We start from the raw sequence: 101,261 nt of genomic DNA, 5'->3' as shown, positions 1-101,261 counted from the left end.
TTGCCAAGTAATCATTGGTCACCATCACCTTATATTGCTGCCTTTTGACATGAGAGTAGGCCCCAATAAACATACTGGGAATTACTTCTGAGTAAACCTGCAGAGAACCAGGCCATTGCCCATCCATCTGCCAAGGAGCTGCAATTTGTAAGGGGGTGGGAACTGCATATAAATCTTTGTGCTGGAGGCCAAAGTAGGAGGGGAAAATGGAAGGCCAGGTGGTTGAAGGGATGAGATGACCCTACTGTGAAAGTTTGTGGCTCAAACATGGGGGCTATTTTGAGTGAGCAAAATTCCTTTCACTAGGCTGAATGTAGTGACAGTTCTCAGAACATTTATCGGTATCTTTTAAGCTACTTAGCTGATACTTCTGGCATTTATTTCTGTTTTAGACATTGGAAGGATAGGCCAGGTTAGTAGAGCTTGTAACAAAAGCAAGAATAGAGAGCAGTGGCAAATTATTTTAATCTGAAACTTTTAAGAGAGAAACTAAGTGCACTGTTGCATGGAGGGAAGGAGGATGAAAAAACAATGCAGGTGCTAAACTTTTTTGGTTATCCGTTTGCATTGGAATCAAAGGAAAGGAAGACAAGCCATATTGTCTTGGAAATGGTCTGTGGACTGGAATCCACCCACTTTATCAGACTCACTTCACTGCTTGCCCTTTGGATTCATGGACAGTTATCTCCATGAGTGGGTGTCAAAAGACAGTAAGCCTGCAGCATCTTCATCCAAAGCCTTAGGTTGTTTGGGATGAATACTTTCACTGATAACTAGTTCAAGGCTCTTTTTATTATTTATATCTTTAAAGATGGAACTCAAAGCAGCCTCTTACCCAGGACTGGCAAGACCCAGATCTCCTTGGTTTATGCAGGGTTCCTGCATTCCTATGAGAAAGCCTTCCTTGTAGCAACACCCTCCATATGGGACTCCCTGCCACTGGAGTTAATCTGTTCTACTGTTGTCACTTTGCGCATCATCTTTTGCAGGGTGTCACACATTATAAAGTGATTTCCTATACCTTTTAATTAGTAGTGTTTGCCTTCTAGCTAACCTACAGCACAGTCGTATGCAGTGCTTCCTCAGAAGTAAGCCATATTCACAGATAAACCTGCATAGGAGTGTGGTCTTACTGCTGGGAAACATTGATTGCAATGGATTAGGCTGTCAGACTGAGGCATTTCAAAGTACATTATTCAAAGTTAAGTTCTACTAAACTGATGTGCATTTACTTCCAAATAAACATGCTCAGTATTAACAAAAAAGCCGAACAATCCGAAATCCACGTTATTTCAGTAGCTTTATTAGGTCAGACAAACGATCGTTTCAAAACTGCAAGCTTTCGAGAATCCCAGATCTGTTCTCAGTCCCAGAAAAGCCAAAGTTAGCTGCGTCGCTCCTAAGAAAAAAAATCCGAAATGCACCTTTCCGAAACAGGTAATACAATCGTCCAGGCTGTGATGCCCCGCCCACAGCAAAGCCCGTCTAGCAAAATGCCCTGTGGCAAGAGAGCAGCAAATGTGCAGGGGAGGGAAATCCCTCCCTGATTGGCCAAACTCGGTTTCCCAGGTCACTTTCCATGGCCGTTACGCCCAGGCTCACCTTGCCCATTCTCTATTGGTCGCCCTTAGTGCTTTTCCTTCGAACCTAAACTCGATTGCATAACCTCCCTATCAGTCATACCAGGGGGCGGGCCCGAGAACGAGTTTGGTTGTAATGCGGTGTAATTCACCATTCTTTGCCTCTTTTTACCTTTGGTCCTTGAATTACGCGAGCCTTTTATTCGGATTTTATTGGCTAGCTGTCTTGTCAATCAGGTCAAAAGGGCCGTACCCTTCTGTCAAAAACGGAGGGTGAGATTTAAAAAAAAAAGAGCCTTGAGGTACCTTTCATTGGGTGATAGTTAGACTTCCCCACCTCCCTCGGTTCTTTCTGTCCAATGATTGGGCCTCCACGCCATCAATCTGTCAATTACTTTATCATCACGGCTGTTCTGGACGCCGTTCGAGCGTCTGGGCGGGGATTGCCATCCTGAGAATGGGCAAGGCTCGCCGACGTTGATCCCTTCATTGGTTCCAACGCCCGCCTCTCTTCCCTTTAGCTCCGCGTTGATTGATTCTCCCGTCCGTCGGCCTCATGGTTTGCCTCCCGCCGATTGGTCCGTGCCTGAAAGGAGGCGGTGCGGTGCGCGGAGGCTGCGCGCGGGGACGCGGCGGCGGGGAGGGACAGATCTGAAATTATTTTTTATTTCTTTGTTTCCTAGGCGGGTGGGGGGAGGGAGGAGAAAGGAGAGAGGGAGCGAGAAAAGGGGGAGGGGGCCGAGCCGGGGACGCCTTGGAAGCGCGGAAAGAGCTCCCTCCGGCCCCCGTGCGGGCCGCGCGGACGGGCTCGGATGTTGTCGCTGTGATCCGGGTGGGGCAGGAGCGGCGGCGGGGGGCAGCGGCGGCAGCAGGAGGTGGGCCAGGCCGGGTCGGGTCGCGTCGGGCCGGCAGGGAGGATGAAGCGGCGGAGCGCCGACTGCAGCAAACTCCGGCGGCCGCTCAAGCGGAACCGCATCACCGAGGGGATCTACGGCAGGTATGGCCCGCGCCCGCCCCGGCCTGTCAGGCTGCCCGGGGAGCCTCCCGCCACTCCCCCCCTTTGGGCCGGGAGGGGGGCGCCGTCCCGCCTCAGCCCCCGCCGCGGCGCTTTCTCTCTCTCTCCAGGCGGGCGCCCAGGGAATCCTCCTCCTCCTCCTCCTCCTCCTGCTCGCTTCCTCCTTTCTCCCCCTCTTCTCCTTCCCTTCACCCCACCGCGCCCGGCACTTTCGCGCACGCCCCCCCATTGTCTCCAGACGCCCCCCCCCCCATGGCTTCTCCCCTTACGCCGCTTCCCGCCCATTGTCCTTCCTCAGACTTCCCACATTGGACCCAGTTCTGTGGCCCTTTGGGCCATTGTGTCCAGAAGAAGACCCCCCCCCCCTAGGCTCTCTCCATCCCTCCTCCCCGCCCCACTTTCCCAGACACGCCCCATACCCCCCCATACACACATGCTTGCTGGGGGGGGGACGTCCCCTTAAGCCTTCCCCTTCTGCTCCACACAGGAGTTGCCCCCAGTAGACAGACATTGACAGCACTGCCTTCAGATCTGTCATCTCCAACCTTTTCAGACCTACTTGGAGCCCCAGCCTATGTTTGGAGAAGCCTTTCCTTAATTTTCTTTCTTTCTCTCTTTAAAAAAGAAAAAAAAAACCCTATTTCCTGTGGTCATGTCAGTCTTGCAACCTACCTTGGTTTGGACACGCTGGTGCAAGACCTGTTTGCTCCCTCACCCTGCAGTGACAACCCTTCCTCTAGGATCCTCTCCATCCCCACCCCCCAGTACATGCAGACAACTGCTGCTCCTGCCTTCAAGACATTTTTTCCACACATGGGATTGCGTACTGGAAGGCTCCACTTCCTCTTTCTTGAAGACCCAGCTCTGTCTCAGGTGTCATATTTTCTCTCTGTGTGTATATGCATGCAAACATAGACATACACTTTTTGGTAAGCTTGTCCTTAGGCAATAGCCCTCAGCCCATGCGCACAGCCAAAGTCTTCTAGAAGTCTCTTTCCCCCACTATAATATGCACATGCTCACCATTTTTCCTTTCCAGAGCCTACAGCACAACTGATGTACAAGTATGGACTCCTTCATGCCTTCCTTGCAAACCTTACTTCTGGCCCAGTTTCCTCTCCCTCAGCAACTGGCTTTAGCCTATTCACATGCCAGCTTTACATTTTTTGCCTGGCTGAAGAGAGTCACACATAGGATGAAACACCAGTGAAGCTATACCTCTACCCAGTGTGTCCCCCACCCCACCCCCACCCCCTTGTCTCTCTCACTCACACACTTGCCCTTAAAGTCTACCTTTTCTCTAGAAAAGTCCCCCAGCAAGTTGGATCCCCTTATGTAACTGGATGACAGTTCCTAGAATCCCTGACCATTGGCCATATTGGGTGAGGATGATGTGAGCTGTAGTCCAACATCTGGGGTTCCAAGAGTGGCAAAGCACTATTGAGGAACCCTCCCCCGCAACCACACACACACACTGGCAACTGTTGTATTTCTTTCTAGGCATGGTACTACTCCAGTGAGAGAATCCTCACAAGTCCCTTTCTTCTCATTCATCTATTGTGCCTCCTTGCAATGACATTCCAGGCCCTCTGCTTCCCTCTGCGCATATTGTGCTCTGAGGACTTCCCTGGTCTTACTGTCAACAACCTCATTCATTCTTCTCCGCATACATACCAGCCTTTTTCAGGAACTGAACTGCCTCAGTTCTGCACCACTTCCCCACCAATTGTTACTTTTAACATTTCCCACTAGGATGTTTTGCTCTGAGTTCATGCTTTCCATAGTCTTGCTATCCCTCCGTTTTGCCACTCATAGTGCACCAGGCTGGTATTCTGAAGCTCAGCTCCACTTCTGTTGTTGTCTATCCCCACATCAACTCAGTGTCACAACCCTACATCCACTGCCCCACACTGATTGCATTTGTCTTTCATCTCCCACAAAGGGTTTCCCTGTCGCATTTCTCTTGATATTTTTCTCGGCTCTCCAACTTGTCATTCTCTTCAATGACTGTCATTTTCCTCTCTTCATCTGTGAGCCTCATCAGACTATCCGATGAACTTTTCCCTGCTCAGTGCTGTACCCCTCTTACTCTGATGGCCCTCCTTTTAAGAGTTCTACTGCTTTCTCACAGCTCCCTCTACAGTATTTACTGTGCTTCAGACATGCAGTGACAACTTTTCTCGCATACAATCTCGTTTTTCTCATGCAAGGCTTTCACCCATAGCCACTGGATCTCCCCAACAGTAATAGGACTGGCTCTCGCCTCCTCCATTGCACCCGTGTTTTGCTAGATTTTATTCAAAAGTCTCCAGTCCAGTGCCCTCCTTCATCCACAAACCTAGCATTAGTGTGCACTGACATATTTGCTTTTACCCATAACATTTCCCATATCAACCTAGATGGTCCCTCATAAGCTTTGTCTTCTTCTGACAGACCGTTCTCCTCACAGGTCTTCCAGGCATTGGCAGTGACCCTCAAGTGCCACCACCATATGCTTTGCCCCATAACAAATGAAGTCTGAGATTGCTACTCCCCTCTGCTTTCATTACCCATGTGCCTTGGTAACTTCCTTCAGTGTCTCCTTCAGCACTCATGCTGAAAGCACATTTTTCAACAGTGCCTTCTCTTTCTGCCTCCTGGGACAGTTTTTACTTTCTTTCAAATAGTTGTCTGTTCTCTGTGTTGTCTCCTCTCTGGCCACTTTCCCTATTTCATATTTCCTCTTGTATACTTCACTTGTGCTGCTGCTGTCCCTTGCGGTCCTACTCCCCCTAGTGTTGTGTTATATATTCTTTATTCTGTTCATGAACAAAAGTTTGGCTAAGACATCCTTGGAGTTCATCCTCCTTTGCTTGTCAGTGTTGAATGCCTTTATCGAATCCTTCATTTCATACCTCCTTCCCAGTTTATGGGTTCACAGTTGTTCTTCAGAGTTATTCACTTCTGTTCTGCACATCTCTCTACCCATTTGCTGGTAGGAGATATGATAGGTTACTCTACAGCTGTCAGAGTGAAAGGCATTGACCAAGACACTGTTCATGTTCTCTGTGGAAAGAATGTTAAAGGCTTGGGATTTTCGATGGTAATTTCACTTCTGTTAGCTAGCTGTACATACAGACTACTACTTCTTTGCTTTTTTTAAGAATAGAGGAATGATAATTGGTTAGGCATAGCACTTTAATTTATTCACCTATTAAAGCCAGGAGTTGGTGGTGCGGTTCCTTCCAGTGTACCAGTCATGCACAAATTGCAGAAATAGTCTGGTGTAACTTGTACAATTACAAAGGGCCTGAAAGATAAAATTTTCAGCAGATGAAACTGCATTTGTCATGACTCCTGTTCAGAGTGATAGCCAAACTGACTTCTGCCTTCATGGACCTTTTTTAAAAAAAAAGCAAATTAGGGTGTTAATATCCCATGAAAATCTGGTCTCTCTGCAGAGACTTTGCCCCCTTAAAGTTACAGCTCTGTTATGAAACGTTCCATCGCTAATTGCCTAAGAACAACAAAACCTTTTCTTCAGGTTCATTTATTCATGCATTTTTCACATGTCTCTGATGCATGCTATATATAAGTACCACTCTATAAAATGTTTAGGGAAATAGTTGGCAGGCTATTTTGGTGATTCCAAAACACTGTCTAGAACTCAAGAAAACAGTGGTTTGAGTACTCTTCAACTTTCCTTGTTCCTTAAAATAAAACAGACTTTATAGATTGTGGATTACTTCTATAGTAAATATCGTAAGCCATCCTGAGATCTTGTGTAATAGGATGGCATACAAAAGTTTTTAAGAAAGCAAGCAAGCAAGCAAGCCACCAAAACAGGGACCCAGGTTGGCAAGATCTTTGCAAAAAACAGAGAGCTAGCCTAGTAACCCCCTTGTTACCAACAAACCACTGGCATAATACACATTGGTGAAGCGACTGAAGCCAGTAGCAGTAGGGAGCGCGTCCCAGGTGAGGTATGGATCTTCCAACAACTTAATTAATGTTAATCTGCATGTATGTAACTCTTGCCCTGGCTTCCCCCTCCTTGTGCCCTCCAGATAGAATTCATTTTCACAAGCTGGCCACCGATTTAGATTGCTTTAGCAAGGGATTGGACAAATTAATGGAAGCTAAGGCTGTCTGTGGCTACTAGTCCTGATGGCTTTATGCTGCCTTCCGTCTGGCTGAATGTGGCTTGTGGGGTTTCCATGTGCAGTGGCTGGCCACCATGTGGGCAGCATGCTGGACTCATGGGTCCTTGTCTGATTCAGCATGGCTCTTACGTTAGATGGGCCGGAGTGCAGCTAGCGACAGTCCCAGCCATCATGACTAGATGTAATTGAATAAATTGGGCAGTCATTCAGTTTGAGAAGGCTGACCTGGCCCATGTATCCTAGTTTTTTCTCTGTTAATTTTGAGTTAGGAGTGGGCATGTTCCGAACTAAGTTCATGACTTTGTCAATGGTTATGTTTTAAAAATACAACCCGAAAAGAATAGTGCTTTCCCAGTAGTTGATAGAGAGGGCTTAGGGTATGGTTCACCAGGTGTTTTGTATGTATGGAAGTGCCAGTGAAGACTGGAGCAAAGCAGAGAGTTACCTCACACACGCTACACAGACAGACAGAATGCTATGCTATACATGATATTATGGCCCATGCCTGAGCCCTTCTGTTGCCTTGCGCAGTCCCAGCAACTTATTTGTGGCTTTAACCATTTCTGTAGTATAGTTGTGGTGAACTTTTAGCCTGCAAGCCTAGTCCAGTGTGGGGAAGTTCCCAATCTGCCCTGCAGTGGTGCATCTGCTCGCCACAACCCTTTCTCAGACCTTTCCCGCTTGTTTCCCCCTTTACATTTCCTTGATCAGAGAGAGGCACCAAAAACTCTGCTTCTCTCTGTACAGAGAAAAAGACTCAGACTGTACTTGGAGATGTTTCTTCAATTACCAGCTAAGTTCCTTTATCTCAGGGAAGTGCCCAACTTGGCCAGCATTTGGAGAATGGCCCCTCCAAGCACTGGATGGATCCCTTCCCTTTGCATATTAGCCGCTTCCCCAAGGAGGCACCCAGCTTGATGGCATGGCTCCTCCAAACACTGGTCAGGTTCTTTGGCAGGACACCTTGATTGCAGTGACATGAAGAGTGCAGAAGGGGAAACCCAGCTTGGCCAGTCCTTGGAGAAGTGACTCCTTCATGTACCGCCTGAGTCCCTTCCTCTGCTCAGAGACACAGAGCTTCATGTCGCTTTCATCATGGGAAAGGCAGAAGCGGGAGCAGTGGAGTGGTAGCTGATGTCATCCACCCTACAGGATTGACCTGGGGAAGCAGCCCCCCCCCCCAAACACACACACACAGTTCTTGCCATTGCCCATCCTTACACTCTTCCCTTCCCTTCCCTTTCCTTCCCTTCCCTTCCCTTCATGTAGCAGAAGATGCATACTTTGCAAAATAGATTCTTGGCTTAATTTTGAGTATTCCTGCAGAATGATTGGAGATGGATGAATGTAACATAGTTGCCTTAGGGGTGGAAGGGAAAGACTCCTGGGCCAGAAGAGGAAACATTATGTATGTCAGAAAATACAAAACGCTGTTGATTAGTAGGTCACTTGAGGAAAACGTTACAGGTCTGCACGGCATTGTCAGCCTGCCTGTTCTCATTGAAGTTTGTGGTAAGCAGTAACATGTTGAAGAAGCGTTAAGCTTTCCCTGTGATCTTATTTCTAGAGTAGATTGCATTTGGCTTCCAGCTGAGGTGGAGGCATTTACATATCTCTGCTAAAACTGCATTGGGTATAAAACCGCTAAGGAAATGTGAGAATTCGTTGTGTAATAGTAAATACCAACTAGGAGTTTGGAGATATTTTTTTACAAAAAGAATGTAATACATATAACCTGGCTATTATATGATTCATAATAATTACAAAAATCTACATATATTAAATGTCCAAAGTCTATCATGTAAATGTCTAATGGTGGTTGGTTTTGCCTTCTTTTTAAATTTGGGGATTTTTTTAAATCGAAAGCCTGTTGCTTCTCCATATTCTTGTTTGGTTTCCTTCTCTGTGCTGCTATTACTGTTTTGCTTTACTAAAACTAATATGAACTAGTAAGTTGCAGGGTTTTTTATATTCCTGTACTACTCTTCCTCCATGGAGCTCAAATAGAAGATAAGGGTTCCCTTTATAACATGGGTGAGCATCTTGTGCCTTCCAGAAGTTTTGGTTTATTGTTCCTAACAGCCTGAGTCAGTGTAGCTAATGGGGAGTGATGCTGGGAGATATAGGCCAACCTATCTGAAAGGCCACAGGTTACCTACCTACAACAACTATGTTAATGTGGTTTCAGTGAAGAGGGAGTGACTGCCCCAAAGTGAAATGAACTTCATCCAGTGACTGATGTTCTTGGTCAAGTGCTGATTTGAACTTTGATCTTGCTGACAATCACTGCATCACTCTGGCTCCCAGGTTCCTGGCTCAAATCACAGATCAGCTGTAACCCACTAGCATTCTTCTCTCAGACTTGGCACCTTCCTCCATCTCAGTGGTACTGATGATACTGACATAGTTTGAAGAGCTGTTATAAGACTTACTGAGATATTTCATGTGAAGTTCTTTAAATGCTTGAAAAGTGATATTTAAATGCTTAGCGCCATTACTGAAAATGCTGCTTCTATTAAGTCTGCTTCATTATTAAGTCCATTTGTTTAATAATCTTAGAAGTGGCATGCTAGTATCATGGAATTAGGAAAAGTTTAGAAATCTGTCAGGCTGGTGTCTGCCCACTTGAATGCTAGGATTCAAAGACCTGGTTGGGTTAGCCTTGTTTTCTGTTACTTGCCAAGCTGCTACAGGTGTCCAGGAATTCTGTGCAGTCTGGTGTGGTAGAAGGAACACATTTTACTAGCCTGCTAGGAGACTATTGGCTTGCATTTCTAGGCTAGATACAGAAGGGCTAACCTGCCTTCTTAGCCCATATGGAAGGACAGGTGACTAGTATCTTAAGAGGCTAGTAAAATCATATGTAGGTTTATTTACAGAGCTTGTTTAGGTTCAGCCAACAGCTTAGTTATTATTCATTTATGAAGTGGTAACATGTTCTATATGTGGTACAGTTTAAACAGCTACAGACCCTGCCCACATGTTCATGTTGTCATAAATACAATGCACAATGGAAAATAATGGAGAAGGAAGAGAAAAATAAGTAAATTAAGTTTCCATTTCTTACACAATGTCGCCTGTGCCTGGAAAACCCTATGCATAGCCCTCTTATTTCCTTTAAGTTCTTCTCAAAACTCTTTGTAAAGTACCATATGGCAGCTAATATTCTGTAGTGCCCATGAGCTCATGGGAGCAACACTCTGTGCAATGGGTCTTCCATGCTTCTAAAAATAACCTGAAATTAATGGAAATTCTCATTTCCAGAATCATGTGTGTCACTGAAGCTCACAGGAGGAAGCTCCGCTGACCTGGCCCAATCTGGAAATGAGTATTCCCAGCATTGATTTTAGAAACACTAGCCTCTAGTTGCACAAGCTGTTGTTCCTGCGAGCACTATGAAACCAGTGGAGGTAAACAGCTGTGTTGGATACTGCTCAGTGTATGTATTCAAAGCTTATAAAGCTACCCGTTAGGGAATACCCTCCCAAAGCAGCATGCACATTTTAAAACCACAAAATAAAGCAATGATACAACAAAATTAACAGTTAAAACCATGTAATATTGTGTACAGAATGGCACCCAGTAGGACCTGACTCAGTTATAGACCTAAATAAATACATAACCCTTGAAGGCCTGAAATGGCGAGGCCTGGCATAAGCAATACTTAAAGAACCCCCCCCCCCAAAAAAAAAAAAAAGAATCTGGCACAAGTGATATTTAGTTGCTTTCCATGCCTTTCAGGAGTTTTCCATTGTGAAGATACTCTCTTGATTGCTTTTTGCGTCAGGAGGTATGAGTGGGTGAGACTTGCCAGCATCAAAGTGTGAAGGCTGCACACTTTTTAATATATAGGTATAGCTTTCAGCAAGAAACTGTTAGCACATTGTGTGACCTGCTCTTGACTTTGTATAAAATGATTATTTGTAAACAAACAAGGAATCAAATGACTGGATGGAACAGGGACTGTGGGAGACAGCTGGGCAGGGAGGCGCCAAATGGCCGTTGCCTCCTGCCACCCTGCTGCGGCCGAGTGGACGTGTCCAGCACCATTTCTGAAACAGCGAACTTCATTTGCCTCCGAGTTTCACAAGAGATTTTGAAGTGTCTCTTAATCCTCAAAGTGACCTGCTGTGTAGCCAGGCGGGGCATGGGGGTGGGAGAGCTGTCCAAGAAAAAATAAACCCCAAGCTTTCTTGACATCATGCGACTAGTTGCACAGGATTTTGTCTAAAATAATTTTTCCAATGTTCCCTTCAGGAAAGGTATTAACTAATTGCTCCTGTTTGCAGAATGACTTTTTATCAAAGCATGCAAAAATTGCAAAAGGGAAGGACAGGAATTCTAGCATGAGTAATTCTTAAAGAAACGGCATTGTTTCCCTTGCTTTTCAGGTATTATTCCTTGGCTGTGTGCACAGAGCACACTAAACCACAGGGCAAATAAGCTGCACTGTGAGTTGTTTGTGCAACAAATACATAAATTACCATTGTATGCAAGATCTCAAGATCACATGGGATGGCAGCCCACCCTGTGAATAAGCTACGCAGGGTAGGTTGTTGTGGAATAGGCCATGCATAGAGCACATGACGGACAAGTGGGTCTACTGTAGTTTCTTTGCTCCCTGTGCCTGCAGTGTGTTGTCTCCCCGTCCCTTCTCCAGTTTCCTCTGTTCATTTGCTGCTCGCTTCCCCCCAGACCCTCAAAAATGTTCAGTTGAAGTTATTTTTATTTTTAAATTCAGCACCAGAAAATTGTACAATTGCGTCCATAATTTTTATTATTTCTTTTATACACTGTCTTTTTATACTGTTGTTCTAACTATTTAAATCTTTATACTGCATTATATGTTTTAAATGGTTGTGAACTGCCCAGAGAGCTTTGGTAGTATAATAATGCTTAATAGCCAAATAGTTCAAATAATTCTACCTGTCAAAGGGATCAGCTAAGTGAAGTAGGTAACACATGGAAATTGACATAGGGAGACTACATATAGGACAATTTGCACATAGTTGTCTGGTATTAATTGCTATATTGTCAATTGAAAAGCACTGGAAATGGAGGGGAAATGGGTACATTAAAAGGGAATGGCATTTCCCCTGTTTTTTAATGCAGTCCTCCCACCTTTAATAATCAGACTGGCAGTTCTCAGTGCCTTCCACCTTTTCTGAACTTCAACATGTCTGCAGCTACTCCAAGAGGAAATATTAACTTCCTTAACCCTATGTCATAGCTATGCCCAAGGTTCTCCTTTGCAGAAGTGCTACAAACCCTAGTTACCTGTAGCTGCTTAATGCAATCTTTGCAGCATAATTGGACCCTCTTGAATTACAAGGTTTTTCCAGATATATTAATATATTTTTATTAAATCTACTAAAGGAAATGTCATTAATGTTTCAAAGTTAAATGTCATTAGTGTTTTAAATTTACATTCTAGTATTAAAGACAATTTTTTTTTTGCTATTGCTTATGTTCTGGAACAGCAGAATAACTTGATGTAGACCATGCTTTTAAGTGAATCCAAGTATTGAGCAAATCCAAGTATGTGTTATTTTAAGAATCAAGCTTTCTTGCTTCCATAAATGGCAGATAATTAAGTGACCTTTGGGGCATAGGCACAACATTCCAAGTCTATTGGTCAAGAAGGAATTTTACTAGTGGTGATGGCAGACTCATATTTCTTCCTTAGCAAAAGTGAGAGGTATGCTGAATTCATCTGTATGACTGCAACATTCTTGAAGGAGAATTTTAGTTGTTCAGAAAGAATTGAAAAGCAGATCGTTGAAAATCATAGGCTATGACAATGTACTGCTTCTATTTATAGACCTCTAGAGACTTGTATATGCAGAACATAATAGGTAGAAGCAGATACATATAAGATAGATATTAACATCTTGTGAAGAACCTTTAATGGCAAACATCAATGCACACAGATTCCTGGATGGGTCCCTTCAGCGCAGTATGCAGGCTGAAGTTCGTATGTGGGCATTTTCTTCTGGCAATTCTTATTTCTCTGTATCTGGTACCCTTTTACATTCTGAGTTAGGGGTGGCTATCTAATTCAGCTCAAGGATCTGTATTCTTTCTGTCCAAGTTGCGCAAGGTCTAGGAACTCGCACAGCCAAAGTTCAGTATAGCACATTTTAGAGTTGGGTGCGATTTCAGAGGCAGGACACTGGAAAAGATTGAAGGGATGATACAGAGCCCCCTGAAGCATATCCTCTGGCCCATGTCCTGAGCTCATAGGGGCAAGGGAGCTGTATATAGCATGCAGGTTGACAGGTAACTACTAGTTGCCTAAATACTGTTTTAAAACTCCTTTGGTAGATTTTCATAATTTGATTCCTTCTATCATGTGAGACCTCAGCCCTGCTGCTCCATAAGTTGTTTTACCTTAAGCATTGAAATATATTTGCATTCTAATGTATTTGCATATCCATTTTCTTTTCCTTTTTGGATCTAAACATGTTTTGGGAAGTAGCCAGGTTGACAAGCAAATGCTCTTCAGAAATTCCAAATTATTGTTATGCATATTTACTTAAAATTTCATGGGAATTGTCTTCTGAATTTCTAGTTACTTTGTTTAAAGACCCTTGTTGAACAAGCTTGTCACAGGAGTCGCATCTCAGCTGCTCTGTTAGAAGAAGCGTTTCTAAAGTAATGTCAGAGCTTTGATTCTTGTTGTCATCTTCAAGTACGTTAGCTTCATGTATGCGCTCTAATCTAAAGCATCATATGACTTCTAGAACTTGTTCAAGCTGGACTGTATTTTGTCTCCTTTTTGATGTTTAATTTCCTGATTTGTACGATTGCAGTGAGAAGAATAAACCACAGCAGCATATATACTCAGCTGTAGGTGCCGGTGTGCTGGCTGGATTTCCATAAGGACTTTTGCAATCAGTATAGCTTGCAGTGTTGTCCACACCCGGGTGGTGTGGCTTATTTGCCCATGCGCAGGGGGCAACTCTCAGATAATTCTCAGATTATTCAACAGCAGCCCATGCTTGTTAACCACACCATGACTGTATGAACCTAGTTCCTGCAAGCATGCCTCCTTACCAGGTTGGAAGTTGCCATTCTACAAAGAATGGAATTAACCTCTCATTTTTATTGGAATTTTTTGAATGTAATGTGTTCCCCTTTTCTGCTTTTGAATATCACTAGTATTGGCTCAGTAGGTCATGACATGAGATGAAAGGTTGATGTGATCAAGTTATTCATGGTCTGTACACTTTCAGATTGGACAGGGTATATTTTTGACCTGTCTTGAAGTTTTTAATAACATAATAGTTCTACATTAAATGCTAACTATGCAGTACTACTTTCAACTATGTGATAAAAGAAGGGAGTCTTCCTTCCTGGTTGCAGCCAGACACATGCCTCTAAAGATTAATTATCTAGTTATTTGTACAGTTCACTCTTAACAGATCATTTTAACAATAACAGAGTAAATGGACCTATTTGTGCAGTGGCTCATAGGTTTGGTTGACAGAGAATTCACCAGCTTTTCAAAAATCTCTTAGCAGAGTTCAGAAACAAACATACTTTTCTGTAACTTGTATGCAAAGATGGGATGGTCAGAGAAAGGCAAGTGAGATAAAGACTCCCTGTTCAAATCCACATTCAGCTCATCAAGGTTTTACAGAATTGTAAATTAGAACTTAAGCAATTGCTTTTTGACAGCAGGTGCTTTTAGGTTATCTTAGACAATTATGTGTACTGCTCCATCTGAGGCCTATTTCAAGGTTTGGTGTTTCTGGATTCACTGGCATGACACTTAAAATCTAAACAATTAGGTCGTTTTTACAGTGATCATTAGAATTTCTTTGGCTTAGTTGTATTAAAGTTCTCTATTTATTCCCATTTCCTCATCTACTCAAACTGTTCCTGTTGTCCTTGGACCAGGCTCTATTGTGATGGAGCACAGTCTACTTCAGTATTTCCAAATATCAAAGCATACTTTGCTGCTACTGCCATAAATAACTATAAATCCCATATTGTTTCTAAAAATCCAGCAGCATAACAATATATAGTATTGACATTTGGAAATAAAATTGGAGGAGTTATAAAAGGGTGAAGACTAAAAACTATGGAGGGTTGTTTAAAATGGGTGGAGTGATGCTGCCATCCTAGTCCAAAGTGTGCTGTGCAGTTGTTGTGCTCTGGAATAAGCTTGCAATCAATCACTTGCTAATGGTGACCAAGAATTGCCTCAAGAAGGGCTGCCAGAGAAACTTTGCAAAAGCTTGTTCTGTATCCACTCCCCACTTCCTCAGTCACAAATGCCTAACGGGTGGCAGTAAAAAAATATTCGTAGACAGCACCATCCTTGCCTGGATTTATTTTCAAGTTTGCTCTGATAGGAGATGCCTGGGATTTTGTTTTTACTTCTTAAGTACCTATATCCTGGAGAATTTATTAGCAACTAATACCTAATGCAGTGAGTATTGGGACTGCCAAATATTAATGGTTTCCTTCTGGCATTTTTACTGGAAGCTCCCCACCCTCTGTTTTCTCATCTAGTTAAGAACTTGGCAGGTACTACTTTCTCACAGCTTGTTGTTATACCTTTCATATGAAGTGTGTGAAGTTTGCTGCCAAAACTGTGGGTGTAGAAACCTTTCACTCATGTGTACTAGATCAGGATTTTTTATTTTTTTTCTACTTTGCCTATATTCAAGTATTTATTTCAAATTGACATACTGCAGTTTGATATTTTCTCTCATGTTGTTCTTCACACTAATTAAGTATTTGTTAAAAATACTTTGAATACCTTATTTCTGCATCACCTATGCTAAAGCCTTTAGTATTATTGTTGATACACTTCTCGGTATTGTTGTGCATGGCACTCAGTGACTTCATGTCGTTTAATGATCTGATTTGCACATTTATTTAGCCCCTGGGCTGTTGAATTCTGGGTTAGCATAATGTGAGACTCAGCCAACAAGCCATGTTTTGTTAACTACAGACAACTCAAAGAGGATCCATAGCTTGTTAGTTTTGGGTTGTTTAAACCATGTATTATTATCCTTACCTGTGAACTCAAACTATGGGTTGTTTCAATAAGCCACAGGCAAGTGTGGTAAAAACAAATAGCTGCTCTACTAGTACTGCAGTGCTGCAAAGGGAGGGACCACATGAAGGGAAAGAAGGAAACAGACTGCCGGCTGAAATATATAAAAACGGCAGATATGTTTTCCATTTGAGTGTGTTCATCCTGTGTAGGGTAGTATAAGAAATGTTCTTTTCAAAAGTATCATCATATAAGTGAAGTCAAATCCAACGTATTTATTTTAAGGGTTCTTTCACTGGTCATGTTTTGATTCAGTAAAATATGAAAACAAGCACATGCTGAAGGGATATAGTATTAGAAGGCTATTTTGTACATTAGAGACAATTGCATGTTCAAGTAATGTGTCTGATTCAAAAGATTTGAGATGGCTACACCTTATTTTAAACCATCCACCCTCTCCACCATGGAAGCATGGTGTGTGGGGTATAACTTAATCACAAGCTCAGAGAACTCCTAGACAAGTATTTCTGCAATATGTAGATACTTCCCTAGCAATGAGGTTGAGGTGTGGTATATGTTACATGTTTTAGTGGGAAAGGGATCATAGCTCAATGGTAGATTTTATGTTTTGTATACAGAGCATTTTGGGTGCAGTCCTTGGCATCTCCAGTTTAGAATGGGATGGGTGAGTGGCCTTCCATGCCTACACTGATAACCAGATTGCCACCAGAGATTGCCCCTGATGAATTCTTCTGGAGATCACGCTCAACCCAACCCACAACTGGACTAAGTGACCGGTTGGTGGAGACCACAAGTTTCAGGGGGTGAATGGGTGGAGGGTCATCTCCATACACTAGCTGCAACATTTGAGATGGCTACACCTTATTTTAAACCATAGTCCATCCCAGTCCATCAAGCAACTGAGGAGGAAGGCAGTAGGAATGCTATTTACTGGTACACAGAGACAGCTGGTGCATGGGAAAGGGAGGGTTAATACTCACCAGATATTTGTTCTAATCATGTGTGACTGTATGAGTGAGAAGGAGGGAGGGGGTTTAAGGAGTGGATGATGGGAAACATCTCCTGCCTGAGACCCTGGAAAACAGCTTCCTGTGTAATACAGCATGAGACACATCTTTTATCGTTATATGTTGACACTTCTCTCCCTTTTGCAAGTTTACTTTCTAGAAGGGAGGTCGACTTCTTTTTAGTTTTCTTGAATATTCCTGCATTATTTGGCCTTATTTTTTGTTGAAATACAGACATTTAATGTATTTATTTAAAATTTTTGTATCCTGCCCTTTACAGTGTCTCAGGGCAGCAATGACATAAATAAATAAAATTCATACATTCATGAAATTCATAATTTAAATTTTAATATGGTGTCACACCATCATTATGTCTAATATTGTTTGCTTATTTTACTGCTCTCTGAGCCTTTTAATCTTCTCTGACCTCATGCAGCTGATTTGCACTTTTTTATCTAATCAGATGTATTCAGGATATTTATTTGTTGCTTTAAAATGCCTCTTAGTCTCATAAAATGCCTCATATTACAGCCCTGGAAAAAAAATTCTAATTGTCATTTTCACCACTGTGGAACTTGGTGCCCCTGGAGACCTGCTAAGGAGTTCTGGGGACTTTCAGCACCTTCATGTGTGGGCTGACGGCAGGACTAAATTGGAATGGGATGGGCTTTGTATAATTCATGCTTCATGTGCACCCCCATTTAAAAATACATCTATCCTCAGGGCAAACATTTAAATAAGGATTGAGTTAACTGCTCTTCTAGTCTGTAATTCAAGATTACTCAAGTATGTACCAACAGGTGTCAGTGTCTTGAGATATTACCTCATGCCTCTCATTTCTGCAAAAAGATGACACAATCAAACTGGTCAACTTTATTTTTCAATGGGCCTGCATCTACGAGTAGTTAATCCCATTGCTCTGAAACAGCATCATCTATACTGCTGGTTCAATCAGATTGCCCTGTATAATAGGTTACATACAACCCAGAACATCTACTTTATAATTTATCAATGAATCAGAATGCAAGAGGAATGTTCTGCCCAGTTAATAAGGAATACAGTCATCATGTTCTGATTAGAAATACTTCTCTGTAGTACCAGAATAGTTCCCTGCTTTCTTATTGTTCGTGTTGCTTTATTTTATGGTAAAATAGATGCTGTCTTGTTGGCAGTTAACTACATTGTTTTATCCAACAGCATGTACTTTGTCCAGTGTTCTTGCTTTTGTCTATATCCAGTCCCCAGTTAAATAAAATTATCTGCCTATACAGTGTCACTCTTATATACTTGAAGACTGCAATTCATTGTTCTATAAACTGAGGAAGGACAAGTTTGAAAATTTTGCTCATTCACTTCTGGCACCTGTGTTCACGGTTTGATGTTACATGAGTGAACCTTTTGCTTAAGGACTTCCTTGTCCCTGGTTTACAATTCTGACTTCCAGGACTTGCATAAATATAACTTGTTTTTTTGCATGTAACAGCAAACTGTGGTTTGCACAAATTAATCAAGTAGAGCATACAAGAAAGGAAGAGGTAGATAAGCTCAGGGCTTAATCATGTTTTGGTTTTATACCTGAACTGACCTGCTATCTCTTGGGGCTGCATTTGTAACACTACACTTCATGCTATATCCGAGTTCTGCTATTTTGTAGTTCAAGTTGTAGGTCATAAAAAAGTTGATTGTTTCCCAGAGGATTTGCCTTTTTCCTTCAGATGAAACAGTAGGCTAGAAAGTTTGCTCTGAGAAGGTGGTGTCTTGGAAACTGAAGTATATGAGCTGTGTGGTAGTGGTGTTGAAAAGTGAGAACTCTGAGTGAGCAAATGAGAGAGTTCTAATATTTGTGAAAAGGGCAGAGAATAGAACGGATGTCTTAACAGCACAGCATTGACTCCCTTCAAGTTCAGGTAAATTAAATTTTGGAGAGGAAGAAAAAGAAACAAATAGCATGAACATGAGAAAAATAACATGTCTCTGTATGCACTTGCTGTAGGACTATAGAGCCATTAACTCTATTGCACAATTTTCCACATGAAATCAAGCTCGGTTATTTTTGTTTTTTGGTCTGTTTGTTTCCATTCTTATGTATACTTTTCTCTTCATTTTTGTAGCCTTCCATATGTAATCACTCGAGTATTCTGTATTGAAGGATTTGACTTCTGCAATGAGACAGTAGCCTTAAGAATTGAACAGGTGGTTGGTGGCATATGGAGCATATTGGATACAACTACGAACAATAGGGAGACAGTGGATATGGAGAAACCTCTTTTTTTCCTTCCTAACTAATTATAGAACTTGGAACATAATAGAATTTGGAACTCAGAAACATCCAATGGAATTGATTTGGCAGTAGATTCCAGACAGGCTAAATAAAAGTATTTCTTCATACAGCACATAATTAACTTAGGGAATTCAGTACTGCAGGCCACCTGCCTTCGATGAATTGTAGAAGTGATTTTAAAAATGTGAGGGGAATTAGCTTACCAATGGCTATTAGCTATAATAGATGAGAATGGAACCTGAATTCCAGATGTTGGGAACAAACAGGGTTTGGGCAAAAACCTTCATGCCCTGCTTGTGAGTTTCCTGGTTGGCTACTTTTGGAAGGGTACTCTGTAGTAAGACATAAGCTTAATTAATCAAGGATAGTTCTTATGCATTTGAAGCTTTCTAAACAGAACAACAAAGGTGTTTCTATGTACTCCTGTGTAGTGAACTTCCTCTGTAAGTAATGACATTGACACAACAGCTATTAAGATCGAAGGACACTGTGGATGCCTCTAGAAAGATCAATGAGACATAAGATCTGAAGATAACAAATGGCTGCTGCCAGCTGTTGAAAAAGCTCCAGCTATGGGAGTTGTAATTGTAAGGTCTTATTGGCAGCACAGCTTAGTAGGAGATGGTACTAGATAACAAGGTCCATGTGTATGATAATATCCTGAGAGTAACCATGATCCTAGGGGAGGTTAGTCTCACAGAGCAAAGAAAGAACAGTGGACGGAGAAAGCAAACAGTTTCAGGCAGTGTGGTAGAATTATTTGCTATAAAGGGTAAGACCCAGTTGAATAAGACTTGGATTGTCAAGGCAAGGTAGACATTCTTACAGATGACACTGTAAATGAACATTTCTTAAGCAAATAGAGGCAGTTCCTGAGTTACAAACAGCTGTGTTATGAATACCCCCCACTTATGAACGAACTACCATAAAGCCTATTAATATTTTTTAAATTCCTGTAGGAAATTGTCATCACCATAGAGAGAAAGGAAGCAAAAGTGGATAGAGGGAGGCCTCCAAAGCAGACCTTCCTGCCCATCTGGAGAGGGAAATTTCCTTGCTGTAAAAAGGGGACACTGGTGAGTTTGGGGGGGCGGGGGGTAGTGATATTCGCAGTTTATCCACTCTCACTGGGGTCCTGAACGCCTAACCTCTGTGAATGTAGAGGGCTGACTATATTTGATCCGACTTACATACAAATTTGTCCTAAAGATGAATTTGTTTCTAAGGAATGGAACTTGTAACTGAGGGCTGCCTGAAATAATGTCATGAAAATGGATATATCAAGACCATACGGGGCCTAAAGGGTACTTCTTACTCTCTAGCATAACCACTTTTTGTCCAGCAAGCTAGAAAAAATAGCCCTAACTGATGTGCTGATATGAATATTAATGGCATTTGTGAACATCTCACAGACCTTTGAAAAACATGAGTACATGAAATGCTATGGGCAAATACTTATGTGGTAGAAAGATGCATCCTAGAAAGGATTATGGTCATATAGGCAAGCAATGCAGAATTAAGGGCACATTCATATTTCTGTATTGCTAACTCTGTTCTCTGCATGACCCAACAGGGGTTTAGAAATCATTAAAGATTGTAAAATAACTGTATGAATTGTATGAATGTGTGGTTCTTATGATGTGGTTGTGTGGAGGGTTTAGACAGCAGGTTCCAAGAACATTGTTTTCATTGAGTATATAAGAGGGTTGAAGAAAAGCCATTTATGAAAATGTGATGCTGGCATTAGGGATATACTCCCTTCAGCTCTTACACGCAGTCACATCTCACAGCCGCAGACACAGTGGTAGTTAGAAGAAATGAGGTGGAAAAGCACAGATGAAAATGCAGAGAAAGACGGGGTGGAAGCCAGCGTAGAGAGAGGTGGTGGGTAAAGAAGTAGAAAAAAAGGAAAGCAGAGAATGGAAAAAGAACCGTGTCTCCTTAGAACTGTCATAAGCTCCAGAGCCCATAAACTCAGGCAATTGCATGCTCCTGTACAGGGTACCTGCTTAGAGCATGTGAGGAAGGCGGTTGGTGGAGTATGACGGATTTGCATGACAGAAACGGCTGGGAAGAATCTGTGCATTTTTTATAGCAGAGCTAGAGTGTAATGATATGCAAAACCTACAAACTATGCAAATCAATCTTCTTACCTTTGGGTCTGCTTTCTTGCTTAAAGGAGCCAGATCCTAATGTAGTAGCCTTTTGTTCTAACTTCTGTAAAACACAGGTGGACATATTGTAGATTCATTTCCTAAGTGGTCTGGTCATTTGAAATCATTGTTCAGTGCTACTATTCAGGTTTGTTTCATTGTGCTAATCTGCTTTTTTTGTACTTCCTCAAGCAGGTCTAGTATTTGCACAGCTTTCCTTCAAGAAGCAGGAGTTTGTCTTCTGCTTGCTTTATAATTCCTAATACATTCAATTATTTCTTTTTGTCATCTTCCCTTTAGTCATGTTTTTTTTCTTTCTACTATGTAGATGAGAAGGCAAGAGACTACTTCCAAGTAGGCCCAGGATAATAATTACAGTAGCTTAGTGTAGCTATAAAAATTCTGATCTTCTGACCAGAGGAAACTAAGAACATCTTTCAGGCTCTTTCCCGCCTTCTCTTCATCTGTGCAAATTTTCTCTCCCTTCCAGCCTTTCTTTTAGCTGTGATACTGTATTATATTTGTATTAATGCTTATCAAGATTATCCTTGTAACTAAAGTTTCAAACCCATTTTAAAGTACAGCTGTAAGGGATAATGCTTATCAGGATTATAACACTGATCAATATTACAGATGTAATGCTACACCATATTTAAAATGTATCCTGAAAGAGAGAAGAAAAGACAAGAACAGTCTGGCACACTCCTAGATACCCTACAGCAATTAAGAAATAGGAATATTGATGCTGCACTGCACCTTAAAGTTCATAAAGTTTTCAGCTTTTCCAAATGTGTTTTATCAACTTGCAGGGCCTAGATGGAATAATTAGTCAGGTGAAAAAATTGTGTTTCCTCAGATGGGAGGGGCACCTTCTATTTTACATAGGCAGTAAAATGATAATGGTGAACTGTTCTGGTTCAGAAATATTCTTTATCCATTGCACACTGTTTTAAACCATTTTAAAACACATGTCAAGACAGAAGCATCCCTGCATATTTAGCACTGAGATAACCATGGTTACTTCAAAGAGTTTCTGACACCTGGCAATGTATATTGCAGCTTCTGATCTTCCTTACCCTTGTGTTCCTTGTTAAATCCACTCATTGTTTTCCCCTTGACTTTAATAGGCTTAATGGAAAACATGAAAAAGTAACACGAATACTTCACTCTCTAGACCAAATCAGATATAGCATCAAATGATGTTTTGGAGTCTTGTGAATGAGCCTTGGGCTCGTACACTTCCTCCTGTACTCATATCCTCACATGTTTTTCCAAGTTGTTCTTTGCCACTGCATGCAAACTATAGTTTATGCCTCTTCTCCTTCCATGTCAGCAAAGGAAAGTGCCAAAGGCTAACTTGTGCAGTACTAAGCACATGTCCAGTAGGTGGTCCTGGGGGCTTGTTAGACTCAACAGATATTGGCCTTCACTCTCCCACAGGACCCCCATAATCATGCCCTTCATGTTAACACATATATGAAACCACTGGAGTGAGGTGCCACTAATATGCGGAAGGCATGTAGCTCTTGGTCAACTTAACATCAAGGAAGCAGACAAAACCTCCATCTTGCTTGGACTGATTCTTACTAATTAGTTATCATCCACTCCTGGTTATCATTCAGTTCATTACTGTATCCAAGCACTGATTTAGAATATTCCATGCCTTGCCTGCACTTGATGAAAGAAAAAAAGGCTTCATCTACATATTGAAGACTGGAGTTGGAATGTCCTTCAGGGAAGCTGGTGCTGGTGCCATCCTCAAGGAAGCAATAACAACCTACTAGATCCAAGCTGACATTCTCTCCTTAGTACATTTGATCAATCATGGTGTGGGAAGGGTCAGACATACAGAAAATCAGCTAGGATTGTTTAAGGCTTCAACAACTGGAAGTCATTTTTAGAAATTTAACCACAATGCTGTGGATACTGCCACTGATTTAATTGCATTGACTAAGGTACCATGCAGTGCACAGTCAACCAGTGCATGCACTCAAGATGCTGAATTATAGAGATTGTTACTAACAATCTCTATATTTGTTACTAACAAATATAGAGATTGTTACTAACCCAATTGGGACAATTATCATTTTCTAGTGTATCTTTCTATGCCAAAGAGCAAACACCCTCCCAGCTTTTCTATGAATGGAAGGCAGTCAGTTGTATTATGAATGAATCCAGCATGCAAAAGGAGCTGAGCCTTCAGAACTATGTAGAAAGACCTTTAGTATGGGAATTGGGGTGTTAAAAACATGCTTCTATTTTTTTTCTCTGAATTACTGGAGGGCATAAGAGAACCATTCCAAGTACTGTAATTCTCCCAATTAAAACATACAGTTTTTGACAGTCATGGAAAGATTGGTAAAGGTATTGCTAATGGTGCAAAGGAAGCTAGTACAGCAGAGAAGCTGCTCCGTGCCCTGCATTGGTAACTGGTCATCACTGCATTCTGAAGTAGCTAGTTTCACTCACCTGAGGTGGGCATATCATGTACTTTTTAGTAACTAGCTTAACTCTTCACACTTGATGAGTTGAGAGCTGATATACAACATTAGCAATGTGCATGCAGTTGGAGGTTTCACACTTCTTTTATGAGAAGGGAAATTTTATACTCGCTGTGTTTGTTAACCATACTAGTGCATGTGGACTTTAAGATACAGCAAAGAGACTTTGGCACATTGTCTGTATTTTATATTGTGTTCAAATAGAGGCAAAAATACAAGATGTCTGCTGTTTTTGCGCAACATACAGATGATGTAAGTGATGCCAAGAACCATACATCAAAATTCACAACTGTGGCAAATTCATTCATTTTCATTTCATTCATTTAAAACATTTTTATGCCGCCCCCATCACAACGAAGCCTAGGGGCGGCTCACAACAGAAACAAAATACATAAATACATAACAATATAACAATAAAAAGTATTTAAAAACCGTGCTTTCTTTCTAAATTTAAATAATGAAAGAATTGCTAGTTGAAGCTGTTCTTTAGAGGGATGTAATGTCTAAGCATCTTGAAAAAGTGGCTTGAAGTTTTGCTCTAGCAGCTGTCTAAATACATGCTTTCCTTTCACTGAAGGGAGACTGTATGCCTAGTGCAAAACCCCTTTGTGCCTATCTGTGAAAGGAGGATAGTTAAGTGTATATAACTATGTATGTAACTTGTAACTTGGAATTTCATTTTCAACACATTTTGCCTCTTTAATTTTCCCTTTCTCATAACCTGTCACCCCAATGTACTTATTTTGAGCAAGAAAAAAATATTTGATTTGCTTGCTGTTCTGTATGCATCCTGAATTAATGTTTTGCTTGCTTCTTTTTTTCTTTTTCAGTACCTTTCTGTACCTGAAATTCCTGGTAGTTTGGGCTCTTGTATTGCTGGCAGATTTTGTTTTGGAATTCAGATTTGAATATCTTTGGCCATTCTGGCTTTTCATCAGGAGTGTTTATGATTCGTTCAGATACCAGGGATTGGTATGTATAATATAGTTCATTTATTTTCTATTTATTATGATTCCTAGCATCAGAAGTAGTACGGGCATATCTTGGCCAGGATCCCAAGAGCCTTTGCTATATAGTGTGTGTCTGTAGAGTGTGTATATGAAAATTCTCACTTCCAAGTACATCCCCTCATGCTGCCCTGAGCAGTGCTCCGGAAGATTCCCTGATGTTCAGTAGCAGGTTCTCAAAAGGGCTGAGGAGCTGCAAAGGGGACAAAGCCTGACTAGTCCTGCTGTATAAACAGCTCTTGGAGCTGCAGTTCTTGGAACCAGCAGGGGATATTTCAAGAACTCAGGGGTAACACGAGACAAATTCAAGGGGATTGCCTGTCAGTTATTGTTCCATTGTAGTTTGTCCCATGATTGTGAGGCTATAGTTAGTGTTAGGTCATAATTTTCAGCTACCATCAGGGAAAGAGTGTTTTAGATTTCTCTCATTGTGTTAAAAAAAGCAGAGTAGTCAAGTAGAACCACCTGACAAATTCATGCTTATTCAAGAAGATTACTTTTGTCAAGCGATGGACTTTTATTCTGCAAATATAAAACTATTACCCTATTTCACGGAGGTGATGGTAAAAACAAAGGAAGAATAATATTAAAGCTATTCATTGAGAATTTTGTCTAAGTAAGCATGCGTTGGTTTATACAGTAGATAGACAGAACAGTTCACATACATTCTTTCAGTAATCTGTACAAGAGCCTTGACAGGTAGGTGGTTGGTTTTGTCTCTATATTGTAGATTTCAGGTTACTTAGCAATTCCTTGGCGGAGGCAAACATAAGCTAGGGGCTCTGTGCCTGGTGAGGGAAGTTTTCTAAAGCATCTCCAAGGCACACATTTAATCTCTTGTAGCTTTCTTTATGTGATAGAGTTAAAGGACTAATACTAATCTATATGTGAAGGAAACCTGTCTTCTAAAATAACAATACAAACAGTATTAATCACAGTAATAAATTAATAATTACTAACCATAAATTTATAAAATCCAACAATCTTGCAGCTCATATGGCTTCTTCTGCAAGTCACTTCTAAAAACCTATATAAAAAGTGATTGCAATGCATTATTTGAAAACTGTTTGCTGTATTTTTTTTAACACATTTTCTTCTTTTTCCCCTTCCCTTTAGGCCTTTTCAGTATTTTTTGTCTGTGTTGCATTCACATCAAATATCATATGTCTGCTCTTCATACCAATACAGTGGTTATTTTTTGCTGCCAGTACGTATGTTTGGGTACAGTATGTCTGGCACACAGGTGGGTCATCCTATTTGCTACACTTCACCTATTAAATATAAATCCTTGAGCAAAGTGCAAAGTAATAGTTACTGGCTGCTTTTGCAAAAGTCACATGTTAGACCTGCTGCTCCCTTCAACCCAGCAGTATCTAGTTTAGTATTGAAATATCCTTAACTTATTAACGGGTCTTATCTCCAGCATCCCACAGCCTGAGACTCAAAGAGGTGCGGGCTGGTGATGTCATGCAGCTGCCAACTCTTGGAAGTAAAAACACTGATTTGTAGGAGCACAACTAGATATGCAAAATGGGGAAAAGTTACTGCTGGGGGGGGGGACTTGAGTGAGGGTGTCTTTAGAGCATTTTCCCCAGTTCCACGTGCTTCTCAGTTAAGGCAAGTTTACAACAGCATGGCCAGGGCAAGCGATTGCTTTTGTGCCTTCCTAACTTCTGTGTAGCTACCTGCCCAATAATTACTTCAGGTGCCGTGAATCAACTACTCTGCTACACACATGCACTTAGAGGAAGGTGTCGTGTGTGCAAGTTCGACAGATTAGTTGACAATCCATACAGTTTAATTTACTGCCCTGAGAAGGAACCCCCAAAGCCTAAGATTTGGCAAACAGCATGCTGAGCACTACAGCAGCCTTCTGCAACCAGATTTCGCAGCCTAATGTGTTGGCCTGCAAGTCCAATTCCCATGCTGGCTTCGAATGATGGGAGTTTCCAGCGAAGACAGAGAGAGGATAGTCAGATGGGGAAGGCTGCCCTAGCGCATCCCAAGCAGTTCTTAGTGGTTTTGTGTTTCTTTTTCTTAAGACTTCTTACCTCTAGGATGCACATTTTGGCACATTATTTAGTAAAGTTTAACAATTCTGTGCTGGAGAACCAAATAATGTGAAAGTAGGCCTTTGTTATATGCAGTTCCACAAGCTTATGTATGTATTTCTAAAAGTCTTTATGAGTTTCCTTTTTATGTTTTATTGATGCCCGTTTTTCTTTGTTTATCTCCAACAGAGAGGGGAGTATGTTTACCAACAGTATCGCTTTGGATACTGTTTGTTTATATTGAAGCAGCAATTAGATTTAAAGATCTTAAAAACTTTCATGTAGACCTTTGTCGACCTTTTGCTGCACACTGGTAAGTTTTCTTCTCAAACTTTTAATTTGCTTAGGCATTACCTCTTAGATTTATAACTTCATTTGACTTTCTTACAGAATGAACTGTAACCACCATGTTTACTAAGCACGCAACAGTTATATTAGTAGAATCTTAATTTTTCAGAAGTCTTTGAATTTTATTTAAACTTTTATATACCATTCGCTCAGCAAAAATGCTCTCTGAATGGTGTACAGCAGAGATGCATTATATGGATACATATGAATTATATGTCTGAATTGGTTGTGGGAATGTCATCCCAGAGGTAGATTTCTATATGTGCCGAAGACTTAATGAAGCTGAAACATTTCATTATATATATCTCAGGAAGAAGTTACCTGTACTTGATATGACTCTTCTCCCTTGCAGTTCCATTCCTTAATGCTGCTTCTGGTAATAATCAGTTGCAACATTATGGATTCCTGTATTTGGTGTGAGTTGCTGTCAAATATTTGCAGGGTTATATTGGAAGGCCTCTTACCAGAAAAAGGCTCTCCTCTTTTCTATAGGGTTGCTTGCCTTTACACGTTGGAAAATGTTGTAGTGATTTGTCCTAGCAGCTTTACTAGGTATTTGAATTTGACTATTTTGCTAATACATCTGGCTCTTAAACTTGTCCAGTTTATAGCAGCTTAGTTTATCTTCAATTATATTTTAAAGAACTACATTGCTAAATTAATTTGCTGTATTTTATAGAGGCTATGATTGCACTAATTGCCAGCGGAGTTCTATAGGAGTCAACAAGGTTCAGTTGGCAGAAATGAGCCAAGGGCCATACCTCTAATAGAATTAGTTGACTGTAAAGCTATAATTAATTTGGATAATTAGTGTAATCAAATGTAGAATATTAACATCCTATTCTAGTATAACTTAAATGGGATTCTCTGGTGAATGTCAGGTACAATATAAAAATGTCCCTAATTTCCTTTAAAATGCTGAAAATGTGCCTGTTCTGTGGGTAATTTCTTACTGCTCAGGGCTTCTGGCAGTTACTCTGTCAGAAAGGTCTCCCATTATGGTGGTTTATCCCTCCCTTCCTGCAAGGAGCTCTGAGCAGTACTCATGCTTCCTTATTTCATTTTTCAAATTTATATGTCGCTGAATAGACCAACAGGACTCTCTAAGCAGCTAATAATACATTAATTATAATTTAATTAGTTAAACATTGCAAGTACAGGGGAGGAGAGAGAAATCTGTTGGAGCAAAGTGAGCTTTATAATCAGGTGTTAAAATCAGATCTCTGAAAGATTCTTCCCCCCTGAGTGAGTGGGGTTTAAACCTGGGTCTTAACTTACATATATAGAATTTCCTTTTCATAATAACAGCATGGTACTCAGCCAGCCACAGAACAGCCATCCACTAAAACCCCATGGACACAGTCCTAGCTGCAGCTCTTAAGGCAGTACAGACTGACGTGATACTCTTCTGATCTGAGAAAGGCAGAACTGCTGAAGTTTAACATACAGAAGATATTGCCATGTCATTTCTCTTACAATGATATCAATTGTTGCCTTAATCCAGGACTTTATTACATTAATTCAGCTCTTCTATTGTCTTCATATGTAAATAATACTACTTTGTAAATGAATATGAACATGTTGACATTTTCTATGGAGAACAGAATAAATTCTGGTAATGATTGTAATCATGATTATATTTTCTTGCATGCTGGGCTTCTTACTCGTTTTTCTTACAGCTTTGTTTGTTGTCTGTGTTAACAAAATCATTATCTTTTTTTCCCCCTAGTATTGGGTATCCTGTTGTAACTTTGGGCTTTGGCTTCAAAAGTTATGTCAGTTATAAAATGCGATTAAGAAAACAGAAGGAAGTACAGAAAGAGAATGAATTTTACATGCAACTTCTTCAGCAAGCTTTACCCCCAGAACAACAGATGCTACAAAGGCAAGAGAGAGAAGCGGAGGAAGGTGAGTCCTTTGTTACCATGAACTTACGATGGGTGTAAAGACTTGCAGATTTGGAACGAGCCCTATGAATATGCTCTCTGTTCCCCTCTCTGTAAGCATTTTCTCTTCCTGATTTCAACCATGGCTTCATGATCCAGATGCAGCAACACAATTAATACAAATTATGGTTCTTTGTTGTTTCTGTATGTGCCCATAATTGGGTTCTGTTGCTTTGGAAATGTGATTCCTGCCCTTCTCCTTGGGACCTTTTCGTTGGCCTCTTTCGGTATGTCCCAAGTGGGAGGGAGCTGAGCACCTTTCCATGCGATTCTTTTCTAGCCCTTCCACATTTTATCCTTCATGCTGATACTGGGTTTCAGCTGATCAGTATGAGAGAGTAACATGTTGTCCTAGTAGTTTTAGTAAAGATCTCTAGATCTCTTCAGAAGATTGATTGTTAATCCCCCCCACCCCGCTTGCCCTTTTACTAATTGGTTCTGGCTCAGTTTATAAGTGTGTATTTAGCATACTTTTGTGATTGAAATTGGCATTTTATGCCAAAATATTTCACAATTTAGAATCTGTTTATAATATTGAAAACCTGTAAACTTACAAATTCAGTGCACAGCCATTGGTTATTTGTTTGGTTTTGGAATTTTCGGGAAACTAGCATTGGCTAGGCACTGGGCTTTAGTGTCATTTACTGCAGGTGGGTAACATAGTGGGGGAACAGCCAGCAGTCTATATTCTTCCTGTATGTCACAGATCCTCTGTCTTTGGGGGAGCGGGGGAAGCCCCATGACGTTCTTAGAATTCCAAATTCCTAGAGGAAATTTGAAGACCAAAAAGGCAGATCCATTGTTAAATAATGAAGCAAATGTTTGTACTAATGTTTTAGTGCAATGTCTTGCTTCATTTTTTAAATGTTAATCATATTCATGATAATGATTCTCTGTGTGCTTTGTTGATTAGAATGCCATTTGACATTACGCAATTAAAAGCCAGTATGGTATAGTGGTTAAGGGTGTGAGTCTGGGACTCAGTCTGAATCCTAGTCCCTGCTCAGCCATGGAGCCAACTGGGTAACTTTGGGCCAGTCATTGGCTTTCAACCCAACCTACCTCATAGGTTGGTTGTTGTGGTAATAATGACTGAGAGCAGGAGAAGAATGATATAAGCCACTTTGAGTTCTTGAACAGAAAAAGGCAGGATATAAATCTAATAAATAAATAAGAGGAACTGTGATATAAATTAAGTGGTTGGATTCTATAAGTAGTGTGCTTCTTGTATTTAGATAGTGTAATGCTGAATTTTGTGTTAAGAGCTCTTTTTAAAGAAATCATGGCATGGATTTAAAAAGAAAACGGTCATTTGTGGCTACTGCTGCAAGTCTAAGCATGTTTGGAGGAAACTTGGTTCTGTCATAAAATGAGATGGTGTTTTGCTCCAGAAAACCCTGGGATAAGATGGTTGGAACTTGTTAGTTCCTCTGATTCAAACAGGGCTTAACGCACAATTGATTTTTTTGCTAGACCATTGACAGACTTAGTGATTTTAATAATTCATACCAGGGAAGTGCAAAATGGAAAAATGACACCAAAAATATAAACAGATCAAGTGCAGACACATTTTAAATAGCCAAATTGGCAGTCAAATTTCACTCTTTTAGGTCTGAAAGTGACACGTGGCTGAAATGCCCTTGTGAATAAACCCACAGAGAGGCCGGTAGTGCTGGAGATCAGCCTCAGTATCCGTTTGTGTGGGATGCTGTAGCACTGTACAGCCACTCCGCTCTGATGATGACATGCTTATTCCTAAGTTATTCTAATGATCTCAAATTAGCCTTACTGTAGGCAGTTTAGAAGGCATTCGTTGAGTAATCACAACCATGAAATGGATATTGGGAGACTGCCTATATTCAGTGGAAATGATGAGCTAAGAGAAGGCTGCTACGTAGTAACTGTCCTGAAGCTATTTTATGTTTGCTTAAATCAGATTCATAAATTACATTCTGGAGGAAAATATATTATTTCTTTTGAAAATAGCAATAATAGCTGTATTACCCCCAAAACAAATTTTTATTAAAATGACCAGGTTGATGCAGGAGAAGTCATGTACCAGTGAGTTCTTTAGGAGTTATTTAATTTAGGAATATACTTGATTGCATCCGTTTCTAATTTGAGTTCTGTATGCTGCGTATAAGTGAGAGAGAGAAAAAGAGAGATGTTTTTGGTTTCAAATAATAAACAATTACTGAATCAGAATATACTTAAATAATTACCTTAAATAGAAAATATTTTTGGTTTGCTTTTAAAATATCTTTTTTTTCTGTTATTTCAGCAGCAAAAGGATTATCTGATATGGATTCCTCAATACTTTTGCAACACAATGGAGGTATTCCTGCCAATAAAAAGTTATCTACAACATTACCAGAACTAGAATATAGAGAAAAAGGGAAAGAGAAAGACAAGGATGCCAAAAAACATAACCTTGGAATAAATAACAATATTTTGCAACCTGTGGACTCTAAAATACAGGAAATTGAATATATGGAGAACCATATCAATAGTAAAAGATTAAATAATGATCTTGTGGGAAGTACAGAAAACCTCTTGAAAGAGGACTCATGCACTGCCTCATCTAAAAATTACAAAAATGCAAGCGGAGTTGTGAACTCCTCACCTCGCAGCCACAGTGCAACTAATGGGAGCATCCCTTCTTCATCTGCTAAGAATGAGAAAAAACAGAAATGCGCTAGCAAGAGTCCAAGCACACATAAAGACTTAATGGAAAATTGTATTCCCAATAACCAGCTAAGCAAACCAGATGCACTGGTAAGGTAAGTTTGATGTGTTAATGACCTAGCTTCCTCTCAACTCTTTAACTTTCTTTTTCTTTTACAGAAAGTTAAGGTGCTCTTTTAAGGATGCTCTCTGGAGGTTGGAAATAGGTGGAGTCTGTGGATCTTTAGGCGTCTTGCATGCTAAGGATCAGGTTATATGGGTTTCAACTCATTCGTGTTCTTGTAGAATCAATGTCTAAAGAAGTAAACTGGGAACCTGAGTTCCATACCCTGACTGTTCCAGTCAGTTTGCTTACTGTACATTTGCATAACTGCTTTTTTCCAGCAAGCCACACAGAAAGAATAATTAAATTGGGGATGGGGTAAACAAGAATGCTTGCATCTAAATGCATGCTTTTGCATGTGGAACATCTTGAAACTGTTTGTAGTTTCTGCAGTGAGGCTTACAAAAACTATTGCTTGCTTCCTTTTGTTTTTCTGTTTAAATATTTCCTCTTGGACTTGGCACACTGAATACAAACACTCACAAGTAAATACATATTGGTTGAAAAGTGGTTAAGATTTGAAATTCCTGGACATAGACTGGATGCCAGCAGTTATGGTTTGCTTAATTTGGGACTAGAGACTTAGGAACATGTTTGCTGTTGCACAGTAATATTCATGAAAAATGGGGATTTTTTTTTAAATCAGGAGAATAAGTACATGTAGCAGTCCACAATTCTGCTGGTCTTGGTGACTGTCTAGTTTGGCAAGCATGGCAAGAGGGTACAAGAGGGTTTGGCACAATTCTTAGGACTGTGTCCAGCTTTGCCATCCAGAAAAATAAAAACTGGAACTGGGAAGAGGGGAGAGGAGAGGTGCAACAGGTGGTGAGGGAAAAGGAAGGGCAGGGTTCCAGCAATGACCGGTTCTGGTTTGGCTTCCAAGACCAATCAAAACACATGGGCTTCTGCCACAGCAAAGAATTCTTGAGTAGGGTGGAGATGAATAATTTAAAGAAAACATTTGAAGGTGGACCTTTGCGCCTGCTTTATGAATGCCACAAACCACGATAACGCACTGCAAAAACATATGCTGCTGCTTCGATTATTAAAAATGGATTGTTAATTTTAATTGGTTTTTATTTAAATGGGATTTTTATAAATAAAATGCTTTTTGAGAAAATCTAAATTCAGTTTTCTGTTTAAGATACATGATAGTCCAAAGGTTATTCATCATGAAATAAAGATTAATTTTTAATTATGTAGCATGAGGTTATATAGTCATGCAATGTTTCCCTTTTTTGGTAAAGTAATTCCATTAACACATTCATGATGTTATGCTCTTCCAGAGGTTTCTGTAAGATCATTGGGCAGTTTTTTATCTAGCGGGTATTATTGCAGATGTTTGGTTTTGCAGTTCTCAAAACCGTGAATTTGTGTCTGCTGAGATCACATGCCTCTTCACAGCAAGAACCTAAAATCAATGTACTGAGTCAACAAGACCTTAATCCCGTTGTTCTTTTGCAAATCTATGTACACAAAATCAACCCCCTACCTCTTAAGTGCTAAGTTTCAAAAAAGTCAATGACTAGAAGAAGCTTGTTGGGAGTGGAATAGATCTGCACAACAAGCTAAGTGTGAGGAGGGAGGAGCAAGCAGTAAAAATGAAGGGGAAATCTTTTGAGCAGGGTACTCCACAAGTCTTTAGATTCTGTGTGTGCGTGCAGCTGTAGGTTTATTATATTCTACTTTCCCTGGAGGAGAAAATCTGTAATGGTAGCAGGTGGTAAAAGTTGCCCAGTTTGGGAATATTTTGATGAAGTTCTTCTACGTACAAGTAAGGCAGGCATGTGTACATATTCTGTAGAAAACCATGATTTAAATCTAGTCTTACTGACTAGTGATTTAAATCATGATGTAAATTGATTTGATTTCAATCAGGTCCACCCTGGTGGGGAGTGAATTTTTAATTTTAAAAGATCAAGCATGAAATACAGCCCATAAAAGCAAGTGCTGTTCAGCAAGCCCACCACCAACATAGCATTTTCAGTTACATAGTAAAATATGACATATATTTTGGCCTCTTGTATTTTGATAGGAAACTCAGCCAGAGAAGACCAGCTCTTCTGGGGGGTTTTGCCTAGCTTTCAGCAAATAATATGTAAAAACCTGTGCTGTATATATAATATTGAACGTAATTGTAAGGTGCCCTTACTTATTCCTAGCAGTGCCTGCCTACAACAGATAAATTGATACCTTGTGCTCTGGTGAGTTCAATGGGACTTGCTCTGAGATAGGTGTGTATAGGATTGCAGCCTTAAGTAAATTGGAGGAGCTTAGACTTTATCTATTTAAAGCATTCATAGTCTTCCTCTCTAATTAGAAATAAATCTAAGGCAAGTTTCAAATTATTATTATTATTATTACTACTACTACTGCTACATTGCATTTGTATCCCCTCTTTTTTCCTCTTGTGGGGAACCCAGGATGGCTTTACATAGCTGTTTTATCCTCACAACAATAACCTGTGAAGTAGGTTGGGGTGAGAGGGAATGACTGGAGCAAACTCACTCAGTGAGTTTCATGGATGAGTGGGCAGTAGAACTTAAATCTCCCAGGTCCCTAGTCCAGCCATCTAACCACTACACCACATTGAATGTGTGTGTTACATTTTAAAATGATAAATTCCAGGATAACATTGGCCATATTTGTTATTTTGTTAGCAAATATATGTATTGCTCCAGGAAGGACTCCCTGGAGAAGAGCCTAATGCTGGGAACAATAGATGGCAAAAGAAGAAGGGGATGGCAGAGAATGAGGTGGCTAGATGGAGTCACTGAAGCAGTCGGCGTGAGCTTAAGTGGATTCCGGAGGATGGTGGAGGACAGGAAGTCCTGGAGGAATGTTGTCCATGGGGTCACGATGGGTCGGACACAACTTTGCGACTAACAACAACATATGTATTGCAAAAATTATGTATTTGTAGGATAAGTTATTTATTTTGGCAGTACTAACATTAGCCTCAGTGTTTACTGAAAGTCCAGGCAAATAAAATGCTGCTAAGCTGGCACATAGCACTATATAGACTAGGCATCAGACAAATATAACTAACCTGGGGATGATGTTCCACAGTTGGGATGCTACAAAAGGGAGGTTCCTGTCTTGTCATCCTTAAAAGATGAGGGCACCAAGAGATGGACTTCTGCAGATATTGATGACAAGAAGTTGTGTGTGACCTTCAGCAAGTAGCATAGAAGAGCCATTCTAAAATGCAAAATGCAGTGTCTGTAGTGGAGGTTATGAACCAGAAGCAAGCATTTACCAAATGTCTTATCAGCCAGTGATCTGTGTTCCATAATTATAGCAATTACTGCATTTTAGGTTGCTAGAGTACAAAAGACGTTGACCATAGCTGTGTCACAGCATCTAGGTTTTCTTGCATTTGTAGCTCTACCCATTGATTTCATGTTGTGCAGTTCATCAGAATGTTTTTGAGTTATGAGAGCAGTAAAAACCATCTGTTTATTTGCAGATAATAACTGAAAAATAGAATTTCAGTGGTTCATGATGCTGTATTGTAAAATATCAATGCCTAATAGTGATACACCTGAAAAAAGCCCTCTTTTATCCTGCTTGATGTATGGACATTAATTTTGGGGATCATCTTGCTTATTTAAAAAGAGGCACATAAACATAAATTTAAAGTGCAGTAAACATACATTTGGAGCCAGACTATTTTAATAAGTCTTATAAAAGTGGTTCACTTTCGCTGGCAAATCTCCCAAGAATGTGGTTGATGGAATAAACCGTTCATAAAGTATCTGTGAGCTCTTAATTTACATAGGGAAATGTGTGCCTTCTGAGGTTTTAGCATGAATTGATCCACTTTTAGAAGAAGCTAGCCCATGTTTGTTTTTGGTTGTTGAAAATGATATATTTTAACTTGTTTGGGGCCTTCAGGGCAACTCACAACTATCACAGTAAGCAATACAAAAATGTAAAACCTGCAGAGAATTCAGTAAAATAGCTATGAAAAAAGCCCTACAACTTAGTCCCACAGACTCTCTGAGTACCTGCAACCTTTGCTTGACATCAAAATGCTGATACAGAAGGGGCAGATTGAACTTTTCCAGAAGGGAGTCCTAAATTCTTGGTGCCACTGTTGAAAATGCCCTGTTCTAGATGATCCCCCCCCCACCCATCTAACCCAAATTTCCACACAGGACTTCACCAAGGAATATGCTAAAAACGTAAGGTAGCTGCTTATGGGGAAACACTGTCCTTTAGATAACACAGTTTGCAAAGTGTTAATTGACGGGAAAATCTAATTAGCCCCTAAGTTAATAAACTCACAAGGGGCAAGAGGAAGCAGCGGTGGGCAAGCCAGTGATTCAGGCCTGATGACTAGCTGAAAGTTTGTACTATGTAATCTTAGTGGTGGTATTTTGATTCCAGCTTTAAGTGTCATGGGATGGAACCAGGTGTTCTGATGAAGAAATTGCTTGTGCCACTTAGTAACTAGCCAGGCATATATTTAACATGGAATAGAGGGTGAATTGACTCTTGGGGGGGTTATAAAATTTTACTTAACCATCTAAAATGCAATACTAAAATATATCAATTGAATCTTCAGTTCTAATATTGACTTGAAATCCCATAATAAAATCCCCGCTGCTAGTTATATACCTGCATCCAGAAGCAGCAGCAGTAAAGTTGAGCTGTTTATGGAATAAACGAAGATCCAGGATTTAATTATACTTAGCCCAGAAAAACGTGTGTTTGAGAAACTCTGAACAGAAGAAATTAATTCACATACACTTTCTGCTATTTATTTATCCTATCAGAAGCTATTTGTGAGAAATGTTCATTGTTACCTCTAGTTCCATGGATATTTCTATGACTGATGATCCTGCAGTTGTAATATTGGTAAATGGCAAGATGATTCTCATCTATGATTTGGTCTTGAATGAGCATGTTACTTGGCCAGTCACAAATGATTTCTAGTCCCACATGTTGAAGTGGAAATCCCCCTGCCTTGGTAGAATTAATAGTGATAGAGGTTTATACCCTGTTATCTCTTATATTGATTATTATAATGCATTCTTTGTGGGGCTGCCCTTGAATATGGTTCAGAACTTCAGTTAGTTCAGAAAGTTGCAGCCAGGTTTCATAACAGAATAAAATATAAGATTTATGATACCCTCCATTCCTGCCAACTGTGTTGGCTACCTGTTCAATCCCACAAACAAAGTGCTGGTTTTAACTTATAAAGGAATAAATTGGCTTGGGACTAGTTAACCTGAAGGATTGTCTTCCTCCATACAATCCTGCCCAATAACTGAGATCTTCCACAAGGTGACATGGGCGGACAGCACCTCTTCTGTGGTGGTGTGGAATTCTCTCCCAAAGAGATAGAGCCCTTTGCTTCCTCACTGTTTGCATTTAATCATACGTTTGAGAGCTGTTGTATTTTTGCTGTTGTAACTGTTATTTACCATCCTGAGACTTTTTAGTGAAGGACGGTATATAGAAACTTTAAATAAATAACTAATAAATATTGTGTACTACCTGTGTATTGTTTTAGTGTATGCCATTCTGATGTATGATGCTCTAATTACTCAGAGTGGGATATAAGTGGTATTAAATAAATAAATAGTTTCTTTATAGCAGTAATAAAATCTTAGTGTGGTGTGCTCTTAGAAGTCAGCAGTGACCTTCTCCCTCGTGACCCTCCTACCATGTTTTCTGAAAGGGGTTTTCTATGGCTAGTGAGCATGCTCAGTCCACATTGGGCTGGCTTTGAGACCTCCCTCAGCTCCCTTTTGGATGGTTCTTCTGTCCTTCTGTCCATCCCTCCTTCCTAGATGAACATTTACAAACCTTATGTAGAAAGGTCACACCTTTGGTCCATCTATTCCAGTTTTGATGACAGTGACTCCCCAGAGTTTCTGGCAGGATTCTTTCCTAGCCCCCCCACCCCCCGAGATTTCAGGGATTGAAGCAAGAATCTTTCACATGCAAAGCAGAGGTTCTACCCCTGAGTTCCATATTTGTCATTTAGCAGGACTTCCCTGTCCTTGGGGTTCCCCTGAGAGCTGTAGCTACGTCCACCTTTTCTCTGGTTATTGACACTTTTGCTATCTAAGCATCTGCACTCTTGTCTGATCATCAGAAAGAGAGGAGATGGTGATTGCACTTTCTGTGCTAGAGCGAGAAAAAAATCATGTTTGACACTGTGTGTGAGAGAGAGGGAGAGGGGCTGATGATATCTGATTACAGCATCTTGCTCACTTAAAGAACAAAGTGAAAGCAGCAGCTGCAGAGATGCTTTTCCTATAAAATCTTGACTGTTAATCTGAGAGAGCTAGCCTGTTCTAACCTGTGACCCTTTCTGGCCATCTATAAGAAACATCCCATGGGACTCACAAGAGAAATTATAGCTTACTGGACATAAATTCAAACTGGGCAGGTACGTACGATGTTGGTTATGTAAATTTAACAGGCTCAGAAATAGTCTGTACAAATTAATTTACCAAAAGGTTAATTTTAAAAAATGCTAATAAACCATTATGGATTATGGGGCAATAATTTGGGGACATAAATGACTAGCCTGTCGAATACTTTAATGTACATGAAATGTGTAAAGCATCTAAGGATGTGACAGGCTTCTTACCTAGAGGGCCTCCATAATATTAAAACGAAAAACGAAAAGGAGAGCCTAATAAGATAGGGAGATAACCTTTACAGAGGACAGTAATTGAACTCATCTTTGGGTTGATGCACAATATCATTATTTGAATTTTCGGCACCAGGCTAAGACCTTTTTATTTAAACAATATTTTAACAATTTTTAATATCATCTGTAGGTTTTTTAATTTGCAGCCAGGGTGAATCTGGATTTTATGTGCACTATTTGTATTGTGTTTATTTATTGTATGTAAGCCGTCCCGAGGCTCATGCGAATGGGACAGCATACAAAAATTCTAAATAAATAAATATCCTGAAGTATGTAGAAAAACAGGAAAACTTGGGCTCTGACTGGGAAGAGTTGACCAGAAAGCTTGGTTTCTGTATTGGTATTGGATATAACATTAGCTGGCCATCAATTAAGGCTAAGGAGCAAAGGGCAAAGCAGGGGAGTTGTATGCTCCTTTCCCTTGTTAACACATCCCCCCTCCCCCAGAACGTTTTGCTTTGTTTTGTTTTGTTTTGAACTCTGGATCATCCAGTATACTGTATGTCGATTTTAGAGACTCTCAAGTTTGTGTATTCAGAATTATGGCTTGGTTTCAATTTCAAACTTGGGAAAGGGGAATGACCAGGATTCTGCATGAGGAAAGGAAAGACAGGGATGAACAATCCTGCATTCCAGCCTCATATATGAATTAATGAGAATGTAACAGACGGCTAAACCTTTAATATGCATGGGAACCAAGAAGGGATTTCTTTTATAGAAAGAACCTCTTGTTACATTAATTTGTGATTGTGTTGAATTATATTAGAATTAAAATGCAAAAGGAAATAGTTTGTAGAGAATTACTTTTAATTTTTTTTGTATTTAATCTTACTCCTCCACCGCCAAATAAAGCAGTGCACATTGTTGTAAAGTTACAGAAACCCAATCTTCAAAATGTTAAAGCAGCCATAAAAATAGACTGTAATGCTATATATATATTTTGATTTGTCAGTTGGATTCCATACAGAAAGGGCACCTGCTAGCCTTGTGAAGAAAGAAGCGTTTATTATCCATTGGAAGCTATGTAAAGTTATAATGCTGGCCTTTCCAAGTATTGTGAAGGCCTTGCTCCTGAGTATCCACATGATTTGACTCACATGGAATCTCTTGAAAAAATATTAAGAATAAGGGTAGTGCAGCTAAAGCGAATGAAACTTGCCATAAGCAGTGGAATATAGACCAAGTCAACTAGCTAGCAATGGACGAATCTGTTTCCTGCCTGCATCATTTTCACGTACTTTTACCCATAGTTCTATTTTACTTTGTTTCTCCATTAATGAGTGGTTTTTTTTAAAGTCCAAATATATATTTTGATACATGTGATTTCCTGAGACTTGTGTTACTACATATGGAGAAGTGCAAAATCTGTTGAATAACCACGTTCAGAACCACATACCAGTTCAAAAGGTATGTATTAAAATATTTTTAAAGAAATTTGCGAAGATTGGAATTCTCAAACATCACCAAGACTAGTACATGGACAAATGGGGTGAGAATGTGGGGATATAGCCTACTACCCTGTTAAATATTTTTTTTACCTTTAATGTATATATTGATTGTCTTGTGAACACAGTACAGCAGATGTGCATGATCACCTGGAGTGATTAGGGGTTGTAACCAAGCAGTAGTACTTGACTCCCCAGTTTGAGGTAATCCAGCAGTCTGAGTCTGTTTGCCTTCTCATCTGGCCTGCACTTCATTTGGCAACTTTATTTCTCTTGGGTGTATGGGTTTGGTTTTGAAGCAAACTCATATATAGTCAGTAATGAAGGTTGTATGTCCTGTTTTCTTATGCCCAAATAAGACCACTGTTTTGGCAGTCTGGCTGAGATGGTTTTTCCTTGTTTTTCCACCTCCTGCAACTTGAGCTGCCCGGTTGGGTACAGTTTAATTCCAGCCATTTGTGTTTTGAAGAGTGGGGGAGGAGTAGGCAGGACCCAGAACCATTTTCATGTGTAATTAACTTGAAGCAAAAAGGACATTTGTTGTTGTTTTCCTGCTGCTTCTAGGGCTTAATTTCTGCAAGGAGAGGTGCCAAAGCTTAATTGTCTAGAAGCCATACCCTGGCTGTGAAGCCCTGCCCTTGAAGGATGACTGTGTACCTGTATGAGGTCAAACTAAATCTAATGAAGGTAGCTGCCCTTCTTTGTTCTTGTGCCTGCCTCTTTCATATGTGAAGCAGAGGGGGAGGGGGCCTCCTGCCCTGATGCTTATGCAGAAAGAAGCATGTGGCAGAGGGGTGTTGAATTGCTGCCCTTTTCTCACTTCATATCCACACCAGGCTTTTCCTTTACTGCCCCAGAGCAGGGCAGTGTGGGAAATGGACCCTCCCAGGCCAACTACCCAGTGTTAATTGGAAGTCTGGGAAATTTCTTATAAGGGAAGCCCAGAGCAGGCCTCATCAGTGGGCCCTCCCAAGGGGTCCCAGGAGCTGTATAAGGGTGCTGAGTGTGGATGCCCTTGCTTGTGCTAGTTGCTTTCTTCCCAGCCTGATTCCAGTTCTAGGAGAGACCTGGGCTTGGGAGTAGAGTGCCTTCAACACTGGGCTATGTTGAGGTAAGATGCAGGAGGAGGGCAATTTAGCTCTGCTCAGCCACGTGTTCCTTTTGATGTTGCTCTCAGACCTACTTCCCACTCTTCTTGAACAGAGAATGAGCTATTTATTTATAATATATTGATCTGTTTCCTTCAAAGAATTCAAGATGGCTCATATAACCCTCCTCCTCCCCACTCTATCCTCCATGTAGCCTCCCCTACTTAATTTGGCTTTCAATTATATAGAATGACTGGTTCATTTATCAGTGGCGAGGGTCAGGCACTCTCTGTACTAGTTAACTTCCGGTAGAAACTACCCCCTAAAAAGAAAATTGAAATGCTCAACTTGCCTTTTTCTTTTCTTTTAATAAATTAAAAAAATCTGTAAGAGCACTTTACTGTTCTACAGATGTATGAAGGGGCTTCTTGCAAATCTGTGCTGGCAAACGCTTTTAATAGAAATAATGTGATCCCAAGCAGCAGTCTTTTGTACCTTTTTTAAAATAGGACCTAACGCTATAGATGATCCTTTGGGCTTAAAATGCTTTAGGCTCCCAATGTGCCACAGATTACTAACATAAACATGGGTGGGTAGTCATGCAAGCTAGTGACATTTTTGTCAGTTGGTAGCTTTTTTATGTACTTAGACTGCAAGGTAGCTTTCGACACAAGCAGTTCTAATAGCCAATTCATTGACATTACAGTAAATTAATAAAAATGATTATGGATGAATAGTGTTCCCAAAAAGATACTCAATCATGTGTTCTTGGCAAGCTGTGTAACCTTTGATGGGTTTAAATGGATTTTCATCGCAAAAATGGCAACCAAACATTTATTGTAAGTGCCACAATTTCTTTTAACATGATTAGAGACCCTTGGTGAAGGAAGGTCAAATACTTTACTTTTCAGCATGCTATGATGACAATTGGTTGTACGTATGGTACTGTTTTTCTTTATTTCTATCTCACTTAGCCCATACTATATATGCAAACCAATTACACATGTTAATGAACAAATATAAAATTATTTTAGGAATCCTGAAAAATAACCAGCTGATGACTACCAGCCATCAACTGGGTGGTACTTGGAGATTCCCCATGGAAGTCCTGCTCTCTGGCCCATGCAAAGGTGGACCAGGATGAGAGATAGGAGCTCCTCATTCATGGTACCACAACAGTGGTGTCTCCTTTCCAGTCAAGCTTTTGGCTTCTCTTTCTGTCTTTGATGGCTGATAAATATTTCTGCAGAGCTATATATGTTCCAGTTACCTTTGCACCTCAGGGAGGAACTTCGCTTTACCTGAATACCAAACTAATCTTCACTCAAGTAGTGCGAATTAGGATTTAGAAGGGGAAGAGTTGCAGAAAAAATGACAGATTTCCCTCCCACAGCCATCGGTTAACTCTAGCAAATGTTTGCCTTCTGGCCATCTTTCCCTCAGCCAGTCTTGGTCCTGATTTCATAGCTGGAGGAAAAGCGATTCCCCGTGTGTGGGGGAGGTTGCAGTCATTTGTACAGGATGCAGGCCGTGAGTGAAGCCCCTACACCCAAATGAATGCATTTGCCAAGATTTCTGACAGGTTTCTGTGCACTCTAGCAGCCTGTTAGATGAGAGTAAAACGTTTAGGCCAAAGATGACACTGTAACATTCTTTAAGGAAGGGTAGGATTCAGATGTAACCAATATAAAGAAGATCACCAAAGCAGCTATATTTCCACCAGTGTACACATCTGTATTTAAAATGATCTCTGCCAATCTTCTTTCCTCTGGACCATATTTTTCCAGACTTGATGACCTGCGAACGCCTGAAGGTCTCCACTTCTGTTCATCTCCTCTTCCCATCTTCTTTGCTTTCCTATTTTGCCTGGAACTTCCTGTCCGCACACATAATGCATAAGTATACTTCACACTAACCCACCCTGCCTGTAATCCATGGTAGGTTGGTTATTGTGCAAATAACGCATGATACAACTGACAAATAATGGGGCTCATCATAGGTTGTTCACCTCCTCACTCTCACTCCATTCTCCTTGATCCACCACAACAGGGCAGACTTTACTCCCTTTGCCTGCTGCAGTTGTAAGCTGTTGCTGACTAGCCACAGCTTTTTCTTCTCCCCTCTTTTCCCCCAAAGATTGTGATTTCCAGGTTGACAGCCAGCTTTTGTCATCCCTGTTGGACAGCCACTGACATTTTTCAAAATGCCCAAACTAGTTTGGAGGGGCTGTCCATGGTTGCCAACCCAATTTTTCTATCTATTTTTTAGATGTAGTAATCTGCACAAATATTTCCACACAGTTTTTAATATGTGTTGTTGTTGTTGCCACCATGTATAATAAATGTATATGAAATGCTTGATTAGATGGACCTTTGGTCTGATCAAGTATGGCTTTTTTACATTCTTAAGTATTTGCACTCCTTTCACAGCAAGTGCCTCATCTTTCTTTTCTTTTTAGCACTTTTTGTTCTAAGGATGCTTTCACTTTTCTTTTTGTTCCCAAGACACTAGCTGCTTAGGTAGATGGAAAAGTGTAAGCCACATGCTTTTAAAGGGAACTTGAAAGGTCTAGTTTCTTTTCAATGGTTTTCTTGAAATGTATTTATTTACTGAGAGATATATACCTGCATCATTTCTCATCCACCTTCAGCTTAACACATTTAGTCCTTCCCTTCAGCAGGTGAGGTCCCGATCAGTATAACTGCCGTTGTTTACCTTTGCTTAACTAACTTTGTTTCATTTCTTTCTTTCTTTCTTTATTTATTTATATCCTGCCTTTTTCCTACAAAGGGCTCAAGGCAGCTTACATCATTCTCCTCCTCCATCTTATCCCCACAACAACAACCCTGTGAGGTAGGTTGGGCTGAGAGTCTGTGACTGGCCCAAAGTCACCCAGTTGGCTCCATGGCTGAGCAGGGACTGGAACCCAGATCGTTTGAGTCCCAGTCCCATGCTCTTAACCACTACACCACACTGGCTCTCTTCCACTGTTAAACCTGAGCTCCTTGAGAAAGAAACTGTCCAGTTGCTGCTGCTGTTGCTGTTCTTGCTTTTTTTATAAAGCGGAAACAAATGAGATGGTGCTATATGAATATTATATTTATAAAGTATTTCATTATAGAAAAAGAAAGCAACATCAGAACTTTAAAAATCTTCTAAATGCATTTAAAAGTAATGCACGTATTTTTCATATTGTTCACCCTGTGCAGGGTTTGTCATCAGTTCTTCATTCTACCAAGCAAATATCAGTTTACTAGCCTTTCATTAGTCAAACACATTCAGGTTACAGTGGAAGAGAGTTTCTTCTCTTTTTTTTAACTGCTGTTTTTTCTAAAAATCAAACTTATGCTGGATGCCTTCAACTTACAGTTTATAAGAGAATATTATTATGACTCCCACAGTTGACTCACTCGGCTAATTAATGAAGCAAGGAATATTTGTCATGAGCAAATATAGGGCATTTGAGTTCTGCAGTAGTTGTAACTGAAGAGTCAAAATACATATTGTTCTTCCAAGTAACTCTGACAGGAAAGTCCTTCTTCAGAGTTGCAAGAGTTTGCTTGTACTAGTTGCTTGATGTCCCAGCTGTTAATTTGATTTGCCATGTGTGTTTTTTCACATCCTGGTTCTCATGCCTTTGGTAAATATCGCTGTTCTCACCAGAACCCTGAAAAGTTAAACCCTGGGTGCTTCCTTTCAGAATTTTCTGTTTTCATTGCAATTCGTAACAATCTATTTGAACAAAAGGAAAATATATTGTTTAATATGGTAAGAGGCTAGAACTTAGTCATCTCATTACTCATGCCCATAAAGTCAATATGTGCAGACCAAGATGAGGCAAAACAAGCCTCCCTCAGGATCAGATTGCTCTGGGGTGCCCCTGGGAAAGACTCTGTGTCGTATCACCGCACTCCATACTTCTGGTGCTGGGGAAGAGGCTCCACTCTGGCTTAAAAAAGGTCAGCCTGCATTTGTCTACCTGCATTCAATAATTTTGTCAAAGCCGTAATAGTTAGAAATTTAGTCTTTTAAAAAAAGAAAAATAAAGCACTTGGGAAGCAGAATTCTGTGTATAGTATTATAACTCTGTACTCATAAGATTATAAACAAACAGACTGTCTGTTTTCACTTTGGATGTTTTTGGTAAGGGTATATTGCTAGATTTTCAATGATGGAAAGTTTTCTTTAGAGAAATTCACCTGGGGCTTTGGCAATTTTTTTTCCTGTTAAGTGAATACTTTTCTGTACTCTTGAGGCATATCTTTAACATCATCTAAATATTGATATTACAATATTAGTCTCTGCTTTTATTGCAGTTTGGAAGTGCTTGCCTTTTATGGTTAATTGTCTCTTGCTGTGGTCAGGTTGTTTTCTTTGTTCTAGAGCCGGCTTGTTTGTTTTAGTGTATACTGTGATTCCATTTCATGAATTCTGTGTTTTAATTATTTTAAATGGTTCATTTGTACGTTGCTCAAAGAACCCAGGTTATTGGACAAATAACAAATATAGTAGTAATTGTATGGGTGTGCCTTAGCTCAGTGGTAGAGACAGCATGTTGAGTTTCTACAGAGGACATATAGGAGGTGTGCATTTTCTAGGTACAGCTGGAAAAAGCACTGACCTAAAACCTTGGAGAGCCAATGCCAGTGACCATAATGCTAGGTCAATACGATTGATCTGACTTGGTATAAGCCAATTTCATATACTCACCTGGTTGACACAACCAAACCACCCATGTTTTTAACAAACCCTATGCCCGTGAGTGTGCCAGAACAAGCAAGCATGCCAGTTCCTGCTTGTTTCAGTTTTCCTAAACAAGCCAAGAACATTCCTGGGTTATTGTTGGGATGTCTGAACCTGCTGTCTGGTTTAGGGTTTAAAAATTTAGTGTTTTAACCTGTGGCTTGACACTTGGTTAATATTCTGGTTTTGGATAGCAAAACAGCAGCCTAGGAACAGGATATTGCTGGGTTGTTTGGGAAAGTGGAAGTAACAAATGTATGAAAGGCAGTTTGCCTGCTGGTTAATGCATGGCCATGGCTAACCATGGGTTAAGCAACACATTGTTTGCTTTTATGTGCTAACTAGGCATACATCATCAATGAAATTATGTTTATTTTTACTTTGAAAATCAAGTAAAAAAACCCTTAAAAGGTCTCAGCTTCACTCCTAAAACCAAATCATGATGTTTCAGACAGACCTCTCTGGGGAGCATATTGCATATACAAGGTGTCAGGAAGGCCTGTCCTTTAATGCCACCTGTGTCATCTTTGTTGAAGGGTCTCTGAAGGATTCAGTGAACTGGCAGGTTCATATTATGTATGTCATAATATGGAGAAGGTATTGTACAATGTAATTATGCCAGGGTATGAAATAAGAATTGCATGTAATAGTCCTTCATCGGTGTTAACATCTAATTCTGTCATAAAAGATAGCATCCTATCAAATCAGTGCTCATTCAAATAGTCAGTGGATGGTTAAATAGCTGAAAACTAAATGCCATCACTATATTCCTAGGTACCATTGCAGTGGATCAGTCTGTTTCTATTCCATGTCAGTTGCACAGGAGTTAATTCGTAAATCTATCCCATCCCTTTTCTGCATTAATCTGCTGATTTATTTTAAATCCACCCAAAACTTTGTGTACAAACTTTTCAATGGATTTTCTCACAAAATACTCATTGTGGAATATGTTTATTTTAAAATACATTTTTGCATACACATGTTGATTGGGCTTTTTTTGAGGTTGAGAACCATAGTGCAACATTTAGAACAGTATAAAATTCAAAGGATAATGGTTCTGCAATTCCAACATTAATCTGCATGACGTGAATAAGGTCAGTTCATCTCAGACTTCTCAAATAACAAATTCCTCAAGTATCTCTAGTGGCAATGAAAATCCTTTCTGGCAACCATTTGCCCCTGGTTTTCCAGCGCAAACCACAGAACCCCACACATATTTCCTCCATTTTTTCACACATTCCAAAAATTTAGTCGGGGTGAGGTTTCTTATTTCATGGTGGATGAAAAAACAGACTTTGTTTGCCAAATTTCTGGCACATACACAGGGATTGGGAGCAAGGCCTGGGCCCCAAGACTGTTTCTCAAGGGCCTGAATATCCAGTGATGCCAGAGGAGGACTTCTGCCTTAATTGCCATGCAGGAGGGATTGCAGCTGGAGAGGGAATTGCCCCAGCAATTAAACCAAACTTCCATTGGTGACTGTTAGTGGGGATATTTAATTTCATCCATTTCACTGATTAAATTTCTGTATCACCCAATAAACAAAGTTTTCTGGTTACAGAGATTAAAAACTTAATATACATTATGAGTAACTATAATGTATAGGTATAATAGGATATACAAGAATAAATTAATGGATCCACATTTTTGAGGACAAGAGGGGCATGTAAGACTTTGGAGACACTCAAAAGCACAAAGAAGGTTGTTGTTGTTATTTTAACTTTAAGTGTCTCCAATCATTCTATAAAGTGAGATTCCCCCCCCCCCTTTTGCCAAACTGTATGAACAGGTCATGGGGAGGAGTGAAGTCAGTGGAGACCCTAAATTACAGCTGTCTAGCAAGGCCATATGTGGGTGTCTTTATTTTAAAAGTCCAGAAGCCTTGAACAAACAATACTGGGACACAGTTCTCAGTAAACAAAATATATGCCATTACCCCTAACATTTATCACAAAAACATTCTTAATGATTTAATTATCTTTTCACATTTATTCTGCTCTCCGTTCCTTTGCTAAGCATCTTCTTTTAAGTATTTAAAAATAATGGAATAGTGACAGAAGGGCCCATAGTTTTATCTAGTAATCACTGTAGGGATATTTATTTTTAGATACTTGGGCCTGCTAAGCAGTTGTAGTACATAGAACAAAACTGAATATCGCATGATTAAGCCACTTTCCAGTACGTATGATCTTAGGAAGCAATTTTAACTGATTACTCTCCCTTCAGTCACACCTAAAATAGCTTTTTGTTATGTGAACACTTTTTACTTTTTGTATTCTCCAAGAGGGAAAGGAATCTAAGGACCAAGCTATGTATTATGCAAGAACACTTTCACCAGCCTTGCAAATTTCCAGACATGCATAGGAATGAAGAGGGAAGGTTAGTGGAGCAGTATAATTGATGGTGGACACCAGGAAAAGGCTTAGCCTATCATTACATCAGGATCAGCTGCGGCTATTGAACACTGACATAGTGCAGCAGCTATGAACTAGCAAGTTTTCACTTTGGCTTCGGTCACAGATTCACTGGCTGTTCTTAAATGAGTCATTCTGGCCTCAGGACTACCTCTTCCAAGCTCTACATTGTGGTGTTTCCTTTATAGGGCTGATTTCCCTTTTAGGACTAGTCAGCACATTGTCGACCCACTCCAAAAGTATGTGAATAGCTACAGTCCCTCCAGAGTGTGACACAGCTCCAAACTTAGAGTTGGGCATTGAGGCGATTCATTCACTTTGCAAGAGTGGAAGTTGCCTTGACAAAAATGGGCAGGATAGAAATCTAATAAAGAAATAAATAGTAAAAAGTCAGTATTCAGACTGGACTAGTCTCAGCTATTGTACTGATAGCTGCTATCTAAGCATTTACAGAATTCTGAGCATTAAATCTACAATAATTACATAAATGCATCATAATACATTACTACTCTGCAAAATATGTTGCAGATATTTCTGAGATGTGTGTCTGATGCTCAAAGAAGCAGCAAGACCTGACTAGAAATGATACAGGCTTTTTAAACAGTGCTACTTCACAGTGGCTGGTTTGCATAACATACTGCAACTAGTGGCTTATCTAAGACACAACCTGCAGGCACTTTCCTGACTATTCCATCCTGGTCATGGATTGTTGTGTCATGCAAACCTGGCCAGGGTTATTATGTTAGAGTTAAACAATCCTGTCAGGAACCATGACTTGTTTCAAGCATTGCAGACACCCTTCTGGCTGGGTGTGTACAGCACAATGAACCACAGGCGCTGTTTGAATATCCAGGTTGGTTTCTGTCATGCATGTCATGGATAGCCCCAGTGGCTGCTTTCTGTGAATGTGCTGTGCTCAGGGGCACGCCTCTAGTTTGTGCCTGCTTTGGTCGTCCACCACAAATAGAAAGATTAGTTTGTCAGCCAAACGAGGGTTCCTAGCTTGTTGCACCCTGGATTATGAATGAGAGTTTGAGCCATTAGGCACTTTACTAATTGAATTTTAAACGCATTCATCTTTACACTGCTTTTGAAGAGGTGTGTGTTATAGTATTTATTACGATCAGTATTGCATAAACTTGCTGAGATGGAGCCCCAAAGTTGCTGAAAGTGAATCCCTTCCTCCTATTAAACATTGTGAACTCCCTCCCTTTAAATTAGGAATGTACACAGTTAGCTAATGTATGGCATAAAGATTTTAAATTATTTTTTGAAACTTATATCAACATCAAAACTTTCTAGTGTCATCTCAAAATGTGGTTGTGGTACCTAGAAGTGTAAAATATTTTCCCAGTCCTTACCAATGACTCTCAGATAAGAAGTTAAGATTTAATAGATCACAATAATTGAGCTGCTGCTGGTCTCATTGCTTTGGCACAATGGAACGAGGGCAAGTTAGGCAGTATTCACTGTCATCCGAATTAATACCAGTTTAACAAAGTAATATCATTTCCCCCCACAATGAGATTGCTCACTTCTCTAGCCTTTTAAATTGCTTAAGAATTAGCTGTAGCATTTGTGACCCTGCAAAACTAGTGTGGTGTAGTGGTTACGAGCACAGATCTGGGACTCAGGTGACTTGGGGTCTAGTCCCAAGCCATGGTGCCGACTGGGTGACTTTTGGCCAGTCACTGTCTCTCAGCCTAGCCTACTTCACAGAGTTCCTGTGGGGATGAGATGGAGAGCGGAAGAGGAGAATGGTGTAAGCTGCTTTTTCATTAGAAAAAGCAGAATTTATACCTAATAAGAAGATACATGCCTTGGGGAAGGCGCAGTAACGACAAGAAAATAAGTGCATAGAAAAGGCATAACCTTCTCTGTTTCAGGCTTCCCATTGATTCAAGTCCTGAGGCTTTAAGATACAAGTCGTGATGCATCCCTAAACCTCTGGAATTCAGGAATGCTTAAAAATCTAAATCCACAAACTTGAAAATAAATTAATGGGGCAAGATACGGTTCAGTGGGGAGAAGTTAACTGGAACAAATCTTACGTGGTAAATCCCTGTGGGAATACCTGTTCTAGGGCTCTCTCCAGGTGTTCTTGAGACACCCCCCCCTCCAGCCCAGGAATGCCACATACCCTTCCAGGCTGCCATGACTGGCCATTCAAACCATTTAGCTACTTCAACTGGACTTACAATTCCACACTAACTTCTTGCCTTTTCTATCACTGTGCTGTCTTTTCTCATGCCAATAAGCTTGTGTCGAGATGTTTTTCTTGATGTTTCCATTCAGAGGCTTAGTGGTGTCACAGAGACAAATGGTGGTGGTTGTAATTCTGTGCAGTGAATGTCACTATTGAGTTCCATCAGCTTTAATTTCCTTTACTGAGTACTGACATTTTCAATTTGTGGAATGAAAGCAAATTCTCTGTGTGTGTATGTGTACACTTTCTGCAAGGTACTTTCAAGTGTTCCTTCATTATTTAAAGTTCCTGGCTGAGGCTCTGCACATATATTTTTGGCTACAGCATAATAGGCGTTAATAGGACTTCTCCCACAATACAGCCAATGACGGAAAGGTTACTTAGAGGCTATATGAAAGAGGACGTGTTCAACATGAAGAATGTCCCAATTTCAGCCCCAGGAATCTCCATATTAAAAAGGAGCAGATAACAGGCGGTGAGTTAGATTTTGCTTGAGACTTCTGATAGTTGTTGCCAGTTGGAGTAGACAGTATTCTATATCTATTTATTTTATTTATATCCCACCTTTTTTTCCTTTCAAGGAGTTCAAGGTGGCTTACATAATTCTCCTCCTCTCAATTCCCACACATCAACAATTCTGTGAGGTAGGCTGGGCTGAGAGTCTGTTACTAGCCCAAAGTCACCCAGTTAGTACCATGGTTGAGTGGGAACTAGAACCCAAATTGCCTGGTTCACAGACCAACAGTTTTAACCATTACACCACTCTGGTTCTCAAAACTTCATATTTTGCCCACCTTAATTGACTCTCCATCTACACCACTGGAATCGCCACTTCACATCCTTGATATTTGGCAAGTCCTTGCAATTCTATTGATCCTGAACTGCAACATTCTGCTGGTTTCTGAACAGCAACAAAAATAAAGGACTTGAGTCTCTTCTCAGGGGCTCACAGCTGACTGTTGCAGAAGATTTCCGTAATTATTATTATTATTATTATTATAACATTTCTATGCCGCCCCTTGCCGAAACCTCGGGGCGGCTTACAACATGATAAAATACATTGAAATACAATAGTACATAATAAATTACCATTAAATACAAAAATACATTGATTTACAAATATAAAATTAAAATTATCAGTATAAAATAAAAATACAGGAGGAGAAAGAGAAGGAAGAAGAAGTTGCCCTGGCCAGATCATATGTTTTAACAATTGAAATGATGTTTAAATAAAAAGGTCTTTACCTGACGCCGAAAAACCAGTAACGACGGTGCCAGGCGGACCTCTTTGGGGAGTGAATTCCATAGGTTGGGCGCCACCGCAGAGAAAGCCCTCCTCCGGGTACTTACTCTCCTAATTTCTTTCATGGAGGGTTCCTGCTGGCTTACAGATCTTGGGGTCATTCCACCTGAACAATGGTGGATTCTTCTGCTTTTCAGTCCTCTTCTGGACTGCCCCTGCCAGGCCTTTGTAGGGCTGCTGCTTGTTCAATCCATCCACATTTATATATCACTACAACTCAGTGTCAAGGCCATGGCAGGCTGCTCCTTTGGCAGAGAGATTCATTACATCAGTGGCAGCTCTGACTTACATCTGGTAAGCAAGCTTGTCAAATACTCCTATGTGAGATGCACAGAGACTGGAGGGAGGGAGGGAGGGAGGGAGGATAAGGTGGAGGGAGGATAAGGTGCTGGCATTCTACTGCTCCAGAACTGAATCCTTTTGACAATTACCCAAACTTTTGGTTTGTTACAGAGGCAAGGCAAAGGGTCGGCTCCTTTTGCCACAAAGACTTTCAGGTTGGGGAGTATGGGCAGTCTTCTTGGCCTGTGAACTGTCAGAACTGCAACTCCTCGTGCCATCTCAAATGCACTCAACATGCGTGATGGCAGCTTTGATCACGTTGCATGCAGGCATCCATCTGCCCGATCTCTGCACAGCAGCAACTTGGTCAACTCCATCCCCCTTCACCAAGCATTATTGCCCAACATTTGTGCCAGGGCTGACTGCGCATTTGGGATAGCAGTCCTTTCAGCACTCCTCCAATCTTCCACTGACAACACTGACCCACCATCCACTTATGCGTAAGCTTGCTGGTCGCCCCTGTGTGTGATGCACAGGGACCATGGAGAAGGAGGGCAGGATGCTTACCTGTAACCGTCATTCTTCAGGTTGTCACCTCTGCATTCACACAACCCACCCGCCTACCCCACTGGGTGTCATGAGCAACCTAGCTATTTGTGCTGCACGTGTTTGTCCTTTTGCTGTGAATGTCTCCCATCTGTGGTACCACTCAATAATGCAAGTATGGTTCTGTCACTCCTTAATGTGGAGATGGTACTGCTTCGCTCAGTGTGAGGCCAGTACTGCTGATCCCCCTTTGGGCCTGAGGGCACAGGGCAGGCTTGCTGGAACTGAGGGAAATGACGGGAGCCCCTCCCTTCTGTAGGGATGCTGGGGTGGGGGTGGGGTTCCTTCCAAAATGCTCTTATCTGTTGAATCTTGCAGCAGCAGGCGCAGAGCCCGTGTGTGTGAATGCACGGATGACCACTCGAAGGTTGACAGTTAGAGGAAAGCAACCTGCCTTTTATCCAGCAGTGTGGCATGATAGCTCTGTATTTGGTAAATAGTTGCCTTAACGTGCAGGAGTTTAAACCAATTTAAATACCAATCTGTATTCATATTTAGAGACTCTATTTTGTGTCAAAAAGCTTCAGCAAAGGGTTGCATGATTCTGCACAAAATGACATCTTATTTCTAAATATGACATACGGCAGATGGTCTCTGGTCAGGAAAGATTAAAATTAAACCTTCTAAACTGCTGTATATCTCCAGCAATGTATCTCTCTGAGCCCGTTTCTTTGCGCATGAGGGGAAGAGAGAAATATAAACAGTTTTCGTGGATCTAAATTAAATTTCTCTGTTTACTATACAAAATAATTTGAGTCTCAGCATGTTTTGGAAGCAGGACAGTTGTGCAACTCCTCTTAAAATAGGACGATCAAGTACTGAAGCAACCCATTCTGGCAGGAGGATGCAGGATGAGGCATGTACCTGTGACATGCCTCTCTCCGTGTGCTACTTTTTGAATTTAAAGCCAGCACGTGGTGAATGCAGTTGAGGTACAGTCTCTGCATGGCGTGTGGGCCACCAAAGAAGATGACTTGTGCTAGCAGCACAGACTGAGTGGGGGAAATCAATTCTTTTCCAATTCAGTTATCATTGTGCACATGCCCTGCTTCCACAGAAAAAGTTCCCTTTATATATAGGATAGGATGGATAATAGTGTAGCTGATACGTTAGTGCAGCTTGGGCTGCATCTTGAAGCCAAAGTTTAGGGCCACACAGCCTGGGGATCCCAGATGCTTTTGGAACGCAGGAACAAACTTCATTTTATTTCTATAGCCGTGATGGTGCCATGATTTAACCAACCTTAAAGTGAAAAGTTGCACATGGTGAGAATACGCTTATTGTTTAATCAAGATTGGTGAACATGAGGGATGCAGAAGTAGCTGCAAAGTATGGAATGGCAGTGTAGGGGAAGGGAGAGAAAGGGAAATGCTAGCTGTGCATTTCACAACTGCAGTAATATTCAAAGTTGTCATTTAATTCCTATAATACCTAATGACTGAAGTTGTCCGGGCAGTGGACAGCAGTGATAAATACTATACTATGTAATATACCTCTAAGAATTCACTCCCCTTCTATTCTGTTCTCTGGCATGGAGTTCCCAGTGGTCCTCATCCAGAAGATGACCCCATTTCCTGCTTTCAGGAACTCTGCCATGCCATTTATATCCAAATTATTCACTGGGCCATACTGTATATGCATTGGTTTCTGTTTGGGTGCAGGGGAGCTAAGCTATGGATTTTTTAAAAGGCCATTTGTATTCAGACTATTTCAAGAAGAAACTGGCATTTAAACTGAGATATTTAAGTGTGAGGTAACAAACCACATTGTCAGGAAAAGTAAAACTTTAATTGACTTGAACATCTAATGCTATTGAGTGGGTTCCCACAACACAATAACCCACCATGATGGGATGTCATGGTATCTAAACCCAGTGCGTTTTCCTTAGGATAGCGTAATGTTCATGAACAAGCCATGCTGAGAATCCATAGCTCGTTGGCTTTGGTTGATCATACCCATGGTTGATCGTTAGGTCATCCAAAACCTGGGAGAGCAATTTATTTTGGGTTGCTGGGATCAGCTGCAAACCCACTCAGGAAGAGCAGCAAAAACCACTGTGCCACTCTGTAATCTTGCTAATGCAGCCTCCAGCCTTCCTCACCAGTGACAGCAATTCTTCTAATACCAAAGCAGCACTTTGGAGGCACCTTTCAATACTTCTCTGAGTTTTCAGCTATTTCCAGATGGGGAGAGACTAACTCCTTCTGCTTTTGCTGCTCCTTTTGCAGTTGCTGCAGGTGCACACATTTCCTGCCTCCCACCTTTCAAATAAGTACAAATATTCCCAACACTTAAAAACAAAGGGGGAGCTAATGATGCTTCCTGGTCTGTTTCTTCTGTAACTGCACCACTGGGTCAGGCAGGATGGCACATGTTAGACCAGTGAAAATGTGCTCTTGCAAAAGATTGACCACAAATAATAATTAGAAACAAATTAACAATCATCTGTATTCTCTCTATGCACCAAACATTTTTAAAGTGGCAAACAGTAAGGGATAGCAATCAGAGGAGGGAGGGGCTGGGATGAGGAGACAAGGCAGGTTCTGGCACAAAGAAACCTGAGAATATGTACCTGAGACTACTGAAGTGCTGATGGGGAAAGAGGGGGAGAATAAGCCATGATAAACCCAAGCATCTGTCAGTCATACTGTGGGTTGTCAGGCAAACACCCAGCCCATTGTGGCTTATTCACCGAGTGATTTAGTTTGTCACACAAACCTACCCATTGTGCCTTTTCCCCCTCTCTTTAATATTTAGTTTCTGTTTCTGAGGAGACAGACCGTCACATAAGATTTGGGCTGCAGCTTACCAAAATCCTCTACTTCTGTTATATATTTCGTAGGGAAGCCATGAAATTGAAAGTACAGTGGATATTCTGGTATATAGAATTGGAAGATAAATCTTTTTGATTTTGAACTTTGCTGTGCTGAATTCCTTTTACTGCATCAAATCTCAAGAAACAAAGTTTTGCACATCACTGGGATCTACCAACCACATTCAAATATCTGTGTATAAACTTGCTTGCAACTCACAGATCCCTGTTGTCCTGAGTGAAGAACAAACTTCATAATTGCAAACCTATGTTTTTAAATGTGGGTTTGTAAAGTGAGGTGGGGTGGAAGTTGTTTTTGAAGTATAAAACAAGCCTAAGGGGCTGAATTAGGACCCCTTCTCCAGCCTGATGCTTCCCTTCCTCTCCCTGAATAATTTCCCCCCAGTACTAAAAGTGAGTTTGGCTGGGATAAATGTGACTAGAGGGGAGAGTGTAGAAAAAGGAGGTGGCTGGTTTGTGAGAGGGGCTCTTTATCATACTTAAACTGCATCACCTATCCCACCCACATATTTTGGCACTGACAATGAATGTCAGTGAATGTTTAAGGTAAAAGGCTGGCAGGGGATGATGGAATAAGAAGCAGATGTGCTCACACTGTTGCTGGCTATATTTTCTCTATTGTTAAAAGTCCAGTGCCTGAGTTTGAACATTCAATAGATATATGAAGTTTCCTCCGTTCTACCTAAACATTACTAAATAAGAAGGAATCATTGCTCATTGTCCTAGGTTGGAGCAAGATATTAAGAAGTTAAAGGCCGACCTCCAGGCGAGTAGGCAGATTGAACAAGAGCTGCGTAGCCAGATCAGTTCTCTGACCAGCACAGAGCGGGGAATTCGGTCTGAAATTGGACAGCTCAGACAGGAAAACGAGCTGCTTCAGAATAAGTAAGTATAGCTCCTCATCCACCCAAAAAATATTGGAATCCCTTTCTGCTGATGATTATAGCTACTATATCTGTATATTTTTAACATTTAGTTTTGCTAAATCACAGTTCAGTGGCTCAGTGACAGAGATTTAAGATTTGATAGTCCTCAACTTTGGCTGGATCATGTCCTGAGTTTTTTTGCCCACTGCTCTCTATAGTTGGGAAAACCAGGTTAAAAAAACCCCACCCTTGTCATTGGCCATGTTTTCTGTACACATATGAGGGAGGAATGAAGTAAATAGCATAGAGTGGTTTGAAAGCTAAATTAATAATAACTAATTCCCACTGATCCATATAAATGCTCTATGAGCATTCAATATTTATTCTTCTCCACAGAAGCACTTGATTTAAAACAATTAAAAGGTCACACTTGTTAACAGATTTTTTTTTTTAAATAGCTCCAGTATAGCACCCTTCATTCTGGAAAAGTAATGTAAATATTCTCTCCCATCCATTCAAATACTGTTCTTAAAGTCCCTTAAATTCCAACCAAAACAGGCAATAAATGGGAATGTAAGTATTTCTGTAAATTATTCCCATGAATGAAAAATTACAGCAAAAGTACAGCAAAAGTCTGTTTAGATAATAACATTCTTGTCTTGTGTATGTGCAATGGATCCATCTGTTCTCTAAGCCACCACAACCCATTAAGAAATTTAAGCACCTCACTCCTTCCAGAGCTGCTACATGTAGCTATTTGTCCAAGCAAATGCACCTAAACTGCATAGATAGCCTTCCAAAAGAGGGATTTCCCTTCATCAGTGCTGCCACCACCACCATTTTGAAACCTGTTAATGGGCTGGCCTTTGGCCTTACTCTCCTTGCAAGGGAATCTGAGGGAATGTGCTAATTTTAGGCACATTTCCTGATGTGTAGGTGCTAAGCTGGATGCAATACCACTTTGAGGACAACCAATTGCTCCAAATTAATCCATGGCAATTGGAGAATATGCCTGAGTTCATCCATATATATATATGAACATCTTATCAAGGGATTTTGAGGAAGATGGTCAAATCTGTTTTTAATGTACATTAAACCTATTATTCATATTCACAAGTATGTATGTCTAGTTACCTTCTTGCATTAAGCCAGTGCAGTAGTGCAGTGGCCAAAGATATATTGTGAAATGTACACATTTATTCTGTATGTTCAGAAATGTGGAAACTTCTATGAGTAAAAAGTGCACATAGCTCTGATATACCAGCCACAGGGAAGCTTTACATGCCAGGAGCTGAGCCCCAGAAATCCCGGCCTCCATTATAATAGTGTTGCATGCTCTAGCTCCTTTGCTCAAAATAGAACTTCCCAAACAGTATTCATTAGTCTACTGACTACAGCTCCTATCATACCCAGTCGCCATGGCTAGTGCGCCAAGTCTTGTCCACCATGCTTTTTTCCCCAAAGATGTAATTTTACCCCCTCATTGGAAAGAATCAGTTTGGCCCTCTGTAAATTTTTTACTGCATTAATACTAAATTTTCCTAGTAATTTGCATAAATAAAAATTTTATATCTTCTCCCCTCTTTTTTAGACTACATAATGCTGTACAAATGAAACAAAAAGATAAGCAGACTATTGGCCAATTGGAGAAAAAACTAAAAGCAGAGCAAGAAGCACGAACCTTTGTAGAAAAGCAGTTGATGGAAGAAAAAAAAAGAAAGAAGTTGGAAGAAGCAACCGCTGCACGAGCTGTCGCGTTTGCTGCTGCTACCAGGTATTTGGCTTCCTTTGCTTTTTTCTGCCTGGAGCCAGCGTATAAGTTCAATGGATTCAAATAGAAAGACTGATTCTTGCTTGCTTGCTTGCTTGCTTGCTTGCTTGCTTGCTTGCTTGCTTGCTTGCGAATGAATGAATGAATGATATTTATATGCTGTCCTTTGCAAAAGCCTCAGGACTTAAATGGTTGTTAATTTATTAACAATTGCCAGTATGTCAGAAGGTGAATTCAGTGCCCTTAACCTTTATCCAACTGGTATTTTTTAAAATTTGCAATGATGAACCTTACCATTTTTATTTATTTTTTATTTAGATTTCTATACACTGCCCCATTCTAAGCAGTTTACAAGAGATTAATGCCAACAACAGTTAAAATTTGAACTAAAAACAAGCATATTAAATAAAACTAATCTGGGGAAGGCCTCGGGAAAGATTCATCTTTACTTCCCTCTTGAAGGTAGCAATCTGGGATATCAGATGCATCTCTCCTGGCAGGCCATTCCATAGTTTAGGGGCAACCACTGAGAAAGACAGCTTCAGATTAACCCCACACAATAGCCTTCCTTCAAGCAGGCAGGATCTCTTCCCTCTCTGATGGAGGAATTGATGATAAGGCATAATAGCTCCCTCACTGACTCCATCCCCTGTACCCCCAGCCAGATGGACACAGATCAAGAGGACAGGTGGTTCTTCTCACTAGTCCAGGCAGCCTGTCAACATCTTTAGGATTTACAGATTAAAATTGATTCAGGATAACCCCATTCCAGGAGTTGCTGGATCCCTCTGTGTTGATTTCCACCTGCACGATAGCATCAAGCTTGAACCCCATCCAAGAAATTTTATCTGTGAAGTGATTGTTAAAGGTGTCACAGCGAGCGATTGATGGCCCCAAAGATAGTTTAGGGGGCATTGAGGCTTGAGCTCATATGCTTGAGTGCAGGAAAATCATGATTGTGTAGTAAAACAAGTGGATATTTTCAAATGATATATTTTTTGATGATACTCATATTCCTTGAGTTGTATGATACAGAAAAGCAAATGCAACTTCTTTTTCCTTTCACTTTTTGAGTCTCATTAACACATTAATGAAAGTAGCACTGTTGAACACAGAAAGTATGCCTGATTCACTCTTTCCATTTTGCCTGGCAGAGGAGAATGCACTGAAACTCTACGAAATCGCATCAGAGACCTGGAGACAGAGTGCAAGAAACTGACGATTGACATAAAGCTGAAAGAAGACCAGATACGAGATCTAGAAATGAAAGTTCAGGTAACAAGCACCAAGACAACGCAGGTGTCCCTCGCTTGTTGATGCCGGCAGACACAGTCCAGGCCGTGGGCCATGGCAATGCTGGCTGTGTGGCACGAGAGTTGCCCTGGAGGGCACCAGATTAGGGGAGGCTATTCTAAGAAGAGTTTGGTCAAATTTGGGCACTGAATGCAAGACTGAAAGCTGATTTTTTCCCTTCATTATGCTTTCCTCTTTTCTTGAGAGACGGTTGATGAGAGGTCTGGAGCAAACCATGAAGTTCATTAATAAACCCTGGATTTGGCACCATTATGTGCATTGGGGCCACATGTGATCCAATTTGTCACCAAGTATATATCTGATGGGCTGCTACAGCCACAGCTCCCCCGGAGGTTTATTTCTTACTCTGCACACTTAACTTTGAACATGTGATTGTCATAATCATGTGTTACATTTTTAGGTGTGCATGGGAAAACTTCCTAGGCTATAGGGTGAGAACAGATTTTTCTAAGTGGGATCATCAGCAAAATTTTGTAGGTGGGTGGGTGTTTCTGTCTTCCAGATAAAGCAAATCAGAAGCATGATAAAACAAACACGTTTGATTGTCAGGAAAAAGTAAAAGAGCAAGAGGGCAGGTGCCTGTCCTTGAGCAGCGGATTCTTCAGTTAGGTGCTTCTCCACCAGTTGTGGTTTAGATGGTGGCATGATTGGGCCTCGCTAGACTACTGCAGTTCTTAGCACTCAACTACTCTTTAAATGACCTGATTCTGAGCCATTCAGTGATTTAAAATGAAAGTAGTTTGCCTGCTCATTGCACTTTTTCTTGAGTCAAAAAGATTTGGCAAGTTCTAGTCTTTTTTCAAAAACCTGCAAAGCCTGTTTGATCAAAGGGAACATGAAGACAAATGAAAATTTGGGTACTCGGTGAAAAGATACTTTTCTGAAACCTTGCTCAATGCCTTTCAAGCATTTGTCTTCAGCCTTTCATATTCACCTAAAAGATTACTGACAAAATAGTCCTTTTCAAAGAGAACTGCTGCTTATTGTTACTTCAATTGTCTTGTGGTCTTTTTTATTATTTTGGTTTTTAACTCAAGATAATTTTGTTCTAATCTTGTAATTTGCTTGTGATGTGTGTTACAGTGTGAAGTGCCTTGAGGTTCAGTGTAGCAGAATAAGGCAGAGTAAAGTTATTTTGCATAAATGAATTCCAGGTTTGGAACCCCGCTCTTGGAAGAAGATTAAAACATCTGGGATGAGGGAGCAGGGAAGATGGGCATTTGCTCTGTATAACATGTATTTCCACCCTAATATAATGCTCCTCAATCGTTAGAAAAATGTTTAAGTTGAACATCTATAAAAATAGATACAAGTTCTACATCTGTTTCTGAACCTGTTCTTAGTTTAGTTTTTTCATTTATTCTGTTAGGTTTGCAGTAAAACATTTCTGTCTTTTCAGTGTTTTCCTTTTTTCTTGTGCTGCATTAGAAGGCCAATGCTGTCAAATTAGCTAGGGAAAAATAACACAATTCTTGATTTAATTTACGGAACCCTGGGGAATATACACAGGAATAATGTCTTAATAATCTCAAGCTTTATGTTTATGCATTGAAAAGAAGGACAGTTTGATCTTATGCATGCGACATACTAAATAAAGTTATTTTTATTGCCATAAAATAGTTACAGCAAAAATTTTAAAGAGCACCCCAGCCTTAAAATAGAGCCTGGACAGGTTGGGTAAGTTAGAAACCCTGAAGCAAAGAAAATAATTTAATTTGTGGACCAAGGCAGTTAGATACCCTCTTCCTTTGTGTGCTTGCAAATATGAGCTTCCAGAGTCGTTCTCTGGCGTACCAAGACCCAGCTCGTCCATTCTCTTTGCACACCACTTATTTTCCTGCCTCGAGGTCCCTTCTTGAGGAAAAGGCCCAGTGGTATGGGGTGTATTTTTCACAGAGGAGGACGCAGGTTCAGCCCTGATCATTGAGCCTGGCATACCATGCGCTCTCGAGTAGCAGGACTAAGAATGTTCGGTTTAGCCTGAGTCTCTGGAGACCTGCTGCTAGTTAGAGTAGACTCTAGAGTAGAGTAGAGGTTTAGATGGACTAATGTCTGGCCTTGGTATTTCACAGCAAAAGCACTGATCATTATGATGTGCAAATGAGGCTCCCGCAGTGCGTGAGGAACCTTGCCCGGAGGCCATATCGGGGGTTCTCCCCAGCTTTCCCGTTACTGCTGCTCCTTGCTTGCTGGGCAGAGAGCCAGGAAGCAAGACGGCTGGGGCACCTGCTGGTGTTCTTGCCACCACTGTCACTGGCTGGGCCAGGGCAAGAGGCAGGGAAACAAGCAGGTTCCAGTGGTGAAGCAGAGCTTGCCATGCAGGGGCCTCTTGGCAGGTTCCTTACCATGCCTGCCCCTGGCACCCATGCGAGGCAGGGCCAGTTGGAAAAACGGCCAGACCACATGGGGAAACCCGCAGACTAGAAGCTCTCCATTCCGGATATAAACAAAGCTGCACTGGCGGGAGCCATGGTCAAATATGGCCCACCCGGTGTCCTGTTGTGGCCCTCTGGCATTCCCCAGACAGCCGTACCCACCCTGCCCTGCACCAAGTCCTGGGTGCTTTGCCAGCATTTGTGCCGGTCCTCCTCCCCCATTTTAAAGGTTAAAATAGGCTAGTCTGTTCTGGTATTTTAGGCTTCATGGGAGATATGGCTATCAGTAGCCGCTTGTCAAGGTGGCTGTGTGCTCTGATGTCTCCTGCCCAGGCGCTTTCTCTTATGCCTGGTCAGCCACAGATGGAGAGAACCCCCACAGCAGGCTGTCATTGTGTTTTGGGATGTCTACATTCACATTAAACAGGCCATGAGAATAACACAGGCAACCTTCTATTCCTTTGGGAAGGGCAGGCCAAGAAACTATTACACTAGAATGTTTAAATTTCCAAGCAGCAACTTTATAGTCAGGTTATGACGCATGCATGTTTTTTACATCCTGCTTTCAAGGTCAGATGGTTCTAAACCCAACATATATGGCAAATGTGCCCCCAAATTTCATTTCCCTCCCTCAGCCCCCGAGAAACATTTAATTTTTTCTTCGCCCTGTTGTTGCCCTGCATCTCAGTGTAAAGAGCCTATTTGTAACAGTCCCGCTTTAATTATTCTCAAAGGAACTGCGGAAATACAAAGAGAATGAAAAGGAAACAGAGGTGTTAATGTCCGCACTTTCAGCCATGCAGGATAAGACACAGCACTTAGAGAACAGCTTGAGTGCAGAGACGAGGATCAAGTTGGACCTGTTCTCTGCATTAGGAGATGCAAAGAGACAACTCGAGATAGCCCAAGGTAAGCGGATTCCTCCTGGTATGTGCGGCTAGGCTGCCCAGTAGAAAATGTGGGGGTGCCCCCTGGTGTTCATGGAGCTATTGTGAGTGAGCTCCAAAGAACTGCATGTGCCAAGAAAAAAGCTTCCGTGTGCGCAGCAGAGCTGTTTCACATGTAATGACAGGTTGTTGGCAAACCATCCGTTAGAACAGGGCTGTTTGTTCCTTGACAACAGAGAGTGCTTGGTTTGGGTGCCACACCAAATAATGCAGGACAGAAACTACACAACACATGGTTGTAAGGCGAGGCACTTGCTGCCGTGAAGTCCCAACAACCCAGAAATTTAGCATCCCGTGGGCTGGCATTACGGAGGAACAAGGCCAGTGGGTTTTGGGTAGGGGATGCTCGCCAGTTTTCCTCTTTGAGATGTATTTTCTTGTGTTATATCCAGACCTGAATCAGAGGCCCCCTCCCAACCATCAGGGCTAGCTTTTGCAGGAGCACAAGAGACTGCATTGTGTAAGGTAGCAGTATATACACGGCCTTTGAGGTTTTGGCCCTTGAATACCGAGACTATCTTTGAAATAGCCCTTGCAAAAAAAAATCTGTGGGGACACATAATGCACTCAAAAATTTTGACTTGTCCTAGAAACTCCCCTGACAAATTTCTTTAGTTTTCCCTAAAATCCCCCAGTTTTGTCCCTAAGAAGGAATCCCAGCTGCCCATTAAATTTTGCTTTAGGCAAGTCTCAGTGCTGCTGAATGCCAGGGGGGCTTTCAAACACAATCAGTGGAAGTTCAGCCATTAAGTAACCTTATCTACAACTTCCACATCAACCAGTAGTTCTGGGAGTGAGAGTGGAGACATGTAGAATGTAGGCAACCAATTCAAAAATTTGAGAATAATTGCTTTGGCCCCCATGAGGAGTTGCAAGTCAGCCAAAAAGTTGTAGCATCCTCCATAACAAGAGACACGACGATTTTTTTTTTCTTTCTCTCGAAGAACGGAAACAACAAAATATGGTTAAATTGTACTGGATCTTTGAGTGCAATGTCAAGTGTGAATGCTGCAAAACTGTGACATGGTAGCACGTTAAGAACCCAGTGGAATTCCTCATTTAGATACGCATTGCAGGAATACAAAATGCTGAGGGAAGTGGGAAAAGAAAAGTGGAAATTTACTTAAATAGTTTAATTTGCATGTCCCACTCCTTGGCAATTGCTGTACATTCTAACTTTCGGGAAATAACTTTCCAGTGCAGTCCTCTGTAAAAATGTAGTAAAATTATCTAGTAGGAAGTTCTAATTAAGGCTGCATCCAGTTTTCCTCCTCAGTGGTTGAGGGAGAATCGCTCTCTGCTTGGAAAGCCCTCATGCCATAAACGCTTCTTCACTGCTGTTGATGCTGTTTTGCACCTTCTCATTCCCACTTTCCCGCTTTGGCATGTTTTGTTTGTCAAAGCTGTCACGTTCCCAGAGTGACCACAGCCTGCCAGGGATCATGTACATCTCGATGCCTCATAGCCGGCCTTGGCGGCGTGACCTCATCACTGAGGGCAAACACATCCCTGTCATCTTGTCTGTGCCAATCACTGCCGGGCCCTTTGACCCCCTTTTTCCTTCTGTCACCCAGAAGAGCACTGCTGATGGCAATCACCTCTCTGGTGAGATTTGCCTGCAAAACCCAGCCGCCCCCTTCGTTTTCCTGATCAGTTCCACTTCTGATTAGTTGTGGACTGCAAAATGCCACTTCAGCCAGCAGAGGGTGCCCAAAGCTAGTGAAAGATTGGTGTTCTCTGACAGACGAATATGTGCTGCATTTAGATGTTTGCTGTTCTAAATGGATTTGCAGTGATCCCCGTCCCTCATACCTTTGGGCTCTCCCATCGGAACATAGAATCGTAGAATGGTGGGGTTGGAAGGGACCGGAAGGCCGTCGAGTCCAACCTCTCCTGCTCAGTGCAGGACACTTGAGTTAATCCTCAGGTAGCTGGGCAGTTGCTTTCTTTTTTTTTGGCCAGGTCTGTGGGGTGCTAGTAGTGGCTGATCCTTTTCTTCTTTTTGTTTCATATCACAGGGCAAATAATTCAGAAAGATCAGGAAATCAAGGACCTAAAACAGAAGATAGCAGAAGTTATGGCAGTCATGCCCAGCATAACGTACACTGCGGCCACCAGCACGCTGAGTCCTGTTTCCCCACATTACTCTTCCAAATTTGTGGAGACCAGCCCTTCTGGACTCGATCCGAATGCCTCAGTTTATCAACCCCTGAAGAAGTAAATGCCAACTTCCGATTTGTTACACAGAAGGCATCACACAGAAAAATCTCTTGCAGTCAAGATGAAATTTGTATTGTGTGAGACTGTACTGATTTATTGTTTAAAAAATGAAAATAAAAAGAAGGAAGTGGGGGAAAGAACCCCAACACTGAGATTTGGCTAGAACTGCCCATCAGTTTTTTCTTGTAAATTTTTAGAAAACCTCACAGAACTTTAAGGTTTTTTTCTTGGCCAATGCATTAAGGGAAAAAGAACCCATAATTCTTGATTTTCATGTAGCAAATTCTGCCTCTCTCCTTTTTAAAATATTCTCTCTCTCTCTCTCTCTCTCTCTCTCTCTCTCTCTCTCTCTCTCTCTCTCTCTCTCTCGGTTTCCTCTTGAAAAGGTAGAACTAACTTGGAGCTCTGCTTGATTCTAAACCCTTTCTTTCATTTTTTAAAAATATAATGAAGCTAAAATAGCAAATTAAAAATTGCAAGAAATAATGATGGAAATTCTTTTTTTTTTTTTTAGAATGAAAGGGTTTACATTCAAACAAAGCTTTGATAACATCAGTGTGCCATGAAGTGGGGAGGAAGAGATCAAGAAATCAATTGGCTTACCCCTCTAAGGACCAAACATATTTCAGGGGGCATCGGTTTTAACAGAAGGCATGAGAAATGCAGGATGCATAGACAATAATGTACCCTTGGTGGTTGCGTGAGGTATTTAGGTTCCCATCAGTGCATGTAGTCACGCGAGGACTGCTCATAGACTTGTTCAACAGTGCCTTGGGAAAAGAGGTCTTTCAAGAGGAAACTTGACAGTTTTAAGAATGTTCTCCCCTTTTGCTCTCATCTAACAGCCTTTTCCAACCTGGTGCCCCCCCCCCAGATGTGTGGGGCTACAATCCCCATCTTCTCAGCAGCATTTCCAGTGGGGGTGATGGGGGTCCTGCCTCAATACATCTGGAGGCCACTAGGCTAGGGAAGCTTGTAACTCCGAGCTCATATTACAGAGTCTACTGCTGATCGTACATGGTAATTTGGATGCCCGTTGCAGTCCATGGTTTTGTTTGTTTGTTTTGGGTAAAAATCCAACAGTGTTCACTGAGGAGGATAGGCTGTGGAGGGATCAGTAGTGACAGAGGGAGTTCTGGTGAAGGCGGAACTGTGCAATGTACTGAATACAAGAGGCTGTCAAGCCAGCTCATAAACGTGGCAGTCTGAGAGGTTTTTGGTTTTTTAACTCAACTGCAGTTACTCTTTATATCCTCTTGTGTTTGACAATTTAATTTCAGTGGGGCTGACTAAATCTCAGCCGGTGTGCCAAGGAGTTTTTAAAAAGAGTTTTAAAAAAGAAACTCGGGAAATTGCACAAAGATTTAAGTTTCAGTGTATATTGTGCATTGGTAGGAAAGTGTGTTGCACTGGCGACTTTTGAAGTGTTTAAGGTTTGGGTGTGGGTGGGAAGGGCAGTGGGGCAGGGATACAAAATTGTATTAGTAACTAGCAAAATTATAAAATCAAACCATTATGATTTTGTAAACATGCAGTGGACTCTGGAAGGACAAGGTTCTTCTTTAAAAAACAACATTTTTTAAAGTTTCATATGAATTGGCAAGTATGCCTTGTTTAAAAAAAATTAAGTAGGACAAGCAAGTCAATAAAAATAGGAGTATTAAAGATCCATCATTTTAAATCAGAGATTCTTTTGAGAAAAATCTTCTAGCTTTAGCCAGGTGTGCATGTTGCCGTCATTTTGCATTTTTGAATCATCTTGTGTAATTGTCACCATGAAAGTGTTACTCAGAAATGTCATAGGTTTTCATCTTTGTGCAAAACATGGACTATTGTCACTGACTTTTGTTTTGTGTTGAGGCTCCCCCATTTTTTTATTTTTATTTTTTATTATTTTTATTTTTGCTGCCTTTTGGGCACTACTTTCATTGAAATTCTCGGTCTTGGCTGCATTCTTTTTTTTTCTGTGGGGTTTACAAAAAAATAAACATTTTCTTGCAGATGAAGTAGTTTCTGTTTTTGTTTAAGTGGCCCAGATTATTATGATTTGTGAACATACGTGGCTTTTAATAATAACTAGGACTTTACACAGTTAAAGAAATTTTGGACAATTACTCATACATACCTTGATAGAAACCGTGTACATTTATGTGCCAACATAAAAGTGGAACCTCTTGTCTTTTAGAAGGAAGAGACTTCACCCTAGACTCTGAGGTGTGTTCCTCCTGAGATTGCTTTAAAAAAAATAACTGAAAATGTTTTAACATATGCTTACCACTTTAGTTGCTTCAACTAAATCAGAAGTTTAGTTGATAAATGATGCAGTCAGTTGTACCTTGATGCACTCAAGCCTTTGAGCTCTCTCCCTGCCGCTTCCACTCCACAATTCAGCAAGAGGGCTGCTTTCATTCTTCTAGCTGTGACCCTTCATAGGAAGAAGGAAGAAGACTTGAGAGCTGTCCCCGAATGCCTCGTATCCTGGAATCCCAATTTTCCTCCAGTATGCAGTATGTCTTTGCTGGTAACAATGATAAGAAAGAGCAAGTATACCTTAATCTCTGAGCGCTGCTTTTTATCCACTGACTTGCCTCACAAGCCTTGTGGGTGGAAGGCGGGGCACAAATCCTCTTGGGCCGAGTCTTTCGAACAAGCCCACAAAACGATCAGTCCCTTGAGATTTTCACTAGCCCTTCTCTCCCTGCATAATTGACACTGGGTGATGTCGGCGGCAAAATGCATGTATTTTTATCAAGCTGCCCTAGAGGCGATTCAAACCCACTGCAACTACCTAAACTGTTGGCTATTTGCCTCACTGTACTCACTAGCTTAAACAGGATAAATGGTGTCTGTAAATCAAAGGGCAGTGTGCTTACTGGAATCAGGAGAGCACCAATACAGAGCCATACACATCACTGGCATCCAGCACCCGCCTTCTGTGAGAATAGGGCTCTGCCCACTGGCATTCTCCCCATCTGATGCGGGTGCTTCCTCACACGCGCCAGCTTACTCGATTCAGCAGGTCTCCTCAGCCTCTGTCGTGTGCTCAGGGGTTGGAAGGGCTGCGGTGAACGAGAGGGAGCAGGGAAGCCTGGTCCTGACGAATCGGGACCCACACAAAGGGTGCTCGTCTTAGCAAAAAGAAGGGGAGCCCCTGCCCAGGCAGTGGAGCTGCTAGACTGCACCCAGCCGGTCCAGTTTACTGGGGAGATTCTGCCCGAAATGAACAGGAGCTGAGCAAAAGCTTGCAGGCCATCTTGCACTAGGGGCATGTGACTCATAGGTGCTGAAGAAATGTGCAGGTATGTTCCTTTTCTTTATTATGAAAATAGTCTTGTGTCTCCCTCTACAGGTTGGTATCCCATAATCATATGGTTAGTGAATAACCATGTTTGTTTTATCGCATGCTTTTATGGTACCTCTCTTCTGCTTTTTGTCCCTGCAACGAACCGATTTTATCCTCACAACAAGCCTGTAAGGTGGTTTAGGCAGAAAATCAGTGACTGGCCCAAGTCAACCAGTGAGCTTCCAACACTCCAGCCCCAGCACCACAGCAGTCCTTTTCAACACGATTCCTCCCACTGTCTTTGTTCCAGCATATGGCAAAGGCTAGGTCCTTGCCAAAGGGAATCGGGGTTCTTTCCTTCTTTCATATGTGGCTGATCTTCTTAACGTTTGGCACCAGTTGAACCAGTAAAATGTTGCTTCTCATTGCCTCCATACAGATAAATGTGTTTAATCAAGATTAGCATTAACTAAGATTTGGTGCCTCAACCCCAGATAAGAGTCTAAATGTGCAACAGGGCTGCATTTTAGCTTTTGAGCTAAGCCCTTTCCCTGAACTACATCAGTATGAAGACACCAGGGCGACCTACTTGCCAGCTTGCAAGCTAGAGAGGAATGAAAATGGCCTTATTCATGGTGGTTGAGTCAACAAGCTAGTTCACACAACATGGCTGCCCATGAGTTAAACCAATCTCACTGGTCAAGAACCAATTGGAAGAGAATGTTCACACTGCTTGCAGCACACCTGCGATTGTCTCCTTTGTAGGTTGCTTAAGTGTGTAATCCCAGAACACTGAGTTGCTTAAACAACACACTGATTAATCATGGCTTGCTGGATTAACAACTCACTTCTTAAAGTCTCTCAACAACTCAGTATTCTGGGTTCAGATGACACATTAAGCGATCCAAAAAGGAGCCGATCGCAAGCTGCTGAGGAAAGGTGGATGCGGCAAGCAAGCAGTAGGCAGCGCACCCATTCTCCCACTTGTGCGTGACAGCCTGAGGGTTCTTTAGCCCATAAGCTGTTGTGTTGTATGAACCTGGTCAATTTCCTGAACACAACCCATGGTTAATGCAAACTCACTGCAAACCACGGTGTTACATCCTGGCTTGTAGTTTATCTATGCATGGTTTGTATTCTGACGTAACTTGATTAAATAAAACACACAATTAAACCCTATTCTTCCACAGAGCTTTGTGTGTGCTGATTGCTTTTCAGTCCAAAGCAAACTGGGCAAGACTTGAGGCTGCCACTTGATGGCCATCTTACCCTACATCTTTTGCTTGAACACTGCACAGAATACATAGTCAATATCTGGGTATTAAAACCAATTATGCAGAGTGCCCAAGACTTCCCATGGTGCCATTCTTTCTAGAAGTTATATTGGACCTAACATCACTTCTATAAACAGTCTCACTTTCCTCTTAAAGCATGCTAAGAGTGGAAACTTTCTGCTCAAAAAAATGTTGAACCATATATCAAAGTGCAGTGCCATCTGTTCTCTGCCATCCTTTTGGGGATGATTAAGGAGGCAGATTACATTGTTCCAATTAAAATTATGAAAGTTAGAAACATGTTTGTTTGAAGTGTGTCGTCTGTTTCTTTTATGCAAGATAAGTAATTAATGGAATGCAATCTTTTTAGATAGTAGAAACCTGCTCCTGGCCAGCCTTTGATCTACAGATACTTTAGTGGCTTGAAGTGAAAAGGAAGTTTCCTTCAATTTACTCATCAAAGTTTTACTTTCAGTGCTGCCAAATTGCAAGGAACAAAATGCGCGGGGAGCGGGCTCGGATTATGACAGATTTGGCTTATAATAGACTTCTAACAAAGCAACTTCAAGTATAATGTTCACTCCCATGATTGATTTGCTTGGAACTGAATCTGTGTGACAAGAACACTCCTATCAGTTTTAGTTATCACATTCATTATGCATCCCCGGATTTATCTCAATTAAGCCTTTTTTTGCGGTGAAATCTGAAGGGTTAGCACTCTGTTCCTAGAGCTGACTTTTTAAAATGTGCCTTTCTGTTTCTTCCAATCATCTGTAGCCCTTACATAATGATTCCAGCAAAGACTGAGCAATTAATTTGTTGCCCTTGGCTCTTTCCTAGCTTGGCTGCAGACATCAGAGCACTCAGCCTGGGAGCAAAACTGTGCGCAAGGCACTGGTTGCTTGCATCACCAGGGCCACTGACTGATTGAAGAGAGGAGCCACAGGAAGGCCGTATTAAGTTGGGTAACTTGCATGACCGCCCAGAATTCTAGCAGGTGACAACAGGGAACCAATCCCATGTCACTGCCTGCCAGTAGCATGGGCTTCTCAGTCCTGAGCCTAAGCTAACAGACGGCTATCAGCCCCTCGACCAGCTTAGGCTGGGGACCATGGGAGCCAACGTTGCTTACCTGGGCATCCTGTTCTGTTTTTAGAAACACTCCCTAGCCAGGAGGCAGCTGTTCAAACACATACATGCTTCCATATAGCTGCTTGTTTTCTTATTACATGAAAGCTGCATTTTTCGGCAACATGATGGTCCTTATTTCCAGTGAACATGCATAGCATCAGGGAGCAGAAGCAACCCCATTTTATTCCTGTAGTCATGATGTTGCTGTGGTTGGAGATGATTTAAAATGGAACCTGTACTTGCTTAGAGTACTTCTTGTTTTTTAATCAGAGCTGGCAAGCCGGGTTATTGTTTTGCTCTAACCTAGCAGAAATCTAGGAATGAGGGAGGAAGCTGGAATGCCTGTTGAGTGGGGGAGAAGAGAATGGTCAGTGTGTGTCACACAAGACATCAAAAGGGGGGTGGAAGGGTTTGTAGGCTATTAAGGCCAGAGTCCAAAATTCCCCAGGTGTGCCACTGACTTTTGCATAGGTGATGGGACAGAACAAACAACTCAAGAAAGGCATTTCCAAAGCCTCGAGGCTACCGAGGACATACTCTACAATTGCAATACCTCAAATGCAGGTGGGGGGACCTAGAGTAGGGAATCTAAAGAACTGAAAAGTACTGCTAAGTTCATGGGGAAAGGGAAGTTCTTTAGTGTGTCATCTAGGGGGTGTATTGGACTAGGGGATGTGTCAGAATTTCATCCTTGTCTGCAACTCATGTCACATCAACAACCCAAACACAAGAATTATCACCATTCTTGGAAAATCTCCCAAGTACATTAGTACTTTTAAATGTGCACTTCTGAAATGCACATTGCTGATTGAAAATACAGAGTTTTTCTGCTCAGTTTGCTTGTTTTTAATATGTTCACATTCAGAAATGCAAACAAGGTGAAATTAACTTTGAGAACATATTTGATTAACTTTGGTGTTTTCATCTGTCCCTAGACTGGACATTTAAGGCTTCCTGTGCTGGGCCTAGAAACCAACCAGCAGTCAACTGGTGTCTCCATTAAGTGTGGGTAAGATATTCAACCAACCAGACATTTTAGTTAGTGTCTTTAAAGGCACTGAAAGACAACGTATTCCCCATTGAACAGGCCCATTCTAAGAGCAAAACAAAAGAGGGCAGTTTGAAACAACATCAAAATCATAGCAGTGCCAAGTGAGAATGGATTTTTTTCATATTTGTTGCTACCTGGTCACATCTGCCAATCGGGTATTATGGAAAGGGTGTGGATCCTCTTTCAGCCAGAGGGCTAAATTCAAGTTTGGAGTGCGTAGGGATGCATTCCCATAAGGAGCATGGCTGAAATCAGGAAGGGAAGGGCCAAAATACCAGTGCAGCTATTTACCGCATTTCCATACCGCTTGATAGCCAAAGCTCTCTGGGCAGGTCAGAACAGTTTAAAAACATGAAATGCAACATGGAATACACTAAAATAAATATGGTATAAAAGTTACAGTATAAAGTAGAAGAGACAAAGTAAACCGTAGCAGCAGGTCAAAGACTTAAAATAATATGAAAGGATTTAGAACAACTGAGGCAGACTAAAATTCCTGAAGAAATCCCCAGGAAAATAAGGTATTCATCTGGCACCATACAAAAATGCAATATAGGTGCCAGGTGAGCTGCTCTAGAAAGTTCCTTCCACTACTAGGATGCCACAACAAAAAAAAGCCTTTTTTGTCGCCACCCACGTGATAGGCGGCTTGGTGGGACACCGCAGAAGGGCCACTGAACACAGGCTTAAGACTCCAGGCAGGTGTACACAGGAGGAGACAATCCTTCAAATAGCCTGATCCCAGGCCATATAAGGCTTTGCACGCAAATACCTGGGCACCGGCTGGCAGCCTGCGCAGGTGCCTAAACTAAGACTTGGAGGGGCGTTTTAACCTTTTAGAAGGAATGGGGAGGACCCACAGAAAAGCCAGCCACCAGCTGATCCGAGTCTGATGCTTTCTACTGCCACACTCCGAAGAAGGGAAAGCTGCTGATTGGAAGCCTGGGTTTCTCTCTGCTGCCCCTCCTTTCCCCACCAACATCTGGGCCAGAGCAAGAAGCAGGTGGCAGTGCGGAAAGAAAGGTAGGAGCGGGACTTTTATCCGGGGCTTTTATCGGTGGGCCCCTGCTAGGGTCCGAGAGCTCGCTCGGCTCGGCTCGGCTCGGCAGGTGCCCAACCGCGCCTATGGTGGCCGTGGGACACACCCCAGGAAAGAAGCTGCTGAGACATATGGGGGAAACCATGGAAGAGGCCTAAATAACGCTCAGCTGGGTGGAGCTGTGGTCTGCCCAGCGAAAGCAAGTCTGGCCCAGCTGGTGCGCCGGTCTGGCCCCCCAGAACCCCCCTGGAGGCCCCCCTCCACCACCACTCCCCGTTTCACACCTTTGGTGCACCTTTCCCGCGCTGTAAACGGCGACGCAGCGCCTCCTAGCCTGTCCTTGCGGGCGGCAAGAGCGCCAGCAAGGCGGACTGCTATTTCCGGCCGCACCCGGTAGCGCCTTGGTCCCGCTGCGTTGGGCCTCCAGCCTTGCCCCCTGCAGCCGCGCGACCCGGTGCTTGGGGGGGATGCACCGAGCCGGGAGACCCAGCCTCACGAGACGTACAACCTCACACACCTCCCGGGTTTGTTGTGCGAATCAAATGGGAAGGGGGATCCTCATGTACCAAGCTTCCTCTGTGGCGCAGGTCTGTTGAACTACAGCTCCCATTGTTCTCAGCCAGTTCCCAGGATGGCTGGGAGGGATGAAGCTTGTCTTCTGGCACATTTGGACGGAACCAAGCTGGGAAAGTGCTTGCGTGCCAGCCTGAGCTCCTTTGAGGGCGGAGGGGACTAAATAAGATACAGAAGACTTCGCCGCTTCTGGAGGGAAAGCCAAGGTGCTTGCTCAAAACACTAATTAGTATAGTATTTTCTTTACAGAGGCAGATAAACTATCTGCATGTCTTTGTACCGTAATTGAATCCTGTTTCCTCTGATATGCCACCTGATCAGACCATGGGAGCAAATCATTTTCAGGAAGAAATTATGTGTGGGGTGGAAAAGCTAATCCGATACAGTTGAGAGGGTGGCCACCCCCCCCCTTTATTTTTAAAGTTTCCCATCTCTGGCAGTTCAAGCAAGGCATTATTTTTAGGACTGTGTTGGCAGAACAAGTAAGTCTTCCTTTCTAACACTTCACAGCTTTAAACATCTTATCTTCTGTATGGACTGGAAGGCAGTTTCTTGCGTAATTATTGCAATTATTTCCCTCTAAAATTAGGCTGGACAAAATGACCTCACAAAGAAGTGAAAGCTATTCTTGGACAAGAATGTTTGAATCTTTATTTGGAATGTGCCATGTTTGGAAAGGTGACATGCATTCGGAAATTGCTTCGGCTAATTCAAGCCAGTCTGTTCTCTGATTCAGCAGAAGCCTAATGGGGTGTGTGCGCCCGTGCATTTCTAATGAACTATAAATGCAGCTCCATAAATCTGCAAACTCTAGGGCTTGGATCAAGATTTAGTCTTACCTAAATTAGTCTCATTGAAATCAATGGGGCATGAGTTAGTTATGACGGACATAAGTCCAATGAATCTGTTCCAAGGTGGTGCTAGCTACGGAAAAGATCCAGGGTGCAGGCTCACAGAATGAAAACAAACAAATAAATGTGCATATGCTAATTTAGGTGTACAATTAAGTCTCTGTGTATGCATGTTTTTAAAGGACCCCATTTCCTAAGGACACCCTATTTGTGACAGGGTGGAGGACACCCCTCCAGTGGCAGAGATGGAACCCAAACTAGCCTTAGACCATGGACCTCTTTGTCCAAAGGAATTGCAACTCCATTGAAAGCAGGTAGTCTGCCTGTGCCTTGGACTTGGGAACCACCCACCCAAGGGCCTCCATCCTGCCATTCTTTGGCATCAGTTTATTGGCCCTTATCCAGCCCATTATTACATCCAGACACTGATTCCAGGTTTGCAGAGCCACAGTTGAGCCAGACATCCAAAGTGGACCCACCTGCATGTCGTCAGCGTAGTGGCAGCTGTTGGAGAAGATGATGCCTTCTTTGTTCTAACAAATACAGAGTTAAAGAAAAAACTTGAGTGCACGTAGCTCTCAGAGAACTGGTCCTAGATAAGAGAGAACAAGAAGGAGCCAGGCCAAGGATGAGTGTTTGAGTTGCGTCTTGAAAGGGTTGTCCTTGGATGCGGTATGAATGGAGGGAGGACAGACAATTCCCAGTCCTGGGAGGTGGGGGAGGTGGGGGTGCTCTGAGAAGGTTGTCAGAGGAGGAGGTAAACTATGTTCTAATTGTTCTAATTGTGTGCTGCCTTACACATGTAATAATATGTCAACAGCCTTTTGTGCTGTATTCTTAATATTGCCAGTTTGCTCTTCAGGTATTTTGCCCTGTTCCGTGCAAGTTCTAACACAGCCCTTGGGCCCAAAATTTCTCATTGCCAGTGGTGGTGCCTGGGGACAGGTGGGCGCCTGCAGACCCTCACAGCTCTTGACGAGTGAGGAATGCCCACTGAGGGTCTCTCTCAGCAGCCAACTTGGCAGGTTGGAGCAGAGCATGGTAGCACCCCGGCCAGCCCACACAGCTGGTTCTGGAGGATCCCATGGCTGAAGGACTCATAAGCCGGTTAGAGACTGAGAAGAAGAAGGTGGCATTCTCTCAGGGAAGCTCACCCTTCTGGCCAACAGAAGCTGACCCAGTCCCATGAAGGGACTGGACCTCAACTGGAAATAGGCATCTATAGGGGAGGCCAAATTTGAGAGGTCCTGGGGGCTTTTGCTCCCCCAGCTCTCTCTTGCAAGCCTCACACCCTCCCCCCATGGCTGTAAGTCCTAATTTTTTTTAATGGCATCCATAAGACCTACAGAGTGCCCAAATGAACTCCCAGGCCCATTTTAATCCTTTTGGAGCTCTCTAGCCATGGGGGACTCAAATTTCCTGAGAGTCAACATGAATTTGGGGGCCAAATGTGGCTGCATGTTGCCCACTCCTGTCTAGCGCACTGGGAATTTTAGGGAGTGCCTTCAGCTGCTGCACCACAGCCCTCTTCAGCATGGAAAAGGGGCATTTTTCAGCCAGGCAGCAGTTCAGGCCCAGAGTTGGTTTCTTCCAGAGTGGTTGCACTGCAGAAGGGCAGGCACCAGCTGCCTGCATGAAGCCCTCCGAGCTGCCCCCGCATCAAGCCATCCCCCCACCTTGCGCTTGCGAGGCTCAGGGGCCCATCATCCTCCTGCTGCATCCTCTTATCTGTGTCCCCAGGCCACAGCACATGAAAGACATTTTTAAAAAGAAGCCACAGTCTCCTTAGCTCGTAAAACAACCCTGCGCTGTCCTCTGCAGACGGAGGGGATGCTCATGTTGAGACAGAGAGAGATCGGCTGGTGCTCGCCAACTTCTTCCAAATTAATTCAGGGCTGTCGCCCTTTCAGGGATTGTGAGCTTTCATTAAAATAAATAACAGTGACTAGCTGTAGGAACCCGTGTATTTGTAGAGACAATGCACTAAAATGGGCACACGCTGTTCCGTGACGCTGGTTTCCAGACATGCCTCCTTTCAGGAAATGTACTTATGCATTTGATGGACTCCTCAAGGGGGAAGCCTTTGGCGCACGTTGAGTATAACGGGAGGTGAGTCCCTGTGAGGCAGGCCACGTGCCACAGGGGGTTCTCGGAGGACCGGAACAAAAGCCCCCGTCTGTCCTTCTGCAACTAGCAGCCGGTTGGTCTACAGCCAAACAGGGGAACCTTCTTCTTAAGCCCAAGGGCCAAAGCGACCCTGGGCCGAGTTGTCAAGGGTCGTATCCCAGCAGAGGGAGGAGCTGCCACCAAAGTGGGCACTCCCAGGACCCCATCCATCCCCTCCCTCCCTCCCTCCTTCAAACACACAAGCACGCAGAGCATTTGGCAGCAGCGTTTAATAGATGTTTCATTAGGTCCCAGGATTGAATCCCACTGCTTTTAACTGCTTTAAAGTGCTTCAAAAATTATACGTTAAAAAATCTTGTGTGTTTATTGTCAGATTTTGAGGTGGTAATTTTATGAATCACCCAGAAAGCTTTGGCTATTTGGTAGCATAGAAGGGATATACATTTGTCCCATGCATTCTCTCTCTCTCTCTCACACACACACTTCCCAGGTTCCCGCTTTCCCCAGGTGGTCTGTGGCGGCTTGTCAATCTCCAGGGCTGTGCACCCCTCCACCAGGCATGTCACAAAGCCCTGCAGGGATCTGAAGAAGCCCTCGTCACACGCGTGGGCCCTGTCTTCAGGCATGCTGATCTGGGAGACAGGAAGCCTGGTGCATCCGGCTCCCCTTCAGAAGGGCCTGTGTGAGTGGGCCGAGCTGGCTGGGACGTCCTCGGGGGCTCTTTGTGCCTGCCTTACCCAGCACCTGAAGAGGTGTGTTGAGGAACCCAGTCAGCTTCCAGTTAAATCCTTGCAGTTCCCAGGAGCATGGGCAGTCCAAGGGGGTCCCCGCGACCTCACGAGGCCAACACTGGCTGGCAGCTGCTCTCCGGTGTTGCAGGCAGACTCTTCTGGCCTTACCTGGAGATGACCTGGGCGGGGCACTCCATGTGCCACAGAACCACCTGGAGCATGTCCCTCCACTAGAAGGAGAACCTAGTGAGCCGTCCCGAGGCTATGTAGCAAGGCGACGGCTTATAAAAACGGCATATAATAATCTCCACCCACTGATCTCATGGCAGATAAGGCCACCCTCGAAGATGGCCTGACAGCCCCGTGGACCAGCATTTCCCATGGGAGTCATGACACAGGACAGGTGGGTTATCACATGACCCCCGTGATGCGTCGCTTCGTCCCCTGGCGCTACGGATGATGACGGGCTGCGTAGCTTTTATGTCTCAAGCCTGTACTGCCCTCCCCCTCCCCCCCCCCACCTGCCTTTCATTCCATGCAATGAAGGATGGAAAAGCGAGAAAACAGCAGAGAGCCACAGGAACTCAGCTCAGCGGCTGACGGAGGCGGCGAGAAAAGGAGCTTTGTGGGGTTTCGCTGTACCTCTGTGGCAAGCAGGAACAGCTCAACTGCCAGTCTTTCGCTCTTGCTGCGCCTCGGTACTTAGAAAGCCGAAATGTCTCCCAAGGAGGCACTCACACAAAAGCAGCGCTTAGTCATTTGGAGAAGGCGCTGAATCTTTGATCTGATGCTGCTAATAACGGCCCGACAGGCATGCCGGGCCAGGTGTTCCTGTAAGGGCCAAGCCGCACCGTGGCAGGTTCATGTGGCCAGGCCAGCACGAGTGGATTTCAGCAAAGTTGGAGGTCAGCCCTGGGACTCCCGAGTTCAAACATGCTTCCCTCTCCCTCTCATCTCTCTGCAAAACTCTTCAGCTAGGAGAAGACTGATTATGCACATGGGCATTCGTTTAAAACATTTTAATCTCGCCCTCCAACCAAAATGACGATCAAAGCAGTTTGCATCACAGAAACAGGAGGGCCTTGGGCCCTGAGTTCTCTTTCACCAAGGTCCCAGCTTCTAGCTCAGGACATCCTCTTCTTGGCTTAGCCTTCCAGTTTAGCTGGTCTCTGGGATTCTGGGAGTTGTAGTATAACCCGTCTGGAAGGCACCAGGATAGGAGCTGAGGGTCTGGTCACCCCAAATCCAGTCTGAAGCTAAAAATGGTGAAATGAGAGGGCAGACTGAGCCTTGCCCTCTCACTCAGCAATATTTAGCCACAGACAGAGCAAGGCTGCAAGTCACCCATTCCTAGTCCTTCTCTTTGGGATGATAATATTATGTTCTGCTTTAACTTAGATTCCTGATTTCCAAATCTGCAGCACTAACATTTACATATGCAAATTATATGTTAACCTCTGTCCTCCTTTCGATGAATGCATTTCCTGTTTGTTTCTAGCAATGCATAAGTGGCTACTGGCAGTGGGAAGCTGGCAGTGGGAAGCCCCCCTCCCCTCCCCTCCCCTCCCCAGCATATGGCGATGAGCGACCACCCCCTTGGTCACAATTTTCTGAAGTATTATTTGGAGAGAATGGATGTGCTTATGCCTAACCCTAACCTTCAAATTTTTCTCTTCATGTATCAGTCCTGCTCATAATAAGGGACTCTGGAATTCTTGTGGTCTTTTTCTCATGCACACATGCTCTGACTAGGTTCAGACAATGTGGTCACTGAAGGATTGTGTGCACATTTTATTTATCAGATTTATATCCCTCCTTTTTTCTTACAAAGAACTCAAAATGGCTTATACCATTCTCCTCCTCCTCTCCACCTTCTCCCCACAACAACCCTGTGAGGTAGGTTGGACTGAGAACCTGACTGGCCCAGAGTCACCCAGTGGGCTCCATGGCTGAGCGGGGACTCGAACCCAGATCGCCTGAGTCCCAGACCCATGCTCTTAACCACTACACTACACTGGCTCTCGTTGTTGTTGAACTGTGCGTTATGTTGTTGTCTGAACCCATCTGTGTGCAAAAGCCATGACTTGTTAACCAAGACCAATGCAGGGAAAAAATCTGGGGTACGTTGTTGGGTTGTGGAGTGGCTTGTGCATCATGGCTTGTTAGGGCAGCTGTTTCCCATCGATGCAATGCTCCATGGTTCAACAACAACCCACAATTCAGCAGCAGCCAATACGCAACCCTTAAGTGTGGGTTATCCTGCTGTTTGAACCCAGTCTCTTTCTCCTGCTTTCTTAGAAGTTTGGTGCAGGGCTGCATTTGTTCCTCTGAGCCTGTTTAAAGGATGAGGAAGCACTGAATGACTCCCTTAATGTCACACAATCACAGCGCTGACCCTGGGCAATAGGCACCTCAGCCAGGAGTTGCAGGCTGTAAATCGAGGCTTTTTCTCCTCTTTGGGGACCCAGTGTTCATGGCTTCACCCCCCGGACCTGAAACAGGAGAGGAATGTAATTTTTGAAAGGCTTGTTATTCAAAATGTTGCCTGTGGATTAATAAAAGCATCAATTATTAAAACCCGACAAATGCTCCCTGGGGTTTGTTTGCTGCAAAGTTAATGTTTAAACGGGGAAGGTCGTTTGCAAGCTTAAGTAGAAATATCTCGTTTTTATTGCAGGAAGAAGATGCTTCCTAGCCCCTCCAGCTTGGAGCTGCTGCTTCATCTTTCGCCCAACTTGTTTAACGATAAAACTGAACAGAGAAAGTGGCGATGCAGCGGGAGTCTGACGGAGAGACAACGCATCTTCGCTGCAGGACTCCAGCCCAGGCCAGTATGTGTCTGTGTGCAGCAGGCCCCATTCCCAAACAGCAGGACGCTCCATGAAAAGGCCGGCTTTAGCTCGTCTCCCCACATCTGATGCTTCCCAGATACGTTGGGCTACAAGCCCCAGAGGTCATGCTGGCGGCAGATGCTAACAGCTGTAGCCCAACACATCTGGGGAGCATGAGGTTGGGGGTGGTTAGCCTGCACAAGAAGTGGGAAACTTGTGGCCCCTTGGATTTTGGAGGATGGCAAGTCCCATCAACCCCAACAAGCAGTCAATGCTAAGGGTTGATGGGAGGCACACAAGTGGTCCTGCCCTGCATTACCTGGTCAGTTTCCTTATGGGAAGGGGATACTGACCTTTTTATGGCATTAAAAATAAATATACAAGTATCAGTGGGGAGCAAACACGCATATGTGCAGGTCAGGTAGTCCCCGGGTTGTGAACGAGTTCTGTTCCTGAGAAAAGAGAAATGTGTCCTTAAAGTCAAATTTGTATGTAAGCTGGATCACGTATACTGGCCCATCACACTCGCAGGGGTTAGAGGTGCAGGACCTCCCATGAAAATGGAAAAAACACGAACATCTCTAGCCCCACATGCCCAACTCATCAGTGCCGCCTCTTTTCAGCAAGGAAACGCTGGAGAGATTTTCCTCTCTGGAAGGGCAGGGCAGGAAGGCCTGCTTTGGAGGCCCTCCCTCTCTCCCCTTTCACTCTCTATGGTGATGCTTTGGAGGCCCTCTCTCCCCTTTCACTCCCCCTCTCTATGGTGATGCTTGAGTGTTATAAGTGCCTGGCTTGCTCAACCCTTTGAGATGCTAGCGTTTTGGAGTAATTTGTGTGTATTTCAATAAAGCCTCCTTTTAAGTAAGCCTTGGACCTAGCTTACCGAGTTCTTGAGGTCACTCCACCCTGCAGCCTGAATCAGGCCAGAATGCCAGTAGAGATGAACATGGCAAGAGTTCCCAACTTGGGGTGTCCACACCCCCAGGGGGTGCGAGATGACATTTCAGGGGATGTGACGAAGAGGAAGGTTGCACCATGATTCACCAAAATTAGCGAATCAAATTAGCTTTTTGCCAGAAATTATCCCACTAACAAAATTATTTATTATTATTTGCATTTGGATTCAGTTCTCTTCTGTCAATCAAGACAAAATCTAGGAATCTAGTAAGAAAGTTCCACAGAAGAAATTTATTATTTATTTATTTATTTATTAAAACATTTTTATGCTGCCCCATTCGCCGAAGCCTCGGGGCGGCTTATTAAGAAAGTTCCACATTTTGAGAAAATCATGTCTGAGAAGTGGGACCAAAGAAGGATGCTCCGTGGCTAATGGGGGCAGGGCAAAAATAAAATATTAAATAACTCGTTGAATTTTATGTTCGCAGTTGGGAATGGTTTTACTGTTTATGATTTAATTGCTTGATTTATATTTGAGTTTTATGCACTGAATTAAAAGCTTGTTTTAGTTCAGTTTGTTCACCCACAGCGCTATATGTGTTCAGAAAGTACAAATTTGACTTCTTCATCTTCAAATGTGATATTACTTTTGTAGGGGGTGCGGACATGAATCAAACATTTTCTAGGGGTGAGGGGCGTAGAAAGGCTGGCCTTCCCTTTCCTTCCATAATTCAACCAACGCTGTCTCCCATCAAGAGCCAGGTCAGAAGAAAATCTAGAAGTTCTGGGGGCGGGGGACATTTTTCATAACCAAAGAGCATAGTCGACAGAGTGTATCATACAGATGTTCTGGAGTAACACCTGGATATTAACCGCCAGACCCTTTTTCCCACATGTTTGAGAGCACATGTTTGCTCCTGCAAGATGTTGGTATGATGTATCATCAAAAGGAGAAAAATAATGAGCTGTGTTTTGCTGGTGGGCTCTGTCTTGAAGCCGCAGAGACTCCCAAGCACATCCACACTTTCTCCAGATGTTGTTTGCAACAAATAAATCTTTGCCTTCTGGTTGTAGCAGCTGTTGGAGAAAACCAAACAGGAAGCCAGCAAAACCTAAACACCATAAATGAAATGTTAGTCTGAGGTGTCAAGAGGAAAGATGACCAGCTTCTGTGGAGTGTGATGGCTTGATAATAGCACTTGATGAAAGGCTGCTGTTTCTAAAGGTGGCTTAGAAGGCTTGCTAATGGATGTAGATGGTTACACCATGTCTGCATAAACAACACTGATCACGGGCGCCTGCTAGCTGCACACTTGCGGTCTGATCACTTGTCTGCTGGGTGATGGCTTTCCTCCCACAGCATTCAGTCATAGAACTCTGTTCTATGTAGTGCCCCCTTTTTGTGTAACGGAACATATAGCAACGTATAGAAAGGCAGAGAGGACACCCTCACCCATAAAATGTCATTTGTCCATAAAAAAGAGGAAGGCGTAGCCACGCCAAAGCACTTAAATACTTTGTTTACCCTGCATTATTGCTGAATTATACTACTATATACGCATTGTTTCGATTACTTTGAAAATCCCATTAAGAATATTTGAGACGAAGACACGACAAGTGTAACCACTATTAGCTCTTCTCATTCTGTTTTCTATGCACTCTAAGGATTCAATCCAATAGATGTTTAAACACGTAAAACTCTGACAGCTCCCGGCATTCCTCTGCCCACCATGCATGCTTTCTACATGTGCACTGGGTGCTGTTAATGTACATTATTTTATTTATTTATTTATTTATTTATTTATTTATTTATTTATTTAGAAAAATGTCTATGCCATCCCGTTCGCCGAAGCCTCGGGGCAGCTCACAAATATATCAATTAAAATATTATACAATAAAAATATAAAACAAGTTAACAATATAGAATAAGTCGCCCTGGCCGAAAAATAAAATAAATAAATAGTATTAACAGTTAAAATGACATTTGAATAAAAAGGTCTTCGCCTTTTAGCTACATGGCTGTAAATGTAGGGTTTTTAAGGACAAAAGTGAAAAAAAACACCCTTTGAGAGTCCGCTGGAGGTGCACAATCCAAAGAACCATTTTTTCAGACATACAGGAAATACACGTGGCTTGTATAAATGCTTTTATAACCTCTCAGTTACACTCCGTTTGCTCGAGGCATGTGAGTATGAAGCAAAAGGCCTGAATGGGGTTTGGACAACACAATACAGAAAGAAGAACCATCAGGACAGGCAAAGCTTAGCAATTCTAGGGTAAATGTGGGAAGTAAGGCTTGCCGCATGGATTCCCACCATAAGTCTAAAGCTGTTCTTACAGTGTCAGGCTTTTAATGGCCATATTTCGCTCATTTTGTCCTGACACTAATGGGATTCATATTCAAAGGCAAATCGCTACTTCCGTATTGCTTCAAGTATTCAGTGCCCTCACAAAGACTCCTAGATAAAGACAAAGTGCAAAGTCAGCGCAATGGAACAGAAAAGACTATTTCAAACTCTTCCTTAACACAGAAAGAACATAGCCAGAACAAGCTGTGACAAATTTTCATATATTTAGTACTCTCACTTATTAGAGTTAAGAAGGGTCTCACTAGCAACCTGCTCATGGGTTTCCAGGATTTGACTAAAACTTGAGCCAGCAACTCCTAACTGCACAGGGAAAGGCCAGGAGAAGACTGGGAATTGTGTCTGAAAACTCTCATGGGGGCTGGCAAAGTTACAGTAGCTACGTTGAAGTCTGATCAGACAGCTAAGGAAAACATTTCTTCTTGAAGTGTCTTTGGACCTTTGATCACCTTTTAGCCTTCCAGTTCTGCTTCCACGAGAGCTAGGCTATGACCTGATCCTAAGAACTTGTCCCAAGGAGTTGAACTAGTGATGACCTGAGTAGGATATTACAAGTGGACTAAGATAGGACAGAATCAAGACCTTGGGAGAGATAGAACACGGATCTTGGGAAGTTTCTGATTGATGCTGTAGGATCTTTCTCTCTTGCTTCTCCACTCTTGTGCTTTGGCCATTTGGTGCTATTAAACTATGTAAGAAATAAATACATTCTGCAGTTTGGGAATCTGGAAGTTGACCTCCCATAGCAATATAACGGGAAAAAAGCCTAAAGCCAGCCATGAGATAAACCTGAGATGAGATGAATTTGCAAGATTTTAGCTCCTTTGCCAAACAGGAACTGGCTAGGTAAGAGCAGAACAACAAACACTTTCTCCTTCCCAAAAGGAAAAGAACAGGGGGCAGGGGGTGGGGGGGAGGATAGACTATCACTTAGATATACCTTTCCAAACTTGAGATGACCTTAAAAAACTCAGTGGCAAACAGACAGTGTCTAGATAAAAGTGATCAAAAGGAACAGAACAAGCACTTAAATTCTGACAATAGGAAGTATCTTAATGCTTCTGGCACATCTTTATTACTATATTTGTGCTGATTCTTGTGACACTGCCTTCTGTTTCGGTTCTAATTGTATACAAATGTTAAACTGAACTGTTCAGTTCCTGGCTTTGATTTTGTCATAGGTTAAGGACTAGAGAAGAGGAGCTCAAGCACTGGAAGGTCCATGCATGATTTCCACTCACAGATTTCAGTAGTCGGTGGGTCACACGTTCTGGGAATTCTGGAAGGTGTGGTGTAGAGCGGGGGAGGCCAAAACACACCCTCTTGGGCTACACGTGGCTCTTTGAGTGGACTTTATGGCTTGCCCGCTGCAGCCACCGTGCACAAGTGCTTGCTTGCCACACACTTGTGGTTCTCAAACACCTTGACATTTACCGCAAGTGGCTCTTCCATTGCGCAACTCTTTCTACCTCTGGTATAGAAGTTTGGCTACAGGCACTGTAGATATGGAATAAATAATAATAATAATTTAATAATAATGAAGTGAGGCCTCAGTAGGTTTTTGACTCAATTATCTGGGGTAAGGGAAAGTAGTTCTTTCTCTTTTCCTTCAGGTATGAATATTTCATATGGCCCAGGTAAGTCACAGCAGTGGCTGCCTGGGCCTGTCCCAATCCTGGATCGTGTGAACGAAGCCGATATATGAATTATTAAGATGCAGCCCCAGCAGCAGAAAAAAACGCATCTAGTGGTTGCCATGGAAGCATTGGCGGCAACAATATCAGCTCATTTGTAAATGCTTGAAATGTTCCAACTACAAATTGCCTCTCTTTAGAATAAACAATATTATGTGCTAACAGAAAGCCCTCCTCAGCTAGTGAGATCAGCAAGGAACGGAAGAAGCGGGGAATCGGGGAGGGCCTGTTGCCAAGGCTCGAATGGCTGGGTCGGCCAAGAGACGGCAAGGACCGGGGCTCTCCCGCTCGTCGCTCTGATGGCTGGAAGTGCAGGCCGACGGGACGCCCGTTTCCCGTGGCAGGAAGTGCTTCCGCAGTGGCGTGGCGCGGCCCCTGCCGCCGGTCCAACGCGAAGCTGATACTTTCTGATTTACTCTGGAGGGTTGTCTCTTGTGGCATGCTCTCATCTCTGAAAGTAATAGAGAGCAATTCGATTAATTTCCTGGACAGTGAAAAATTGATCCAGAAAGGAAAGCAGTTCACATGTTTTTTGAAATAACAATAAGTAAGACCTCATTCCATTCCAAGCATTCAGGGAAGACTTCGCGGCTGGCCTCCATTTTGTGTCGTTTGTTGACTTAGTGGTAAATCACTAAAGGAGATTATGCACATTTTATTCATGTTTAGTGGTAATAATGTAAATAGAAGTGCAGTACATTTCTAGAGAGCATAGGGGTGTAGTGGTTAAGAGTGTGGGATTCAGGCAACCTGGGTTCTAGTCCTCGCTTGGTCATGAAGGCAGCTGGGTGTCTTTGGGCCAGCCACAGAGTCTCAGCCCAGCCTACCTCACAGGGTTGTTGTGGGGATAAGATTAAGAGCAGGAGGAGGAGATTGATGTAAGCTGCTCTGAGTTCCTTGGGAAGGAAAAAGGTGGGATAAATATAACAAAGAAATGGTGCTAAGTGACTCAAATACCTCACTCAATCTTTGGTCAAGCTACTTTGGATGGACAACGTCAAGGCCCAGTTCTTCTTTCGAATGGCTCTTTATCTTTAAATTGTAATTGAGCTGGACAGTCCTTTATTCAGAGGGTGCCTGTCTACTGGCAGCCCTTCAAATAGAGGACTGGCCTCTCCCAAAGAGGATACATGGCCACCATCTGTCAGGGTCCAGGAGGCCAGCTAGAAAGGCTGCAAGGCACATGAGAGCAAATGCTGACACTATTTTTGATTTTTAGGATCAGGGAGAATCCTAAAATCCTATGACCGTAGTCTACGGTCTAAGCTCAAATGGGGTATACGGCAGTGAGCAACTTCTGCAGGTCTGCAGGCCAATTTCTAGGCCTGCACCCAGTCCAAAGTCTGCAGGGGGATCATTCACCTGGATGCAGGTCTTTTCAAGACCACATTGTCAGCTTTGTTGTTAAATTGCTTGCAAAAATGGGGGGCAGAGAAAATTCAAGGGGACCATCCCTTACTAGTCTACCCCTAACTACAATTTAGGCCCACCAATCTCACACCCCCCAGAGCCCCCCGGGGGCACATAACCCTTCTGGCCTCTGCCGCGGTTGCCGCCTGCAGCAAGCCGACTTTGGTGCGGATGCTCTATTGGCAAGATGATAACAATAATATAACGGTGGCCATTTTGCTTTAAATTTTGCTATTTTGCACCTGCTTCTCTGGAAGCTTCTGGGAGCACAATTCTTATTTCCAACAAGTGCTTGCTCCCAAGTCTTTCATCCTAAAGGAAGGTGCTGAGGGCGGGGCGGGGGGCTGGCAGGTCGCCGCTACTTCTGCCGCCACCACCACAATCCGTGCAAAATTAGCCAGGGAAGCTGATGTGTTGCCCACCCCTGTAAACAGACAGCAGCCCAGAATTTGGGTCAAAACCATCGTGCAAAGACTTTTCTATGACTGAATCTATCAAAGTAGAAGTAAATTTTCTTTCGCTTTCTTTAGCTCATTACCATTCTCTTTCCATCTTATTCGAAGTGCTAAATTATCAGCCCCAAGAATAGCAACAGCAACCGTCAATCTCTGTTGCGGCTGTAGCTGGCGCTACCCTCAATCCGTCTCTCTTGCTCTCCCGCTGTCTTACATCTGCACCTCTGGAGCGATCAGCGTGGGGTGCTAATTTAAAGTGATAGGAGGCAGATTGACACCGGCTAACACCCAAAAAAGCCTCTTATGGTGAGTCATTTTTTTTCCTCCTCACAAATATTTTCATTTCTCATTTGAAGGGAGCACTGTATGTATGTGCAGCCAGGAAAAAAATTCCTCAAACTACCAGGATTCCCCTCCCAGCTGACTGGAGAAGCCCAGGAGCCATTGAGCTTTTCTCTGCTTAAAGATTTGTAGGGCTGTGCCCTAAGATGCTTTAGGAATAAGGTCTCCCCCACTATAAAACCCCACAAACGATTTTGGCAACACCACAAGAACTCAAGATCAATTCTTTGTGAAGTCCTTGAAGCCCTGAGGGTCCTGATTAACAAACTAGCAAAAAGTGGGCTAGAAGGAACAACTCTCCGGTGGATCCACAGTTGGCTGCAGGATTGGACTCAAAGAGTGCTCATCAATGGTACTCTCAAACTGGGGAGAGGTAACGCGTGGGCACTGCAGGGCTGAGTCCCGGGCCCAGTGCTCTTCAGTGTTTTAATTCACAATTTGGATGAGGAAGTGCAGGGAATGATTATTAGCTCTGCAGATGACACAAAGCTGGGTGGGCCATCTAATACTCTGGAAAATTGGTGGTTGAGGCCCCATCGGTGAGGGTGTTCAAACATAGGCTAGACATGCACATGGTGGGCATGTCATGAGCGGAGCCTGCTGGAGCCGGGGGTCAGACTAGATGGCCCGGGAGACCCCTTTTGACTTGCTCTGTTTCTATGTTTCTAAAATTCACACTGCTCACCAGGAGTTGAGCCCTGTCAACTGCTGCGCAAACAGCTTCCTTCTGTGTCACATGCCTGAGCTGACGGAGGTGGTCTCGGACCTGCTGCTGTTGCTTCTGGGGATTTGAACTTCCATGCCGAGGCTGCGTTATCCGGGGCAGCTCAGCATTTCATGGCCTCCGCAACAACCACGGCGTAAACCACGGGCAACCAACACATGCAAAAGAGCACACTCTCAATCTGGTTTTCTTGGCTGGGAAAGAGGTTTAGCACTCCCTCCTTCATCATGGTCAGATCAACACCTTTTGAGGCTTAGGCTTTTGGATAATTTTCCCCTCTGCAAGGGTGGGGGACCTCTTAAAATGATTTCCTGCCCCCCTCCAAAGGCTAATGGATTCTGATGGTTTCCAGAGGGCTCTGGGGGAGTTTCTGGTTGGTGCTCCTTTCAAAGCTCAGGTTGCCCTGTGGAACATGGAGACAGCTCGGGAGGTTGACACAAGCGCCCCGACAGGTGGGCATTGGCAAGGACCCGATCAGGCCATCACAGGAGCCCCATAAAGGACTCCAGTGTGTTGGCACTCTGGCTGGCATACAGATTTAGTCCCACTTAGACCCTTTGACCTCAATGAAACATACCTTCATCCTAATTAAAGGGCCACTGATATTCATGGGTCTGCTCTAGGTATGCCTAAATCACACCTCCTGGATTTTGTTTGGATGTTTATGTTTACTTTTTAATTTTCTGTTGCCAGCATGTGGCTTGGCTGTCCTGCCCAGCCTGGCTTCAAAAAATGGCCCAAAGCCACACAGAGCTGCTGGTTCCTTAGAAAACGGTTGGCCTGATGGCAGCCAGAGATGCCCCGAGAGCGCCACATCAGAGCTCCTGCTCCTGCGCCGCTCTGCTCCGTTTTCCGTGCCTCCTTCCCTGCGGATGTGCGTTAATTAGTGTGTGTCAGTGGATGCTGTTTGGATTTCTGCCTCAGGCACCAAAATGTCACGGTCCAAGCCCTGCGCATCCTGCCGGGATTTCTAGCATTCTCGGATACATGTTTCGTCGGGAACTGAAAAGCGAGAAGCGTTCGCAACTCAGCTGGGGGCCCGTCATGCTGCAGCATGTTTGCAAACAGAGGAAGGATCGCTGAAGTCTACAAGCACCGGAGGCGGTTTGGAGACTCTGAACTGTGGCGCTTGGAAGATGAGAGGAGGGACTTGGCCACGAGTCGTCCAGCATTTGCCATTAGAACTGACTCCCTTTGCTGTGACGCCTTTGTAGTCTCAGGCCCGCCTGCCTCTTTATTTCTCTTCCTTGATGTTATTCTCGGCGCTTCAGATGTATGTCCGTGTAGATACATCCTCGTTCTCGGCAGGCCTCCTTCTCATGGTCTTAAGACGGCTTCCCAGTTTGCCTCGAGGAGGCTGCTTGAATCGTGCCACAGTAACACCGGGAAGGGAGGGTGGCATGAAACTGGCCAGTGCAGGATAAGAACAAGCTGAGTTCCTTTCTTTTTGCTGAAAGAGGCATGGACTGCATCCCCTACCCTGAGTGGGAAAAGAGAACGTGGGTGTGGCTCAAGTAATGATGTCAGCAGGCTTGGCCACTCCCACTGCCATCATCCAGCCAATGGAAAGCCTAGCTAGGGCACTGTGTTCCTCCTACCGCCATATTAAAGGGACCACAGGATTTCCACTCCATACATGGCCCTTCCTGATGATGGGCCAAGCCGCAGCCAGCACGGGGAACGGTCAGGAATGCTGAGGCTGTGGCGAGGCTTGAATGCCTTCAAGCTTGGGCAGAACACAGGGAGCTTTCCTGGGGCCACACTGCACAGTGCAGTGGCTTATCATGGGTCAATTAACTCATAATTAGCTTCTGCATGCGTGTGTGGAACTACATTTTTAAATATTCACCCCCTAATCCAAGTGATCCAGGGCTGCAGCATGTCATGTGAACCTGGACATCTTGGTTAATCTGAGGTTAAACAATCCACACTCAACCCACCTACTAACCAAGAGTAAAGTAGGGGTTGTTTAACCCTTGCTTAACATGTGATGGCTGGCTTGAACATGCCACAACTACCAATCATTCTGATAGGTTGTTAATTAACCAGCTAATTGGAGGTTAATTAACGCATGCATGACAACCCTCTGTATCATGCAAGTTATGTCAATGCAGTCCGGTTGCCTTCAACTCCACATGAGAAGTATCATGCCACGGTACATTGCAGTTCTTTGTGCTTGGCTTGTTTATATCTTGTTCCCTGCTTGTTCTTCCTTGGTCCCTTTGAACCTCCTAAAAACCTTCTTATTCAGATTCTAGGGGTTTGGCTCTAAACTCCCTACAAGGTAATTCTCCCACCTACCTGAATTCCTGAGTCACACCGCCTGCAAGCTAAAGGTGAGTCAGGAGGGAATTATGGCATTCGTTAATTGTGTTTAATTGTGTGTGAGGGTGTCGGGGCTTCTCGCAACCAGATCAGGGGATGAGACGGATGGCAGCTGCAGACATGCAACTGACTGTAGGGCAGGGCTATGGTGTGCCAAGTCTCCCCCACATCACCCCTGTCCTAATCCAAGCCCATAGCACAAGGAACCCAGCTTCTAGCTTTCAGCGGGAAGGCTGAGTTGCTTCTTTCATTAAGACATGTTCCAATTTACATCTTGATTAAGATCTCCCACTTGTGGGAGCTTGCCCTTTTGGAAACCCTTTGCTTTATTAACCTTCTTTTGTTCTATTAATTGCAGGTAGAGACAAATGCGTGAGGGGGAGAATGGTAACAGGAAATAAAGCTACCGGGAGAAATAATAGCTTAAAAAAACACCTGCCAACTCCCACAGACAGTGCAAGAGAAATAATTCTCCTTTCCAAGGATTAGGAAGTTCTCAGACAACACGGCTAGGAAGAGTTGAAGGGTGAGTGATATTTCGTGAGGGGTGAACACGCTTTCAGATATTTGATTTTAATAGGGGCACAAGAGTGTGTGGGGAGTGGGTAGGGGGCAAGTATCGCTCTCGCTTGGGGCAGAAGATTTATCAGTGGCTACATGTGAACAACCCACCACTGGAGTCAGCCAATCCCAAATTAAAGCTGCAAATCAAAAACACATTTGCAACGGGGGGGGTTCTGTGTTTTGCCAGATTGGATTATTGCAATTGTCCATCGGTACTGCAGCATCATAAATATGGATGACCCATGAAATATCAGGCCCTGCCCTAAACAGTTGGTGGCTTTGGATGCCCTGCTGTTTGCACTTGCCAAGAGACGTACAAATAAAGGCCGCCTGGCCAGCCAGTGTTCTCCAAATGTCAACCCCTTTGCAATCCCACATCTTAGTCCTTTTAATCTCTTGCTCCACTAATACAGACTTTCATGTAGCTGAGCCTGGAGAAATCAAACATTGATGGAGCTCTTGGCTGGATGTTTGAATGTTCTTCCCCCTCCTAAATCTCAGCATGAAACGGGAAATAGACAGGAAAATATTTATGTATGGTGCATGGATCTATTAAATAATTTCTATGCCACCTTTTGGGCCCCAAGGCAATTTATAGCATTAAACAGCCAACTGAACACATTATAGAAGCAGAGAGAGTTAAAACGTGTTAACGCAACTAAATCTGCAAAGCAAGTAAGAACTGAAATAGGTCAAAAGCCAAGCAGAAAAGATCCACTTAAGAATAATACATGAAGGGATCTACAGCATATCAAAATGTCTTGATTTTACAACATTAGATGCAAAAGCAAAAGAGATGTTTCTAGATCCTTTATGACTGGTTCTTTCATCACTGGTAATTTCAGCTCCACCTTGCGGTGGTTCTTTTAAAAGCTGGCGCTGGTTTTGCTCTCTGCTGGACTGGGACTGGTTGCTGTCCTTCAGTCCATGGGTGCAGTGCGTCTGCAGGTGGGGTGCTTTGACCATTAGCATCCACCACCACCAGGTGCAATGCTGTGCAAGTTCAGACAGGAAAGTTATGATAGCTAGAAATGTTCTAAATGTGCTGCCTAGAAATGACCTTAGAGCTGATCCAGGCTTGATGATAGAACTGAAGAGATTCATTGAGGCTGCAATCCTAGGCGTACTTACCTGTGAGTAAACCCCACTGAATTCACTGGGAATGACTTCCGAGTAAACGTGCATAAGGATTGCAGTCAGGACTCTTTTGGGGACAAACAGGACCTTTCATACGGATAGTCCCCCCTTTAAATAACTGTTTTAAAGGTTGCAAGGTTTCATTCTCTTGTAAGTTGTCTTGAATCTGTTTTGGAGAAAAGCACCTAAGAAATTGCAAGCTGGAGTAGCTGTGGAAGCAGTTGTGGTAGCTATTCTGATGCTCCTTGTCAGGGAATAAAAAGAAATCCTCTGTAGGGGGAACAGGGGCAGGGAAGCGGCAAGTGGCGTCCTCCCATTTCCCCGCCTGCCGATCGATCGGCTGCTCCCACCAAGCTGCCGAGTTCCGCGTGGAGGAGATACTTGGCCAGCCGCTCTAGCGCTGGAGAGCCATCCTCTCTTCAAGGATGGTTTCCTTGGACTTGACACAGCTATCGATAGGCCCATGTTCCTGGTGAGTGGTTTACTGAAAGGCTGGGCCTGAAGAATGGCAGGAGAGCGCACGGGACGGAGATGCCGCGCAAACTTTTACGGCCGCACGGCTTGGCGCCTGGAGGCGGAATGAGAAGCCTACAACCAAAGCTATGGCTGCAGCTTTATCCAGTCTGTACGGGATGCTAGCCATGATTATGCAATATAAATAGGAAAAAGGACATCAGAGCACAGATAGGAAGATTGTGACCACGTGTCTTGTGGGCTTGCCCCGTCTCAAGCTCTGTTGAGGGGCAACTTGAACCTCCCTTCACGGCTTTTGCCTGGACAGCCCTTCAGAGAGAGGATGGCTTCAAATGAGGACTGTCCTCTGTAAAGTAGGACACGTGGCCAATCTAACAGGTGGCAACCCATCTGCAATCTGAGGAAACGTCACAGTTACAGGGTTTCCGTCTTTCTCACACCTGGGGCACACTGAGGGCAGAACCTTGCATGCTGTATTCAGTGGCACAGGAGACACACCCTGCAAATTCTGCCTCTTAAAAGCCCAGGTCTGTGATCAAGATGGAAGGTGGAAAAAATGCACCAGATGCTGGAAAAAGCAGCACTAGCTCTGTTATGTGAGGCTGCATGCAGTCCATCCTCACCGAAAGTCTCACACACACACACACTCTGTCACAAGGACTTGATGCAGAAACCCATTTCCCATCCTGTCCAAAAATATTTTCACGATCCTAGCCGTTGGAAATGTAACTGCTTAAGATAAAAGCTGTGGCCGTTAGAAAGTGAAACTCCACGCCACAAAGCAGATACCGAGAAAAAATATTATGCAAATAGAATTGCACTTGACTACAACTCGGGCCTCTTCTGCAGAACGAAACCTGCAGAGCTAATGTGGGCCGGGCGACGTCAGCTTGGTCTTGCTGGAAGGAGGGAACCGAGCGCACAAAGCAAACAACAATCCAGGCTTCTGAGTAAAGGAGATTATGAGGATTAAAAGAAGATGAAAAGCGATGTTTACAATTATTATTAGCTCCAAAGTCTTCCCAACTAGAACAGCCGGCCGGCATCCATCTGTTGTTTTATGTGCATGTGGCCTCAAAGGTTGGCTGCACAGGAAATTTAATGTACTGCCACAACCTGGACTTCAAAATAAAAACAACACGATTTCACAACGCAGGCCTAAAGCAAGTATGTTGGTGTGTGTCTGGAAAGACCAGCAGGTGTCGGGCCATGTGTTGGGGTGGGGAGGGGTCGCCTAAGGAAGAATGGCGACGCGGCCGTCAGGCAGGGACCCACGGAAGCCGCTTTTGTGATGGCTGCTCTGAAAAACGGCTGTGATTATGAGCGTGGAGAAATTGAACTATAGTGTTGCTAATATTAGAAGGCTTGTTATACTCTTTGGGATTAATTCCAGCAGCGCTTGCATTAGCAGTTCCATTTGCAGCAACGTTTCTCATCGGGCTCACTGCCAATCCCCCCCCCCCCCCCCCCCAGGGTGCACCACAAGAAAAAAGCCATGGATTCGCCCAAAGGTCCGTCGAGTCCAGCACTGGATCCACACGGTGGCAAGCAGCTGCCCACCGGACCCCTCAAGCGAGGCAGCTGCAAGACTCTCCAGCGTGCAAAGAGCTTGGGGCAATCCTTCTGGCAGCCAGTAGTACGATCCCTTACACGGCACCCGAAAAGAGGGCAAAGCGGGGAGGCAGGTTTACACAAAGATGTTAATTCACGGTTAGTGATGGAAATAGAAGAGGAAGAACCAAAACTTCAATAGAAATATCATAATTCTCATTGTTGCAAGGAAGGCTCAGAGCTGAAGATCCGGGTGCTTCCACCCACGTTCTTATCTAGGTACTAAATACTGCTGCAAAGTTGTTCCCCTTCAGGTTTAAGCCAGACCTGGACTGGGCAGCCTTTCAAAGAGAAGATGCCTTAAAACAGCAGACCGCCTTCTGATAGACCCTTGAGTAGAGGACTGTCCTCTGCAAGTAGGACACAAGGCCACCTGCATGCTGATTTGGTATTCTTATCCCCAGATCACAGAAGGGGTGGGTGAGAGGACTGAGGCTCGAGAGGGAATGATGTGCCCAAGGCCACTTAGTACCTTCGTGGCAGAGCTGAGATGTAAACTGGCAACATTCTGACTCCTAGCTCAGCTTTTAAGGTGCTTATTTAGGCAGAAAAGCAGCCTCTCAATGTGGTCCAGCCAATATAGGATTGCACAGCTGCTTTCTAGTGGTCTGAAAACTGAAAAGTGGGCAGATTTCTTGAAAGAACCACCAGGAAGTCTGGACAACTCAGGCAGTAGCTTTATAGCAAGTCTGCCCTCATTGCTTCCTCTTGACTCTCCGTGGTTCTCTAGCATCCCAAGCCAAGAAACGTACTTACCATCCTCTGATTCTTCTCATTATTTTAAAAGGCAATATCAAAAATGTGACCAGGGACCTTCTGGATCCAAAGCACGTGCCTAGCAATAGCTGAATCTGCATAGCGGAACCTCACCAAAGTTCTACCTCCAAGCTTGGTCCTGACCCGAGACTGTGAGTTTTGCTTTTCCCTTTTTGCATGAAAATCCAAGCACATTTTAATGCATATTATATTAAATATATGTAATTGTATACATTTTTGCACTGGGCACCATCGTCTTCCAGTGACTCAAGTGAATTTGCCGACATTTTTGCTCACAATAGCCTTAGAAGGCTATTCCTCAGCCTATAAATTTGAATATAAAAGAAATACATTTTCCAAAAGTACACATTTTTTCATGCGCTTTTAAAATGTGTGCATGCTGGTACACATGGTTCTCTTCATGCTGGAAAAGCTGCACCTGTTGAATTTGGCTGTTGCGGGTAGGTGAGATTTCTTTTTAGTGGGAACTTAAGAAGACTGGCAGTTTCTTCATAAATGGGACAGAAAGAAGTTGAGTTTTAAAAACACAAATATGAATCCGGCAAATCTATCCAGCCTTACCTGTTGTCTCTGCCATGATCAAAAGCTGACTGGACTGGCAGTTGAATCTTACCTGAACTCAGACCACATAAGATGGCATCTTCCACCCAGCCTGGGGGCCAACTGACTAGGTTAGGATAGGCCACGTGGTATTCAGAAGGGAACAGCCGTTGGAGGGATGGGGGGTGAGATTCTGGCGCTACTGGCAGAAACTGGGTGCAACGTCATTTCAGTTTGCTTCTAATCTGTGCTTTTTTTGTAAAAAAAAAAAAAAAAGTGCTGGAACTCACGTCTTGGGGTCACACTTTTACACAATGGTCACCGCCGGCAGTGAGCACTCAGCGTGTGACCACACGACCGATCCCAAGCCGAGCAGCGCACTCACAAGCAGCGCCGACACACAAGCAGCCCGCAGACACTATGTTAATGATTTTTGCCGCGGATCTACTACGCCCAACAGGGCGAATCACAATCACTTGGAAAAATCCGTCAAAAGGTGCCAGAACACCGTTCAGTTCTATGACAAAAAAGCCCTGGTTTTAATTAGAATTACCCTAACGTTTGCAAAGTCCTGCACAGGCAGGACAAAAGGAAAGTGATCTTTTAAAAAACATATGTATCCATCCACCCAGACTTGTGGCTTTGCATTCTTTTCTAAGTCTGAATTCCTGCACATCCACTTCATTGTAGCTGAACCAGGGTTGCTGCTGCATCTTTTTTTTCCTGACAGATTCCTTGTGCAAGCAAGTACATCATCATCATCATCGTGGTTTCCATGCTTTGCCTTTAGGATTTGGCTGGTGCAGCTGAATATTTATAAGAATTTACTGAAGTTGCAAAGATCTTCACATTCAGCATGGAAAGAACTTGGGGTTTAAACCCTTCCTATTTTATCCCAGTTGCAGAATTGGAATATCCCCCCGAAATAATATCTGGTGCCTGAAATTATAACTCCTAGATCCTAGCTTCCAGCTTAGGTTGTGACTGATGTTAATGTGGAGCGACTCATCTACTTTTAGCAGAACAAACTGATTATGTGCACTTCTGTAAAGGATTAGAGAGCATAAAGCGAGCAAAAAATAGTTGGCAAACAAAAACAACTGAGAAGAAGCGTACCCATGAGTCGGAGACGCTGGTGCGAGGTGTGTAACACCAGTTTTTCTGGTGGGACTGCTCAAGCCGCACTAAGTTTTTGGGGATAAGCAGATGCTGCACCCCCACCCCTCCCACCTGCAGGTCTGTTTCTTTACTGTCGCTTGGATTGCTCTGTTTTCAGTCTGTTCTTTTAAATGCTGGGAGAATTTCAGAATGGTTGCACATGAAGCTTGCCATTGTCTCCAGACTATTTACATTTATGTATGTTTTTAAATATATTTTAATTCATCCAACAACAGAAATTCTCTGGGCAGATCAGAAGAACTAGACCCACACATTACAATGCAAGCCTGTGCGCATTCAACACTTAATACGTGTCCCCACATCATGATACCAATGCAGAAGTGCATGCTGATAAAACACCGTAAGGAAGCAATTTTGACAGAGTATGTGCAGTTGCTTGCATGATCTTCTGTGTGGTGTTTTACTGATGCATGTGCCTGTCCCTGTGCGTTGGGGAAAACACCTGCAGAAAGAATCCTGATCTTACTGGACACGCAGTCAAGTTGAAACTGCTTTGCTGCAACACACAGAGCAACTTTGGTGGGGAGAAGATGCAAACCATGGAGGGAGCTGCAGCTTGCTTTCAGCATCTTCTGTACTTTCAGGAATTTAAAAGCAAAGCTCCAGCTTTTGCTGCTCTGCTTTGGCTACAGGGAACCCAGAAGCTTGCTAGCAGGATGGCAAGTCTGTGTCATCGCCATCCCCCAGGGCATTCCGCAGTGGAAATGTGTCTGCAGCAGATGGAGTCAGGACCAAAAGATGGGTCTCTTTTTTCCATCTAGCAGAATGGAGGACCTTAATAGAGTCCTCAAGCCAGTTGTGCGAAAGGTACTACTTCAGGCAAAGGATCATGATCCTGGGTCGCCTGGTGAAGCGTGCTTTGGACTTAGGAGAACCAAGCTCAAGTTCCCACTGTGCCATGAAGCTCCCAGGGTTGTTCTGCGGATAAAAATGGAGAGGCAGGTCTTGTAAGCTGCTCTGGGATCCTTGCAAGAGGAAGAAAGGAGCAATACATGCCATGTTGATAATGGTGATAATGACGGGGAGGGCTTGTGCTACTGAAACAACTGATCAGCCTGTAAGGGGAAAACAAAAGGGGAAACTATAAGGGGAAACAAAACACATTAAGAGTGGACTAACGCTCTGGTTGCACTGCTATTTTCTACTTCAAGGATTTTTCCTACTCTTCAGCTGAAATGGCTCCCAGAGTAACTTACCAACAATGAAGGAAAACGAGAATTTACTCCTTGCTGCCACTTTTTCTACTCGGAAAAAGCCTAATTGGTTTCCATGAAACTTGCTCCCATGGAAGGCTTGCAGGTTTGATGCATTGCATCAGCCTGTCACAATGCGGTGCCCTCCAGCTGTGGCACACCTGGAAGGCTCGTGGTTGGGGAGGGGTTTGTGTATAGTAAGGCTGCCTGTTCTAGAACTGCATTTGTTTGTTCATATATTTAGTATATTTCTATTGCAACGCTTCCCCAAGGAACTCAGAAATGAGTCTTCCTCAGCTTTCTCCATATTTATCTTTACAACCACCCTGTGAGGTAGGACAGGCCAAGAAACAATGACTCTCCAACAGTTCTAAGTGAATTGCATGGCTGTCTGTCTGTAATGAGAGCTGAGGACTAAAATGTGCTCCAGTCCAGAAGAAATTTGCGGACGTGAGAGTATTTTATTAATTTATTTAAAGTTTTTCTATGCCAACCATTACAAAAAAATAAAAGTCTCTGGATGGCTTTCAAGGGTATGTGCTGCTTGTTTTCAGATGGAGCAAGCAAAAAGGGCTAAATATTTTCCATTGCTGAGCTCCTGCGCTGTTCTGGACGGATCGGGGCAGAGCACTGAGGGAGAGAAACTGAGTTCGTGATCTATTCAGGGCTTATTGTTATGTGTTTGGGGTCAGTCGAAATTACCTTGCAGGAACCCTGCGGGACTCAGTAGCTCTGACTGCACAGTGATTTAGGATCCCCCCTCCCAGCTCTGTGGCTCTTGAACTGGCAACTTTTGTTCTGCTCTGCCTGGGGGGTAGCCAGAAGTCAGGCTGGAGGGTTCTGAAAAGAAGAGGGAGAAGAGAGACTGGGAGCCAAACATATTAAAAATGCCATGCTACGCTAGCTTAGAACAATTCCCGAGCTGCAGGAGAGGCACTTCGGCCATTTAAAATGGGAGAAGGCAGCACAAAGGCTGGGAAGCCGCAGCCAAGGGTGGTCACAAGGCAGGGGTGTGGCTTTTTCGGGAATACCTGCAAGCCAGGTCCCCCCCACCCCCACCCCGGCTGGGTATGGCTTTGGGTTGGAGGATCCTCAGCTGCCCTGTAAGATCAGGAAACCTGTGCAAGGCCTCATGTCGGGCCTTTCTCTTCCCCCACTTCAGCAGCAGCCAGTGACAGAGAATATGGCGGGCATGTCGTGAGCGGAGCCAGCTGGAGCCGGGGGTCAGACTAGATGGCCCGGGAGACCACTTCTGACTCGCTCTGTTTCTTTGTTTCTAATATTGGGGAAAGCAAGTGCGGAGACAGTGGCGCGCCACTGACGTTTGCCTTCTCTAACAAATGTACCAAATGCAGAGAGGGAGAAGCTGGCTTTGCCCACTGGCCCTGAGTGGGGCGGCTGCATATTTGGAGAAATGTGGGAAAGGGCAGCGTGTGCCACTCTTGGTTCCTCTTTGCGGCTGGGAGCCCGATCCCCCCGGGGCGGCTGGCGAGGGGGAGGCACGCGTGCTGCTCTCCGCTTGCAAGGTACGTGTCTCCACGTGTGTTGGCCCCTTTCAGGGAGTGGAGGCCTCTGTGGACACTGGCAGTCTGGCTTGCCAGTGCCAGGGCAGGACCGATACGCGTGGCCCATTCTTCCCATGCGTACTCCCTAAAAGGGCACACAAGCACCATCCTGTGCACAACGTTACGGAGGGAGAATTCGGCAAGCAGCTGCCTTTTGCAGCAGACTGAGGGCAATATGTCTTTCCAGCCTAGCATGCTCAGAAACATTTTTTTCTACGGCTCGCATCAACATTTGCGATATGTTCGCTTGCTTGCTTTTTAAAATGCTAATCCTTACCCACAGGGAGAAGCTAGAAGGGGACAGTCCTGATTGATTTCTGTGCTCTCCAAGCCGCTTGCCGCAGCGTCACGGTCTCCCAACTTCAAGCTGTGATGACACTTTGGAGAAATATGTTCCGCTACTCCCACACACTGTTAGCGGCTGAGCTGGCACAGTCAATATGGCCAGGAGAGAAGTGAATGAACGTCCAGCAAAAAAGGATGCTGTCAAGGCAAGGCAAGCGCAAGAGCATCTGTGCAGCGCTCGAAAGCGGGACTGGTTCCCCCATTCAGGCAGTCTGGTCCAAAAATAATCAAATTAATAAATATGCGTGGGTCAGGCAGATGGCCCTTCACTGGGATAATAGCAAGCAGTAAAAACACTAACTTTCAATAATCAGAAGAGCAGAGCTTTTTACTCAAAGCTTGCCTGTTTTTTTGGTCTCGGGCTAAATCTGTTTCCGGATCTTTTGACTTGCTCTCTTGCTAGAGGGGGAAAAGAAGTTATAAAAAATAATTATCCAACACTGGCAGCGTCTTGTACATTGTGGTGACAGGCCTGTGCGTGGCAGGGGGAAAGGCTCGACGAGAGAAAACGCCGTGCAGCCAAGGCTTGTCCTCTGGGCAGAGAAAGCAAAGCCCTGTGAAACCTGCGAAGCATCAAGTACACGCCATGTACCTTAAAGTGAGCTGAAAGGTCACAGGTTAGTTGGCAGGAAGGAGCTTGGAAACATTGCTGGGGATGAAGCAGGAGGTGTGGGAGTGATCTGAGTGCCGGCTGCGTTGCTTGGTATTCTGGCCAGTGACCCTTCTTTTTTAACAGCTGCAGAAGGAAAGGGAGGAAGGGAGCAGAGAAAAGGGGGTGGCAGAGAAAAGGTGATGGGGCAAAGAGAAGAAACTGCACGACAGAATCAAACCCACCTACTGTATAAAGTAAACAGTGTTGCTAGAGAGAGAGATTGATTAACGGCAAGGCAAAACAGAAAACTGCATCTGAGAAGGAGACGGAAGGCAAATAGGGAGGGGGAGAGCCTAAATCACAAGGAGATTTATAGTGGGTGGCAGGCTGGGGGATTGCTACGGAAGAGTTGAGAATCTGGACTTGCTTCATGAAATGGCCAGCAATGGCAATAATTTGGTGTTTGGTCTTATTTCCCCCCAGACTTCATGAGAGCTGCGTGGAAAGTCCAGGATGTACACAGCATCTCGGCCGACGCTGCTGTGTGACATACAGTAACAATAAGTCTGAACTGACAGCTTCAGCAGCGAGCAGGTGTTTGGTCTGCCAGATGTTATTCTGCCAGGGTGTTTAGGAAGTAATGAAAGTTCAGACATGCAGCGCAGGCAGCCATCTTGCCATTATTCTCTGAGATGACAAAACAAGCAACACGGCTCCAGAGAGGAGCTGGGCGGGTCTGGCTCGTGCGGGCGGCAAGGGGATTGCAGACCAGGGCAGCCAGAAGTTTTGTAGCCTGTGGGCCACTAAGACGCTCTCCCCAGTGCAGCTGTTCAACCGCTAAGCAAAAGTAGGTTCCTCAGGAGCACCACGTTCACTGCCGATTCCATTTTCCCCATTTGTTTTAAATTGAGGGTTGCCTGTGGCCCGCAGGGTTGGGGGCTCTGTGGTCAGAAATGACCCACAGATCATCCAAAATTAGCCCAGCCCTGTTTTAGACACTGGACATAATGGTCTCGTGGAGGTGGCTTTAGACCGTATTGCGTATTCCCTCGCTTTTGAAGTGTTTCTTTTTCCTCCATCTGCCATTCCATGCTTCAGAACTGCTTCTGCCTCGATACATCAGAGCAAAAATAACCAAGCATGTTCAGTTTTGCATCTTACTTAAATCATAACATGGCCTTGATTGCAGGACTAAAATACTGTTCCCGCCTGCTGCCACTGATGCCTGTCACTCTCTGGCGGGT

At 43.1% G+C, this 101,261-nt stretch overlaps 1 protein-coding gene and 2 long non-coding RNA genes across 4 annotated transcripts; all 3 read left to right on the top strand.

The window, feature by feature from the left end:
- Nucleotides 1–2,315: 2,315 nt before the first annotated feature.
- Nucleotides 2,316–66,942, top strand: MACO1 (macoilin 1). 2 transcript variants are annotated; one of them, XM_044434877.1, is made up of 11 exons: nt 2,316–2,577; nt 24,541–24,682; nt 25,834–25,960; nt 26,958–27,081; nt 28,846–29,024; nt 31,347–31,842; nt 56,170–56,328; nt 57,901–58,083; nt 59,235–59,355; nt 62,504–62,678; nt 64,735–66,942. In XM_044434877.1, exons 1-11 carry the CDS (start codon nt 2,498–2,500, stop codon nt 64,935–64,937), a joined length of 1,989 nt encoding a protein of 662 aa, XP_044290812.1. In that variant the 5' UTR covers nt 2,316–2,497; the 3' UTR covers nt 64,938–66,942. The 2 variants fall into 2 exon arrangements, with proteins under 2 accessions (XP_044290812.1, XP_044290811.1); XM_044434876.1 differs by having other exon boundaries at nt 2,317–2,577; nt 31,344–31,842.
- Nucleotides 66,943–77,335: 10,393 nt separating this feature from the next.
- LOC123025907 lies at nt 77,336–86,949 on the top strand. The gene is made up of 3 exons (XR_006415211.1): nt 77,336–77,399; nt 79,674–79,827; nt 86,758–86,949. It is a non-coding gene; the product is annotated as an uncharacterized LOC123025907 (long non-coding RNA).
- Nucleotides 86,950–89,879: 2,930 nt separating this feature from the next.
- LOC123025906 lies at nt 89,880–99,734 on the top strand. Its single transcript, XR_006415210.1, has 4 exons — nt 89,880–90,051; nt 90,399–90,566; nt 96,907–97,129; nt 99,364–99,734. It is a non-coding gene; the product is annotated as an uncharacterized LOC123025906 (long non-coding RNA).
- The last annotated feature ends 1,527 nt before the right edge of the window (nt 99,735–101,261 follow it).

The sequence above is a fragment of the Varanus komodoensis genome, unplaced genomic scaffold, assembly GCF_004798865.1.
Source record: "Varanus komodoensis strain SLA01 unplaced genomic scaffold, ASM479886v1 scaffold29_1, whole genome shotgun sequence".
NCBI classification, from domain to species: Eukaryota; Metazoa; Chordata; class Lepidosauria; order Squamata; family Varanidae; genus Varanus; species Varanus komodoensis.
The sequence above is the reverse complement of the archived record's forward strand: the minus strand, read 5'-3'. Positions and strand labels throughout refer to the sequence as shown.

Excerpts from the sequence above, each read along its gene's own strand:
- MACO1 (XM_044434876.1), top strand. The coding sequence starts at position 2,498 with ATGAAGCGGCGGAGCGCCGACTGCAGCAAACTCCGGCGGCCGCTCAAG. Across the intron at positions 29,025-31,343 it reads AGAGAGAGAAGCGGAGGAAG|CAGCAAAAGGATTATCTGAT; the intron begins GTGAGTCCTTTG and ends CTGTTATTTCAG. Across the intron at positions 59,356-62,503 it reads ATCTAGAAATGAAAGTTCAG|GAACTGCGGAAATACAAAGA; the intron begins GTAACAAGCACC and ends TTATTCTCAAAG.